Source organism: Crocodylus siamensis, chromosome 12, assembly GCF_052110815.1.
Source record: "Crocodylus siamensis isolate JL-2025a chromosome 12, ASM5211081v1, whole genome shotgun sequence".
Lineage (NCBI taxonomy): Eukaryota > Metazoa > Chordata > Crocodylia > Crocodylidae > Crocodylus > Crocodylus siamensis.
Genome location: NC_143406.1, coordinates 50,215,355 through 50,354,753, shown reverse-complemented (window position 1 = coordinate 50,354,753; position 139,399 = coordinate 50,215,355). Strand labels below are relative to the sequence as shown.

At 60.7% G+C, this 139,399-nt stretch overlaps 1 protein-coding gene and 1 long non-coding RNA gene across 3 annotated transcripts; both read right to left on the bottom strand.

Annotated features, from left to right (window-relative positions):
* Positions 1-37,014: 37,014 nt before the first annotated feature.
* Positions 37,015-99,588, bottom strand: LOC149855193 (heparan sulfate glucosamine 3-O-sulfotransferase 4-like). The gene is made up of 2 exons (XM_090024456.1): positions 98,829-99,588; positions 37,015-42,875 (listed from the first exon to the last, which is right to left on the bottom strand). The coding sequence occupies exons 1-2, from the start codon at positions 99,353-99,355 to the stop codon at positions 42,239-42,241; spliced, it is 1,164 nt and encodes a 387-aa protein (XP_089880582.1). The 5' UTR covers positions 99,356-99,588; the 3' UTR covers positions 37,015-42,238.
* Positions 99,589-135,712: 36,124 nt separating this feature from the next.
* Positions 135,713-139,269, bottom strand: LOC149855192 (uncharacterized). Of its 2 annotated transcripts, none has more exons than XR_016438754.1 (3): positions 137,031-139,269; positions 136,462-136,513; positions 135,713-136,312 (listed from the first exon to the last, which is right to left on the bottom strand). It is a non-coding gene; the product is annotated as an uncharacterized LOC149855192 (long non-coding RNA). The 2 variants fall into 2 exon arrangements; XR_016438755.1 differs by having other exon boundaries at positions 137,120-139,269.
* Positions 139,270-139,399: the final 130 nt, after the last annotated feature.

The window sequence follows — 139,399 nt, the reverse complement described above, 5'->3', positions numbered from 1 at the left end:
AGAATTTCTTTACTGTCCGAGCCCCCAAGGTCTGGAACAGTCTGCCAGGGGGGGTGGTTCAAGCACCTACATCGAACACCTTCAGGAGTAAATTGGATGCTTATCTTGCTGGGATCCTGTGACCCCAGCTGACTTCCTGCCCTTTGGGCAGGGGGCTGGACTCGATGATCTCCCGAGGTCCCTTCCAGCCCTAATGTCTATGAAATCTATGAAATCTATGAAACCTGGCGAGTTGGGACAGAGGACTTGGGCTGCGGTGCACGTCGGTGCCGGTAGCACACCTGTCCTCTCGGGCCCAGGGCTCCACCCGTGCCCTGCCGAGCGCAGCAGAGTCCCCATCGATCGCAGCGCCCTGCTCTTTGCTCCCAGCCCGGCCCCGCTGCGCCCGCACACTCTGCACCACCGCACTGCGGTGTCACACGTGTCCTCCCCCTGCCCTGCACAAATAAAGCCAGTCCTACATGGACTTGGGATAGCACTCGGGCTCCGAGGCCCGATGGGCAGGGTGTCCCGCACCACAGAGGGGAAGCGGTGACTTGCCCCGACCGAGCTGCTAGCGTGCACAGGCCCGGCTGGCCGCGCAGGCCTCAGCAGGTGCGGGGGAAGCCCCGGTCCAGCCGGCTGAGGTGCAAGGACTCTGCTGTGGGATGGTTTTCCCTTGCCGGGTCCAGGTAGGGTCTCTGGTAACCATGTCCTGTGCACCGGACCCCCCCTTTACAGCTCTCCGGGTCAGACCCCAAAGCACCGCTGTGCAACCAAAGGCACCGGGGCACCTTGCGCTGGGCTCGCTGGGCAGAGCCGGGTCTGGGGTGCTGCGGTGGTGGAGGAGGGCGCAGAGCAGAGGCAGCTGCGAGGCTTGCCGCTGGAGCCGGCGGGCACGAGGCGTGTTGCAGGCCAGTGCCATTATTCTTCCGCTTTGAGGAGCACTCAATTCATTCACAAATTGAAAGTGGAAGGAAAAGCACTTTTGAGAAGTACAAAGTGCCGTCCTGAGGCTCCCATGCTGCTTGTTCTGTTCGAGCTGGTTAAAAAGACTTCAGGCATTTAATTTCCCAGCTTTTATGGTGGAGACAAAGGCATCCAGTGAAATCCCAGTTGAAACAGGGCTCTCAATGAAGCAGATTCTCCACCGCGGGGCAGGCACGGTCACAGCTGGGCCATGTACAGAGGTCGTAGGACCACAGACTCCGATAAAAAGAGGGTTGAAGGGACCCCAGGGGGTCACATCTAGCCCAGCCCCTTGCTCCAAGCAGGACCAGCCCCACTACATCCTCCCAGCCAGGGCTTTGTCCACCCAGGGCTTCAAAACCTCCAAGCATGGAGATGCCCCCACCTCTCTAGGTAACCTGTTCCAGTGCTTCGCCACCCTCCTACTGGGAGTTTTTCCTAATATCCAACTGAAACCTCCCTTGCTGCATCTGGAGACCATTGCTCCTTGATCACCACACGTACAAGCGCCCGTTCTCTCACCTGCTGCCACCGAGAGTAAAGGGACCAAAGTGACCAAAGGGAGCAAGGAGTGAGGCGCAGCACCCAGGGTGGGATCCCTGCCCAGCTGCTCTGCTGGCTTGCCTCGGGCGGGAGGAGTCCACGTCTTCTCCCCAGGCAGGCCACGGCGCAGCACACTGCTCTGGAGCTGTGCCCCTTTTAGCTTGTGCATTTGGGTGGCAGAGGCCTTTGTGGTGCTGTGCTGGTTTTTATTGCACTGTGGCTGGAGGCCGGCAGGCAGGACTATGGCAGCACAGGCAGAGAGCACCCGCCCGCATCTCTGGCCCAGTGGGAATGGGGGCTATCACCACGCTAGAGCCCGAGTCTGGTGCTGCCCCCCCTGCGGGGGTGCAATGCCCCTCGCCTGCGTTTGCAAACTACGCCGATGTCAGGAGCAACAGCAGTGCTTCCCCAGACCCTGCGCCAAGCTGTGAGCAAAAGCCATCGCACCAACATCCATTTTTAATGCACTTTATACCAGATGTTGTTGCAAAAGGGAGTGGTTAACATGCCATTAATTCACTTACTGGAAATACAGTACGTGCTGCTAAATGAAAACCTGTTATTAGTCAGATTAACTGCATGCACCTCTTCCAAATGCAATGCATTACAGTGTCTACATGGTTAATTACAATGTCCAAATTACACGGTAATGAGTGTCAGTGCTGGACACGTACAATTAATATGTAAGCCCGGATACAAACAGCTTGCAGTTCACAATGTATGGCTTCTGGTGAAAGCTAAACACGAGACAGTGGATGTAGAATACGGCTACTTTGCACTGCTCAAATCACACGTCATTAGGGAAATACAATCACAGTGAAATGGCCCGGGGAACCAAGGCATTTCCAGCAGGGATGGGTAGCCGCTGCTGGGGCTCTCCAGCTATTCCTGGTCCCTTTCCCAGCCCTCTTCTGCGTGCTGGAAGGAGTCACTTTATCTGCAGCAGAAGCTGTCAGAGCAGGGCTGGCTCTGCCCACACGCCGGCACCGCCGCCACCTCCCTCGGGCCCGCGCCGCGGGATGGAGCGGTGCCCGCCTGCAGGGAGTGGCGCCAGACTGGCGCTGGCGGCCGTGCTGTGCCTGCCAGCAGCGAGACGCGCAGGAGGCACCGCGAGCCCAATCGCAGCACATTGCCACTGCAAACACTGCCGCGGCGGGAGGGGCAGCCCCTGCGCTGCATGGCTCTGGGCACCCAGCACCAGGCAGGCCCTTCCCCTGGCGCTGGGGTCGTCAGGGCCCAGTGGCTTCGGCATCTCTCCTCCCCACACCTGCCGCAGGCTGGTCTCTGCCCTCCCGCCTCCCCTCCGTCCAGGGGCTTCTGCAGCCTCGTCTCGCCCATGCCTGCAGCCCGTGCATGAGCCCTGGGCTCTGCCGAGGGCTCTGGGGTTTGCCGCAGAGCCAGCCCAGAGGCCGGGGTGAGGGGCATCAGCTGCACCGGTCTGTCCGGGGGAGCAGGGCGCTGCGGTGCTGAATGAGCCTTGGCCAGGAGCCGCGGTGCAGGGAGCAGCCGTGCCGTGGACAGGACAGCCTTCCTGGCGCGGCCAGGCAGGCGGTGCCTCAGGGGGGCCTCAACCCCGTGCTGTCGCGACTGGCACCTCTGCCCCTCACTCCTGGCTCCCCCCGCAGTGGCTGCAGGGCTGGGCCCTCTGCTACGCATCCCCAGCCGCCCCCAGGGCAGGCGATCCTGCGCCGTGCAGCAGAGGCCGAGCACACGGGTCACCCGCTGATGGCAGCCCGTGTCGTTTAGAGCAGTCCGTATAGGCTGGTTTGCACCGGCCGGATCCTGCCGTTAGCAGGGCTGGGCAGGTGTGAGCTCTGCGGCTCCCTGCCAGCCCCGTGTCTCCGTGACGTGGTGATGGGAGGGCACCTCCGTTGCTGGCCGTCGGGCGCAAGAAACGCGGAACCACAAGCGCCAAATCCAATAAGCGCGCGGCAAACACAGAACCAGGGGAGCTGCTGGAAATGCATTTTTATGACTTTTATTGCAATAATTATCACAGTTCACGGAGATGTAATTCTTTTCTCCTCTGATATTCAGTCAATAATCTCCGCAGCAGAACGAGCCTGTGCCATGCATCTCAAATGGATGGGGAGACAATCAAGAAGCAAGCTGCACAAAGGCAGGCGAGCTCTTCAGGCATTATTGGCTCTGCGTAAATACTGCAACCCCAGCTGGCTTCCGGATGAGTGTGGAAAGAGCTCGTGTGAGCACACGTGTGTGCACAAGGTGTGAGAGAGAACAGGAAGAAAGGGTGCAGCTGGAGCAGAGCTGCATGCCACGGGCTGCAGGAGCCAGGCCCTTGCTGGAGCGGAGCAGCCGGCTCTCAAACCAGGCCTGCCAGCCCTTGCCAAATGCAGCCTTGGTACCAACAGGGAAGAAGGGAAGCAGTGATGGAGGCTCTGCACCCAGCCCCATGCAGGCCTGACTCCCACCCTTGCAGCGGGGACCACGTGCATGGCCGGCTACGGCACACCGTCACTGCTGTTCACAATCACACTGGCAGGCATGGGCCAAGCACATTTCCCAGTGGTAACCAGCAACTGGCACGCTGCTTGTCTACAAATCCGCTGGGCCGGAGGATGCTCTAGCGTGGCTGGATCTCTCCCCAGACGCTGTCTGTACACCCAGGAACGGTGCCTCTGCCTGGCACGAGGCAGAGCCCTTGGGACCTCCAGCCACGCCGTGTTCGGCACTGGCTCTCTGTCCACCTGCACGCGTGGCCCTGCCCAGCTGTGTGCATCTCCCAGGGGTTCAATGCACCCCCATACCACACAAGTAGACAGGCATGTAATGATGTTTGAACAGCGCCCTCCCCTCCCCGCCGCCGGCTCAGGCTGCGCGCATCCAGCCCCGGCGATGGAGACAGTGGGAGCCCAGTGGCTGGACGTGTGGGTGCGCAGCACTCGTGGGTTGTGTCTCTACCCCTGGGACCCAGCTTAGCTCCCTGCCTGGCACCAGCTGAAAGCCGGGCAGAGGATGCTAACGGCTTGGGGCCCTCTCGGGCATTCTTGCTAGCCCCCACGGGGCACCTGGGCTGAGCGTGAGTCCTGGGAGTGAAGCCGTGACAGGTTTCAGCTTCGCTTTGACGCAGCCGTGGGGCACGGCTTGGGGACCCCGTGGTGCCATGCAAGGGAGAACAGCTTATTAGTTTCAGCAGGGATGGAGAACGATTTGAGCAGCTGCCACGCTCTTCAGCCCAGACACACACGGTTGCACCGCTGACTTCGCCGCCGCAGTGCCGGCGAGCGCCGGAGCTAGCTCGCGGAGAGATCCCTGTCTCATCTGTCTGATGCACATCAAGCGGAGGCTAGCAGCATCAGAGCAGACAAAGCGTAAGAGCAATAAACCATTCGGCTGAAGAAAAACTCTTGACACTCAGGAGCCAGTCTGACGTGACCGCTGGCAGCGGGATCGGGGAGGGCTTCTCAGCGGAGGAATTGGTGATTATTCAGCTACTGCTTAAGGGGGTTGGAAACATTCAAAGCGGCTGCTGTTCGCAGGCGGATGAAAGCCGGGACCTGCCCCCACCTCGGCCTTGTTTACCAGCAGGCTTTACCTGCGCTGGGAAGAGACGGCGCAGCTTTCTGGCGGCTTGCTCGGAAATAAAAGGAGGCCGAGAATCAATTGTTTGCTTACACTGTGTAACTCGTCGGGCATCAACTGGCTGCACACGTTGCAGACGCGATCGCACTGTGCCAGCCGGCGCAGGAAGCCGGTTTCCCCAGACGTCCCCGCGTTCGGGTCTGTTCCGCATTGGCTTGTACCAGGCTTTTGGGATAATTGAGACGGAGCAAACATCCCCTTTATAAATATTAACGCTGATGTGCTCGGGAACCCCTGTCTCTTCTCGATGAATTTTTAACTAGCTTTTTAATCTATTGCTCCTTGACAGAGAAAGCATTTCTCAGCACCAGCTTCCAGTCCGTTCAGCCGGCGGCAGGCGGCGCGTCTGGGTGCAATGCTGACCTGGGTCCAGCCTCGGTTGGATGCTTGCTGGCCAGGGGTTGCCGGCCCAGCACTGACCCCATGCCCCGCCGGGATGATTAGCTTGCCGCCCTGGTGCCGCCCTCCCCTGCTCGCGGCGCTGGGGCTGCTTGCCCGTGGCAGCAGGAGCTGGAGGGTGCCAAGCCCAAGACCTGCCCATGTCCAGGGTCAGACCCCAGGTCCGTCGTGCCGGGTCTCCTGCGTCGCGTAGCGGCAGGGGCCGAGAGGGAGAGGATGTGGTCTGAGAGGGTTTCCCCATTCCTCTTCCCTTGCAGCCTCCAGCATTTATCCAGGCAGGGCTGATGTAGAGGCCGCACCTTGCTGCTGGGCTAATTAGTGCCCGAAGTGCACTCTGGTCACTCTTAAAAGGCATTGGCCATGCCATGCACTTCCAGGATGGGAGCCTGGCTCTGTGCACGCTGCACCGGGACCCTGTGCCGCACCGACCTGCCCGAACCCAGCTGCGCTCCCGGAGGCCCCGCCGAGCACGAGTGGCTGGTTAAGCTCAGCGGCATGGCAGCGATGGCGCAGCGGATGAGCATTGGTGCGGGGCCAGCCGGGGACCTGCGGACTCATCTCACCGGTGACCTGAGACAGATTTGCTACGAGGCCTTGCACGTTATCCCGTGTGCCACCTCCCTGCCTCTCTGCTTGCCGTCTGGGGAAGGAGCATCCATACGCGGCTCAGAAGCCGGAGAGGAATAAAGCCATCGGCTCCCTCTCCTCCCACGCTCACGGTGCAGGGAAGCAAAACCGGGGGGCTGGTGCCTGGCTTCCTTGCCTTTCCCGTGCCCAGGAAACAGCCTGTCTGCCAGGCTGCGTCGCCTGGGCTACTGCCAGGACGGCACGGGAGCCAGACCTGGCTGGTGTGGGAGGGTTGCTCAGCCGTGCCCCCGGGCAGTTTCCCCTCAGGGCAGACCCCAGCCCGGAGACCCTGGCGGCAAGCGAGGACCAGCGCTGGGCCTGCGTGGGAGCTGCAGTGGGGATGAGGTGCAGAGGGGGCTGGTTTGGGGGGCTCGGGGCTGCAGACCAGTTTCGGACGCGGAGCGAAGGGATGGGCCCTGGCTGGCCCTCGGGCCTCAGTGAAGCGTGTGCATGAGCAGGTCACCAGGACAGTCCCTGGGACGGGGAGCCTGTGCCTGCAGCGCGAACCCCCGAAGTCTCGGCGTGCGGGGCGTCGGAGAGGGGTGTCTGGCAGACGGAAGTGGGAGGGGGACAACGGGTCCACGCTGTGCTGACACCCTGGATGCGAACGCTTCAGACAGCCACGCTCGTTAGCAGCTGCTCTGTGGCCGGCCACGGCCAGGAGGATGCTCCCCTCAATACAGGCTTTCAAAGCCGGGGGCTTTTATGGGGGAAGCCTGTGAAGACCGGCTGACAATGCCTGAAAGGAGACTGCCGCGCGGCGCGTTCTGGCGGTGGGCGTCTCCCTGCACAGGACGCCGTGTATTGCCCTCGCTCTGTCTGGCCGAGCGTCGCGTGTCCCAGGGCACACGACGCCCCGTTGCCGCGGGCCGGGGCATCTCCCCGAAACAGCTCCCCGTGCCCCCGCAGCCTGCAGGAGCTGCCGGCGTTAGCGGCGGGGGCCTGGGCGGTGTGCGGGGGCCCCGGGTACGGACAGGGCTCTGCAGATGCCGGGCCTGCACTGAGAGTCTCCGAGGCCGGGTAGTGCCGCGGGCCGTCATGAAACCGCTGAGGACAGGAGCAGGGCTAGCCCAGACGAACGAGCCGAGCCATGTGACGCGGGAGCAGAAAGGCAGCCCAGCGCAAGGCCTTCGAGCGCGGGTGGGCACGAGGTGCGGAGAGGAGCGAGGGCAGAGCAGCGCGGCGCCAAGCAGAGTTGGCACCGCAAACAGGAGCCGCGTTGCTCTGGATCAGGCCCCAGCAGCAGCAGAGCGGCCGGACTCCCCGTCCCCGGAAGCACGGCTCTCACCGAACTTAGCCCCAGCCCCGCGGCTGTCAGACAGGCCCGTTCTCTGTAAAACCTCTCTGCCGTAAAAGGGGCAGGGAACAGGGGACGCGGTTAAAATACAAGCCTCGCTTCACGCTTTACATTTCAAACGCCTGGGCTGTCTCTTCACTTCGCTTCCTGCCTCTGTAACAAGGTTCAAAATGTTCCTAGTGGTGATGGTTTGTGCCGGGATTCTCCAACGGTGCTTGCACACGTGTCTCATTCTCTGCCCCCCAAATCAACACGCGCCTCTGGGCTCAGGCCGGCACGTCGAGGCCTTGCTGAGTCTGGGGGTGGCGGCTCGGTCCTGAACCGAAGCTGCTTCCCTGCAGTCGGTGTGTAAATCCCAGCGTGTTCGCAGGTGCAAAGGGCTCCGCCAGCTCCGGTACCGCACACGGCTGTGGTGCTGCGGGACCCCGGGGCAAGGTGCTGGCGGTTGGCGATGCTCGCAGCACCGTGGGAGAGCTCTGCTTGCATTCATGCCCGATTCTCTTCTTTTTTTAAAAGCAAGCCAAGCGCCAGGCCACGCTGTGAATGTTATTACGATATCCCCTTCATCAGCAGCAGCTCAACTTCATCTGAGCAGCGGGCAGGAGTCTGCAGACGAGCGGCAGCTCATTGCCTCGAGGGCTGCCCGGCGTGGCGGGGAGCTGCTGAAGCACCGCTCCTCACCCAGCCCCGCGACGCGGCGGGGCAGAAGTGCCGTCTGCCCGGCAGAGCTCTCCCACCCCTTCTCGCGGGGTGGCATCGCCGAGCCGCTCGCTCTGGGGCACGCAGGGCAGGAAGGAAGATGGCTCGTGGTGCAGCAAGGAAGGAGGGAGAAAGGTGCAAACTCGCAGCTGCTGGAGACGCTGGCTGACGAGAGGCAATGCTCGTCGTCTGGCAGTGGCTTGCCTGTCCGTGGCACCTTGTGCCCGGCCCAGCCGCCCTGGCGTCCCTCCCATTGGGAGTATGCAGCCGCGTCCCAGCCAGGGGCTCTGAGCTTTGGCATTGCCCCTGCCCCGGTGTGCTGGGGCGAGAGCGTGTCCCAGGGCAGCGCAGGCGGCCGGCCTGAGCGCCCGGCTGGGCATCTGCGGAGATGCAGCTGTTGGGTGCCCAGCGCGGCGCTAACGGGCGAGGGAGATAACCTGAGACCCTGGAGGGAGCTTTTAACAAACCCTGGGGCTCCAGGGCCGTTTCCTGGCACCAGACCTGCCGGCACAGGGCTGGTGAAGACGCAGCAAGAGGCGTTCCCGGCTGCCGGGGCTGCCCGGGAGGCGTGCGGTGCCAGCCCCGTTCTTCTCCCTTTGGGACAGAGGTTAAAACAAATAAAAGCAATTTCCGATCATATGCTACAAGGCCTTGGTCGTCTGCGTGCCGTGCAGGCTGGGTGGGGCCCAGTGGCTGGTCCCCAAGCCAATCTTTTCCATATTTTAGCATTCAGGGAGGGCTGGTTATTTCCTGGTTACTTCGGAGATTTGCAAAAATCAGTGGAAATGCTAAAACAAACAGACTGTGCTGTGTCACATCGTGTTACCGCCGCGCGGAGAGGGGCTGTCAGGCTGGCAAACAAGACATGGGAGAAGCTTGAATCAACACAAACACTGATGTTTATTTCCATTGGAAGTGTTGGCTTGTGACTGGATGTCAAAGCAGGGACAAGAGCACCTTTTCCTGCTGCCAAATATAATGTTAAAGTCTGGAGTAGTAACGAGAGCTGACGGAAGTGTATTTGTTTAAATTGTCAAGATAAATTAACTTTTAAAGCCACAATGAAAACGTCTTAAAAGTAGGTGCCGCGTGCTGGAGACATGAATATTCAGGCACATGCACTCATTGAATTAGTTTGTGGCAAACGTATTTGGAGGCAGCTGTTCATTTAATAATCAGGAATAATTACAGGAATAGACGACCAGATACCTCGTTGCATTTGCATGGCTAAAACTATCATTTCTCTACCTCTATCCCAGCAATTTGATTTCATGCCTACGAGAATCCAGGCCAGCGCTACTTGGGGGTGCGGGGGGGTGCCCAGGCCAGGACTGGGGATGCCACCTCATCCGAACGGCTGCCCTGGCTCTGCAGGTCTCCGGCTCGGGCCCGGTGCGGCAGGAAGGGGTCGGCGCAGTCTTCGCCTCGTGCTGGATCAGCCAGCCAGGGGTGGGTTAATTCTGTGGCATTTCCTGCTTCATTACGACATTTGTCCCGAGAACAGATTAATTTCTGTCATCCTTCTTGTCTTTACAGCCTTGTGTCACGGGAGCCCGTTTCCCGGGATTGCGGTGTCTGATACGGGTGCTGAGTTATGGCCGTGCCGCGCGCTGTAAAAGTTTGACTCTCTCCGTATTCTACATTTTGATTCCACCCCTGCAGGCTATAAACAACCCAAATTACCTCTTTCTTTAGCTTCCAAGAGGACTAATCCCCTGTCTAGTGCTTTATCAGTCAGTTGAGAAAGAGTTAGACTGACCTGCCAATCCAAACAGAATATATTGGAAAAATCATATTACCACAATGCAGAGCCCGGCCGTAACTCAGCAGGCAGCTCAGCCAGTAAAAGTCTCGAGCTGCGCCTGATTCTTTTACTGTAATGAGAACAGAAATTGATGCCACATCAACCCATGCTCTTTACAGGGGAAGATTGTCTCAAAACCCGATACAGAGCAGCATCTCTTGGGAAATCCTGCGTATGGCAATTAGGAATTGCGCCGCTCTGCGCCGGGGTGCACGATGCCCATCCCCGGGTGAGTCATCTTACTTCTGGCTGCTCAAGGGCTGGATTTCACACCTGCCGGGATGCTTGCGGGCCCCCAGGGATTGTGTTCGCTTGGCAACGTCCCCGCACCTGCCGCCTTCCTCCTGCTAGACACGGCCTGGTGCAAAGGCTGCTCTCCCACGGTGGGGACCGCGGCACCTCTTCCTGGAGGGAGCAGGACCCAGACGGGCCCACTGCTGGACCCAGGGTCGTGGGATCGGGACAGGTGGGAGGTGGAGGCGGGAGGCAGCGTGGAAGTGCCAGGCTTTGCCTCCCTTGCCCCGCAGGAGATTTCGGGGTGTGTTTGCTTTGCTGACGCTAAACCCCCTTCTTCCAGCAGGGACACGCTTGGCGGAGCCCCTGTGCACGGCCGGTGCCTCCTTTAGACGGCCTTGCTCCAAACCGCGATTCATAGATTCGTAGATGTTAGGGCTGGAAGGGAGCTCAGTAGGTCATCGAGTCCGGCCCCTGCCCTGGGCAGGAAAGAGCAGTGGGGTGAGATGACCCCAGCCAGGTGCTCAGCCGGTCTCCTCTTGAAGACCCCCAGGGTGGGGGCGAGCACCACCGAGCCCAGATCCTGGCAGCCCTCCCCGTGAAGAAGTCCCACCTGAATCTGCTCCCCATCAGTTTGTGGCCACCGTTCCTAGTTACTCCAGGGGCGCCCAAGAGGACAGAGCATCTCCTGTTCCCGGCTGCCCTCCCCCAGCAAACGCATAGTCGGCCACGAGATCCCCTCTCAGCCTTGTCTTGCGGGGGCTGAAGAGATCCAGGTCCCCCAGTCTCTCCTCGTAGGGCCTTGCCTGCAGGCCTCTGACCTTATGAGCGGCCTCCCCCGAGCCCTCTTTGGGTTGTCCGCATCCCTCCTGAAGCGCAGCGCCCAGAACCGGACACGGTGCTCCAGTACCGCACAGAGGGGGAGCATCACCGCCCTGGGCCTGTTCATCACACATCTGCTAACGCATGATAAAGCGCGGTAGCCTTGTGTTCATCCTGGAGTCAGCTACGACACCGAGATCCCTTTCCACTGCCGTGGTGCTGAGAAGGTCATCCCCCAGCCTGGAAGTGTATGGTGGGTCTTTCTGCCCAGGGGCACCACTTTCCACTTGTCTTTGTTGAACTGCATCCTGTTTCGTTCTGCTCATTTTTCCAACCTGTCCAGATCCGCCTGGATTCATCCTCTACCCTCTGGTGTGTTAACTTCGCCCCAGAAGTTGGTATCATCTGCCAACTTGGCCAGGGTGCTCTCCACGCCCTCGTCCAAGTCACTGATGAAGACATTGAACAGCGCTGATCCAAGGACCGAGCCCTGCGGGACTCCACTGCCCACCTCCTCCCAGGTCGACACTGACCCGTCCACCACCCCTCTCTGGGTGCGACCCCCAGCCAGTTTGCTACCACCTGACTGTGCTATCATCCGCATCACAGCCGCTCAGTGTATTTACGAGACCAGAGCGAGACACCATGTCAGAGGCCTTCTTAAAGGCTAGGTAGGTGACAGCCACCTCGAGTCCTGCATCTAAGGAGCATTTTGTGACCTGGTCATTAAAAGAAACCAGGTTAGTCAGGCAGGATCTACCTGCAATGAATCCATGCTGATTTCCTTTCCCCTGCTGGGCTCCCAGAAATGTGATCCTTACTGATTTGTCCAGAGTTTTCCCAAGGATGGAGGTGAGACTAACTGGCCTATAGTCTCCCGGTTCCTTCCTTCTCCCCGTCTTGAAAATAGGGACCACACTGGCCTTTCTCCAGTCCTCCGGGACCTGACTGGAGCACCGCGAGCGCTCGAGCAGCTGTGCCCGCGGCTCTGCTATGACACCGGCCAATTCCTCCAGCACCCGCGCATGAAGTTCGTCTGGGCCCACCGATATGAACACATCCAGCCCCCCGTGATGGGTCTTGGCCAGTGCAAGCTCTGCATTTCTTGGTTGGCATGGGACGCACATCCAGCGCTGACCGCAGCAGACCACCACCGAGCTCAGACCCTGGATGTGCTGCCCTTTGCCCCTCATCCACGTCCATCGATATTGTATGGAAAAGCAAACTGCGGCTGCTCAGCCACGTCGGCACGGCGCAGGGTCATCCATCACGGGGGCCTGGCGGGCTCCTCTCCTTGCTCGGGGACCAAAGCGCCGCGGCAAAGCTTCTGCTCGCCTGCGCCCTGGAAGGGCGCGCTGCCGCTCAGCCAGGCCACGGGGCTCCCGGGCAGGGGAGAGATAATTAATCAATAAAGTTCTGGAAAGAAAAGTGCTGCCCATAAAGGCCTGTTCCAGCCACAGGCTAGAGGCTCATCATCAGCTCGGCTGAAACTGCCCCCTTGCAGGTGCCTCTGCCAGCGCAGGTTGCTTCCAGCTTCAGCACTTTATTAGAAAATGATACGGTCAGATCATGTTCCAGGAGGAGAAGGAAATTTATTGTTGCCCTGGCCCTGCAGCAACGCAGGACTCAAATAACCCAGCGCTGGGAGAACTATAAATCCCGCCCTGGAAATCAAGCTGCAAAGAGGACACGGTTAGCAACTGCCAGCTCCGGCCAGTTCATATTTCTCGGATCACGGTGTGAACGGAGCCGTATTTAATGCGGAGGCGCTGATGAATAATGCAGCAAAAGGGGGCAGGACCCGGGGGCGTCACGCGTGGGATGGCCTGCGCCGCGGGCAGGCGTGGGGGCACAGAGATGGCACCTAGCTCCCTTCCCCGCCAGGAGGCCAGGAGGGGTGTCCCCGCTCCGGGGTCTCACCGCCCGCCGCGTCTCGAGGACGGGAGACGTCCTTGCTGAGTCCCGTCAGAGCCGGGTGGGGAAGGCCTTCCCCGCCCGCGGGCCCTGCGAGGAGAGAGGCCGCCTCGGAGCCAAGGAGACTGTCCCAGTAACCCTCGTCGGCGCCAGGAGGTTTCGCTGGGGCGATTGTGCTCTGACGATCGGTGTAACCCGGCACAGGCCGCTTACCCGCGAGCGCGGCCGGAGCCTGGCAGTGGGGCCCAGCTGCGTGTGCCAGTTCGGTCTGGGGAGAGGCCAGCTGCAGAGCTCTTGCACGTCTTCAAGCACTGACTTCAGAGCCGGTCGGCTCTCTTTGTGGCTGGAGAGTCATGCTTATCGTGTCATGTTACTGGGTCAAGTCATCGAGTCATGTTTATCATGTGATAATTACTTCGCCTGTGTTGCATGTGTGGCTGACAGCGGTTCGGGGGGGCAGCCGGTATGCTCCGAGCCCATGGGACCGCTCCCCGTGGCGCTACGGGCGCTGGGCACTTGGGCGATCGTGCACGGGCAGCGGCCGGCAGCAGGACCCGCAGCCGTGTGCGACCCGGCTCTTTCCCCCGCTTCACCCGGGCTTTGCTGGTGCAGCCTGCCTGACAGCCGCTGAGAGACCCCGGCCCGCCAAGGCCTGCGTCTCTGTCTCCGGTGCTGGTGCAGGAAACCCTCGGGCGCTGCGGTCCTTCCCCCGCAGCTTGGTTAAAACGGAGCCCAGCTGCGGACAGGGAGGGCTGAGCCGGACACGGCGTATGCCGAGAGAGCCAGGGCAGGTTGCGCTGGCTTGCTTAACCTGGCTCCAGGCTGTCGTCACCCACAACACACTTCACTTTGTTTCCCCCTTGCCAGGCACCTTCAGGCTGGTTGTATCAGCATTAGTGACAACCCTTCTCCTGGCTGCTGGAATGAGCCACGGAAGCAGCAGCATCCTGATGGGAACAACTCGCTCGGGATCTTCCCCAAGCAGGAGCCGGCCCCACGTGCCCGCTGGGCTCCCCAGGGCCGTGCTGCCCGCAGGTGTCCGGGTGAGGCCCCATCTGCAAGGGTCTCTCCATGCAGCAGCGAGACGTGCTGCTGAGCCGGCAGGGCCAGCGCCTCTCCCAGCCCCTTTGCTGGGGGCTGCCGGAGGCAACGCGCTCCCCACATTTCCGAGGGGTTGTGCAGGCCCAGAGCCCCCGTGACGGAGCCGGAGTCGCATGCTGCGAGGCCACAACGATGGGCCACGGGAAGCTGCTTTCCGACAGGCACCCCCTGCAACGCGCTGAGAGCCACCAGGATGTCCTGGCCCCGGATCTCCCCCCGGTACTAGGGAGCAGGGCCGGCGTGGGAGGCCGAGATCCACACGGGAGCCCCCGTAGCGCACGCAGCGCTGCATGCCGGCCACGCAAGGGGAGCGCGCGGGGGAGGCGTCGCAGTCACGGCCCCAAAAATGGCCCAACACCGAGCCTGCCGGAGCACAGCTCAGGGGAGGTGTCACAGGCAGCCCAGCCACGGCTGGACAAGGACCGGGACTTCGCACCCGTCCGGCTGCGAGGGCAGCAGGGCTGGAGGACCGGGCCGGGGAGAGTGGCTCAGTGACCGTCCAGTTCTGATTCTGTGGGTTTCTCTTCCTCGAGCCGTGCCCTCCTCTGCGTCCCGTCCCCCACGCGGGCGGGACAAGGCTTGTGTGAATCCCCGCGGCCTGGAACCGGGCTCTCGGCAGGGGTCACCTCTCCCCCTCCAGCCCTGCCTCCATCCCGGGGGAAGCGCGGCGCAGCGACGGGCTGCCCAGCGCGGGGAGGAAAAGATCGCGGTGACAGATTAACAAATTGGTCCCTGTCTGCACAGTCTCTCTAGTCGGAGATTTCTTTGTGCAAAGGCCAGGAAAATGTTCGCCTGACCCAGCTGCTGCCTTTCTGGGTGTAAATGTGGCTAGAAAGGCATCTTTTTTTTCAGATGAGCATTAGACAGGCGAGATGAGATAGCGCTGCTCTCTCCTCTCTTTGCCTTTGCTTTGTAGACAATCCCTGGGGATTACTGGCTTTCAGGCTAACAAGTCGCTCCGTTAGGTAGCACTTTGGTTCCCGATGCATTTTAATCCTTCTCGTACAGACTGAATTCGTGGAATATGGCAGAATTATACGGACGTGATTCCTGCCTGGGGAAGAGGCAAGTGCTAGGCCCCCCTTTTAACACTGCTTCTGGGAGCCCGACCTCCTGAATATTCCTCGCTGGCGCCGTCACGGGCCGGGCAGCAGCCCGCCGAGCTGGAAGCCACGCTTCGGCAGTCTCAGAGCTGACGAACTGCACTAACGAAGATCGATAGGACGGGGGAGGAGGTTGCATTACAGAACCGAAAGGCAGGCCAGGGCAGGCGCTAACCTGGGGGAGCGGGACGGATAACGCACGTATTTAAAAAGGACTTTTGCACTGACCCAAATCAAAGACGGTTCAAATTCTTTCTGCAAACCAGCAAAGGGAAAAGGATTTGCATTCGGGCGAGCAACGCGTTTCTCGTGACCTGGGGCACGTAGCGTGTACCGACGTGGCCGCTGGGCCAGAGGGGAGCTGGGGGTCGCCCATTTGGCTGGAGCCAGCACTGGTGGGCTCGGCCCTGGAAAGCCGGGCAGCCCAGACCTTGCACCCAGCGCGCCGGGCGCAGCACTGCCAGCGTCTCCTGTCTCCCCCCTGGATGCACTAGACAGTTCCTGAAAATTAGCCCAGCAACCAGGTTTGGGTGCCCCGTCTGGGAGTTAGCTGGGTACCCACGGAGCAGGGGGGTTGGCTCTTGAGCGGCAGGCCGGGGCACAGGGCTGGGCTCAGGCTCCCTGCACACTCAGGCAGCGTCGCTGCGTTGGGCTCACACGCTCCAGCTGTCCTTTGCAATCGCTCGGTAGCTGTGCACGTGGAGCACTCATCCTGCTCGAGGTGCTCCGATTCTGGCGCAGTCGCCCGAGTCTGCGAGCAGGCACTTAGGCTCAGCGCCAAATACCGCGCCAGTTGCAGGAGCCAAGGGGGAATCTCCGGTTCCCCGTTCAAGTCGGTCTGGTTTGCTCCAGGGAGCTGAGAAAACCTGGGAAACGTGATGGAAATGCGGCCCGGGGGCCAACCCCGGGGCTGGAGCCACCCTCCAGGTGTACGAGAAGCATCGCCCCCCGCCCCCCCGGCACACATGGGTCTCCACCGACTCCAGGGGCAGCTGCAGGTGGGGATCGGCCCGGAGGGGCCAGGAGAGCAGGGCTGGTAGCAGGCGAGTCCCGGGAGTGCTAGACCCGTGCAATCACGTTGAGCAGTTACTTTCTAACCAGGTCTTTCAAACAAGATGGAAACGTGCCAGCAACTATCCTTCACAAATGCACTTTTACAGTAATAGAACAATATAAATAAATGCTTCCATATATCTCCCCGTGCCACTTTTATTTACATTTCCAGTGACCTGCTGTTATTGAGCTCTCTGCCATAAACATCTCATTCGGAGGAGGCCATTGAGTGAACAGGGCTGACGTTAAAGTGCATTATGCTAAATAATTCATAACGAGCCGTGTAGTAGTCTAGGTGATATATGCAAATAGGGGATCCCTTATTTGTTAACTTCTATTCCGTTTTGTTCATGAATTTTAGAAGAGGAAACAACTCGTTTCCGGCAGAGCACCTCGGTCTTTCTCTCTGCGATCCTGCGCGCAGTACCGGCCCTCGCGGGGCTGCTCTCCTCTCCTGCCGCTGCGGGAGCTGGGGCGGTGGGCGAGACGGGTCCTTGGGCTGGCACTGCTCGTGTCTTACCTTCCTCTCTTTCAGATCCACTCAGTTAAACTCTCCCTGCAGAATTTGAGCCCCTTTGCCTCGTCGCCGCGGGCTTCCCTCCCACCCAGGCCTCTTGCTAGAGTGTCTTCAACCAGATGTTCCCTGCTGGAAAAGGGCCGGGCACGACGAGAGCAAGGGCCTAACCTGCCCTGGTGGCCTTGCGCGGCTGGGACGGCCCCCGGGCCAAGTGCCTGCCTTGGGCCTGCCCGGTGCACGCACCGCAGCAGAGGCCTGGACGCTCCGTCCTGCGCAAGCCCACGAGCCCGGCTCTCCTCCAGCGCACGCCACGGGCGGGGTGACCTCTCACAACCACGGTCACCAGAACAGCCCTGCATCTAATTAGACCAGCGGTGCCCATCAAACACTAATGCTGGAACCAGTCAAAAAGCCCCTGTGGGCTTTATTTCTTTTTTAATGGAAACTGGATGTTTTGCCCCCAAAATGTTCCGTTTTCTTAGCTGTTTTTCCAGTGTTTCAGAGGAAACAACAGAAACCCTCTGCTCTGCCATCATCCAGCAGGAAAACGCTTGCTGATCGGTGCTGAGCGACGGGCCTGGGAGGAGCTGGGTCCCAGCGAGGTCCTGGGGCCGCAGCCCCGGGGGAAGGAGGCAGCCTGCGTCCTCAGAGAAGCGTCTCCTTTTGCCGGCGTAGCAGGGAGCGAGGGGCACAGCGGGGGTCTGGACCCTCGATGCCGCAGGCTGCAAGGGAGGGAGGAGCAGGGGGAACCCTGCTCGGACCCCGTCACTCTCCCTTCCAGCTGCTGTGACGCAGGGGATGGGGCACCGAGGTCCTGGGGTCTGACCCAGCAGCTTTCGTGGCCTAGTGGGTGAGAGCCTTGGCCGGCAAAGCCTGCGTGGCATCAGGCTGCGACCCCAGGCCCCTGCGGCGAGGGGCCCCCAAGGCTGCGCTGGCTCAGGGCAGCCCCGCGAGCACCATCCAGTCGCCGGGGGAGGCCGCAGCCTGCAGCTCTGCAACCCCAGGCCTGCTCGCGACTGCGGCTCCTGCCAGCTGCTAATGAGCGGGGCGGCGCAGGGGTGGATCCGCGCGCGGGCCCCAACAATGGCAGGGGAGGGGCCGGTCGGGCACAGACACCAGCTTGAGCACGGGTCCCGCTGCGCCGGCTCGCCAGGCGCCATGACGCGGGCGGCAGCATGACAGTGCCGCCGGTCCTGGGAACGCCTCGTGCCGGCTCCTCCAGTGCTTGGGTCCACGCCAGCCGCGCTTGGCTGGGCTTGCCTGGGCGTCCGCGACGCTCTGCCGACAGGGAGCCTCGAACTGCTCCAGCCGCGAGCTCGCCGCAGCTACCGAGGGCTGCACACGTCCACCTGCCTGCAGTAAATCCTGGCAGGAGGGCATGGCGAGGGATTTGCCTCTGCCTCCGGCAGTGCCTCCGTTTCATAGTTTCATAGTAGCTAGAGTCGGAAGGGACCTAGGTAGATCATCTAGTCCAACCCCCTGCCTTGGCAGGAAAGAGCACCGGGGTCAGATGACCCCGGCAAGGTGCTCATCTAACTTCCTTTTAAAAATCCCCAGGCTTGGAGCCTGCACCACTTCCCCTGGAAGCCGGTTCCAGGCCCTAGCCGCCCTGACTGTGAAGTAGCGCCTCCTAATATCTAATCTAAACCTACCCTCCGCCAGCTTGTGACCGTTATTCCTGGTCACTCCTGGCAGCGCACGGGGGAACAGGGACTCCCCCAATACCTGCTGATCCCCCCTGACCAGTTTGTAGCAGGCCACAAGGTCCCCCCTTAACCTTCTCTTATGGAGGCTGAACAGGTTCAGGTCCCGTAGCCTCTCCTCATAGGGCCTGCCCTGCTGACCCCTGATCATACGAGTGGCCTCCTCTGGACCCTCTCCATGCTGTCCACATCCCTCCTGAAGTGCGGCGCCCAGAACTGGACGCAGTACTCCAGCTGCGGCCTGACCAGTGCCGCATAGAGGGGGAGGATCACCTCCCTGGACCTGCTCGAGATGCATCTGTGGATGCATGACAGGGTACGGTTGGCCTTCCTGACTGCCTCCCCACACTGCCGGCCCATGTTCATCGTGGCGTCAATGACGACTCCAAGATCCTTTTCCGTCTCCGTGCTGGCAAGAGGGGAGTTTCCCAACCTGTAAGTGTGGTGCCTTTGCGTGCCCGTCTCCAGCGGGAGACTCGCAGCGTGAAGCCTGGACTGTGACCAGGGATTTTCCCGGCTAGGCTTCCCTCCTGCCATCGCTACGTGCGCTGGACCCCACCGGACGTGGCAGAGGCCTGCCGTGGCATGCACGGAGCGAGCTGTACGCACACGCCGCTCTCAGCTGTGCCTCCTTCCTCCACACACCTGGGGGTTTTCTTCTCCTCCCAAGGCTTATTATTCTCCACTTTCTCCGGCTTCAAAGCTCCCGGCCGGCTCAGGTGCCTGCGGGGGACACTGTGCAGGCACCTCTGGACGCTGTTTCAGCCAGAAATGCGGGCGGGGGCAGCAGGGCAGATCACGCTCGCAGCAGGCGCCAGGTCGCAGCCCCTGCGCCGTGTCCGGCAAGAGCGCTGCCCAGAGCGGAGGCCACCGGCGCACCAGCTGCCCCTCTCCTCTCACATCCGAGCCCCATCCGCCCCCGGCTGCACGGATCCCACCCCAGCTGCGCGCTGCAGCTCGGCGCCGCGGGGCTCCTGCTCCGAGTCCCGCTGGGAACGTCGCTGCGCCGAAGGGGAAGCCGGGCCAGGGGAGCTGGGACACGAAGCACCGGGTGCCTGCAGACCCGTCGCGCCCCCTCGCCCGGCAAGGCGCCCGCTGCTCTGGCCTGGCTCCGCGTCCCCTGCCCGCTCCCGGGAGCCGGGGCCGAGCCCTGGACTGACCCCTGCCCCAGTCCGAGTGCAGGCAGGGGGGCTGGGGTGGAGGGCACTGGCAGCACCCAGGCAAGGAAGGTCATCTCCTGGTTTTTTAAGTTTGATTTAAAAAAACGAAAAATAAAAAATTCCTCTTGCAGCCCCTCACAGCCCCAGTGACACTGTATCAGGCCTGCACGCAGCTTCTCCAGCCTGGAGGAGCCAGGACATGGACCAAGCAGCATCCGACTTCAAACCAAAATCCTGAGCCCACGAAAGGCCCCAGGAGAGCTGCGTGGCCCCAGCCCGGGGGGCCAGGCTCCCTGGGGGGGCTGCGGGGCCCAGGCAGTTGCTCCTGCGGGAAGCAGCCGCACCTGTGCTCGTTAGGCTGATTGGAAGCAGGTGGGCCTGCGGGTGCTCTCTGGGAGCTTGTTTAGGAAAGGGGGCGAGCCCGGCGGCTCCCGGCTGCGCTGGGGCGGGCGCGCGTGCCAGGGCGGGGTGGCGGTCCGGCGCCAGGCCTGGGAGCAGGGCGCACCGAGCGGTCTGCCTGCTGCAGGGACGGGACGACGAGGGATTGCGCTGAAGCCGTGGTGCACGCTGCAGGGTCCGGGCTCTTCTGCTGAGCAGGCCTCTCTGGAAGGGGCAGAGAAACCCTGTAGAAATGGCTGCAAAGCAACGTGTGCGGGCGTGCGGAGGCCGGGGCACTGCAGGGAGAGCCCAGCTGGGCGGGGAAGGGCTGTCTGCTCCTGCTCCTGCCTCTTCCTGAGCCAGGCTGGGATGCAGGCGCCTGGCCTCTGCGGGGGACCGAGGGTGCTGTGCCCCGTCGCCGTCGGGGGCAGCATGCTGACCCAGCCCTCAGCTGGCAGCAGGGCGATGAGGCCTCCTGGCTCATTTATCTCCTTCCAAAATAAAATGAAAATCAATAGCACTTGAGCTGCACTCAGTCGGTCACACTTCCCAAGCCCAAATCCAAACCCACCGGGGAGGGAGCACATTGCAGCTTTACCAGAAAGGGGTGAGGCTGGAAACCTCCTCCGACAGTCACTTGAGGCATCAGTCTCTCTCCTCTGAAGCGGAGTAATTACCACTTGGTGAAGCTTTTAATTTTTGCAATGCTGCCTATAAATGGTGCTGCACAGAGTTCAGAGGCAGGGATTTTCAATCTAATCCACACTTAACTGGGCTATTACAGAAAATGTCTAAGCTGCCAGCATTGAACTGATTACAATATTTAATAAATCTCACCCCAAAAAGATGTCTTCAAGAAAGAAAAGCCAGGCGCCGAGATCACACGGCTTTTCTATATGCAGTTGCGCAAATGCATGTGAATGGGAAATGGAAACCAAAAGATGCAATAGTTCTGCCAAAAAGGCCGAAATGCGTTATAAAAACATTTAAAGCTCCATTCAAGTTTCCAATTAACTCAGTAATGACAGCAGCACTCTGGCTCCATCAGTCTTCCTGGCAGATCTGGTGCTTCTGAGGTGTCAGAGCAGTGGCAGGAAACCCCGGGGGGCGGTTAGGTGTGACAGACTCTGCCCCGTGGTGTTGCTCACGCTGCTGGACGTGCTGGCTCTCTCCTGAGCTTGCCCAGTACAAAACCCTCGATCACTGCTGCTCGCTGGGGTGCCCGCACTCGCTCCTCTCGGGAGCCGCTTGGGCTCAGAGCACCCCTGCCCCTGCCCGTGCCTGGGTCCATGCCCTCTGCAGAGGCCTGGGGAGGGCTCTTGCAGGATGCTGCTGTACCAGACATGTGGCTCCCAGCTCCCCTGTCCCCATACAGCAGACTGACATCCCTCTGGACTGGAGGACGGGAAGGGAGAGGCCTCCTGGAGCATCCCCAGACATCCCCACAGCCGGGCAGGGGTCCAGGACCTGCTCCAGGGAGGGGCGCAGCCGCAGCCGGTGCCAGGATGCATCATCGCGACTGTAATCAGATGAAATGAACAGGGCGGTGCAGAGAGGGGCTGCCCTGCCTGCCCGAGGGGCGCAAGCACATCCAGCGGGGCTCCGGCAGGCGGGTTGCAGACGCTTGCTGTGGCTGCCAGGCACCGCTGGCAAGGGGCGAGGGGTGGCAGGTGTCTGTCGGAGGCACCGGAGCGGGATCCAGCCACTGCCTCTGTCAGACAAACAGCCCTGAGCAGCAGCTCGTCGTGCGCAGGAGATATTAACTGCAGAGAAACTAAGGTCAAGGCAGAGTCATATAATTTCATGGTTGACAAAGCCGGGCCTTAGCAAAAGCCTCGACGATCAGGTGTTCTGGCGCCGGACAGGAAATGTCACCGAGGAGTCCTGAATGCCGCCGGGCGAGGAGACAAAGCCCCTAATACCCCAGCGTGTTCACGGCACCGACCCACCGGAGCGGCCTCGGCGAGGGGGCGGCTCCGCCTGGAAACGTCCCAGGGAGGTGGGCGAGCAAAGATGCTCCAGCGCATCGCCGTGGGGACTGATGTGCTGGACTCCCGCTGCCCAGCCGGGCCACGAGAGCCACGAGCTCCTGGGGCATCTCAGCTCCGGGCTTGCGGTCGCAGGCGCGATAGGGAGGGCAGGACCAGCACCAGACCCTCCCCTCGGCAGGCCTGTGGGTTGTGGACTGACCGCCTCTCCCTGGGCCTGGCTGGCCTGTGTCCTGCCTGGGGCCTGCTTTGGCTCAGACTTCAGGATGCACCCCTGCACCTGTCCAGTTTCCACATCCTTTTTAAAATGTGGACAGTGGGATGCACCCGTGGGAGCCTGCGCAGCAGCAGCGCGGAAACCATCGCTTGTGCTGTGGGCTGCTATAGCTGTTGCCCTTTTTGCCACACCATCCTGCTCACAGTGGTGGCGCGAGCCCATTTCCCATGGTCCCAGCAGCCTGGGGCACTCTGGGGCCTGAGGTCTTGGTGCCTGGATGTGTTCAGCTGCATGACAAGCTCCCATTTCCCTGCCACGTCTCCGAATACAGAACAGCATCCGGCCTCACCAGGCCCATACGAAGCCCCGATTTGAGGATTCCTCAGCCGTGGGTTTGTGAGATGTCCCCTGCACATAGCCAGTGCTGACACCCCTGAGCACGCGCTTTTCACTGAGCAACACCTTTTAGCTGGACTGGCATGTGATGTGAAGCCAAACACCTGCCAAATGTTCATTACATCCACGCAGTTACCTTTATGAGCCAAACCTGTAACCTCACCCAAGAATGAAATCAGACCCATTGCCAATACCTTTGTCCCGTAGCGCCGTGCTGCCTGCCATCGACTGAGCATATGTCTCACCCTTGACATCTCGAACAATTGATAATAAAGAGGTTTATCCCTGGGAGAGTTTACCTTACCGCCTCACTAATGGACAGGAAGTACTTCACCATCCTCTTGTGATAAATGCCTGCTTCCTGCTAAACATGCAAAAACATCATTGCTGCCTTTTCTGTGTCACGATCATCAGTTTGATTTCATGCCTCTAACAACAGGCCAGTCCCTTGGCTAGGACCTCTTTTGTTCCTAATATGCATAAAAAAATCCCTTCCTTTGTTGCCCTTCGCACGGCTGGCCACGGGTTTCCCCCTCATGTCCTGAGCTCCCTTACCCACCTCCTGCACACCCCGATGCTTCGCCTATATCAATAGCTAGTGATTTGCTGCCTTTTCCATGCCTCGTTTGCTGCTCCCCCCCGGAGTTTCTGCTTTATCTTCTCTTGGCTTCTAGGCCAAGGTGCAACGCCCGTGCCATGCCCCAGCGAGGATGGTGAGGCTGCCCCACACCGACCGAGTGTGGCAGGTGCTTGCAGCGGGAGGGGCAGGCCCCCGCGGCAGCCCGGGGGGAGGTTCGACGGCTCGCTGCTGCACCGCGTCCACGGCAGGCTTCACTCGGCGCGTTTGGTTATCAGATCCCTGGGTGGCACGGCGGGGACGGGCCCAGGGACCAGTGCAGAAGCAAGAGCCACGTGCACGCGGAGCGAGTGACGTGCGCCCTGACACATCGCCGCGCTGTACAAATTGCCTAATGCTCAAATCTGTCAGGCGCAAACACATTAGGCAAGTGTCTTTTGGAGATAGCATCTCGAGGCGCCGCCGGGGCTGCGTGCAGTCTGGCAGGCGGCCGCTCCTCACGCAGCGCGGCCGGCCTCCCGCTTCGGGGAGCCTCCGGACGCCGGCGCAGGGGAGCGGGCCTTCTCCTGGAGTCCCCGCCTCGTGCGCGCTCGGGCTCGGGGAGCGCAATTGCTTTGCTGTGTCTGGTCGGGAGGGTAATTTGCATTGCTCAGGATGAGCTCCCTGGGCCGTCAGCGCGCGGCTCTTCTTCCAGGACCGTTAGCTCTGCTTGGCTGAGCCCCTTGCAAAATGTCAGCGCGTCTGTCGGGTGGGAAGAGCTCTGGGGCGACCAGATGCTGGCACCTGGGCGACGCTCGGATGGGGACGGGCATCAGATTCCTCCGCCTCGCAGCCGGACCGGCAAAGCATCCGCCCGAGCGAGGACGGTCCCGGCGAGCGGGCTGCGGCCAGCCCCAGCGGCTCTGGCCGCAAGGCCGGTGCCATCTGGAAAGGTCCGGCCCCGCCGGGGCCTGCTGAAGGGCTTCGGCCGTCCCCAACCGGGGCAGGCCCGAGCCGGGGTGGGCGAGCTGAGACCCGCTGGCAGCATGTGTGCTGGGTTTGAGGGGGCTTGCGGAGGGCTGTAAGGAAATGCGCACCCCTCCCTGCCGTGCGCCGCGGGGGTCATCCCGCTTGGCTGGTCTGTGGCCAGCGCCCACCTACCCAGGGGGTCCCAAAGAAAGAGCTTCCCTGTCCCTGCCTGGGGCTGGAGGGAGCAGCTCCCCCGCTGCTGCCCGGTCAGGGCATCTCGACCCCCTCACGCCTCCCCGACATCTGCCCGCGCTCCCGCAAATCGGAGACGCGTGGCCTGGGCTCACGTAGAGGCGGTTGTTTCTGAGAGCTGTTCTGCCAATGCCCAGTGCGGCCAGGCCCCCGGTACAGACCCACCGCGACGCTGCCCCTTTTGCACCCTGGGGGGAAACTGGCTGCTTTTCTGGCTCCCTGATCCCTGCCCAGGGCGGTAGCATGCTCTGCAGATCTCTCCCTGGAAAACCCAGGCGATCCCTTATGCTGAGCACCTTGAGACGCCGGCTTCTCCCCGCACAGTGGTGTGGCCCCCGCACCCGCTCCGGCCAGCTGGACGCTGGTGCTCGTCGTTCTGATGTCGCCAGCCCTGACCTTTGCCCTACCATTAAATTTGGGGGAATTTCCAGGCGCTCTGGACTCCATTAACGAGCCTCCGAGGCTGTGCTGAGAGAGAGACTTTGAAAACCAGGGGATCGATGCAAGGGTTGAGTCACTTTATTGGCTCATTCACTTATTAGCGAGCACGGCTCCCTCTCGCTGTTTGTGCTCGGAATGGATTTTTATTGCTTAATTCTCTGTAAGTGGAGTGCTAGCAAATTGCAAAATCCTATTCCTTAGCATGTAGCATTAACTATTGAACCAGCAGAAGAATCAATTACAGGTTCAGGTGCTGATTAGCTTGACTTTTCATGGGAGGGAAAGTCGGGCCTCGCCAAGCCCTGATATTTAATTCTTGCGGCATGGAGGACCGGGCACCCTGGCCACGCCGCTCGCGCTTGTCCCCCAGCCCAGGGCGCCCAGCTCTGTGCTCAGGCTCTGATCCTTCCAGCCAGGGCGTGGGTGCCTCGGGGGTCTCTGCCAGCGCTGTGAAAGGGGGCTTTCGGGGGGTGCATCCTTCTGCTGACCCTGGTTGCACTTCTCCCTCCTCCCCCCAGCCGCTCCCTGGAGGTAACAGGCCACGGATTTCATGCCCACGTGATGGACAGGTTTGCCTTGCATTCCCGTCCGTGGACCCACCCGTACCCCGCTGCACCCACGCCGGCTGTGCCCAGTCCCGGGCCCAGCTGCCGCCGACAGGAGTGCTTCCCCATGGTCGAGGGCTGGGTGTAAAGCGGCTGTGAAATGGGACAGGGCACGTGGCGGGGGGCAGCTGAGCGTGGCTGTGGGCAGCCAGAGCCCCGAGCTGCGCTCGCTGCACTGAAGCGCAGTCCATCAAGGCCCTGGGAATCTGCTGGCTCCTGGTGCAGCATCGATATAACGATCCCGAGCTGGTGAAATACGAGCCAGCATCCAGGCGGAGTTAAACCCGGCCGCGCCGGAGGGATCAGTCGCTGCGATCGGTGCTCGGCCCTGCCTGGGCGGCTGCAGGGAGGGAGCTCCTGGCAGGGGCTGGGAGAGGCAAGAGGGAGCAGGTGTTCCCCGTGGTCCAGAGCTGGGGACGTGGCGGGCCCAGGGCAGAGCAAACTGTCTCCACGAAGGCCACGACGCTTGCCCTGCTCCTCTGGCCTGGGGCCCAGGGCGGGAGGTCTGCAGAGAAGCAAGGCGAAGCGGTCCCGAGAGCACTGCAGCCCAGGGCAGCGCGGGCCTGGCCTCCCGGCTTCCACCGCCTGCTGCTGGCCCGGGGCACGCTCCTTCCCCACTGCGGCCCTCGGTGGCGCCGAGTCCTTGCCGACGAGCGGCGCCCGGCCCCTCGCTCGGGTCTGAGCGGACACGCGCCGCTGGGTTTCTGAATTGCAGCGGCTCTGATGAGACGCCGGCTCCCGTCCCTGCAGCCCGACAACCTTCTGGTTTCCTTTCTCCTGGCTCGCTGGGACCAGCCGTGCATTGCAGAGGGCTCAGGCCCTTTCGAGGGCAGCCGTCTGGCGAGGCTGCGGTGGGCGATGGCAGGCGGCTCCGCGGAGCTGGGTGCATCAGCCTCATGCAGGAGGCCAGAAAGCTTCACCCTGGGGCCTTGGGGGGCCTTTCCCGGGGCCTGGATGAGTGGTGAGCTGCGGTAGCATGCTGCCATCTCTGCCTCCTGGCAGGGGGGAGACGAAAGGTCATGGGAAATATGACGAAAGCCAGAGACCTAAAGGAAGACATCTGGTTCCTCGGCCTCCAAGAGGGGAACGTGCACCTCTAGCAGCTCTGAAGGCAAAGGAAAGGATGGCTGCTTGCCCTGGGCTTGCAGACGGCAGGCTGGGCAATGGGGGCACCTCCGGGGTGAGGGGCTGTGGCCTGTCCAGGTGCCCGGCTGGTTATAGATATAATGCCCGCAGGAAGCCTGGCTGTACGGCGCTGTGCCCTGGCAACGTGCCGGGCTGCTGCGGGCGTTGGACCGGCACTGAACAGCAGCAGTGATTAGGCATGCACCGTGCATGTGCCCCTAAGGCTCTGCAAAACAATTTTACATCCTGATCCAACCTGGAACACTTTTCCCTCCTGCCTAATTCACAAAACAGGCCTATAAAAACACTTATTTGTTTGCGCAAGGGCAGCTCCCCCACTATTTAAACCAAGATTGATAGCGCCTGCCTAAATCCAGTCTTCGTGTGAAACCCTGGCAACGTCCTCGCTCCAAATTTCCTAAGACTGAAAAATCTTAGACGCGTTTTTTTTTTGTATTTGCATATTCTTCTGACAAAAAAACAACAACCCCAGAAAGCAAAGCCCTGACAAGAGCCGCGCTCCCTGCACAGGATGAAACCTGGGATCTTTCTGCTCCCGCCCCCAGACCCTCCAGCTGTGTCTCCTGCCAAATTAATTGCTTCCCCATTCATGGGCACCGACTCACCTCCTGGCCTGATTCGGCAGCAGAGGGAGTGGGAGCGAGTGCAGCTCCTTTCCGTCAGGTTTGACTTTCATATCCTGGCTTTTCAACACGCTGAAATCTGTCTGGAGTTTAAAATTCAGCTACCTTGGTAGGAATTCAATTACCCCTGAAGATTACACAAAGATTATCAAAGTTGTAAACAGCAGAATATGCTCAGAGATCAATGAAGCGCAACAAAGACCATATTTAACAGGAGGAATAAAAGTGAGAGCGTGCTGGCAAACTCTGACAGCGGCGTGTAATGTCACATCATCCTACCGGGGGCCGGGAGGTAATTGAAATCTGCCTTATGGCCCCATACATCCTAGTGCACGGCTCGCCGTTCAGGAACACAATTTTAACTCTAATATCTGAGCAATTCATCGGGTTTAAGCAGCCCCGGTGTTACTGGCGGCTTCATTATGTGCGCGGCACGGAGAGGTTCACGCGAGGTTACGCAGTCCCACTTCCAGCAAACAAGCACTTGATGAATTGCCGGCAGAGAAACTCCTCTTCGGGGACTTGCGATGCTGCCACGGCCTCGCCAGGAGAATGGGCGACGGGGCCCAGGCGCCTCCTTCCCCGCCCCAGTGCCGGCTGACCCTAATGGGGACCCTAGTGGGGCAGGCTCTGGCCTGGTCTGGCCAGGAAGGCACCGTGTGTCCCCTGCCCGCTCGGTCCGTCCACGGGCCAGGGCCGGGCACTGCGTGGTACCCGCTGGGCTCTGCCGATCCCCGTCACCTCAGCCCGCGGGGTCTCTCTGGAAGTGCTGCCCTCTCCCCCCGTGTCACACAGCTGCCCTCAGCCCTGGCGGGCAGTGGGCTGTGCCCACCACGAAGCATCCTCCTGGGGTGGCCGATGCCTAACGATGCCCTGGCCACACTTCCCTCCCATGTCCCACGCCCGCCCTCCTGTTGTGCGGCTCCGTGCCTCGCTCTGGCACTGGGCTTTCCTTCCCTGAATATATTGGCCCTTGATGCCCGGCCTGGCAGGACAGCGAACTTGAGGGGCTGGAAATGCAGATCTCCTTTGCAAACCAAACAGGATTTCCACCTGTGCTCTGGCCCAGGGGCAGGCACAGGCACGGGCAGAGCTTGCTGCTGCCCCGGGCACGGAGCTGGGCACAGCCCTCGCCCATGCGCCGCTCCCCGCGTGGGCTGCCCGGGCTCCTCGCCTGGCATTGACGTGCAGAGGAGGATCGTGCACTTTGTCAAACACAGCAGGTTTTCAGCAGAAACCCTTCAAACCAGATTAATTACTGTTATCTCTACCCACCGGGGCCCTGTCCACCTGTCGTCTGCGCCCACCGCTGCCGGAGCAGTGCAGAATCTCATTCCTGGGCTCCTTTCTCCTTCTCTTGCTATTTACTTCTGCTTTAATCTGCATATTATCATCAGTGCAAAGACCTCCGAATAACATCTGACAAATGATGCCTATTAAAAAAAACTCTGAACTCTCCTCTCTCACCGCCTTCTAATTTGGACTAGCATTATAACTATGCATCAATAGACAAGCAATATTATGTTAAGAACATGATAAAATACCAGCAGCTTCATAATGGCAGCAGCCGAATGGTAATTTCTGCTTCAGAAATTGGTCATTTATTTTGCTGGTCTGTTCTTACGTTCAAATTAGATGAAGTTTAATATACTGTAAAATTGAATGTATTCTATCCTTTTCAACAAATATGGCATGTATGGAATGATTTATGGTTCTTATAAACCTTAAAATGTTAAATAATCTCCTTTTTCCGGTGCCCTGAGTCAGCAGTGCCAAATAGTTTAAGTACAGGGGAGCAAAACTTTATTAGCTCCTGTCCCGACCCTCACTTTATTTTGTTGCATTTATAGAGGCAGGAACAGTATTTAACATATTAGACTGAGTTTTAAAAGCAGCCATATTAATTGGTACATTAATTTTCTCCTATTAACTGTAATTGGTAGGAAAGCAGTTCTTCCCTGGTGAACGTTGTAATTTGCAATTTAAATTTTTTAACAAAGCCGCCACGACAGTGAGGATGGCTCGACCTGGGCATCCCCTGACTCTGACCCCTGCCCTCTGCCACGTCCCCGGGACAGGCTCCGCCACGGGAGGATCTTGCATCTGAGCAAGGCAGCCGGGGGCAGCTGAGGACGCTGCAACCCCCTGGAGATGGAGTGAGGGCAAACGGGTGCTGGCTACCGATGCCGGGGAAAAAGGAGCCCGCAGCTCTGCACCAAGGGAGGGTGGCACTCGCCTCCACCAGCAAGCCAGTCCGTGCCCTCTGTGCCCCCGCCCAGCACGCTGAGCGCCTAGCAGATTCTCCTGGGGTCCTTGCCCACCACCCGCGAGATTTCCTCGCCCCGATCCACAGGCATCCATCTCCGCATGTGCAAGGTGGCAGCAAGTGCAAACACAGCTCTGCATGATCGCACACCCATGGTAAACCGCGCTGTGCGGGCACCAGGAGCAGTGGAGACTTGTCATGACGGCTGGCTTGCATAGGGACGGGGGCGTGGATTAAATGCCTTCCAGCCCCGCTGCTCCAGGATGTGTGAACGGGGCCGGTCCTGGATCTCTGTGCAAGAGGATGCATGCAGAGCCATGCTAGAAAAGCCTTGTGAGCGTAGCTGAATTCTGCTTTCATATCAAGTGTCTTCTACGAAGCGTCTCGTCTCGCACTGGGCCGCGGAAGTGGAATAGGAAAGACTGTAGCTGGCCAAGGACGGGACCGCCTGTGAGTCGTGGGGTGTTGAAACCATCAGTTGCTTCCAGTGTAGAGATGATCTGGACTCCTAAAACCTGACAGACAGACATGCACCATCCCCGTGCGCCGAGTGCCCTGCCCTCCCCGCTGCACGAGACCAAGACAACGGAGCCTGTGGCTTCCTGCCCCTCGTGCAAGCGCTGGAGGCGTCTCTGGGGGCAGTGGTACTGGGGGTCTCCAGACCTTGCACTATAATGCGGGTGACCGGGCTCTGAGCCCACCAGGGCGTGTGAATGGGCAGCATCCCCAGCGAGCGACGGGCCCACGGTGTAAACCTCACTGGATGCAGAAGCAGTCGTGCCCTGGGCTAACCACTGCTGCTTTGTGCCCAGAGGCAGTGTCCATGCACGTCCCACACGCAGGTGACTCGGCTGCGTATGCTGCAGGTGCCCACGCAGATGCTGAGACCAGCCCAGGGACGGGCCAGGGGAGGCTTTTCCTCGTCTGGGACCTCATTTGGGACAGAGCTGAGGCTGCAAACCCAGGTGTGTGCTGAGACGTGGGCTGGTTTCTAAGCAGGAGCCCGTGCACCTAGACCAAGACCACCTGCTTCTGATGCCGAGGGGCAGGGAAGGGCAGCCAGAGCCCTGCCCTCCTCCACGCTGTCTCGCCAGCGCACCAAGCCACCGCTTCTGGGCTCTCCCACCCTGCCCCTGGCTGGTGAGAGAGCCAGTCCAGCCCGCCCGGACCCCCAAACCCCGGGCAGAAGTGTGCCATGATAGCGTGCCCCACTGCCAAGGGGGCCCCTACCCAGCCACGCTGGCATAGGTAGGGCGGTGGAGAGATCCATCAGCAGTGAAAACCCCGCTCTGTGCACCAGGGCCCAGCGTGACGGCTGCTTGTGAAAAATGCATGAGGAGAAGCCAGGGAAAACGGCCACGGAGAAGCGAAAGGGCACAAAACCCAACCCACCTACTCTTGGGACTGGGGGAAGAAGCAGAGCTGGCCTGTCCTTGAGGCCCGGGCTGCCCAGGAAGGCACCCGGAGGCCCTGCCGTGACATGCGTGTGCGTGTGCACAGACATGCTCGAGAGACGATTGCTGCACAGAGCTGCGAGCGCTGCGTAATGATTTTTGCGCACGCACCGTTTCTCTCCGCAGATCCACCGCGCTGTCTCGCGGGGAAGGAGCCGGGCTCTGATGTTCGGAGCCAATCCTGCTCGAGCCCGAGAGCTGCTTAGAATAAGCGCCAGACACTGCACAATGGAGCCGCCGCACGGAGACTTCATGCCGGTCACATTCTCTCTCCTGCCAGCGAGTCAAGGATGTGCCTTTGCTATTGTGCTCTGGTGACTCATCCCTCGCACAACCATCGCCTTGGAGGAGTTTTTGCCAAGAGACAAAAATGCCAGGCCCCCCAAATCGTGTCTTGCTCGCTCCGTGCTGCCCCAGCCTCCGCGTGCAGGGCTGGGTGCACACTGGACTGGGAGGGCACCGGGGCATGGCTGTACGCTGCACCGCACGGCCCCTGGCCTGCGTGGAGCACAGGCCTGAGGATACAGCACAAACCACGCCGTGGCTCGGGCACGGAGAGGATTCTCCCCGTAGCCCCTCACCTGGGCCAAGCCCCTGACCTGTGGCCTGAGAGAATGGCACCGGGGCAGAACCCGCCCCCCCCCAGGGGCCTTCTGCGTGTGCCGGGAGGTTTCCCGGGCGCCGTGGCATGGCGTAGCGCTGGAGCGGGCGTGCCAGCCAGCAATGCCTCCCACGGCCCGGGCCCACGCTCCACTGCACCAGGACCACCGCTCACGGAAACTCCCCCCTTCTCACCAGGGTCCTGTGCACGTTAGCTGAGCCAGGGGCGTGTGAGGGGCTAATGCACTCCCCATGTCGCTGGTCCCGAACAGAAGCCGGGAGGAGGCGCAGCTGCGGGAACGAGCTCTCTCTGGCAAATGCTTCTTGCAGCCCAGCTCTAGGCTGCACAAATGTATTCGCTGGCTCGGCTCGCCGTGGCAAGAGGCTTACGGAGCAGAGCAGAGCCTGGCCCAGCTCAGAGCCCCAGAGAGAGCCACCGCCAGCGACGGGCCCGTGCGGAGGTGGCCAGGGGCAGGGGGCCAGCGACGGCAGCAGGGCAGCGAGCACCCCGGCAGCTGCCGCGGCCTCTGGGGCAAAGCACCCCAAGTGGGCTCACCCCAGGGAGGACCGGGATGCCCTGGGCAGCTGCCACATTGCCTGCGCTTGGCCCCATCCGTCCGGGGGCTGCAGTGGGGGTCCCCAGCCCCACGTAATCGCACCTTTGCATCAGAGGGACATTGCGGAGCTACCGGAGCACGTGTCCCCGGGTTCATGTCTCCCCTCAGCTCTGTGGCCGCGCAGTTACAACTCCACAACTGGAAACGGAGATGCCAGGCAAGAAGTGGCTGCAGCCCAGGGGCCTGGGGGACGGGGCCTTGCCCAAAGCCAGGGAACCTGGGGGCGAGGTGCCCAGAGTGACTGTGACTGCCCTGGGATGGGCACGCGGGTAGAGCCACTGCGATCCCATGCACTTGCAGCCTCCGTCCGGTGAGACCAAGGGTTACATCGATGCGTGCAAGGTCCTACAAGGAGGTGTGGGGATGGACCACGTGTGGCAGGGCCACCTCCCGCTGCCTTGCTGGAGACCCGGGCTAGGGGAAAGGGCAGCTGTGTGCTATTACAGCAGTTCTGCTGGCTCCCAAACGCAATTACCTTTCCCCGCGCCGAGCCTTGGGCCCTTGAGCGGTATGTGCAAGGGCAAGCTCCTGCTCCAGGGGCACCTGCCTTCTGCGGTTTCTGGCTCCGTGCATATTAAGATCTTGGCTTTGGCCCACGGTCCTGCAGCTTGCTTGCATTTAACATGATCCACTGGATGCAGCAACTTTTGCTGTGACCGATGGCAGACCTGCGGGCTCGGGAGCTCTTCTCCTACAAACATAACAAGACAGATGGAAAAAACAGTGGCATATGCCATTCCCCCCTGGACTGACAGGGAGAGGCATCTTCCCCTAATAGAATGGGAACAACGTGCTCGGCTGTCGGGTTTTAGAGCATTTTGAATTTTCAGCATGCATCTCTGGGAATGCATGTGTATTTTTTCCCCCGATAGCTAATTCCCTGACTGCAAATCCAGCAAATCTCTTTTGCCACATGGAGTGCAGTACCTGGAATGAAGACATTGGGCTTATGATTTTTTTATTAAACATTGCTAGAAAAATAGTGAAGCGAACACTTCATCATCTCACCCTGTAGAGATGGCCCTGGACCAAATGGGATGCGAAGAGCATTAGCTGCCGTACATGCCTCTCAGCTCCGAGCTTTGCCTATCAAGAGCCGGCAAAGCACTTCTCAGCAGGACCCTCTCCCGTGCGAGCCCCACCAGATTGTGCGAGCGGGAAGAGGGCCAAATTGCAGCCCAGATAAACAGAGCCTTTTTGCATAGTCACTAATGAGCTGTCTCTTCCGGCTGGTGTCGTGCGAAGGGGAGGACGTCGTGATGCCAACGGTTTGGATTAAGAAACGGCCCCGGGGATGCACAGGGTTTCGGAGGGGGTGCATTTCTGCCCCGCCGTGGCTGAGCGAGGTGGGCTGAGCGTGATGTGCCGTGGCCTGAGGGGCAGCCAGTGGTGCCCGGGCAGGACTCCCGGTCACTCGGTCTCCTCCGGCACAGCGTGCCCGGGGCTTACCTGCAGGCTCGAAGCCCTCAGCAGCCGGGGATGCCGCTTGTGCCTCGGGCGCTGGCGAGGAGCAGGCTGGGGGTGGCCAGGGGCTCTGGGGCCGCACAAGCCACGAGCCCTGCGGGGCATTTCCCCAACTGCAGAGACCAGGCCCTGCTGCTCCCCGGGGGCTCGCGCCGCACCTCGCCGCTGGGGCAGCACGGAAGCCAGGCCCGCAGCTGGCCACGATGGCGCTTTCCACGGGTCGAAGAGGGGGCTGGAGGAGCCACGTGGCATTCATTCGGAGCAAGGGAAGCGCAGGGGCTGGTAGCTGCGAGGCCGCGGTCGAGCAGATGGAGCCGCTTCATCCCCCGGCCGGCGCCCTGCTGACCGTGCTGTGATGGACGCAAGGGCACGCGGGAGGGCCCAGCGCGGATGCTCTCCTTCCTCCCCGCCTGTCTGCGCCGGCCACAGGGCTGTGCCGTGCCGGAGGCCTGCCGGTCTGGGGGAGAAGGATGTGGCAGGTGCCCTCCAGTGCCACGCTGGCACTGCTGTGCACGCTGCCACCGTGCGACACGCCCGCCGCCCCGGGCCGCTCTGCTCTTCAGGGCATCCACGCCCTGCCCTGACCCACCCGGTGCTGCCCTGGGGGAGCTGCCCCTGCCGAGACCCCTCCGTATTCGGGCTCCTCCTTTTGTGCCGCGGCCCGGCTCTGCCAGCGGGGTGGCATCACGTGCTCGTCACCGGTGGCTCGGGTTGGGGCGGCACGACGCAGAGGGTTGGAGGAGACGGTTGTTAAAGATCGGGTGGTGCACAGTGCGTTTCCACCCGGCAGGACAAAGCAGAGCTACGTTGCCCCCTGCCAAAAACCTACCCCGGGGCACGGCCTCAGCGTGAGCTTGGTCAGCACCTGCCCCGGGGGAGGACGACTCGCTGACCGCACCGCCTGCAGCCGCACGTGTGTCAGGGCGTGCGAGCTCGCAGCCAGCAGCGTGGCCACGTGCTGAGGGCCACGGCGGCCGGTGCAGGGGAGAGCGGGGCCCCTGCCGTCGCGCAGATGTCCCTCGCCACGAAGAACGAGAGGGGGAGAGGGAGAGAAATGGATTAAATAGAAATGAATTGTCTCAAAATAAAACATTTTTCATGGTTTCCCATGAGGCATCAGAATGTCTTTACGGACAAATAGTCAGAGCAGAGTCCATTATGCACAGCGCTTTTTGCCTTGAAACATAAATAGCTGCATATCAGAGGACTGTGTGTTATGAGGAAATGCGTGTGCTGGAAAAAGTTAGACATTAAATCATTATTTCATGCAGAAAGATATTGCTAAAGGGAGAGGATTACTTACTATATTAATTCTGTCCTTCAGCTCTCTGTACGTCTTCCTGCACATAATGACTTCAGTCACAAAATGTATTGTTGGAACAATTTCGGTACATTTCAATTTTGATTTCCTCCGAGATTGCACCTCCCAGCGTGCTCCCGCCCCAGGCCTCGCTCCCTGTCCTCGGGCTGCGCAGCGCGGGCGGGGAGCGGCGCGGGCCGTGCGGGGTCCCTCGAGGCCCGGGGCAGCCCGCCGGCCCCGGGGCACCGCCACCGCCCGGCAACCCGCCAGCGGCTCTCCTACCACCACCCTCCTCTGCCTTCCCCGGGCTCCCCCCACGGCAGCCGCCATGTCTCGCTAATGCGCTGACGGTGGCATTCGTGCCGCCTTGCCCCGGCTGGACGCCCCTTGCCCGATTTGCAAAGACCACTAAGTGCCCCTGTGATGCACGAGCCCTCCCAGATCCCTCCCCAGCTGATGGGATCCCAGATGTCCTCCAGAGTGGGATCTGGTCCTGTTCATCCTCACCCCATTTCCATTGCTCCGGTCCTGGAGACACTCCAGCGGGGCCCGTGGGCCTCCCTGCAAATCTCCACAGGCCCTCAGCCACACGGCCGTGCCCGTGACCCCGGGAGCAGGGCGGCGGGAAGGGGCTGCCCAGCCGGCGGAGCGAGCCCCCGCCTTTTCTCCGCCCGGCTGCCCCCGGAGCTGACCGAGACACCGCCCCGCTGCGGGGTCCTCGCCGGAGAAACCCTTTCTTCTGCAGGCCGTGGCTGTCTCGTGAGCCGTGCACGTGGTTGCAGGCCCGGGGTTGCCAGAACGTGTCCGGCTGGGCTGAGACGAGAGGGCAGTTTGCTTTCCCTGCCCGGGACCAAGGTGGCCCCAAATCACCACTTCGCAGCTTAGGACTTGGCAGCGAAGCCACGAAGGCAACAGGAATGTTTTAATGAGGCTCGGGCCTGTCTCCCATCCCGGGGGGGACTTCTGAGGCTGCCAAACCTGTGCAAAAGCAGCAGGCCGGCAAGGAGCGGTCTGGGGGTGCATGTTGTGCCGCGTTTCCCCCCGTGCCAGGTGCAGCCCGTTGCCACCTAGCTTAGCAATGCCCAGGATTTGCCTCCACCGGTGCTGCCGTGGCTGGGAACGGTGGGCCGAGGAGGCCCCGTGGCACTCCGGCACAGGGCCGGATGAGGGGCAGGACAGCTGGCCTTCTCTCCAAGCGCGTGCTCGGGGGCCCTGCCTGGCACGGCTGTGCCGGCGTGGCTGAAGTGTGCATCCATGCGGCGGGCCGCGCGGGGGAAGGTCAGCGAGCAACAGGCGTTCCTGTAACAGTCGGCGCGTTCCCTGCCCAGCGGCTGTGCTTGACGCCGGCTGCCTCCGCGCGGGCGACTTCAGCCTGGCAGCGAGCAGCCCTCGAGGACGTGACCTTGCAGGGCGGCACATCAAGCCTGCGTAATCACGGTGCCCCTGCCTCGCGGCAGCCTGTTTGCTCCAGGACAGTTAATAAATAGTGAGGATGTCACAGACAGCAGCAGGCGCGTGGGACACGGGGACAGCGCTGCAGCTGGCTCCCTGAGCCGCCTGGCAGAGCCGCTCGGAGAGCGCGCCGGCCTCCACGGCCCTGCGCCCGGCTGCCGCGAGCGCCGCTCTCGAGAAGCCGTGGGCCGAGGCCGGGTGAAAACTTGGCAGAGAAGCGGAGCGAGTTATTTGCGAGGCTGCGTTTTGGAAGCCCGCGGCCCGGAGGAGACTTCTGTTCCTCCTCCTGTGCGGCGGCTTGTCGGTGGCTGGCTCCGCAAGGCCGGTCTGTTCGCTGCAGGGCTGCCCCGCGTGAGCCACTCGTGCCCACGGAGGCTGCCAGCGGCAAGGATCTCTGCCCCCTCCCTCGCACGGGCAGCTCTCCCCGTCCGGCCGCCCCCTGGTCGGGGGCGCTCCCCGGGCCAGGCAGCCCCTCTGCCCCAGCTACCTCCTGCCCCTGCTGCTGGCTTGGCCTTAAGGGCCGCAGGGACCCGGGTGCAGAAGCCAGGGGAGATCGGTGCCCCCAGCAATGCCCAATAACACCAGTTACGGGCTGTTGTTCCACCTGCAGGTCCCTGGACCGCGTTGGACCACGTCCAGCCCAGATCCCCCACGCGTGTTGGCCCGCGCCGGGGGGCGGGATCCGTGCAAAGCCGCCTCTGCTGCAGGCGCTCGCAGGGCCGGTCAAAGGAAACCAACATCACGGTGCAGCTCCGGCGGGTTCACAAGCTTTTAATGATAACAGCAGGCGAGAGCGACACACCGGCAGCGACAGCTTTTCTGATTGTCTAAAAATACAGCACTTGCTCTGTAAAGGTCACCTGGAAAAGAACACACTTTGCCTCGGTCTGAACATCGATATGCTTGTGCCACGCGAGCCGGGCGGCTGCACAGAGCCTTCCAGTTACCTCGTTAGGATTAAAGTCTTAGTCAAACAAATGTTTCTTCCACGGGGCCGGATTACATGGTGGTGGAGTCGTGGAACTCAAATACGAAACAATCTGACTAAATTTGAGATTTAATTGATCTTTTGATGACTTTGTAAATGTCTGGCAAGAGGGGAGATGCTTCTCAAACAGGAAAATCTACACCCAAATGATCTCAATTTGAATAATGAGTATTCAGTCCTTGTTTGGTAAATATACCCAGTGTTAATGGTGCTTAATGGTGCCTGTAATTGGTGTCTAAAGTTATTTAAAAGTAAATTTACTAGAAAATAATTAGCAATTTTATAGTTCACTACTTCCTAATTTTGTTGATAAAAGTTTTTCAGCGGTCCTATCAGATGACACAACAATGCGGTGCGGCGGGTAGGCTGCTTCCGCGCTGCCGGGAGATTGTGCACACAACACCGAATCAAAACATTTCCCCCTAATTTCTTCCCCTGGAAGCCAGCCCTCCCTTGCCTTTTATTATGCAGTAAATTAGCCTTAATCAACGCCGAGTGAAAGTTTCCAGGCGCTGTTCAGGGATTTGTTTGTCGGTGACCTTGGGAGTGCTGAACCTGAGCCGTGGGAGTAGAGAGGGACCCGGTTTCCTCATTAGCGGAGCATCTTTCCGTAATGAGCTTGTGGCGACGCTCCGTCCAACCTGCGCGCAGCTGTCCTCCCAGCGCCTCTGAAGAGCGCCCGGGCTCGCCGAGGGCGGGGGGGGATGTCAGCGACGTGCTCCCGGCCATGCACCGCAGGCAGCTCGGGCGGCTGGAGCCGGGGTGCCAGGCTGGGGCGGGCAGGGCGGTCACCTGGGCTCGACTCTTGTCCCTGACGGCAGGGAGCCCTGCACCCCCTGCGCTCCCAGTGGGCAGGGGGGTCATGCAAAAGTCCCTTGAGCCGGGACGGTCTGGGGGTCACAGCCCAGGCCTCAACCTCCTTGGATGGGGTGGGGTGGGGGTGCACCCCAGGGTGCCAGTGAAATCCCCAGCCCTGGGGCTGCTCCTGGCACTGCCCGGAGGTGGCCGCAGCTGCCACATTGGAGGCTGATGGAGACCTGCCTGTGACCGCTCCGTGCAGGCCTGATTCCCTATCTGTAGGGCCGTGGGGCATCTGCAGCAGCTCACGGTGCATTTGGTCCCTGTGCGACGCGCACCTTGTGCCCTCCTCTCTGTGCGAGATCAGTCCCTGCTCTGGAGCCGGGGGACGGTGCTCTGTCCCTGCGCACAGGACGGGAGCCGTGGGACGGGTGGTGGGCAAGGCCTAGAGCCCTGCACCTGCACCAGGCCCCTGCCTGCCAGCAACACGGCTGTCCCCGCTCTGTAGAGCAGGTCGGCGAGCTGAGAAGAGCTACTCAGCACCCACCCTGGTCGGGGTAGCGTCGTTACCTCCCAGCAATTAGCCGTGCACCTTCTCAGAGCAGGGGAGCGTGTGCGAATGACGCACTTGAGGCTGCACGTGCTGCCCACGCCTGTTTCCTGACATGCCCCGTCTCCTTGCTCCCACCACCCATGGATGCTCTTGCTTGGGCAGAGCCGGTTCCCTGCCTGCCCGCGGGGCCCGAGGTCTGCTCTGTGCTGCAGGCATCTCCCCCGGGGACGGACCGGGTCCAGGCGCCCGTCCCGTGCGGGGCCCAAGCGACGCTGGGGCAGTGCCGCGACTCCCTCTGGGCTCTGCCCCTTCCCCCCAGACCGCAGAGAAACGGAGCAGAGAGCGGCAGCTGCTACAACGGTTTATTATTCAGTGCCGTGGGTTCAAGTTCAGCTGGAGATGTTCTGCCGTCAGGTGCAGGGCGACACACACACAGAGACGTGTTGGAGGAGGGTGCAGCTCGGCGGTTTGGTTTCAGGAGGATGAATTCTCCATTTCCAGTCTCTGAACCATAAAGTACCAGATTTTCCAGCACAATGAATCATCCAGTCTGTGTGTATAAAATTAAATATAATTTATGCTTTGCTAATTGAAATCAAATACAAAAATTCAATTTCCTGTGTGTTGTAACGCTGACATTTAAATAGTAAAAAAAAAAGAAAAGGAAAGTTATTAACCCAACTCTCTCGCAGCAGGTTGCTCGTGCTCTCACCAGATAGAAAATAATTCCTCTGTCAAATTAGCACATTACAAATGCAGACACATGTAGCTGGGCGCGCGGGCACGGCGGAGCACACAGCAAAGGGACCGCTGGAAACCGGGCTGCGGAGGGGGGCAGCCGTGGGCCTGGGGGCTGTGGCAAGGCCAGGAGTCTCTCGTGGCTCCGTGTCCGGAGCTGCAGGAGCGGAGTCTCTTCTCCACCCATTGCTTGGCATCTCCTCCCGGGATCTGGGACGATGCCCACATCAAAGAGAAACCTCTAGGGACGGGGCGAGCAGGGCGGCGTGGCCCAGTGGGGTCCCGCAGTCACACGTGGGACCTGCCCCGGAGCACGCGGGGGTGCTCAGCCCGTCGGCGCTGCAAGCTGCGAGCTGTCCTGGGAGCATGGGGAAGGGACCCGGCTCAGCGCCCGAGTCCCGCGGCACCGCTCGGCTGCTGCTGCAGGGCACCGGGGTGGGCCACGCGCTTCATCCGGGGGCGAGCAGGGAGCTGCTTCCCCTGCCCAGCCCCAGGCCCCGCGGCAGGTGGATCACGACGCGCCGGCGGGGCTCTCTCGAAGCTCTTTGCTCTCTGGGGAAAGGCCCTGTGAAAAGAGCACGGGCGAGTTGACGGTGGGTAATTCAATGCCACTAGCTGCGCCACCCCGGGTGCAGTCAGGGGTGCCAGGAGGGGCCACGAACACGGCTGGGGTGAGATGGGCGCCCTTACGGGGACTTTGACATCGACGGACGGCTCCTCCTGCCAGGCGGCATCACCGCTGCCCGAGCTCAGGCCCCGCCACGCGGCCTCGTCGCAGCTGCCGCCAGACTTCTCCACGCCCGGTCACGGCCCCTGGCTGCAAGCCGCGACCCGGGCGGTGCAGACAGCCCCGGTGTCGCCAGCCCCACGTCCTCCCTGGGGCTGGAGGATGACGCAGATCCCAGGGAGGGGCTCGGCCCTTGGCAGGACTGAACCGAGAAGGAGAAAGAGGCTTCACCGACAAATGAAACAAAGTCCTGGGCGTCCCTGGGGGGCCGCGGGAGAAGCCCCTCCAAACCCATGAATCAGCCTGCATCGCCCTGCAGCACAACACGGCTCCTGCTTAGCAGCAGCAACGGCACTTTAATATCGCACGAAACCATTTCAAGTCGCCCCTACGACTTATTTCCAATCTTCACGGAGTCAGTTCTGGATCTGCAGGTCTGTGAAGACGTGTCTGATGTCGGAAGCTGCTTTTAAATCTAATCAGGCTAATGCAAACTGGCATTCGCTGCCGCGGGAACTAATGTGACGCTCCTCGAACCCGGCCCGCCGTCTCCATTTGACAAATGAATTTAGCTCGTTCCTTATACAACCCCGAGCACGAGCAGCGCCTTCTGCTGTAATGAACCACACGACAGGGCATGAAACCCGAAGCAGGTTCAGCTCGTTGCCTGGCTTAACAGCGATTTCCCCCGGCTACTTGGATCCACGCGGATTTCGTGCTGCCTGACGCAGCGCGGGGCCGGCCTGGCGAAGGGTGCGCACGCCGTCGCCTTTTGTGCATGCTGCTTGCAAACAGCAGCAAACGCAGACTCTCAGAGGAGCGCTGCGGCTTCAACAAATGAAGTGCACGGCCCCCCCGGGATGCCCTGCTGCCACTCCGTGGGAAATGAAATAAAAGGGAAATAAAAAGGACCCCCAGACACCGAGGTTGTTTGCCGTTGAAATCACCCAGGGGAGGGGAGGGCTCCCTCCAGCTAACACCGCGTTTGCCTTTTGTTCCTGCCGCCACGGGCTCTGGCTCGGCAGCCGGCATGGGAAACGGGCAGCTGTGCTGCATGGCTGTCTCGCTGTGCGCGGAGAGGGGCACGCGGCCCACATGGGCACGGCCGCGGTGCCAGCTGCGCTCGGGGCTTGTTCGACATCCTCTGCCTGGGTTTGCGCCTCTGCCTGAGCGTGCCGCTTGATCGCTCCCCCCGCACGCGCAGATCTGTGCAGGGCCGCGAGCTTGCTGCGCTCCCGCTGGAAATGAATTCCCTTTCTGCTGCAGGTTTTGAAGCCGAGATGAAGAGCGTTTCACCGTGCCGCAGGGTCCCGCTTTTCAAAGGTGCCAGGCGCAGGCAGGCCACAGAGACTCCCGCAGCATTCGCAGCTGCTCGGCATCTTTGAAAGCCGGAGCGGCACGGGGGCTTTGCACAGCGCGCCAGCTGTTGTGACAAGGTCTTATCTGGCAGGGGGTCCTTCTGGACCGAGAGCTCATTTCCACGGTTGCACCAGCAACAGCAGCCTCGACTTTCACCTGCAAATCCTGCTCCGGAGTCAGGCCACGGGCTCCTGAGCACGGTGCTAGCGCCCTCCCCACCCCCAGCACAGAGCAGGCGCTGGAGCCCAGGGCGCCTCTCCCGGGATGGGCCGCCAGGAAACCACCTCAGTGTCAGGCCCCTTAAGTGCCAGGGCCAGCTCATCTAAGGGGCATTGCCAGGCGCCCGGGGAGGCCCCGATCCTGAGCTCCCTGCACACCGACCGGAGTGACGGGAAGCCACGGGATCAGCGGTGTTACCGCCAGCAGCGAGCGCAGAATCGGGCCCAGGGTGCCTGGCACTTGGTAAATAGTATACTAATTAGTGCAATGTGCAATGGAGGTGGAGCTTCTCCTTGCCACCCCTCGGCTTGCCCACCCCACCCAAGCGTGCGCGTGTGACCGGGTGCGTGCCGTGAAATACCAGGGCTCTTGCAGCTAGCGAGGGAAAACCGGAGCAGAGCAGAGGGGACGAGACCTACTGCCTCGCTTGGTCCCTGTCGGGCTTCGCTGGCGCGGGCAGGGCTCAGCACCTCCCCTCCAGCAGCGCCGCCCGGCCCCCCGCTAACGGCAGCACAAGGGGAAGGGGCAGCCCGGGCAGAAAGGTGGGGCTCGACCCCGCCACGCGCGAGTCCGAGGCGCAGAGGGGCTCTCCCGCCCTCCCGCCTTCACTTGTCACTTCCTTCCTGCTCCCACTGGAAATCCTGCCCCGTCATTTGGTAGAACATGACGTTGAACGGTTTGTAAAACTTCCGCAGTCTGTGGATGACGTCGGGGTCTATTTTGGGGTGAGTTCGACCCTTGGACTTGCCCAGGCACCGGGGCGGACTGCCGTCCTCCGGCTTCTTCAAGCAAGGGAACCCCTTGGTTTTATTGAAATAAAAGTGTTTCTCCGTCACCAGCCTTTTGAGGCCCAGGAAGTCCTGGACCTTGGCCATCTCGCCAGCGGGGTCGATGATGAGCCGCTCGCCGCTCACGAAGAGGATCTGGGACAGGGGGAAGTACTGGAGCCAGTTCTCCAGGTGCAGCGCGTAGATCCCGATGCGGATGGCGCTCCAGGAGGCGTCGATCAGCCCCAGGGTCCGGTTCTTGAAGGCCAGCACCTCGAAGGTGGGGATGTCGGGCTTCTTGGAGAGGGTCTGCGTGTAGTCCGAGATGGCCCTGGTCACCGGGTTGCGCACCACCACGATCAGCTTGGTGTCCTTGGCCATGGAGTGGATGCGTTTCGGGGCCTCGTTGGTCACGAAGTAGCTGGGGGTTTTCTCCATCGTTATCTGCCCCTCCAGCGTCTTGGGCATCACGTTGCTGCAGAGAGAGGAAGCGGGAGAGAGGGGAAGAGAGGTTAGTTCTGTGGCCGGATCCTGCCCGCGCGGTGACTCGGCCGGTCGCATCCCCAGCCCGCCCTGCCAGTCCGGCCCGCGCGGCGCCAGCAAAGCGCGCAGCGGGCAACCGGGCGGCCTCCACGGTCCCCACCACTCTCCGCCTCATTTGTCTGCAGACGTGGCAAGCACGCCCTGCGTGTTCAAACTGGTCTCAGTAACGTATTATACAGTCAATTTGCCATAGGCATATGTAGACAAAAGTTAATTGACAATAAACCTGTACAATACCTGTCTGTACAGCAAGCCATCTGCTACCATTTGCTCAATTAAGTCTATTCACTTCAGAGGCATGTACCGAAGTGGTGCATTTAGGATTACACAAGACCTTTTTGTTATGATGACATGCTTTTAAATGTCTCAGCTAATAAAACTTAATACAGAATAAGATCCCTGGCTTCTAGTACAATAATTAAATTTATTTACTATCTTGTGTGTGAGAAAGAATGACTTTTCTTTTATCTCTAATTCACATGCTCTGTCAATAATTAATTGCTGCTGGGTTTTGAGCTTCCTGTGCAAGCACTTTTATTAGCCAAAAGGAATTTGCCTGCTGGATAAATTAACGCGCAGCAAGCCTTTCCTGGATAACAGGCTATCGCATTGCACGGAAACCGCAGCCAGGCCCGTGCGCATGCAGGAGGGTGCAACCCCTGTGCACACGCCACTGGTGCAAGCCACTGCGTTAGGCGACCGGCAAGAGCACAGCAGCACCGCTTTGCCCTCCTCGGCTGCTGGCTGAAGTGCTGCGGTGCCTGGGGCTAGCGCACGTGCTGCGCTGTGGTTGCAGCCAGCTCCCCGGGCAAGGGCAGGGCGGCTCGGCCTGCTCCCCGCCTGCCCTCCCGGCGGGGCACTGCACTGGAGACGCTTGTTACCGCCTGGGAAACTTGCCTCCGGCCGCAAAGCAGCAGGCTGCCGAGCTCTGAGGAAGGCTGCAGCTTGCTAGAGCCCACGAGAGGTGCGAACCCCTCAGCAGCTTTCAACAACAGCTTTGCATCAACTCGGAGGACCGGAGAGGCCCGGAGCACCTGTGCTCTCTGCGAGGCCTTCCCGCCTCCGCTCCCGGCTAGGGGAAGGGGGACCCGTCACGGGGGAGTTGGGCCTGCGACCAAAATACCTGAGGCTTGCAATGAGAGCGGGGGCTTTGTGTTCCCGGGGGTGCTGGCTGTGTGCGCACACACCCCACGGCTTGCTTAGCCGCCGGCTTGTTCGGTCGCCGAACGCTGCCGCGGTGGGCGAGGAGCAGAGGGAGGGTGTTTCTGCAGGGGGTTAGCACTTCCCTCTTTGCCTGGTGCTGGGGCATGACGCGGCCTGGGGCTGAGCGCGGAGAAGAGCCCCTGCTCGGCGCTGGCGCAGCCGTGGGGCAAGGCGAGCGCATGCAGCACCTCTCCGCACTGCGACGCTGTCTCCTCACCGCAGGCTTCTGCCGAAACCCACGTGTCTGGGCTTGAAGCGGTCCCTGCCCTGGCACTGGTGTCACACGGCAGCCCCCCGCAAGCCATCGTTTCGTGGCTGGACCGCAGCACGTGCGCGGCAGCTCGCCCTGCCACGTGTGCATGACTGCAGGCCGCATGCGTGTGCTGAGCAATAGCGGGACCTGCTTGCCTGGCTCTTAACTCTGGCCCGGGCTGCAGGCCCAGGCCAGGGCTTTGCTGGCTCGAGTCTTCCCCGGTGCTGGGAGAGCCCTCAAAGCCCATCAGAGGCCGCGTCCCCTTGGACAAGGGGTATTGCTTTAAGAACAGTTACTGGAGAAAAACAGTCCAATGTGATGATGATGCCTCTCACCACCTGCATCCCCTTTTCCAAGTCCTAGATCCGCCCGTGTCGGGGGGAAAGGGTTCCCGTGTCCCGCAGTCCAGCTCACCCACGGCTTTGACACAAGAAGCCAGCACGCCCGCCCCAGCACACCCTGCCTGCAGCGTCCTCGCCGCGCTCTGCTACAGCCCAGCCCACAGCACGAGGGACCCCCGGGGCTGCCTGCCAAAAGCCGGTCTCCCCTCGCTCCCAGTGATACAGCGGGTCCCATGCAAGACGTCACAGAAACCCTTGGCCTCTTGCGGGGCAGGCAGCTGTGTTGCCCAAAGCCGTGCTCCTGCTGCCCAAGGTCATGGTCTCTGCAGAAAGGTGACGACGGCTGCATGTTTTCACCGCTCTTCCGAGGGCAGCAGCACCCAGGAAACACAGCTGCAAGGCCGGCGCCTGCCCCAGACTTTGCCCTGAGAGTGAAGCCTGTAACGGTGCCTGGTTGTCCTGGCTAGGAGGGCGCCTGTCCTACGTACCTGGACATGAGGAGCGGCATCTACCCCAGGCAGGTGGGGGTGAGGCCAGAGAGCCGGACAGAGCACAGCTGGGGTGAGGGTGCCAGGCACCGGCTCTCTCGGGAGGGAAGCAGGGGAGAGGCCTTGCAAGTGCTCCTGATCTGAAGCACGCTGGACACAAGCTGCTATGGACGGCGGCCAACAGCTGCCACTGCTCCATGCTGCAAATTCATCCCATCAAGCCCCAGGAGTTGCACCTGGGCCCTCGCCCCTTTCCAATCTACCCGGGCGGCTCGGCGGGGCTGCCTTCCCATGGAAATCGCCGTCTCTTGCACTCGCCTCTGAGAGCCTCTTGCCAAAAATAGCTCCCGATCTCTGTATGTGACCTGCCGCCCTCACTCCTGGGCACACAGACGTGCCCCCAGCCCGTGGGACCGGCCGGCCTGCCCTGGGGCAGGGGCCGGGCAGCACGAGCGCGGCTGTGCAAAATTCCCCATTCAGTTCCTGAGCCAGCGGTGGAGAAATTTGGAACCAAAAGGCTAAAATTTCTGCATGGGAATTAGGTTGGTCGGAGGCAGCTGAGCAGAACAGATTAAAGTGACAGGAGGGAGCTGATGGATTTTGTGAGCCAGGGGTGTCGGAGGCGCTTGCGGGCAGCCGTGGAGAGGATTGAGCGCTGCACAGGGCTGCGCAGGCCACCCCGAGTGCTAATCCTCCTCCGCGGGGAGCAGGGACGTGAGCTGCCCTGTGAATACGAGCCCCGGCGGACGGAGAGATCCCACCCGCCAGCCCCCGCGACCGACCGCAAGTGGGTCTCGCGGTGCCGGAGCCGCGGAGCTGCGTGCCCGCCGCACTGCTGGTGCTGGGAGCCAGAGGGGCTGGTAAATGAGTTAAACCCTGGTATCGAAGATCAGGTTAGCAAGGATTTCAGAGGAGTATCACTCTATTTTCTTGTTATCAAATCTCCCTTCAGATCAGCAGTTATGCTCCAAATGCACTCAGCTGCAGGGGCTTAATTGCATTCCATAGTTATCGATTTTTTTGGAGTGCTGATTTAGTTTTATTGAATGATAACTGAAAGAAACACCCGTTTACAAACAGCGGAGCGACAGCGCTGGCTGTGGTCCCCCTCCAAATGCCGACGTCCCTCCACTCTGAGACGAGCAGGCTTGACGGTGAATATTACACTCCATAATCCAGGGTTATTCCAAGAGGCTTATGCCCCACGAATACGGGATCCAGGTCTCTCCTGTGGCCTGAAAGCAATTCTGAGCCAGCACAGACCTCTTTAACATGCATCCTGCAGAAATCCTGCAGCAAGGCGGCTCAGCCAGTTCTCTGAAGTGACAAGTCTCGCCTCACTCCCAGTTCCCAGTCACTTCTCGCACAAAAGAGGATGCTCATGAATAAGCAGCAACGTGCCAGCGAGCAGCTAATGTTTACTGCACCCTCCTCCAGCTACACGGCTCTCAGCGCAGGTAACCGCTTGCTCTGGCTAGTGACATCGCTGAGCCTCTCTGCCCGAAAACTCGAATGCAGCTTCATGCCACAGGTCATCGGGATGATATTAAGTCTTCCAAAGTAACCCCAGGCAGGGAGGCAGCCGAAGCCAGGAGGACCTGGTGGCGATGGGACAGAGAAGGGAGCATCCCAGAGTGAAACAGGCTCGGACCCAGGTCCAGAGGAGCAAGTGACACCCAGAGAAGATGGGAGGTACCCGGGAGCCAGCACCCGCCAGTGGTTCCCTAAAGCCGCCACTTCCCTGATGCTAATGGGGAAAAGGAGACGCCGCGGTGACCTCCCACAGCACGGCAGCCACCGGCTCGCCAAAGCCGCTCGCTGCAGCGCGGGTCCCGCGCGGCGGTCCTCTGTCCGGGTGTCACACGCCAGGCTGTGCTCGAGCTGCCCATGTTATTTAGTGGCGCGTGCGCTCGTGTCCAGCGCCCCACGCAGACCGAGACAGCCACATCCGGAGAAGAGGGGCTCAGGGAGGGTGACAGAGCTAATAGGTCCTGTGAGGAGCACCGCTCCTCACCTGCTCCAGGGCCCGGTGGGGAGCGAGGGGCAGCGTCTGACCACCCCCTGGACCGGCCCCCCAGGCACGCTGCCGCAGATGGCTATTGACCCGCTCGCTCCACAAGTCCACGCGTTCCCTTGCTGCAAAGCAGCCGTTTTATTGCTGCTCGGAGCTGGCGGCCCCAACGCCAGGCCTCTCCATCACGGAGACGCGTGAGGCGGCATCCGCGCGTGCCGCTGGTCACGTGCAGGAGGCAGTAGTGTGTCCTGCGGGGAAGGGGGCCGGACCCCCAGCAGGCAGTGCCCACCCCACGCCACGCCACGCCAGGCCCAGCCTGCACCAGGGCAGCAGAGCTGCTCACCTGCACAGTGCTCGCTGCCTGCCACGCTCCCTGCTCTAATTGCTTGCACTTGCACCGAACACTAACGAAGTCCTGCACAAGGGGCCAGGGGACATCCCCAGGGAGGCCTCGTCCTGGCACTGCCGGCGTCTTGGTGGCATCAGTTTTCCCATCTGTGAAACCGGAACCAGGGCATCCGCGACCCTCAGACCAGAGCCCGGTGGAGGAGGGCTCATTTGTAGAGATACCTCGATGCTCTGCGCTGCCAAGAGGGAACTTTTATCCCCAGACCTGGGCTGGGAGCCAGGCCCTGCCTGGTGCTTCTCTCAAGCTATCAAATATGTATGATTTGGTTGCTGGTTCGGGCTTTTGATATTCCCCCGCCTTCAGCTTCGCTCTCCCCGTCAGGGAAGCCAAGGCAGCCCCTGCCCCGCCTGCGTCCCCCAGGACCGCGGCACTTCAGCTCCAGCGAGGAGGGAGCCGGCGGTAACTTCTCTCCTGCGGGAACGCCGAGCTCCTCTCCTCCGCAGACGCGCGCGTCCCTCTGCGGCTGGTCCCCTGCTTCTCCTCCTGTCTGCACGAGGACCAGTCCCAGCCCCGCGCTGGGAAGCCGTGCTCACATCATTGTTCTCAGCTGCGGGCTTCAAACGAGCTCTTAATTTTCAAAGGATACATTTTATAAAATTGTGAATTTGCATGTTACCAAAACCCCCTTGTGTTTTATTTAAATCCAGATTATCCTGTTTATTCCTTCAGCCACAGCTGTCATTTATCTCTGTGTAGGCAGCTTGTTCATTATGTTGAAGGTTTCCTGCAATCCCACTCAAAATCAGCCTTTGTTAACTATATTTTTATGCCTCCACTGAAAAAGAGAAAGTTTCTTCTGACGCCCACGGCTCGGTCACGGGGAGCAACGCAGATGGGGCCACGCGCCCCGGCTGCACCACCAGCCCCGCCGGCCTCTGCCAGGAAGAGAGCCGGTTGCGATCCGTGTTTCAGACGTGGTACAAGCACCGGCTTTTGTCCTGCGACGAGACAAACATGGAGTCACTTTCCTATTTTATTATCAGCACGCTCGGGCATAATTGCTTGGTCTCTCAACTGTGACCTGCCAGGCACCGGGCTTTCAAAAGGAGCACGGCACTGCCGCTGAAGATTGCAATATGCATTGAAACCAAAATCTATTTGCTGTAAGCCCCCAAGTCAAATCTCTTGTTGAATTTGTTCAAACATAAATTTATAGCTGAATTTACATAGATTTAATGTTTTATAATCTTTCCTGGTCTGTGAATCTATATTCAAGGCAGAGTGCATTAGCTTAGAAATGTTGTGCTTAATACTGAAAATAATTTTAATCTCTCCGAAGTCCAATCCTTTGCACATCACTAAACCACAGAAGCCAACCCATCGTAAGCAGAGGCACAAAACCTGCCGCTGCCTATTAGAGGTGCACGGCTCAGATTCAGATGGCGCGCACATATGCTTCGGGAAAACATTAAGCGCAACTCATAAAGGACTTTGGGAAAGCCATTTTGGTTACTCATCTGCTTCCCTTTGGAGGGGAGGGCGCGGGCTGGGATTAGGATTAAGGCAAGACTAATGACTGTTTGGGAGGCTGTTTCAGACGCCTGGGGCCGGAGCCACCCTTCAGCCGGCCGCTGGGGGTGGAGGGCATGGCCTGGCCCTGCCATTAGCTGCCCTCCGTGGCAGCACCTCTCCCGCTCCTGCCCCGAGGGCCGAGAGCTCCTTGCTGCCCCTTCCCAGGCCTGGCCGACCTGGCGCTGCTTGGCTTGGGCTGCGGCCTGCCCTCGTGCTGGCTCGCCCAGGGATCGGGCCTGGCCCATGCACACGCATTGCACCGGCAGCGTGAGCCTGGGCCTGGGCCTGGGCCTGGGGCTGGGGCTGGGGAGGGCTCCCAGGGCTTCCCAGGAGGCTGCACGTCGGGGTCAGGGACGCGCCTGCCGCAGCCCTTCTCCTTTGCTGGAGGCCTGAGACCCCCCCAGCAAAGTCTGGGATGCGCTGGAGAGTGGTCCTGTGTTGCCATAACAACCGAGGTGCATCCTGTTGGGTGTCTGCACACTGATCAGATCAGAGCAGGGAAGTGCAGGGTTGCTGCGGCAACCGAGATGCTGAATCTGAAACCCTGTCGATAGAGGAGTCGTCACAGAGGCCGGGCTGGGGCGCGCCCTGCCATGCCTCTGCCCTGGGGCTGCGGGGAGCAGGCGTGCACCGCGGCGGGGCGGGCGTGGTGCGGGCTCCCGGGCGGGGCCGAGGAGCTCCTGCTGAGAGCAGCCGAGGTGGGCGGCCTTCCCACACGCTCCCCGCCGCCCCCGCCGGGCACGCTGTGACAGCCTGGCCAGGCCATGCCCTCCTGGCAGACGCGCAGCCTGCGGCCGTGGCAGGATGACACCTGTGAGAGCCGCACAGCTGGGCAGGCCGCAGGGAGGACCGAAACCCGGGCGGCAAAGCACCTGCCAGGAGCTGCCACGCGCTAGACACTGGGGTGCCTGCCCCGGAGCCGGGGAAGTGCCCTAGAGCTGCGCCCCCAGCCCCGCCCGGCGGTCCACGCTCCTGCGGCACCAGCTGTTCCCAGGGCAGGTGTCTAGATGCTGCGTGGGCTCAGAGACCCGGGTCAGCAATCGCAGGGGCTCACAGATATCAGCCTGACCCTCCTCTCCCTTAGCTTAGCCGGCTCCAGCGGCGTGCGGCCTGTGGAGCCCAGGGCCAGCGAGGAGCCGAAGCAGCCCCGTGTGCATCCATCCCGTACACAGGCAAGGTGCTCCGGGGAGCTTACCCGCAACCGGGTCACAGAGCCCACGGCGCGGGGGAAGCAGGCTTTTAAAGGCTGGGAACCGTGCTCAGGCTGCATCCATCGGTCTCCACTCAAAGCCCTTCGCGGCCGTGGCAGGCCCCAGCGCTGCACGTCCACCGGCCCCTGCGAGCGCGACGCTGGCTGAGGACACGGGCGCAACCAGAAGCAGTTTGATATCCAGGCTCGCGTGCCGGGGGGCCGGGGCTTTGACAGGCACTGCCGGTCTCAGCTGGGCTCTCGCAGCGATGCCCACTGCTCTCGGGGCACCACACAACGCGCCCGCTGCACGCTGGGGAGCCTGGGCCAGGTGACGGAGGAGCCCCGGGGCAGGGCTCCAGCGTCTTCTCCCTCCCGCTCCGTCCTGCAACTCCTCTGACACGGCCGAGGAGAGGAGCGACCCAGGCGCAGGGACGGGGGGCGGGCGAACCCCACCGGGGAGACCTGGTCTGCCTTCCCGCCGGCGAGGAGCAGAATCAGTGGGCAGCTGGCTGAGTAGCAGGCAGAAATATAAATATGCTCTGATTTCCCTGGGACCATCTGGCTCAGGCATGATAGGCAAGTAAGGATGCTATAATCATGGAGCAAAGAGCTAAGCTGCTCCATTAAGGTCTTTGAGCAGAGGCAGCGACGGCACCCTTATTAATCCGGCAGCTTTTTGTGAGCAGACATCCATAAGGTCAGATCCATTCAGCTGCAATTAAAAACACCCCCCTCCTGTTCCAGCTGGCTGGGAAAGCTGTTACGCCGTTGCCCTCCCCAAAGGCTGGCGGTGATGCTCGAGCACTAAATCCTGCTCCTTGCCTCGAGTGGGTCCCCGCCAGGAAATGGCCCTGAAACCCCCCACAGCTGTGCCGATCGGGAGTGTTTGGGAAGTCCTGACTTTGGCGGGTTTCGCGGCCGCCCGAACACAGCGTGCTAAATCCCAGGGGCCTTCCTCGCAGTCGCGGCAGGGAGCGGGGGATGCAAAGGCTGTGCCCCCCTGGCCTTTCCCAGCAGTTAACACGCTGGCACCGAGCGCACGGCCTGGTGGAGAGCGCTGAGCACATCACAGCCTGCTCCTGCTCGCCATTTCCCCCGGCGGCCGCGGGGAACGTGACTGCCAGGGCTTTGCTGCTCATTTGCTGCGCGCTTTCAGAGCTGCGTGTGAAGGAATTTCAGCTCAGCGGCTGCGGGCGCACATGCAACTGGGCGTGATGCTTATCCCAGGGAGGTGTCGGGTCCAGGCTGGCCAGCTTTTACTTTCAATTAAATGTCCTTGCCCCTTGCTGGGGGCACAAAGCAGGCAGGTCAGCAGGGCAGAGAGGCCTATTTCTAAGCAAGCAATCTGCTTTCTGCTACGCCCCACCTTTTGCAGTGCATTTGCCGTGAGGTGAACAGCAAATCAATGCTATTCTAGAGCAAAAATCTTAACGCTCTCTAATGCATTTAATTAAAGCTTAAAGTGCAGTGCAAGGCGCTCCCCGATGTCAGGATAATGTGCGCGTGTCCTAGATACCGCGGCCGACACTGAGGGGCGCACAGATGACTTCTGGGAAGCTTCAATGCAGCAGTCCATGCTGTCCGTGGACAAGAAGGTGCGCCTTCCCCCCCTGCTCCTGCGCACGGGCCCTGGGCGTCCCTCACGCTGCCCCAGACGCATCCCTTGCATGCGGGAGCAGCCGTGCGGAGCTGCAAAGCTGCTGCGTCCCCGGAGCAGGTGCCCTCTCGTTTTATCGCTGGGAACGTGGGCTGCTCTGAAGCCCTGACCGCAGCAATTCATTCCCTTATCGACCTTCTTGTTTTCCACATGCTTCAGGCAGCTGGAGGCTGGGCTGCAAACCAGGGGCCAGGGGAGATTTTGGCTCTGTGTGAGCCTGGCTTGGCTGAGGCTGGGTGTGGGACTCCCATCCCAGGTGGGGCATCTTGCACAGGTCACGCAACCCTCCAGCTGTGGGCCAGGCCTGGAGGGAGGCTGCTCTGGGGGTCTCCCAGGGTAGCTCTGGGGGTCAATACCTGGGAGGAGGAGGAGGAAGACCTAGTCCAAGAAGCAGTGAGATAAACCTGCCCTGAAGGAAGCCAGGCTGGGAACTATGAAAATCCCTGACCATAAAGGGAGCCAGGCTCGGGAACGGCCCCCAAGAGCAGAGGGGAAGAAGTCAGCTCCGAGCTGGGTTTACGCTGGAGGGTGGCACAGGTGGAAGGGTTTCTGTGATGGGGTTGCCTCCGACTTGTGACCCACAGCAGGTGAGAGGTAGAAGCACTGGGGTGGGTAGCAGAGGCTTGTGCTTGGGGCAAAGCGCTTTTAAAGTGGCTTTATTTGTTGAATAAGCTCTGCACCCCCCGCCCCTGACGGCCTCTGGGCACCTGCTGTAGCTGCCCCTCCCTGTGCTTTCCCAGCCGTGCGGCGGGGCCAGGGGAGCAGATGTGCGTGCACACGCCAGCCACCTGCTGCCCTGTGCTCCTGGCCAGCCCTCGAGGGGCAGCAGCTCACGCCTGTGTGTGCACGAGCCATGCACACACCTCCCAGGGGCCTCTGCAGCGTGCGGCATCTGTGTGCCCATGCTCAAATGGCTGCGTCGCTGTCACACCTTCGTTCCCATTAGCCCAAAGTTTCACTCAGGGAGGCTGAAATTAGGCTCTTTCCTCCTTGAAGCTGACCTGTGTGGCTGACGCGGCGGGGGGGCTAACACACTGCAGCTTAGCCTGGGGGAGCCACGGCCCTCACCGTCCACCACCTGGACAGTCCCTGCAAGCATGTGCACATGCCTCTCTGCATGTGCATGGACACTTGTGTTCCTGTGCACACACCGCGGTATGCCCACATGCCTTTTCAAGCCAGAGACACGGCCCCTACCAGGTGGGGACGGGACTCACTGGCAGCTTAGCAAACCCCTCAGGAGCCCATTGACAGCGTCCCCTGAAGAGCAGAGGTGGAGGCACCTGGACAGCCCGACTGGATGGGCAGCGGGGGACGCGCAGTGCAAACCGCTCTAAATATTGATTTGCATCAGTTGTGCAATTCAGCCTGTTCCTCTTCCCCGGGGAGGGGCCTCTCCTGACGGAGGTGGATCCTGGAGACGGCGTGATACAGCGCCGAGCGAGGGTCCGCAGTGCTTCGCCTGCAGTTTCATCTTCTGGGAAATTTACTTCTACCCGAAAAAAATAAATAAATAAAAAAATCAAATCAAAGCACCTCTGGAGATGCCGGCTGCCTAAGTGCCCCCGCCCCTGCTGCATCATGTTAAAAGCTTTCAGGGGAAAAACAGTAAATAAATCCGGCTCTTCAGACGTGCTTGGATGCCATCCTAACGCAGGAGCACCGCTAATAGGAGAACCATCAGCAGCTAAAAGGATGGGAACTATTAGAAAGGACAACAGAGGAGTGATATCTGCAACGGAGGCTGTGTACCAGGCTGACTGCAGGCATCCCACCGCAGTGCGCTCGCGCCCACGCGGAGCCGCGCGTGGGGGAGGCGCCCGCCTCGCCCGCACTGAGCCGTTAAGCAGGCGTGCCCTCCTTGGCTCGATTTTGCGTGCTTATTTCCAAAGAGGCAAATGGGCGCTGCTTTCCAGCGGGCCCGGAAGGCAAAGCAGGGCCAGAGCCTGACCGCGGAGGCCGCAGCCAAGGGAAAGCCGGGTGCTGCGTGCTGGCTGCGTGCCGGGGACCAACGCCAGGCTGGTGGGCAGATCACGCAGACGGGGAGAGGGGCTGGTGTCGAGACGCGGCCTGCCCCGGCTCCGCGTCTCGCATCCTGGGCCTGTCGCTCCCAGCTCCGAGCGCCAGTCCTGCCCCGACTCCAGACTGGCTGCAAGCATCCCGCCCGTTGCCTGTCGCGTGACCCCCTCCCAGAGCCCGTTCCCCTCCTGTGGCCACACCTTGAAGGACCCGGGGCATTTCCACTGCCCCTTCCCTGCGACACCCAGCTCCTCCAGCTGCCTCTGCTAGTCGGGGCCGTGCACGGGCACATCTAGGATTTGGAAAAGGGGGTGCGGAGGGCGAGAGGCGTCATCACACAGAGCACAGCACCTATTTTTCTCCAGGTAAAAAGAAGCCAGGAGCTTTCCTAATACACTAGAGGCCTAGGGCTGTATGATTCAGGTTAAGATTGAAGCAGAAACGAAGAGAGCTGCAGTTGAGAGGAGCGTGCAGGGCTGTGAAATAGGAGCTTGCTGAGCAGGAGGCAGGACCGTGGCTCGCTGGTGGGGGAGGATCTGGCCCATTAAAGGGTCCTTAGCACCTGTGGCACGAAGGGCTGGGAAGGGACGGCGTAGATGACAACACGCCGTGAAGTCAAGTGACTCCCTGAGCCCAGCCTGGGTCGTGGTGTTAAACGCTGGGTGCAGCAGGGATCAAAGGGGGTGCGAATGCACCAGGGCACCCCCGGATCTGCCCATGGGCCCACATGTAATCCTGGCCATGGCACACCCTCTGCCCTGGGCCGGGGGCTGCATGCCACGGCCACGTCCATCTTGTACCCACAACCCCGCACGGACCCCGAGCCTTGCCAGGGACCAAACACGGGATGTGCTGGATGCCCACGCCAGGAGCTGCCCCGCAGCACACGGCCGTCAACGCCCGCTCTAGCCCTGAACAGGCGGGGATGGATGGCTGCAGAGCGCTCCTCCCACCGTCCCCGGCTGCCCTCCCGGGTCTGGCGAGGGCTGCGCGTCTAGCCCGCCAGGCTGTCGCAAAGGGCACTGCTATTTCCTGTTTGTGTGTGTTGATTATTTTGGGGTATAAGTTCATTTATTATGCATGCAAAAATGGTAATACACCAGCATTTGAATGTCTGTTAGGCATACAATATTCTTATTATTCAAAAACATTCCTTTTTCCCTCCATAATTGAATGGTTTACCTTATTATTACTTTATGTTAATGACCCAGCATTTCCATTTTTCTATAGGATGCCTAATTGTGAGTGAGGCGCAATCAGAATCAGAGATGCCATCTGTAATTGACTGCATCGTAATCGCAGCCGCCAGCACCGGGGCTGAGCACGCGGCTCAACAGGGCCCGGAGAGCGCGGCGCGGCGCGGCGCGGAGAAGACCGGGAAGCTGCGCCATGGCGGGATGGCGCCGAGTGGTGACAGCCGGGGCATTAACGTGGATAGAACACTATTTATATCAGTTTGTACATTTAATCAGGTTTTTGCAGTTTTCAGCAAGATGTGAACTCAACCCCCGTCCGAGGCGTTTGGTTCAAATCAGCTGAGACAGAGAATAATCAAGATTTATGATTCTCATTGTGACTGGGATCGCACAGCCGGCGCGATTGGTGCGATGCAGCTTCCTCTCCCGGCGCCTGAGTGACACCCACTTCACTCTCCCTCGCACAACTGATTTAATGTCCATCTTGAAAACTGTCAAAACACTTTGGCGGCTCCAGATAACGCTGGCAACGGGCTTCCCCCACACCCCTGGCGCGGCCTGCGGCTGCACTGGATGCTCGCCGGCCCTCGCTGGTGGCGGCCGGCGCTCGAGGGACGCGGCAGCCACGCTAAGCCCGGCTGGGAGGAAATCAGAGGTTGCGCAAGCAAAACAAAAGCCGTTTGGCGCAGCTCGTGGCAGCCCCGAGAGCGCCACGGTCCCCCCTACCTGTGCCCTCCGCGTGGCTGGGGAGGAACCGTCGCAGGGTCCGGCCGTGCCACGGGGCCTGCACGTGATACTCGCAGGCGTGGGGAGACAAGGGCAGGCAGGTCTGCCGTGGCAGGGGGACACGGGTGAGGCCGCGGGGCAGCTGCCATCCCACAGCTCTGTCTGCAGGGGCTCGGGACCGCTCCGGGAAGGCCACGCTCTGCATCCCAGGTCTCTGCCGGTCCTGGTTCAACATGTCCCGAGGAACTGTTCAGAGCCGGGGGTGCGAGCAAGCAGCGGGGATCTGCCCGCTGCCCAAGAGCTCGCTCCTGAGGCTCCTGCTCCAGCGGGCGCCGCAGGGACTGTCCCCGGACGCCTGTTCCCATCGGTGCCGCGCTGCTCCGAGGTGCACGGCGAGTCCTTGCTCAGGGGACTCTCATCCTGGTCCTGCCGCCTGCCCTGCCCCCAGGACACCCCTGCACCCTCCTGCCGGCGGCCGGAGGAAAGCGGTCCCTCCATCCCACCTGACTGACGGGGAAAGGGGGCAGGATTCACCAGGTCAGCAGGCCGGTCGTCTTAGGAGTACGCTGCCAAGGGGAGATGCTCTGCTGTCTGCGTGACCCGAGCGTGGCCCGCCCTCCCCACCAGCGCCGAGGGAGGAGAGCCGCAGTACTGCCACGCTCGCGCAGGCCGCCGCCTGCTCCATCCCTCGTGCGCACAGCGCTGCAGCGGGGTTTCCTGCCAGGCGTGCAAGCAGCACAGATGGGAGGAGGTGCGAAACCCGGGAGAGCCTGCTCCGTCGATAAAGCAAGCAGCGCCTGGTTTGGACAAACCAGTGCTCGCGGGCCCTGGCCGGTCCCACACACTCCGATTAGTGCCAATGCTGAATGCAAACCAATTAACACTCTAAGTCTGCTTATCTCATGTCACTTAGCGCCGAAATAAAGCCTAACACTAAACACACATATTGATCTAACCATTAAATCCAGCATCCCTCACCACCCCTCATTATATTAGTGAGCAGAAATGAAGTCACCTTCGTTTTCAGAATGGAGCGTATTACGAGCGATGGCTGAATCGCTTCACACAGGGGTGCACAATCCCACAGGGAGGGTCACGTCCATCTCAGGTTGAGATCAGGCCTGAGATGACCCTGCGCACGTGGTGCCTGGCTGCTGCACCCTGGTCAGTGCTGCCTGGACTCCCTCTACCCTGCAATGCTTGCAACAGCGATCGGCTGGTGTAAATGCCCGTGTGTTCGTATGGGAGAGGGAGCCTCTCCTGGGAAGGCCAGTGCAGATATGATGTGGCAGCTGCTCTCCAGAGCCACAGGCCGCATAGCACCATGGACCAAACCAGCAAAACTGACCCCAGCCCAGGCCCTGCCTGTCCCCTGAACCCACAGGCACTGCACGCAATGACCCTGGGAAGGGAAAGGCCTGGGTTAACCCTGTTTAAATCAACTCCTGGCAATGACTCCTTCACCTTTGTCTTTTAAAGTCGTTTCAGCCACAAACGAACCACGGATGTCAGCACAGAAACAAACAGATTAGAAATGCTCACCACCAAGCGTAATAAATGGGACCGCTATAAAAGTTAACATCCGCAATATTTCCTTGCAAGCCGCTACCTTTTGCATTAATTGAAGCAAGAAATGTTCCGCTTAGTTAAAACACCTACTTAGTACTCTGCTCGTAAACACACCTGCAGATCGAGCTGGCTGGTTCACTGGGTTTAAATGAGTTGATATCAATGTTATTGATGGCATGGTGGCATCGGGAGAGCGCGCTGAAGCTTTAATGAGGCAGCAAAAGTGCTGGCGCCTTGCTTGCTGCAACTGTGCAGAGGTCAACGATTCATTAGGCCACAAAGCGCTGATGCTGTCACTGCCTCTGCCAGCGGGACGGGGGTGGCAGGCGCGTGAGCAGCGCGGGGGCCCACCTGCGCCGGCCCAGAGACGGGTGCAAGGCTGCATGCCCTTCCCCGCCAGAGACCCACGCTCGTGCCCCGGGGCTTGGCAAGGGCGCGGGGAGCAAGCGACGGGAGGCAACGGTGGGAGGCAGACCCCGGCGGGGCCGGGACGTGCGAAGCGCACGCTGTTTACATCCCCAATTACGAGAGCGCGCTGCTCGGCTCGGCCAGGTGTCATGTCTGCAGACAAGGTTAATAGGCAGCGAACGGGCGCAGCTGCCGCTGCAACGTGTGCGGAGGACACGGCCATGTGAAGCAGCTCGGAGCAGCGCGGCTCCCGTTCTCCCGAGCTGTTTGGAGCCATGGATTAAAAATAAATTTCCCTGAGCTGAATATTCTGCCAGTCAGCTCCTTTTTGTAGGTGGAATCTATTAAAAAAATTATCTTTCGGCTAAAACGCAGGAGTATTTTTGACACTTAGCAGCTTGCTTCAAGCAAAGAAGTGCAATAAATACATAGGGAAGCTAATTGGCTTCAGTCCACCCAACATCCGGGCCTTCATGAATAAGTAATGTTGTGCCAACCTACTGACAACTCCAGCAGGCCTATGAAAGCCTCTGTCTGATCAATGATGTATGGGCTCCGATGCCTCATGTTAATGAAATGTAATTGCAAAGTCCCCGTCACGATCCAGCCAGACAAGAGCCAGCTGCAAATTGAATCTCTAGTCCAGCCATCATGAAAGTGGGAAGGGGACGCTGTTATTTCCTCTGTTTGAAGGGTCTGCTTTGAAATACTTAGTTTGCTGCGAGATGGGGAAGGAACTGCTTGGCAATGTATGCTTCTCCATAAAAATTAATGCTTTAACAAGAAGCCAAATAGCTACAGCTAATGCACTTTTGAATGAGATCTAAATTTGATTCATAAGCATCAGTGTCAGGACTAAAATAACATTTTTATGGACACTACCAGCATAAACAGCTCTGTGATTCAAAAACAGACGCTGCACTGCTGAATGAATCGACTCATTCATTTGGAACAAAAGCAGCCTTTTAAATACAGGCCTTGAATAAAAACGCCAGCCAAGACCAGATTGTGGCTGCGAGGCTGCCTTTGAGAGAGGACTTGAGCTGGGGACGGGGAAGTCAAGACGGGGAGGAGGGGACGCGTCACCTGGGTCTGGGGCGAAGGGGGCCGTGCCCCCAAAATCCTGCCTGGGCCTGGTGACGTGGCCGTGCGGTGCTGGGCTGGCGCACAGAGAAGTCTGTCGGCTGGGCATGGCGCGCGCGGGGAGGACGGCTGCTGGTCTCCGAGACAGGGAGAGCAATGTGGGCTCCACCTTGCTCCTTCGAGGAGTCGGCCCAGCTCTCAGGCTGAACCAGCCACGCGCTGGGAGGCAGCGGTGGGGAACAGCAAAGGCAAAGATCAGCGTCTCACATGGACTGAAAGAAAACTGCTGCTAGAGACGGGCAGGCAAATGCCCTGCTTGCTGGGTCCGGCCTTGGCACCTTCTGCAGAAGGGCCCGGTCGGCAGCGCCAGCTGGAGCCCCAGGCTCAGGGGCGCTGAGGCAGCCCGTGCCCCGGACAGCAGCTATCTGGAGCCGGGGGTAGCGCGTGGCAGCCGAGGAACGCATGGTCAGAGCTGCTGCACCAGATGCTGAGCGCTTTGCAGTCCGCCTTTGCGTGCACATCCACGGGCCTGGGCGGGAAGCCTCTGCCCAAGGCGGCGAGCTGCCACCCCCTCTCTGTGCCACAGCAGCTCCTGCCTCATCTCTCATAGTTTCATAGTTTCATAGTTTCTAGGGTCGGAAGGGACCTGGGCAGATCATCTAGTCCGACCCCCTGCCATGGCAGGAAAGAGTACTGGGGTCAAACGACCCCAGCAAGATGTTCATCCAGCCTCCTCTTAAACACCCCCAGGGCAGGAGCCAGCACCACTTCTCTTGGAAGCTGGTTCCAGATCCTAGCCGCCCTGACCGTGAAGTCGCGCCTCCTGATGTCTAGTCTGAATCTCCCCTCTGCCAGCTTGTGACTGTTACTCCTGGTCACTCCTGGCGGTGCTCGGGGGAACAAGGACTCCCCCAATTCCTGCTGATCCCCCCTGACTAGTTTGTAACAGGCCACAAGATCCCCCCTCAGCCTTCTCTTGTGGAGGCTGAACAGATTCGGGTCCCGTCGCCTCTCCTCGTAGGGCCTGCCCTGCTGTCCCTGACCATGCGAGTGGCCTCCTCTGGACCCTCTCCATGCTGTCCACATCCCTCCTGAAGTGCGGTGCCAGACCTGGATGCAGTCCTCCAGCTGCGGCCTGACCAGTGCTGCATAGAGGGGGGGATCACCTCCCTGGACCTGCTCGAGATGCATCTGTGGATGCAGGACAAGGTGCGGTCGGCCTTCCTGACCGCGTCCCCACACTGCCGGCCTATGTTCATCTTGGCATCAATGATGACTCCCAGATCCCTTTCTGCCTCCGTGCTGACAGGAGGGGAGTTCCCCAGCCTGTAGGTATGGTGCCGGTTGTTCCTCCCCAGGTGCATCACCTTGCACTTGTCTGTGCTGAAACCCATCCTATTCTCGTCCGCCCACCCTTGTAACCTGTTGAGGTCTGATTGTAGCCTGTTGCATCCTTCCAGTGTACCCACATCCCCCCACATCTTAGTGTCATCAGCAAATTTGAACAGGGTGCTTTTAACCCCCTCATCCAAATTGCTGATGAAGATGTTGAACAGTGCGGGCCCGAGGACCGAGCCCTGCGGGACCCCACTGCCCGCGTCCTTCCAGGTTGAGAAGGACCCATCCACTACCACCCTCTGGGTGCGGCCCTCCAGCCAGTTGGCGACCCATTTGACTGTGTGGCTGTCTACACCACAGCCCCCAGTTTCTGAATGAGAACGGGGTGAGAGACAGTGTCGAAGGCCTTCCGGAAGTCCAGGAAGACGATGTCCACTGCTACCCCTGCGTCTAATGATCTGGTGATCTGATCGTAAAAGGCCACCAGGTTGGTCTGACAGGACCTGCCACTGATGAACCCGTGTTGGTTGCCCCTAAGCATGCAGTCCCCTGCTGGCCCCTCCTGGGTGTGTGCCAGCATAATTTTCTCGAACAGCTTGCCTAGGATCGAGGTGAGACTAACCGGCCTATAGTTTCCTGGGTCCTCCTTCCTCCCTTTTTTGAAGATGGGGACCATGTTGGCCCTCTTCCAGTCCTCCGGTACCTCACCAGAGCACCGCGAGTGCTCGTACAGCCGTGCCAGGGGACTGGCAATGACCTCGGCCAGTTCCTTTAGAACTCCAGGGTGGAGATCTGAAGCCTCTTGGATGGACCGCTTTGCACTGTCCTCCCTCCCACTCTGCATCTGGAGTTGCAGCATGTTCCCCGCATACAGCAGCCCGACCAGGCTGGCGCTGGTTTTGTTCCTTAACCGTGTTTGCAGCCCATCTGGGGCCTTTTCCATTGTAGTCCACCTCTGCGTCACCTCCCTTCCTGATTTACACCACTTGTCAGCCCAGCTGTCCATGCTCTTTATCCCCTCCCCTGACTGCTGCCCGGGGTAGGGCTGAGCCACTGCCCTGACGGACCAGCCTTGCCCTGGTCAGCGCGGTGCTGTGTCGTGTCCGCTCGCAGACATGATCCTTCAGGTGAGGTGCCACAAATACAGGCTGCTCAGCTGCGGATGGTCCCAGAGCACCGTGTCCCTCCCGCCGCACTCGCTTTCCAAATCTGCGAGGCACGCAACTCCCGTCCTCCAGTGCCCTCGCAGCAAGGGGCGATGGAGGGCCCCTTCACCCCAACTGCAACAGATGCCCATCACCTCCCAGCTCAGGGCCTGGGAAAAGCCTCAACAGCCCTAGAGATGTCTGCGACCTCTGAGCAGGGGGCTGGCTTCTCGCTCAATGCTTTGCCTATAGCAAGGCTGGCACTGCCTGGCAGGTGGGAGGGCCCTCGGCCTGCACGCAGCAATGCCTCCCTCGCAGGACCTGCAGCTCAGATGCAGCTTCAGTCTCAAAACTCCTGGCTCTTGGGCATGGCCCCCTGTAACTTCGGAGCTGTTGCCCTACCTGGGTTGGTGCAGCGGGGGCTCCCTGGAAGCCCATCATGCATTTGCTGTGGAGTGGGATAACACACAGAGCCACTGCTGCACCAGCCATGCAGCTAACAGTGTGTCAAAGCCACAAGTTCAAAATAGACCTAATGCTGGAAAAGGTGCAGGAGCCTCCCAGCTTCACATGAAAGCTGGCAGCAAACCACATGCCAACCGCTGCCTGACGAGAGGTGTTCAGAGCAGCGTGTCGCGGCCGGGACGGCCCTTGTTCCAGGCCGTGGGTCTCAGCCGGCTGTGCTCGAGCCACCCCTCACTGGCCTGGACACCCCCCCTCCATCACTGGTGTGAACTGAGCGATGCCCGTTTTTCAAACCACCGCGTATGTGGCAGCCCCACCTCTTCGCATGGGCGCTGAGGCCAGGCAGGGACAAGCCTGCGTCTGCACTTGCCTGCTTAATGCAGACAAGGTTCCTTGGGTAGATGTGATCTCTTTTATTAAACTAACAAAATAGTTGGAAAAAATTGTTCTTTCCAAGCTTCCAGGCACATTTAAATAAAAGAGAGCACATTTACCCAAGGAACCTTCTCTGCCGATGTCCTCAGACCAACACAGCTACAACCAGCACCCCCTTGTCTGCTTTTAAAACACCTGCTCACACCTGGCTCATCTCCCCACACCTGGGGGCACCTTCAGAGGACGCAGCGGCCCCTTGGCCAGACAGCCTGGCTGGACTGGCGCTGGCCGGCGCGCTGGGGCGGTCGCGGGGAGCACAGCGCTGTGTAGCACCGGTGCAAAACCAGCATCACAGCCTCGCAGAGCAGGGACCTGCAGAGGTCACATCTAGTCCAAGCCTTGCCTGGGCAGGATCAGCCCTGTCCGGATAGTCCTTGGCAGCGATGCATTTGTGCTCCCGGCCCCTACGCACTGAGGTGACAACACAGCCAGGTACAAGCGCCGAAGGCAGCGGGGCGCCGGCACCCTGCGACTAATGCACCAATGCAGCTGCCCGGGGCTGGTGCAAGTGTGTGTCGTCCTGCCCAGTCCCACACCCCTTCCTCCCCAGACCCTGGGGGACTCTGGGGGGGTCTGTGCCCAGTGCCGCTGGGTACTGCTTGGCCAGGTCTCTCAGAGCTGGGCATCCCCCTCCCAGACAGCGAATGCTCCTGTGCTTGGGCCGAGGCTCAGCGCGCTCAAACCACAGACTAATTTGTTAAGTGGTGGCGATAAAGCTTTAACAGGCTCTGGGCAGTTTGTTTATTTTATAAGGTCAATTAAAAGCTGGCGGAGAAGGAAGCAGCCAGGTCCCCGGGCTCCGCCGCCTTCTCAGCTCCTTGGAGGCGCTCGCTGGCGCTCGCTGGACACTGTGAGCCGTGTCAACAGCCAAAGCCCTGGACAATGCGGGTCTCTGAGTCCAGCAAGCGCAGACATTGGAGGAGCTGCTATGGAGAGGGCTGCCTGGGTCCCGGCAAACCCGGCGGGGCTCGGTCCCCACTGGTGCATCGCTGTAACCGGGGCCGTACGTCTGTGGCCGCAAAGGAAGGATCGATGCTTATTTAACAGACACACTACCCTTTAGAGGCCCTTAATTGTAAATTAATCATCATTAACTGACAGTAATTGAATGCACTTAGCGCTAAATCCCAGCTTAACCCTTTAGCAACATGGAAAGAAGGCACCAGCCCCCCGCGCTCCCTGCAACAAGTGGAGGGTGCCACGGCCCCATCCTCCCCATCATCGCCCCGTCCCTGGCCCGCCGGTGCCACCACAGCAAGGAGCCTGGCGTGATTCAAGTGGCTGCAGCCTTGTTGGCCACCACCGCCACGGCTCACGGGACAAGCGCTCTCGAGATCCTGGCTCGGGTGTTTATCCCAGACGCGGGCGCCGTGCACCTCCGAGCGGCCGTGCTGCCCTGGGCCCAGGCGCCCTCCTGCCTGCGGTTTCTGCTGCAGTTGCCACAGTGCGAAGGGACCCCGTTCTGCCTCCCAGACCTGCCCGGGGCTCATCCCCGATCTCTGCTTGGAGCCCAGAGCCCTGCCACGCTGCCACGCTGCCGCGCTGAGCACCGAGATAGCGCCAGGAGCCGCCCCGGCCAGACAGGCCCAAGCTTCCCACTCGCTTAGCGCAGCGGCAGAGCAGCTGTCTGATAGCGGTGCCTTGAGCCGGGCCCTGGTGCGAGCAGGTGGGCAGCTAGTTGAGATGAAGGTTTCCCACCAGGGATGCTCCTGGGAACCGCAGATCTGGAACGAGAGCGCGAGGACATTGAAGGTGAGCGCGTGCCGCTCGCAGCACTCGCCCTGCCCCGTCCGTGCTGGCAAACACCTGCCAAGCAGCAGGCGCCCCCGCCAAGATCTTGTTGCAGGAGCTGTTGGGCAAGCCAGCCTAGTAATTGTGAGCCTGGACAAGCACGCCCTCCTTCGCAGGTGCTTCTCCCAGGGAAGAGCCAGGTGGCATTTGCTGCACGAACTATCCGTGGGGTCCTGCCCTGGGGGTCCACGAGACCCCTCCCTGAGCCGGATGCCTCTGCCCTGCTCCTGGGGCAGGTTTGCAGTTGGGTCTGCAGCAGACGCCTGCCAAAGCCGGGGCCTCGGCAGCTCTGGGGTTAAGCTGGGATGCCAAGTGATTTACCGCCACCATTAGTCTCCCAGCACGGTGTGCATGGCTGTGAATCCCACGTGCCTCCCATGCAGAGTGACCGGGCTGTCCTCTCCATGCCGGGGCCATGGCGAGCCTCGGGGAGCGCGGAGCATGGGCAATAGACAGGCCGGTGGCTGCCGTCCCCTCCCTCCCGACAATGTCATCTGCAGGCAGCTGCTGCGGTGCCAGGGCGAGACCTCCCGGCGCTGCCACCGGACAAGGGGGCAAGGGGGGAAGACCTCTGGATCCAGCACGTCTGACTTGCGGGCCAGCAGCAAAGCTCTTCCCGTTCAGGAGCAGAACCTGCGAGGGCGGCTCTGCCTCGCTACAGGGCAGAGCAGGGCAAGAGGACGTGAGGGTACCCTCGGCCCTGGGGACCGGGTCCCTGCTGACAGCTCCCCGTCCCCAGCACCACGCTGACTTCTCGCTGCCCGAATGCACTGCTGCACGAGACGCACGCGCTGTGTTCGTGCCGTTCCACGCATGCGTCATGTTCGCGCTGGGCCGACTTCGTGGTTCGGACCATGCAGCCAGCCCAGACAGCAGCTCCTTCCAGCCCAGGACAGCGGTCTAGTGCCGCAGCAGCAAAGGAGGGTCCACCTGGCTTCCACCAAACCACCACAAACTGTTGGGTGACCCACAGGTGTTTCTCTTCTAAATCTTCCGCAAGAAATAAGATGTGTTTGCATCTCACCTCTGAAACACGGGCATTGCACACAGCTGGCAGAGCTGGGCAGCACACGCGAGCTGAACCTGAGCCAGGCAGCTGCAGAGTCAGGCATGAGGGGCTGCATGTGACACCCGCGGTAATGGGCCCTGGGGTGCATGCACTCCCTGGGAGGGCAGGAGCTGCTTTTGCAGACACATGAAGTGTCACAAGCCACGGGCTTGTTCGCCCCCCTGCTCTCTGGTCTGGAAAGCAGCCGGGGGCAAGTGCCCTGCCCCGACCCCGACGCTCCTGGAGCACCGTCTAAGGCACAAGCACGTGGCCCTGCGGTGCGCGGGGAGCGCTGCCTGGACGTATTTGCCCACCCAGAGGCTGTTTTGGCTGGCTGTTTATCCTGAGCCGCTGCGCCGTGCCGTCGGGTAGGCGTTCTTGGGGTGAGCCGGCAATAAAACGTGACTGACTTCATTACGGGAGTGTAGGAGAGTGCATCTGATGCTCAGTCGCTGCAGGCCGCGCCAGCAGACGGAAATGCAAATTCCCTTTCTATGAGGACAACTGTGCCGTGAAGAGTGGCTTTATTAAAATTCAGAATTATTTCGAGCCCCTTTGTTTAGCTCAGAGCCCGGAATAATTTATGTGCCGGGTGGGAGCAGCGCAGGCCGCGCAGCACTGCCAGCGATTCTTGGCTCCCGTTCCCCTGGCACGCAGGCTTTCCAGCGCTGAGTAGGAAAGGGGCTGGGGAGCCCACCGTCTCCCCGGCTGGCTCCTCCAGGAAGGAGCGTTTCTGGCCAGGGTGCTTGGTGTTGGGGGGTCCATGGGGGCTGGAGAGCATCACAACCCTGCCTTCACCCCTGCTCGCCCAGGATACATGGGGTCGTGGCATCAGCAGCCAAGAAGTGCAGCTGAGAGAGGGTCTCCCTCCAGCCACGTGTGGGTGCTGGGCTCAGTTCGGGGCAGCCCGACGGGGAGCTGCTGGCTACTGGGGAAGGTGCAGCCGCAGCCCAAAAACAGGCCAAGAGACGGGAAATGCTGGAGACAGGGCCTGGTCTGTGCATGAATTTAGCGTGGCGGCACAGCACGCGTGAGAGCCCGGCACCGCCGGCACCGTGCCCGAGGCCTGAGAGCTGGCAGCAAAGGGCAACCCCTAGACGTGGCTGCCGGGGGGTGGCTGACAGGAGAGCCGTGCGTCAGGTTATCCGGGCTCTTGTTTGGAGAAGCTTAAAATGTGTCCAAGATCATGTTCCACTAAATCCCCGGCTTCCTCTGCCATCCAGAACGTCTAATCTTGGCTGCTTTGCATTTTCATCTGCATGCTAATGCTTGGCTTATAATCAGCAAGAAAGCATTCCCGGCCCATTGTTCCAAACATGAAACACTTCCGCGAGGAGCAGCAAACATGGAGGAAAGCTTCCTGCCGGCCGCCGCGACGCCCCGAACAAAAGCGTCCTCTGTGCAGCACTTACGGGATTGGCGTGATCCTGACTGACAGAGCATTAGGGGCTCTGCCCCGTAATCCCGGATCTGTGCCGCGCGGCTTTGGGAGGCACGTGGCTGGGCTGCGTCTCGAGAACGGCAGCGTGTGTCTGACACCACGGCGAGCCGAGCCGACCCGAGCCGAGCCACGCTGCTCGCGCCTGCTCCATCGAGGGGCAGAGCCGGCCCAAGCGACAGGCGCTGCCAAGCGGAGCAGGGCCCAGCTCTCGCAGGAGAAAGCGTGACGGCAGACTCCCGAAAGGGTCTCGCAGGCAGCACCAGGCCCGGGGGGTGGGAGGGAGGCTGCCCAGAGCAGGGGCTCTTACAGGACTGAGCAGGAGGGAGGCTTTGAGAGCATTTGTTCACCGCGGCTTGTACAGCACCAAGCACAAGGCTAGGACAGTTGTTCCCGGTGGGTTTATACAGCACTGAGCACAAGGGGTTGCCGCGGGCAGGAAGGAGCGGGCGACGGCAGTCACCGCAGCACGCTCCGCTGCAATGATCTGTAGGGATGCGTGTGAGATCCCCTGCCGCGCCGAGGAAGGGCCCTGGCACGTGCTGCCTTCTGCACTAGAGATGCGTGGCAGCAGCCCCGGGCGTGCACAACTCTGGAAGTCGGCACCACCGTTCTCACGGTGCCACGCAGGGGAAAACGTCTGGGTTTTTGTGTGCAGATGCCCAGTTCCTCTGGCGAGGAGCCACCTCGGCCTGCGAGGCTGCATGCATCTGCAGAGGTAAACGCAGCCGGTCCCTGCCGAGTATTCGGGCAGCGCTCGGGGAAGGCCTCACTCTGCCCTCCTCCTCCTCCCGTGGCATGCTGCCGGGTGGAGGCACGGCCCCCGGGAAGCCGACCCCCTGCTCAGATGAAGTCAAAGTGTCCCCAGCCCAATGTGCCCACTACGTGCCAGCAGCATGGTGACGCCCCAGCGCGGCGCAGCGAGAGCCGTGCAGCGCCGTCAAGCCGCTCGCGGCGCTGAGGCAGGCGCTGTGCCGCGGCACCCCTTGTGCTCCCGGCGTCGAGCTGGCGTCAGCTCTTCCAGGCCAAAGCCGTGTTCCAGGGCTTTATAGCACCACCATAAACCTGCAGTTTGTGCGCTGGGGAGAGCAAAATCGATCCTGCGGCCTGCGAGGCCCGTTCCCGCTGGCCCCACACGCCGCACCTCGTGATCTCCTCCATGGTCGAGAGTGTGGCAGAAAGCCACCTTGGTTGCTCCCCAAAACCTCTGCCCTGTGACAATGTGATAAAACCTCTGTGCTGTGACCGTTTGAGTCGGGTGGGCTCAGCAGAGGGGACCGCACCCTCACCCTGTCTCTGGGTCCCCTGAGCTGGCTGCAGTCCTGGGGGGGGAACCTGCTCCCTCTGCCTAGGGGACTGGTACCGGGGTGAGGGGCATCTACCTGGGGGGCTGGGATCTGCCGGTAACAGGTGATGCATTTCAAATTGGTTGGCTGAGAGCCAGCCGGGGCTGACCTCCACCGGACCCGGTGAATGAGGTCACGGGGCTATACAAGTTAGGACGGGGAAGGAGGCGGCCTCTTCGGCCATGAGATGAGGCAGCGGCCATGAGGGGGGGACTCAGAGGAGCATAAACAGCTGAAAGGGCCCTCTCCCCCAAAAAGTCATGAACCAGGAACAGCCGGATGCTAGAAAGGATCTCACCGGCCTCTGGATGAAGCGTGCGAGTAAGCTACTCGAGATCTGGTTAGTTATCGAGCTGGCAGTAACTCAGATGCGTGATCAAAAGGCTACCTCAGCCCCACTGTTTGCTCTTTAGGATGCCTAAGATATTGCTCAACCCTGTACCCTAGTTTACCCTACCCCTTGTTGTAATCAGTAAAGCTCTCCTTTGTGACTGGTGTGGGAGGCTTATTGAGGGGTGGGTCTAAATTATGCCTAAGAGACCCCTCAGGTCTGCGGACTAAGGGAGACTGTACTTTTTGCCCCCTGACTTGGGGAAGTGCCCCAAGTGCCTGTACTGGGTTGAGTACCCGTGGGAGTATTAGGCCTGTGTTTCCCCGAGGACACAGGGCCGAGACAGTCCCTTCTCGGGGTGGTGGCGGCGTCGTTACCCCCAGACTAGCGAGTGTGCTCCAGGAAGGGGTTGGGCCGACGTGAGGCGCCCCGGGGAGGCGCTTGGGGCCTGGCAGGCGGTCGGGCGCAGGGGGGTGGGTGGCTCAGCGCAGGAGCGCCCCCTACTGGCCCGCCACAGAGAGCTAAAAAGGCTGCTGTGCCCAGTGCCTGCCCATCAGCCACGGACACCTCTCCCGTCGGCTTCGCCTTTCCTTTGGGGCTGTCCGGTGCCTGCTCAGGCTTCGCTTAGACCCTCTCATCTCCCCGCTCCTCCTCCCGCCCTGCAGCCCCCGGGCTCTGTGCAAGGGGCAGCGTGCAGAGCTCTCCAGCCCGTTCGGGGTACAACCTGCCGAGGGACCCTCGGCCCCCCGCCGCACCCCTCAGCTGCTCAGTCATCCTGCTCTCCCACCTGCCCCTGGCCAGATGGTGCGGACGGCCCCTCCAAAGCAGGTGGCCAAGGGAAAGCCGTGCAACTTGGCAGATACCTGTGGAGGGGGCAGGAACATGCATTTGGGGGCACAGCTGGATGCGAGGTGTCACCCTGGCCCTGACCAGCACGTCCTTGGGCGCTTGGCAAGAGCTGCTGTGCTGCGATCTCTGTTCTCCCCCAGCCCGTTCAGCCATCGGGTCCCTCTTTCCTGACCCCAGGTGCAGCTGGCACCAACACCCAGGCCTCCCGAGGGTGCGCAGGGCCGTCGGGCACGTGCAGTGAAGCGTGGCACGACTGTGCCAGCACAGAGAAGGGTCCATAAAAAAAGCCAACAGATTCACTTGTAATCCCACTAATGCATTTCCAGGAGGGTTGGTATCTCCTGAAGAACACTTCCCATTAAAGAAATCAATTTAGCATTCGACTTTCTTCCTGTGGTGCATATTGAAGTGGGATTTGACAGTGATGGAGAACAGATTTGTGTTAAATACTGCCAATAATGCCTCGCAGCTCAAGGTTACCACTTCTCGTGAGCCACGGCAGCTCGCAGTCCAATGCTTTGCAAACGCCACGCTCAGCTGTCAATTATCTGGGGCGATGAGGTTTTGAAATAACCAGCCCATCCGGACGCCGGGCCACATGCGGGCTTTTTTCTTGCCGTCATGTTGCTTTAGCCCAGGTTTTCGGGTCTGGCTTCTTCTCTGGAGCTGGCTCTGCCGGCAGCTCTGAAGTGCGGGGCTGGAGCGTAACTGGGCGCCTCTCCAGCCCGAGAGACTCCGCAGCATATGGCTGCCTACCCCAGCCGAGCGCAGCTCTGCTCGCTCAGTGGCAGATTTTTCATGCTCTGTGCCCACGGATTTCAGCTCTGAATTGAGCTCCAGACTTCAGAGAGACTTATGGCAGACAGGTAATTTATTTAGCCTTTTCTGTTCAGCTAAACACAAATTGCAGGTTTTGGATTCACCAGTTTAGTTGGAAATTTCAAACAATTGTTTTTCTTCCTCCAGTTGCTCAGAAGTCCACAGCAAAGCAGTTTGCTTTGTCCTAAATCCCAGCTTTGATGTCTGACAAAAGCTTCCTTTTCTTTGATAAACAGAAATGCAGTTAAACATTAATGGATGCTTTTTATCCTCACTTAAGAAGGTAGCATTGCAGGGGAGACAGCAGACCTTTCTGAGCATCTCGTTTTCCAGCTGCTGAAACACGGGCCGAGCCCACGGCGGCCACCGAGATCCCCGGCGGCATCTCTTCCACCATTGGGCACCTGAGGGACATGCTGGGGTCCGAGGGCAATCCTCCAGCCCCTGGAAAACCAGGAGTGTGCTGCCTTTGTAATGAGTCTTCATCCTAGCCCCAAGGCCAAGGCACAAGGTGCAGCCAGGAAAAGGAATCCCCGCCCCACCCGGGTACAAGCCGTCTTTCAGAGCAGGGGCAGTGAAATCAGATGGCACCTAAGAGCCCTAATCGGTGGGGTCGGGGGTGCCCCCGAGGCTGTGGATATTAGAGGTGTTGGGGTGGGTCTCCCCACTCCCCCGGGACGCGGGCAGGAGCTGACCGCGAGCAGCTGCGATGGCCCCGGGCTGGCCACGCGCGGCCTAGGGGCTCTGCACGTCGGACCTGCCACGGCCTGGGGCAGACCCGGGTCCGTCCTGTGTCACACGGGGCAGAGAGCGGAGGCTGGAGGGAGAGGGACAGGCTTTCCCGTGCCTCTCTCCAGGCAGCACCGAGGCCCAGGCAGGTCTGACGCAGAGACCGTGCTCCAGGGCCACGACGCCCCTCTCCTCCCAGCACGCGGCCAAGCCCGGGTGGACCCGGCTGCGCCCTCGGCTCCTGCCGCATCTGGCGGCCCTGCGCCCGCTCGAGTGCCGCGTGCTGGTGTCGGTGCCAAACTTACAACCTGCTCAATCCGCGCGGTGCCGCCTCGCCCTCGTATCCTGAGAGGCAGCAAACAGACCTGCTGGGCCGTCCTCTTCACCGCTAGGTTGTAAACCCTGCTCCTGTCCCCCTCCAGCCTCTCTCTTCCCACCTGACCTGCCTGGCCCCCTTAGTCTCCTGCTAGGGCAGCCCCTCCGCACCCCTCCTCATCCTCGCTGCCCTTCTCCAGCTCTCCTGGGCTGTGGGCACCAGCAACGGGCACAGGATCCCGGTGTGGACGCACCCTGGGTTTGCTTCTAAAGGGGTTTGCAGCTCCCTTCTCCACCCACCCCAGCCCCGTGTGACGTGTTTGGTGACCTGCCGGCGGGGCACAGCTCCTGCGGCCAAGCCCAGGGCCGCGCTGGTGCTCATGTCTGTGGGGCCGGTGCACGGTGCTGCCCGGGGCAGGTGGCTCCACAGTGGGGTCTTCAGTGCAGGACAGCGACACCCGTCCATATGCACGAGCTGATCGCTCCCCTCAACCTGCTCTGGGAGTGGCAGCAGGCCAAAGCAGCCGTGCCACGCGCAGATGAATTTGGGAAGCAGGAATGTGGTTTTTGCTGCCTCAGGCTTGCCCTGCTCCAGCAGAGGCTGGGCAGCCCTGGAGAGCGAGCCAGGCCAGGCCGGAGGGCCGGGCCCCGCTGGCACTTGTGCACAGCGTCGGCACCCAGTGCAAGATGTGGGCTTTGCCTGGACCAGGCAACAGGCTGGGGCCAGGGCTGGCGGCTGGCGTGTGCGGTAGTGCCACGTGCCCCCTTGCAGCACAGCCGTGTCTGGGTGTGTGCAGCCCGCAGGCCAAGTGCAGGAGACCCTGGGCAGTGGAGGCGCCAGGACCCCGAACCCGCGGCATTGCCAGCCCCTGTCCCCGGTGCTCCAAGCACTGGATTTAGCGCTGTGGGAAGGAGACCCATTAGTGTTTGAAAAGCATCCCCGGCTGTGTCAACGCTTATCCTCGCCTGACTCAAGTGTGTGGGGGCTTTTATCTGCGGGGACTAGATTACAGTAATTTTTTTTTTTTTTTTCTGTTTTTTTTTGCACCGGTCCTGGAAGCACTGCAATACCAGGTCAATGCATTACGGTAATGCCGTGCAGTTGCCGGCTTGCCAGGAGAGCTGATTACTGGTCCCCGGCCTCCGTGCATCTGTGCCGCTGTGGCATGGCGAGCACAGCAACAAGGCCAGGGTCACCCATCTTCGCTCCATGGCAGGGGCTGGCTTCAGGCCTTGGCCAGCGCAGTGCAAAGGCACCGAGCATTCGCTCCAGGGGCTCGTCGGCATCCCCACTGCAGCACTGGGGCACCTGTCTGGGGGGGCGAAGTGCTAGCACTTGGCTTGCAGGGTCCCCTGTACCAGACTGGTGCCTTCACGCTGCCTGCGTCCTGCCCACCCAGCGCATCCCGGGGCCAGGGGCTGGCTGCAAGCCCGGCATTGCTGGGCCGATCCTGCCAGACACACAACGCTGCACATGGGCGCACCCCTGCCCCACGCTGCCGCGTCCCCTGAAGACGTCAAATAGTCCCCTGCCCCACGCCGCGTGCAGCGGGGCAAGCCGGCCTGGCTCCTGGACCGGGCACGGGGAGCAGCTAGCATGCACTGTGCCTGCCGCGTTCCCGTGTGCCTTGAACCGCGTGTCCTTCCTACCGGGACCCGTGTGGGGAGCCACAGCCCAGCTGCTCTCACGGCATCGTTCGGCTACGCTCAGAATTAATTAGCGCTAATAAACCTATGTTTAAATGATGGGCTCTGCCAGGGGTCAGCTGGTACTTTCAGAGTCTGCTCACTCCATTAGCTTTACAGACAAGGGGCTGCAGCCAGACAGCTAATGACCCAGACTTGAACGCCGTGGGACTGGATGCTGAGGGGACCCGTTCGGTGCCGAGGCGCCCAGGCTCTTGAAAGCCTCCGCTCGACCTCTGCGGAGAGCAGCCTGCAGCCGCTTTCCTAGCAGCTGTGCCCGTCCACGGTGCTAAAGGCACGGCCAGATGCCCCTGCCCGCCCGCCCGCCCGCCCCCAGGCCTCCTGTTGCAAGGAGTCCCAGCCCGATACCGAGGGTCTGTCTCCAGTGATGCTGCAGCCCTCCACGCCATGGGCTGGCAGCTCCTGGCCGGAGGCAGGTGAAAGGATAACAGACGCTGAGCTGAGCAAGCGCGTCTCCGAAAAGCAGCATGAACCCCCAGCCACCGTGGCACAGGGATGGTGCAGACATACGCCAGGGCACGTGGCCCACGGGCCTTGCTGCACAGCTGAGGCGGGATGGCCGGAGCCCGCTCCCGGGCCGTGGCACCCACGGGTTTATCCGTGGCATCCAAGCCAGCACGGCACAGACCATCACAGCCAACAGGTTCATCTCGGCAGATCGTAGCCAGTTTATCTTGGCTTCCCTGGCTCCCCCCACTTATCGGAACTGCTCCCAGATGGCTTTTATCTTTAAACTACCTCACAGTGATACAGAAAGACAACAATAATTTAAGATCCTCTTTGACTCCAGGCTAATACCAATTCGCTCGGTTTGCCAAAGGAAGGTACTTCCCCTTCTTTACACGGGCCCTGTGATTTTTCAGCGTATGCAGATAATCTCGTGTCCCTCATAAACGCAGCAATAAACTCTCCTCCCTCCGTCCCCCATAAAGTGCATAAAACCAGCAGCAGAACCCGCCGGCCTCCCACGGGACCCTCCGCGGAGGCAGCAGCTGAAGCGGCTGCAAGGAGGAGACGTGTTCCCGGCAGGTGGGAAAGCGCTGGCGTCTGGCAGGAGCCGCGGCACGAGGCTCTGGACAGCCTCCTCTGCTAAAACCTCCCGAAATCTCTGCCTTGGGCAATGATGCCTAGCAAGGCCAGTGCCCATAAGGTGCAGAAACCTTCCCCTCCGCTTGCAGACCAGTGCCCTCCACGGACCAGGCCCCTGGCCAGCTCTGGGGCAGGGGTCGATGGGCCGGCTTGCTGCATGGGGCTGTGGGTCCCGCTCCAGGCGCGCAGCCCCGCACGGGTCGGCGCCACCCAGGAAGCGCTCCCTCCCCGGTTCCCTCGTGCACAAGAAAGCAGCTCATCGCTGTGCCAGGAGGCACCTTGCTCATTACCCGGCGCCTCCATCCTGAAGATGACAAATGGCTTCCTGAGCACGCGGGCTGTACAGCATGTGTCTGGTGGAGCTGAGATTTCACCCAGAACCACATTCCCATGAGTTATCATCACTTTCATTAGATTAATGATTGCAGAGCTACCACCAGCATAACCAATGAGGCCTGTCCTCCTGCTGCCGGGCACAGTAACCACCCGCCGTGCGGCTGGGCTTCAGTCGGGGCGAGCGGTGGACTTGAGGCAGAGCACCGGCCTGGCGATCGTGGGAAGGAGGTGGATTTACGATGCTCTAGGATGTGGGAGCAGAGGAAGGCACAGAGCATTAACTCCCTGGGCACTGCGCGGCTGGGCCGTCTCCAGCAAGCAGCCCAGACTTGCTTAGGAAGGAAATGCAGCAGCAATCTGAAACCATTGTGGACAGCCGCTCGCTTTGAAGACCTGGCCAGAAAGGCCAGGCGCAAACAAAAAGAGAAAAACCCTGGCAGGGCGCTGCCATGTGCTCGGGTCTCAGCGCTTATCCAAGATGCATCTCCAAACACCCTGTCCTTTGCCTGCCGCTGGGGGGATGCCACCAGATGCAACAGGAGTGGACAGCGTAGCCAGGATCGCTGAAGGACTGGACATGTTTGGAGGAAAAGGGCATCGGCAGCTGCTGAGCACGGGACCGAGGGGCACGGCCTCTGCATCAGACCTTCCCAGGCCCGCAATGCTGGAGGAACAGGGGAAAACCCTGCTCAGACCCCGGTCACTCCCCCTCTAGCCTCCACGTGATACAGGGACTGAGCAAGATGACCCAGGACATGGCAGGTCTTGTGCTCTTATGACCGACACGGTGGCAGAGACCTGTGAGGAGCAGAGCATGCGCAAGCACGCACAAGCACGTGCTGGCATGAGCTGGGCCCTGCACTGAGGGGCAGAGCCCGCAGCCTGCTCCACCGCGATGCAGCGAGGGGGATGCCGACACCAAGTCGTCAGAGCCTCCCTTCCGCTCCCTTGCAGAGCCCTGCTGAAAATCAGGATGTTTGGGAAACAGCTGCGTGCAGCCGTGCGCCTTCAACCCGTGCTGGGGGTCTCTGCTGCCCGAGCCACGAGGCAATGCCCTCCCTCCTGCTCTCGGGGGGGTCGGATGCTATGGCTGTCGCAGTGCTGTCTGGTCCAGCTGCCTGCGTCCCACCCTCTTCCCAGCCTCGCGCTGCCCGGTGAGGGGTCCTTATCCTCCCCACGTTGCGCTATGATGCCCGTAGATGTGGCCACTTGGGTAGTCTCTCCCCCCATGGGCTCCCAGCACCCCTGGCCACCCCATCTCGCCCAGCATCTCCCTCTGCTCTTTGGCTCTTCATCCACCCCGAGCGCCACGAGCACGGAGGCCACAGGGGAGCGGGAAGCTGGCCCTGCGGCCCCACGGGAGAGGCACCCGGGTCTGCCTGCTTCCACCAGGCATGGGAAGGAGAGTTGGGGAAGACATGGGGAGGAGGATGAATCTACCCCTCCTTCTGCTCCGGGCAGGGTGACGGATGCAGGAGCATTGCTGGTGCTCTCGGAGGGAGGAAGGATGCCATGCCAGGAGCCCAGCCTGTGATGGGGGCAAAACCTCCCTGAGGGACACCACCGAGCCAGGCATCTGGGCGCAGCATCTCTGCTTGCGCTAGCCGGGCTTTTGGCACCTTCCAGCCATGCCGTCTCCCCACGCCACCCATGCAGGGGGGCGGCAGGGGCCTGTGCGAGCTTCTGGCGTGGTCGGAAAGGAACTGAAACACCCCGGAGGGCTCCTGGCACAGCCCCCCGGCACAGCCCAGCTAGCTCGTGGCACGCGGCACCTCTCTTTAAGGCTCCTGGTACAGGGAGTTAATGCCGTGGCAATCTCATAAGCCCGATGAGAACACACAGAGCATTGCGCGAGTGATAAAATGGAGATGAGTTTGAGGAACTGGAGAGATTTAATAAAGAAACAAGGTGTCGACCGTGTAATTTATGCACAGAAAAGATAGATCTCGACAAGGCTAATATCTTATGTCAAGCAAACAACTTGCTGGTATCCGTCGCTGCTGTTCCCAAATATGTGCTTTTAAAAATGCAGGTTTAGGAGGCAAACCTTGAGCTACCCTGGCAAGGAAATGCCACTTGCTCCTGGTCAGGTCCCTGCCCCTTGCCTCGACCTTACACGAGCAGTCCAGCAACCCCACCTCCAGCAAACCCCGCAGCCCGAAAGGACGGTCTCGGACTGGGCCGCCCGTCGGCTCCGAGCGGCCGGAGGAGCCCTTCCTGCCGGGGAGCAACACAGAAATGCACAGGGCTTTGCTCAGGCTGGAAGGACCTGCACCCGCCAGCAGATTTCTTCCTTGTTCTGCAATGCACTCATGTCTGCGATGGTTTATTATTCATGCCTGTGGGGCTACCGCAGATCCTGGATTTGCTGCGATAGTCCCAGAGGGAAGGATGGGGGGATAACATCGGTACTACCCCGGCGGCTGCCTTCCTGCCGTGCGACTGGGAGCTGGCACTCCCACGGCTGCAGCGCCCGGAGGGGGTTTCGCCTTCAAATGCGAAGGAAACCTTCTCTGAAACGCAGCCTCCCCCCGCGTGCACGAACACCTTGCCACGGCGCGCTTTCATGGTCCCGCCGCGCTGTCTGTGCCAGGCCACCTGTCTGCGCTCCCCCCTCCACGGCCAGATTTGCACAACAGAACAAGCTTAATTATCACCGGGAACTTCCTGCCTGGAACGAGTCTCTGAAGATGTAACGCAATTTCGAAATGCAGCCGAGGCAGCAGAGACCCCATGTGATCTCAGCATGACACCGGCCTGTGAAAAGTGGTGGCAGCAGGGCAGCGTGGAGAGTAAAGGCCTGTATCTCCCGAGCGCGCGCAGAGCTCCTGCTGCGTACACGATGCTTTCTCGCAAGAGCCGCGTTGCTGGCGCTGATCCAGAAGGGCAATGCCTTATCGTGGGCCTTGCGAGCGCAGAGATAAGGGCTGTCCAGGGGCCCAGGGTCAGAGCTGCCCGGCCGCCCGGGGCTTCGCAGGGTCGGATAAGTGCGCCGGCAACGCACGCGTGCACCCAGCAGGCGCTTGCTCCCGACCGCGGCGTCTCCAGGGCATGACGCAGCCAATCATTTGGTTCAAGCTCTCAAGTAAATTGCAAGAATCCAAAGTAAAATGTATTTTAAACTACAATTAATTGGAGGAGGACGGCTAGGCTAGGAAACCTGTTACCGTGTTTCCTTTGTTCATGCAAAGGTTTCTCTGAATGAAAGCGCCTAAGATGTTCGGAACAAAAGGCAGCTCTTGATGGCTCCCAGCTCAGAGATGAAGGGCGAGCTGTGGCCTTTGACTCGGCAGCAACATGACGGATGCACATGAGAGACCGCATGAAGTGGGCCCGCATGTGCACCGAACCCAGTCTTGCCAGTTAGGAAGGGGACGTGGGGGTCGCCTGGATGCTGCGGCCGTGCCTGGCTGGAGAGAGGGGAGGGATGGATGGAGCAGGGAGGAGATGAAGGGCGCTCCTTTGAGTTAAGACCAATGCTCAAGGGCTTGCGACTCCCTGAGCATGAGCCTGGGCTCGTGCCCCGGGCGCTGCCCCGCAGCAAAGGGGAGCCCACCTCGGAGAGGGGGAGCGCCGGGGCAGGGGCAGCAGGCACGGGTGCCGAGCGCAGCCAGGAGCGCCCGGCTCTTCACAGCGGTGGCAGCCTCCCACGAGACGGGGGGAGGACTTGCCGTGTACCAGTGCGCGCTGCCTGGAGCTAAAAGGCTAATTAGAACAGCAGCGAGGAGTACGGCGCCACGTGTTGCAGAGACGATTTCAACCAACAAAAGAGTTTTTCAAATCTGTTTGCAAGAGCGACTGGGAGAGAGAGAATTGGATCCCCGTGAAACGCTGGTGGGGAGCTGGAGATGGGAGGGAGCGACAGCCGACGTGTCAGACAGCCCGTCAAGCTCGCTGACGTCTTCATCCTCCGCCGAGGAGGAGGCAAAGGAAGGCAGGAGTCACTGTTTGTGCCTTGCGAGAGCGAGCGATAACGAGGGGCTGGGTGAAGGGACGGGCCACGAATGCAGGCCAGAGACTCTCCATCCCAAGAGCCAAGAGACACAAGCAATGCAATTAGACCAGTCTTACCCTGGGGGGTGCATCCCTGCAGCCACCGGGCATCTGGGGTGCCAGGATGGGCACATGGAAGGGGCTCTGCAGCCAGCCCCAGTGCTGCCCCGAGGGAGGACAGGGGCCTGAGCAGAACAGCCAGCGTGGGGGGATGCCCCAGTGCAGCCGGGGCTGACAAGCGCGCCAAGGGCATTGCTGGACGCCAGCCGCCTTTCCTAGGCGTGAGCAGGGTGGCCCGGGGCCCCCGCACGGCCGTGCAGCAGCGCCATGCGCCCGGAGCCCGGGAGCCCTGCGGCAGGTGACTGCGCTCAGGCTCCAGCACGGCCCAGCTGCTTCTGTCGGCGCTGCCACGAGCCTCTCCCTGGCCCTGCCTTAACCGCGCTGGTGGGCCAGGAGCGATGCCCGGGAGCTTGGCACAGAGCTGCCATCCAGCGCGGTGGGCAAGGAGGGAGCCTGGCGCCTCCCGGGGCTGGCCACGGCAGCACGTGCACAGCGCCCACTGCGATCGATATTTAATCTTGCCGTCGGAGGGGCTCTCCTCCTTCGCGGCCTGCCAGGAGGGGCTGGAGCAGCTCGGCCAAGACGCGCCGGCCTGGGCGAGCAGGTGCTGCTCAGTCCAGGCCGTCACGTCCCTCGGCTTGCCGGGACCCGCCGGAGGGAGGATGGGCCGGCGGGAGCTGCGCGGCGCTCCGGCAGCCGGGGTGTGAGCCCGGCCCGGAACAGCATGTTCTGCAGGGATGAATCACCACGCGGCCTGTGATGTACCAGCGAAGCTGCAGCATATGCCAGGAATTGTTTTTAGCTTCCCCAAAAGCTGGAACAGATGGTCCTCGAGTTGTACCCGATGGAAGAGCCGTCTACCTGGGAGCCTCCCCCAAGCCTCTCGGCAGCGCGCGTGGGGGCACTGCCGAAGTCTGCACGCGCGGAGCCGATGCCCACGGCCCGGCAAGGGGCCAGCGTGCGCTGCAGGGCCCCCGGGCGCACCGTGTCCGCAGCTCTCCTGCTACCTCGCTCGGGCAGGACCTGGCCCGGCGCCTGGGGACGACGGCGGAGCGCTGGGGCTGCCGGGACCTCGCTCTCCGAGGGGCCGAGGGGCTCGGGAGCCTGTGCCACGCCGCAGGACAGGGCAGACCCGGGGCTGCAGCCCAGACGTCGCTCCCGAAACCCCAAAACGGCACCCACCTGCCCGCCCGCCATCGGTCTGTCCCTCCCAAGCAGAAACGTCCCCCCGCCCCGGCCTGGCTCGGGCCGAGGCAGGGGACTCTCCGGGGTGGGCTCTGCCCCGGACGGGGGGCTGCTCCTCGCAGGTCCCCCGCCGTCCCAGCGAGCAGGGCAGGATCCCGTGTCCCCTACAAACGGCCTGCGCGAGGGGGAAGCTCCCTGCACGCTAGATCTCCCCCCCGTCCCCGAGGGGTCTGCAGCCCCTCGGCATCGCCCGCCTGCCCTGGCTGATCAGTCGCTCCAGCTGGCGGGACCAGCTTCCCGGAGGGAAGGGCCGGTAGCAGCCGGCTTCCTCTCCTGGCAGAGCTCGGCTGGCTGCTGCCCAAGCACGCTCCGGCGGCCCTCGTCGCAGGGCCTCGCGCACCCCAAGCTCCGTGCAGGGCTGGAGGCGCAGGCGGCAGGGCCTGGTCCGTGCTGCAGAGGGTTTTGCACGGCCCCCGGGAGCCCCAGCCAGATGCTGCCCTCCGCACCGCCTCCCCCTCCGGCTGTGCCCAGCCTCCGGCCCATCGCTGCACCTTAGCTGACGTTTCTGCCCCTGCGCCAGTGCAAGGGACCAGCCAGCAGCCGGCCTGAGCCCTGCTCCGCTATGCACGTGCAGGGGCTTGTGCTGGTCAGGGACCGCGCTCCCGGCCTGGGACAGGAGACACGCTGCCCCTGGAGAGCAAGGCTCTCTGCAACGCCGGCTGCATTCGTCTGGCCTGGCTGGGGAGATCCAAGGGCAGGACGTCCTGCTCCAGCTCAGCTGCAGTGAAATGCTCCGATTTTCCATCCTGGAATGACTTCCCATTTCTGGGCCAGTAGATCGTTAATCCCAGTCGTGTTAATCACCAGGAGAGGTTGCAGTTCTGTGGGAACGTGATCAGTCTTCAGGGGATCGAAGATGCCCGTTCCCCCTGCCCCCCCTACACACACGCACGCACGCACACTTGTGCTTCGCAGAGCATTTCCAAGCAGCTCAGGGATTCACACCAGAAGCTCCCTGGGCTCAGTACAGGGCAGAGCTCCCCGTGCGAGCGAAGGCACGTGCGCAGCTGAGCAAGCTTTGCATGTAGCTGAACCAAGGGCTGCTGCCACAGGGCAGCTCCACTGCACGATCTTCCACCAGGTCAAAGCTTGGCCTCCTGCAATTGGCTCTGCCTTGGGGAGAGAAACACTTATTTGCTCTAATGACATGTTAAATGCCAAATAAATGCCCTACCATCGGATAGTAATTGCAGTGTCACTGAGTGATTAATTCCTGCTCCTCAAGATGAGGACCCAAGCAACCTCTGCAAACTGCAGAGCCCAGATCCTGAATCACCAGGCTCCGCGTGGCCTTTGGGGGGCTGGCCGTGCCCCGGGGGCTGAGGAGCCCGCAAGCAGCGCGAGGCCGGTGCCTCCTGGCCGTCGTGGACGCGAGCTGCAGTGCTCCGAGTGCCCTGCGCTGGAAGCGGCCCTGGTCCCTCTGTGCTGAACGTGGGCCCCGGGGTGGCTGGCTTGGTTTGCCAAGTGTTTTGCCGAGTCCGGCAGCTGGAGCCACGTGCATCTCTGGCGCTGGACTCCCTCAGGCTCTCCCCCTGCCTGTGCCACACGCGTGTGCCCCCAGGCAGGAAGCTCCAGGTGCCAGCGGCTGCCCTGCGCAGTGCGTGTGCTCCCCGTACGGCATCGCGAGTGCCCTGGCAGCAGGCAGAGTCCAGCCGCTCCAGCCCTGGCCCCGGCTGGCTTAGTATTCCCGCAGCACGCAGCCCTCTTGGCTTCCTCCCAAAGCGGACACTCCTTGAAGCGTTTCGCACTCCAGTCAAGTGACCCGTCACGGTGCTGATCAATAGGAGGCTCCACATTAAAATTGATTCTCCGGACAACCCTGCGTTCTCGTGTCCACCCGCGCCTCCGTCCTAACCGTTCCTGCAGACTTCCCGTTATGATTTGCAAACAAAAAGTTGTACTGGGAATTTGTGGGGTCAGGCTGAGAGCAGCAGGAGCCAAGGCTGTTCATCACTGCAGTGCAAAACCCCCGGGACAGAGCCCTGCTCTTTTGCATGAAGTCTCTCTGCCACGGGTGGCCATTTCGGGCCCTTGTGATCATCCATCCATCCATCCATCTAGATATATATATATAGGGTTCTTAAAATTATATTGCTCACTTCTTCTTTCATATGGTTGATGTAGATACCAAACAGCAACTATAATTTTACATTTAGGTGTTGAGCCAGACAACTGCATTAGGAGCAGCGGGGTGTATCGCTGTGATAGCTCCGTCATATTTGTGGGTCAGGCATTGAGTCGTTACATGTCCCATGGTCTGTTCTGGGTGACCACAGCCACCCACTGGAGAGCTTTTAATTTCCCATTTGTGCATCAAGTACCCACATCTCCCATGGTTTGTGTGGATACGGTTTAGAGTTGCCCATGAGTGTCGTGGGAGATCAAAGCCAGGGATCTTCTATATTGGAGCGATCATAAGACGTTTATTTGGGACTTCCTGTGAACTCCATTCAGTTTTCCAAGCTACATCAGGCTTGAAGTCACATTCTTGCTCACTAATTACACTTTAGAAAAGAACTGAAGGGAACTGCAGACAAAAGCCCAGCAGTCCCCTTCTCCACGCCCCCCTCCCTCCCTGCAGCCCAGTCCCCCTGGACGCTTATTAAAAAAGAAACAGTCTTCTGAGCATCAAAAGCCAGCCCAGCGCTGCTGATAGAAATGCAGAGTAACCTTGAATTGTATGTAGCAGGCCTGGCGTTCATTATTTATTAGCCAGATCAATTAGAATATTCTGTTTGCAGAAGAATATAATCCAAGATGTACTTCAAGCACTAACAGCTAAATATATGCTTATTTAAAAATCAATCTAAAAGTCAAGGTTTCCTTTCTAAATCCTTACTACAGATTTCAGAAAAAAAAGCCTTGAGTGTTGCCACCTGCTGAACGCCGCGGTCTCAAGGAGACAGTTCTGCATTTGAAAGCTCTCAAATGTGCATGGAGAACCACTGCGGGACCCTGCCTTGGATGGGCTCCTGCAGATGAGGCAGGCAGGAGGGCTCTGTGTCCATCCCCTTGCATGAGAAAGCCCATGGGGACTGGGTCCCAATCTGCACAGGGGCAGGTGGGCAGGGGCAGCCCCCGTGCACCGGTCCTCAGCAAAGCCGCGGCAGGCAAGCTGCGGCGCTCTGCTCTCCACCAGCAGACTGGGAGCGTGCCAGTCCCTTACTGACTCACCGCCTGCCCACAAGATCCCAGCAGAGGCTTATTTTTCATGAGCCTGGCTGCACTGACTCCAAGCCAAAGCCTGGTGCCTGGGAGCCCTGCGGTGTCCTCTCCTCTCTCCCCCAAACATCAGTTTCCTAAGATTAATTGCCATGTATTATTTATTGACCTCAGCAGTGACCTTGGCCTTGTGCAGCTGCATGGTGACACATCGCCGATGTAGAGGAACGCACGGGCAACACAGGCTTTGAAACCCGTGGGACGGGACAGAGTCCCCAGCACTAAGCTCCACACCCAGAGGTTACCCTGGCTTCCACCCTGCAGCATGGAGGAAGAGCATGGAAGAGACCTCCATTGCCCTGCTTTCCCCAGATCCTGCAGCACCCCACCACGGTCACCCCATGTCCCCTGGAGCCAGCCAGTGCTCCAGGGTTGGCCGCCCGGCACTGGAGGGGGCAGGGGCAGGGGCTGGATGATCCAAGATATTCCCTCCAACACACACACAATGTTCTGCTTTGCCCAGCCAAGTCCTAAGGACTGATATGGTTTGGGATCCACACCCCAGGCCAAGGCTTCACCAGGCAGCACAGTGAGAACCAGGATTGAGCTGGGAGCCCATCTGGCACTAGGTGGGGCCCTGATGGGCACTGCTCTGAATACGTTCAAAGGAGCAGACTTCCACACGCCCGTGGCCCGGGGGCACGCTCGCCATCCTCCCAGAGCCCCCCACAAGCTCCAGCAACAGCCCAGCATCGACCCGCTCCTGCAGTCTGGCAGCAGCCACTCCAAGCTGCGCCGTCACCTCTGCCGGGCTCCGAATGTTCCTGCTTTCTTCAGCTCTTTCTTCTCTTTCATTTTTAAACCTTATCTCCAGGTGAAGAGGATATTCCACGGGATCACAAGGTGACCTTTAACAAGGTTATTAGTGCCTCCGATAATGCCCCTGCTAGTCTGTGCACACTCCACATCAAGCAAGTCAGCCTCTGATTTCCTCTGGTCCAACAGAGGAGCGGTTTCACAAAGAGCCACATCAAAAGCCCCCGTGACGGGTGAGAAAGCCCAGAGCTTGGTCTGGGCTGTCCTCGGGTGTCTGGGAGCTCAGTGAGAGGAAGGGAATCGCCCTTGTCATGGGGACACGCTTGTTTCAGTTTGCTGCCAGTGTCCCAGAGCCACGCGATTCCCAACCAGCTGACGCAGCCACCCCCCCCAGCTAACCCAAATTGCCCAGATCCAGCCTTTTCCTGCCATGGAGGGGTGCGGTAAGGGTGACTGACACTCGGGAGCTATAGCCACACGAAGAGGCACTGTGCAAGCAGAGACTGTCGCTTCAGAGACGAGACAAGCGGGTTGAGACAGGCCGGCTACGTGGACCCGGTCCGATCCGGCCCAGCGTCACCACCACCAGCCATTGCGACACCCGGCTTCTCCTGGGCACGGCAGGAACCAGCAAGGCTGCAGCCCGGGTGTGCGCAGCTCTGTGCTTCCTCTCCTCTGTCCTCTGACTCTTGCCATGAGGGGACCCCCGAGTGCAGCCCGAGGCGCTGGAGCCAGCCCCGCGCGGCAGCTGGCTGGATGCCCGGGCCAGGATGCCATGTTCTGAACAGGCGCCAATCCGATGCACGGTGGCAGGCAGCCCGAAGCCGAGCGAACAGACGTGCGTGGGCGGGCGGATGGGGATGTTAATCAGTGCTAATCATTTCCGCGCTGTGGTGCAGGCATGCACGGCTACAGGCTCTGCTGTCGGGGGGCTGCACGGGATTAGGGATGGACAGAGCTGCAGGTGGTTTCCACTGGGCCAAGCCTTTCCATTCAGCAAGTGCACAGTGCTGCCAAGTCCAGCCCGGCTGCGATATGTGCCCCCTCTCATGGGAGCAGCAATAGTGAGGGCCTCGGCTGCATGAGCTGGGGCAGCCTGTGTCCACGCCACCCCATGCAGGACACGCCGTCAGAGACTGCTCGGTGCCGTTTGCTGGGCAGCCTGCCTTCCCCGTCGGCGTGCTAATGCAACCCTGACTCAAAGTCAACCGGGAAAGGGTTAAAGGGCCTCGTTATTCTTTTTAAACCACAGCTACATTTGTTTATAGACTGAATTTCCCAGAAGCCGAGTCTTTTTACTAGTGGATCTGCTGTAGAACCGTGTTATTATAGATTGCAGGTTCCTTAAAGGTCAGATAACACAATACAATTGAATCATATTAGTAAGCACAGCATATCGCAACTTGGTATTTTACTAAGAAAACCCATAAAGCAGATTGTTTGTTGCAGGGCAGCTATGTTGTATAATAAAGTCAGTGTAATTGTCTCCAGAAACAAACAATGCGTTTATGAGAACGAGTCCCTGTAACGGGGGCCCCGGTACAGCTCCTTTCCAGGCGAGGCCCTGGCAGAACAAGTGGAGACATTACAAGCAAGTATTTCACAATTTAGGTACAGTACCCAAATGCAGCACCGAAGACCTAGCAGGGAAATAAACAACTTCCAAGTGTATTGTTGAGAGACAAATATTCAATACTTCATTTAATGTATGGTTTGCAGTTAGCGGTTAATCTAAGACAATGCAGAGGGAGCCATGTTTCACACAGCTATTAAGGAAATGCAGAATTGATTGTGAGAATGATTGAGGATTTCTAAAGAGCACAATTCCCAAGCCAGTGATGCCCCTTGCTTTTTTTTTTAATTTGTCTGTAATCTACTCAGACAAATCCTTTTATCACGTTTATTTCCTTTCCCCGTTACAGCCCGCGTGATTAATTACTTAACTTTGCCATCCCACTTATCCTGCTGTACACTCTCATTTTTCATCCCTTTAAAATGGTTTTCCATCCTAAATAGACATATTTTCTTTAAGCTCCTTTACTTTGTTAGGTTATTAACAGTAAGTTTCAATCTGTCATATCAGCTGCCACCCACAGCAGCGAGATGCTGCCCGACCCACAGACCCGCTGCTGGGGAAAGTCCCTGGGCCTGGATTTCGTAGTCGAAGATAGCGGGATCCAATTAGTCCCTTTCCTTTCCATTCGAGAAGGGCGTGGACCTTTCCATGGGCGAGATGCAAGTCTCGGGGATGGGGAAAGCAGGCACCTCTTTTCTCCGGAAGTTTTAACCCTCGTTAAATTCACTTAGGTCGCGGCAGGCACTCCGAGCGCGCTGGCGGGCCCCGAATTCTCGTTTGGTTGGAGATTTAATCTCATAATGAAAAAGGAATTGGAAGGGGTGAGAGTGCTTTAAAACACACTAGTCACAGACTGAGGAGGAAAAGCCATTTTTTAAAAAATTGAATACACAAAGGCATGTCGCCTTTCATCCATCTTTAATACAACCGCGCGCTGTTAGCAATCTGGATGGAGCAGACGAGGGCCTTTCTGACAATCCTGTCTCTCTCCATGCACAGCGCCTAATCTTCTGCTCCTACAGAAGACCATTGTGTCCCAGCCAAACAGCAGTGAAATGCACATGAAAAAGCAATTAGATTTAAATCTAGTTTCCTCTTTCTACCTTGCCTTTCTCTTTCCTTTACTTAGATGCTCTTCAGTGTTGTAACTAATATGATTTGTGTTTAGCGCAGTGTGAAACAGGAGTGATTTATGGGTCTGTTAACACGACTCCGCCACCTGACGCCATTTCAAACCCCTAAAAGGGCACTCCGAGTGCAGATTGTTAACAGGACTCTGGCGTCCTGTGTAATTATTTATATACCCAGCCCACATAATCAGTGTTATTCTGGTGCTTACAAAGGTTACCTCTTTCTCTACACAACACTCTGCCGTACGCTGGAAGTCAAATTATACGGATCCTCGACACAGTCCCAGCTCCCTACTGAACGCAGCCAAGGCCGCTCCCTGTCAAACTGCATTTCAATAAACCAATACGCTGCATTTAAATTGACGGTTCACCGCCGGGGAGCTTGTGCTTCAGCTGCCACAAGTGCTAGTTGGGTCCCCCTGCACCCGGTGTGCGAGGGGCACCGGGAGGAGCTGCGTGCTCCCGAGTCCAGTTGCAATGGGGCCTCTCACGCCTCATTTCTGAAGGGCCCGTAGTCGCTCAGGTGGCGTCGGGCCGAACATCGCCGGGGCTGGGGCCTGGTGAAAAACAGCCGCTGAACCGGCTCGACACCTCGTGAGCCCGTGAGTCCAGCCCTTCACTGCCCGTCTGGCGCTGACCAGCAGCATCTGGACCCTCCTCGCTCGGCTCCACGTCGCCGGCACTTCCCCGCGGCAAACGGGGGCAGGCAACAGGCAGAGTCTCTCCCACCCCCTTCCTTTGGCAGTTTTTAAAGTGTAACAAGGATCTAAATGAAATAATGAGAGAAACTCATTTGAATGCCACAGAGGGAATTGTTTTATTGCTAAAGCAGCAAATAGAACTAATTGAATCTGCTGGAAGAGAGCGCAAGGAGGAAGGTAGGGGTACGGTGCGCAGACAGAAAGGGCAAATTGGAAGCTGAATATTCATGGGCCAGGAAACTGCAAATCCTTGAATGCAAAACATCTTCATAAACGGTGAAGCCGCCCCAGGCAAGGCGTGCACAGCACGCGCCCGAGTCACCGCCTGTTTGCACTGCCCGTTTATTTTTGAGAGCAATACTATCGGGCAGATGCCCCGGTCCATTCGCCAGCTTTCATCCGCCTTCCCGGTAGCACGGCCTTGCCCGGGCTCCAGAGGAGCTGGCCCATGGGAGATTCCCCAGGCTCAGGGAGGGGATTAGGGCCAGCGCAGCAGCTCCTCTGCTAAGCACCCGCCAGGAGGGCGCGTGCACCGGGACCCCGGGCATCTCTGCTCCTGGTGCCGCCGGCAACCAGCGTTCGGCACAGGCTGCTCTAACATAGCCGAGGGCCAGACTGATAGAGCTCGGGAGCTGCAAAGGCAACCGTAAAGCACCCCGACCCCTTGCTCCGGGTCCCGTACTGCGCTGGAGAATCCCCCCCGTGAGGGCCGGCCACTGAAACCGGCCCCTCGCCGCCCCAGCCGAGAGGAATCCGTGACCCTTCATTTCCAATGGCAACACATAGGTATTAATTAAAAAACAGGACTTCTGCATTACAGCAGAGTAAGGGTTCTTCATTAACATACTGAGAAGGCCAGCGTGAAACATCAAGTGTGCGGCGCTCATATTAATGAAGAAGAATCTACATATGCCGGGCTATGTGTTTAAGCACAGAGACATAAACATGATACAGCAGATGTTTTATGAATTAAAGTGCACATTTAGAAAGAAAACCAAGGCTAGAAATACAACATAACGTGTATCGCGGCCACTTAGTGTTAATGCAACAACCTGCTCTTTTTTGTTCCCTCAGCTCTTGGCACCCAAATGTGCATCTTACCTTCGCAGCAAACCATAATTTCTGTGTTTTCATTTTCTTTTTCTCCTGAAGAAAACAAAGGCACAGCTGAAACTGCTCTGGGGTTGAGGACTCTGGGATGTGCAGTGTGCAAGAGCCCCCGCCGTGCGCTCATGCAAGGCGCAGGGAGCAGGTAGAGGCATGAGGCCCTGAGGACGAGGCGCCGTCTTGGCAAAGGGTCCCAGTTCTGCAGGAGAGCGGCTCCAGTCTCCCACAGCACCCTTCCCTGCTGACTGTCACACCAGATGTTGAGTCCTCCAGCTGCTGAGAGCCCATAGGGGCCAAAGTCTTCTGCACGGGGCGGTCATCCCCATGTCTCCCCACCATGCTGGCACTCTCAACCATCCGCCTCTGTGCCCAGGGATGACTTTCCTCCTTGCCTCCACAGCCAGCCCAGTAGCTGGAAGCACCGCCAAAAGCTAACCTGGCTGTGCACAATGCCGTGTGCATGGCTCACCCATATCATGGACTGCTCTGTGAGCAGCCCAAAGTATTACACGGGGAACCTCATCCCATGAACATGCAAGACAACTGGAAAATGGCACGTTTCCATGCCTGACCTCTGCAAGTCCAAGCGCCTTCAGCAGGGGTGTCTTTTTCCACCACCGCGCAATGCAGAAATGGCCAACCAGGTTTTTCTCAACTTTCTGCCCTTGGCAGGTGCCCGGCACAGACACAGCCAGCCCGAGATGGAGATTTGGGAGAGCATTATGAGCATGGAGCAAGAAGATGGCAATGAAACGTGCCCACAAAACTTTCACTGTAGCAAGTCACCCTTCCATAACGCTTGTGTCTAAGTGTTTCCCCTGCCGTCCCAGCTCCAGAAAATCCAGGCTGGCCTTGAGCGTTTAATCCCTCCCATCCCTGCTGTCATCATTAATGGTAAGAGTGTTTGTATTACATACCAAATAGATTCTAATTTCATGGTGGACTAGATTGCAGAAATGCCTCCTTTAATCTTTTTAATTCTCAAGTAATATAAAAGTTTAATATTTCTTAATGGAATGTACACTTACTTATATCTAACAATATCACTACAATTTAGGAGCAATAAAAGTCAAGCTAGAGCTGGTACGATAAGCTTGCAGTTCTGGTTGCAAAGTTCAATCAGTTAACCTAGGAGAGCAATAGCTTCCCTGCAATAAGCAATGATGCAGAATAATATTTAGATAGAGATAAACCCTTTTTGCATAGGAAATTGCAGTAGGATTTGCTGGGTCTTAGCAACTCTTAGCTAGATGTGTTCGTTTACCAGTGAAGTTACTGCTTCAGGCACTTTTCCATGGTGCTTTGATTGTTTTTTCAGGTTTCCAGAGGATTTTGAGCTGACTAAGGAACCATGATTGCTCTTGATCCAGGCAAGAGCGGCACATCCACAGACCAGGCCATCTCCTCCCCGGAGTGTCCGCATGCATCGGAGGGATGGGAGGAGGGAAGAAGCAGCAGCCCACCCCGCGTGGCCTGGCTTGCTGGGACCGGTCAGTTTTGGAGCTCGCCCCGGGCACACCCGCCGGTCCGGCTCTGCTGCACGTTCCCGGAGGCCCCGGGAAGCTGTGGCCCCTCGGCTTCACTGTGTCCACCACCAGACGCTGTGGTCGTGTGGGCAGCTGGCACACGGGCTCTGCCAGGGGACTGCAAAGCACACGTGTGTGCACATGCGGGCAGCTTACTGATCTACGCAGACCTCCTGCTGCCTTCCTCACCCGCGCGGATTTGGTCGGCACCTTTGCAGGGAGCCGAGATTCTTCCCTCCCGCTGCCCAGGCTGATCTGCTTCCGACTCTGCCCCCACATAGCTAACAGCTGGGGAGGGAAGGCTCCTTTTGACTGGGCTCTACCCCCCCGTCCCTCCATATCAAGGACTCGCCACAGTGACCTCAGGCCCCTTTGGGACCCCCCTGCCTGGGTCCAAGCTCCCCAGCCGGCACTGACCCCGACCCCGACCCCTGGGCTGCAGCTACCTCGTGCCTTTGAACAGGGGTCGCTCCAAGTTACCAACCAGTGCTGCTGGCACGTGGCAGGGGGCAAGGATGTATTTCGATGAGTCCCAGGGCATGTTTGAGCCATACGGGCACAGGCTAACTCAGCACACCCCCCTCTCCCTCCCATGTCCCTGCATCTATGAAAACCTCTGAGTGGCAATGGCACGGGCTTGCAGCTCTGGAGGAGCTGGTGGTGCTCTATGTGGCATCTTGGACCATGTCCTGACCATGGGAAGATCTAGGATTGTGAAAAGCAGGGTGCAGATGGTGTGACACATTATTTCATATCACACAATGCATATGTTTCTCCAGTTAGAGACATACTAGAAGCTTTACTAATACGCTAGAGGGCTAGCGCTACGTTATTCAGCTTAAGATCAAAGCACAGAGATAAAGATTGGAATGTGCATTACTTTGCTAGATTAAATATTAAGTTTTTAAAAAACACAACAAACTAGGCAAAAAATATTCAGACCAGTCAAAAGTGATGGTGTCATTAGTCCTGTAGTCATTACAGTTAAGTGTGCCTCTCATCACTTTAGCTTTCTTTTTCCCCTGGAGAACTCATAGCAGCAGCCGTCTCCCAACGCCTGAAGAAGGGTGCTTGTGCCTGGACGCTTGCAGAGAACTTTTCCCAGCTATTTAGTTGATCTAATAAAAGCTATCACATCTACCTCTCTCATTTGGCTTGATAAAACAAAGCTAGCCTTCGTGAGCATTTTGACAGTGCATCCAACACTTCACTGTCAGAGATGTCTACACCTGAGCTACTCTATCCACACCTGAGCTCAGGTTTTTAGCTACAGCTAAAAACAGTCTTCAGGGCTGTGAAACAGAAGCATGGTATGATGAAGAAGGGCTAACAGACAGCAGCACTTCAGAAGAAAAGATAGCTGGACTAGAGGAACATGGAGACCATTAAAAAGGAGAGCGGGTCATTAACGCCTGTGCAGAGGACGGAGATTAGCAGGAACCCGGGGAGGGCTAGGAGCCAGCTGACGCTCTCAGCACGGCCTGGACAGAAATACCGATTCCTCCTCCGCCACTTCCCCCACCCCTGGATCCACCTGCGGTGGTAACTGCAGCCCCAAATCCTCCGTCTCCCGCCTCGGTGCCCGCTAGACCGCGGCGCAGGGAGGGGCGGGAGCGGGACAGAAGGGCGCAAGGACTGCTGCAAGATCAGCAGCAGCTGACCCGGGACTCCTGCCCCAAGCAGATCCCCCGTTTCCGTCCCCGCCTGGCGGCGGGCATCTGCTGGTCCTGTCTGGGCCCAGCTCCGAGCTGCGAGCCGCTTTACAGGAGCGCAACGCTGCCCGCGGTCTGAGGCCAGGCCCTGCTCCAACAGCTGCCTTCACACCTCTGCCTGGCATCTCCGCACCCGCTTCTTCCAGCGAGCACCTCCAGTGACCTTTCACGCCATCACCTTTCGGGGCTCTCAGCTCTTGCTGCTGGTCGTTGAAACCCACCGGCTCTTACTTTGTCTTTGCCTTGCCTAGCTAGAGAAATAGCAGTGCCGCCCACCTCTTCCTTAAGCAGACCCTGTGCTTGCACACGTGGCCCCGCTGGGGAAGAGCTCCCGCGCTGCCGAGGGTCAGTGCTAGAGATGCAGGCAGCAGCTGAAGACGATGCTGGATTAATTTAGGCCAGCTAAATAGCTAGGAAATTAGCTTAAAGATTAGAGTGCTGACTTTGCATGCAAGAGGTAGCAGGATCAATGCCTGTACTCTCCCAGGCGGGGGGGGACCAAATGGGGATGAGCCAATGGCCAATTAAAGATCTCCTCCGCAGAAATGACTCCGGGCCTTGTAGTCTGTAATTGGAGCCTCATGAGTCAGCGTTTCGAGCTGGAGTGTTTTACAGCGGGGTTGTGCGAGATGAGAGCCGGGGATAATTCATAATGAATGGCCTGCCCGACAGGCGCAGGCCTGTTCTACGCCCAGGCTGTCTGGTCTGCCGTTTCCTCCCAGGTGCCCATTATGCAGAAGGGCATAATGCCTTTTTGGGTGACTTTTGCTGCTCTCCGGGTGGGTAAAGAACGGTTCCCCGTGAGCATTCGGGAGCGGTGACTTCCTTGCAGTCGCGTGGTGCCACTTGGCTTTGCTGATTAGGTGGCTGCAGCTGGCAGGATTGATGCTGAATCCAGTCTGGCTCCCTGGGCAGGTACAGGATGGGACCCGAGCACGCGCGGCAAAGCTATTCCCGCACGTAAGGGACGCGGCAGGCCAGGAGGCAAGCGCCTTGCCCATCTCTGCGCCGGGTGGAGGAAGCGCAGGTCTGCACCAGGAGCGCACGGACAATGCTGTCCAGCTGACCTCGCCTGGACATTGCCTCCATCCACCCACCACCAGGCTCTGACAGGCAATGGGTTATGGCAAATGCCGTCGGCATCCTGAGCAGGACTGCCGACGCCACCGTGAATTGTACGCCCACCCTGGCATTAGGCCTGTTTATGCTACAAAATGCATCCTGTAAGGAAGTGGTGCACTTCACAGGAGAGCTTGTCAAGGTAAATACCTTCATTTACATAAGCTGTGACTAGCGATTGTAATGTCAAAGCCATAAAGAGCAGGTTTATGAGCCATCCTTGATGCTGGGATGTATAATCTGGCAGCAGAAAAATACTGTATCTTGCAACGTTTACTAAATTGGCATGAAGACTTTGGGGGTGGAAATGGGGTATTTACACAAATAGGTGCTTTTCCATAAATATGAATCCCTTCCACAGCCTGCAAATGCTCGCTCGCGGCTTTGAAACAGCGACCAACTAAACAAGTAAACGAGGCTGCTGAATGTCGAGCTGGAGAGGAACAACACACCCAGCGCATGTTGTGCTCACAAGTGGCAGTTGGTTTAGAAATCGCAGTTACAGTAATTAGCAAGTTTTGCTGAAGAGTTCTGCCTTCGTGCTGCCAACGGGGAGGATAGTCTCACTCGCAGCAATTAACGCGTTCCCGGGCCTCGCAGCAGAAGAGGAGGACGCAGGCAGACAGGCGCGCGGGCCTGGGGGGCGGCGCTCAGCACCAGCCTGGCGAGGGACCCCCAGCCCCTCTTGCTGCCAGCTGCAGGCTCCCCTCCTGCCAGCCGCCCCCCTGCTAGCTCCTGCAAGCAGCCCTGGGAGCTGGAGCCGGAGCTGGCCCAGGACCAACCCACCGTGCCCAGAGGGACGAGCTCGTCGCTCGCTGCGCTCCGGGCATCGGGCAGCCCACGGGGTCCACTTCCACGGGCTCTTCAATGTGCCCATTAATGCAGAGACCGAGGCCCCGAGTCTGCAAAGACATCCCACGTGCATCCCATGCAATCCCATGCGTCGGTCTGGGTAGGACGGGCATCACCCTGCACCCCGTTATTAGCCAGAGGTGTAATAACCTTGCTGACGTCACACACCGGAGCTGCCTCCTTTGGGGTTGAAACAGCGCGTGGCAGGGGCCGAGACGCCGATTCCGATGCCAGATCAGACTTTCCGAAAAAGGTGGAAGACGAGACTAAACCAGGCTGCCGACCACTTATACACCACAGTGAAATTACAATATCCACACGTCGTGCTCTGGAAAGTTTGATAGCGGTTGTTCCTCGCCTGCGCTCAGCGCTCAGACCCCAGCCATCCATTCATACTCTTACCCTTCTCGATTCATTGAAAGCACTTCAAGCAAAAATCATTTGAAAGAAATTACCTCTGTGTATTACACCATGAGCAGTGAGAAATGTCCCACATGAGCCTTTCCAGCCCCAAAAGCAATAAAATTTCTGCTGAAGTGCACACTATAATAATTCAGGGAAAAAGAAGTCCCCATGACAACAAGAGGAAAAAGAAATCCATGAGAAGCAAAAGATTCAAGCCTCCCTCGGTACAAGGTGTCACCAATTTGTGCAGGAATTTTCACTCTGAAAATCAAAAGCCTTTGTCTGTAACTTTGTTTGTACGGCTGTTGGTCCCCTTACCTAAGCTGTGCTTTTAACAAAGCAGAACATGCCTCGCTAAATCAAAAACCGAATAGAGGTCAGGCTCATCGCTTAAACCCATGAATGTAACCAGCTGGTTCTTTGCTGCTGTGTTTTCCGAGGGGTCTGTTTTTCCACAGACCTATTCTCACATTTTCTGTGGCAACTACGTGCTTGGCGTGATACTGCACTCACGCCGCGCGCAGCCTGCAAGCTTCATACTACAGCTAACACGCACATAATAGGAGGCAAAGCATCGTTGAATTGCCTCTCTCTCAGCTATGGAGCCCAAACCGTGTCCTCCGGCGCACAGGGCAAGGCTTAATCCCCGGATTTCGGGCCTGGATATGGGCTCCCTGCCAGCGGGCACCACGCAGGGTATTAACAGGAGCAGACCTGGCCTTGTTTGGCCCGTTCATCCTTTTGCAACGTAGGTGCCGACAGCTGGCTCGGGGCCCCCGCGGTCCTACCCCAAAGGGCCCTGGTTTAGCCGGAAGCCCGAGCCACGTGTCTGGGCCCCGCTGGGAGCGCTTATTAAAGGCCGGGGAGCCGGGCAGCGGGGAGGCAGCGCGCAGGGGGTCATCGCTGGCGTGAGAACAGGGAGCGCCTGGTCTTCGCCTCTCTCGGGTGCAGCGGGCCAGGCACTGGGCCCGTACGAGGAGGCTACGCAGGCCTCGTGCTCCCGGCTCGGCCCTGGTTCCTGCAAGGGGACGGCGCTTGCAGGCCGCAGATGCCCCCCTGCACCCGCCGACAACAGCCACGGTGCCCGGGAAATGCAGAGAGAAGCTCGGTCCTCCCTACGAGGGTGCTCAATTTGTGGTGGGAGCCAAACTCGCTCCCAGGCCAGGCCGGCTGGGGCAGGTGCTGCGGGGCTTTTGCTGCAGACCCCCAGGCAGGGGCAGCACCAGCCCATGGCTTGCACAGCACAGGCCTCCTCCAAAGCCCATGAAGGCCTCCTGCTGCCTTCCCATCCACCGTAATGGGAGCTGGACCGCGGCTAAGCAGGATGGCGCGTGGCGTGTGCAGCCTGGCCACACATGCTTGCACTGGGGAAGGTGGACCTGAGCTGACAAGGGAGGACGCTCTCTCCCAGCAAGAAGTGACACCCAGGTCAGCCCCAGAGGCTCTCAGGCGCCTGAGCCCATCCCCATGTGTCCAGAGCAGCTGAGAGGTCACCTCCCTCGACCCTCGGGTCCAGCACAGGGCAGAGTCCCAGTGAAACAGATGGGTGTGCAATGCATGTGTGCGTGCATGGAAAAACAGAGAGCGCACAGCCCCGGGCAATCCCGATCCCAGTGCATCGGATGCGCGCTGTGGGCAAGGCAGCTGAGTCATTGCATTTCAGTAAAAGCCAACTCACAGCAGGACCTCGGAAAATCAATACACCTTCCCCAAGTTATCAGAAGTGCTGAGGATACGGTATCCACTGTAAAGGCCTTTTGCAGAGAAATACAGTAGTTACAAAGCAGCGGCAGCAGCTCGCATCCTTAGAAGCAAAGCCCTACCTATTCATCAACCCCAGGATTTTCTATGGGGCCCATAAGCGTGGGAGCTCAGCCCTGGCAGCCGCGGCTTTCTTTCCTATCATGCAACAGCCTGGAGGGGCATACATGCGAGAGAGCTGCACAAATTAAAGTTCCCACTGGGATTCAAACTCCAGGGGATTAACGCTGGAACGGCCAACGGCTGTTGCCACCTTATGAAAAATGGGCTGGGGCCTCGGTGCAATTTCTTTGCTAGCATCAGGACGCCCTTGTGCTGGGATCTCAGCAGAGGCCTGTGCAAGGCAAGGCCAAAGAAACCGGCCTGTCTTAAAGGTAAGTCACAGAGCTCGTGCCCTGCGGCTACCGCCGGCAGGTCCGCAAGCCCAAGCCCAGGTATAAATAAGCAAGGCACCGTCACTCCAGCACAGCCAGGAATGGCAGGGACCAGCCGGGTCCAGGGAGCCTGGGAAGGGGATAACCATGCAACTCCCCAGATGCAGACTCCAGCAGCATGGTACCCCCAGGGACACGGCTTGCCGAGCCGGCTTCTCGGCCCCGCGCCAAGCTGCTGCGGGGTTGGTCCAGGAGCAGGTGCTTGCCCAGGCGGATCTTGGCTATTGTTCGGGACGAGGCCCCGTGCACCAGAGCCCTCCGCTATCTGTAGCACGACGGCCTCCGACGGAGCCGGCAGGACCTCGCCCATCTGGAAAGACGCGGCAGACAAAGAGCATTGATGTAACCTCCCCAGGTCAAGCGCTCCAGCGCCGGCGGAGATTACTCGCAGGCGTAAAGTTAAACCTGTGCACACCAGTGCTTCAAGCACGGAGGCCGAGGAGTGGATGAGCCACTAAGTAAAAGCAACACGCTCTAATTATGGAGACATGGCAACAGAGGAGGTTGCACTGAGATTTGCACTTCAAGGAGGGATTAAAGCTCTTTGTGATGAATGAAGACTAGAACGCCTCGCACCCGCCCTGTGTTTGCAGCCTTTGCTGAATGAACTCCCCGAGAACAGACTAGGACTCTGCTGGCGAGAAGCATTTCACGGTGTCCCCGGTTTGAATTCCTACGAGCACAGCCCTTTCCTCCCCCGTCCCTGCTCCTCTAGCAGAACCCATCCTCAAGCCTGTCGCTGAAAATTCACTGACTCGATCACTTCAAAACCTATGACGCAGGGCGATTTCTATGGTTATTAACGTGAACATATTGGATTTAACATTACCGGCCAGGGAGGCCTTATTGATATTGAGAGGATCATCGTATTTTTGTCCAAACTATATATCTGTTGTCAAGCGGAGGCTACAGACTCTAAACTTTAAAATATGTTTCTAGTCTTGAAGGTGCCTTGTTAACCTTGCAGGTGCACACAATGTTCATCGTAATGCTCACGTCTTCCTGAGCCTGCAGACAGCCTGCAACAGGGGCGCGGACTATCCCACGCCTCCCAGGGGGATGCTGAGCTGCCAACTGCCCCTAAATGCTGGGTGGCAGCCACTTGCTGAGCCTGTAGCGAACGGCAGCGCCCAGACCATATACCTGACACCACGTTACAGAGAAGGATGAGCAGAGGGACTGCCGAGCTGCCAGCCTTGCTTGCCTGGGGCCAGGCCCAGGAAACAGCACAGCAGCAGGGATGGCAGGGCCTGAACGCATGGGTCTTGCAAGAGGCCTTTACCACACAAAGGTCTGGCTCCTGCCACTGCAAGATGGCAGCGGCCTGGGAGCTCCTGACCTGACTGGGAGCAGGTCTGTGCTGCAGGGTAAGCTGGGCTCCCCCGCAGGCACGGCCGCTCACCAGCTCCGGCTCCTGCGTGGTGCCTTCTGGGCAGGGGACGGCACGCTCTGCGCCGGGGCTGGCCCGCCGGGGCTGCGGGCTGCTCCCGGGTGCTGCTTTCACTGGGGCTGGTGAACGTCCCGCTCTGCTCGGAAGGTGCAAGTTCGGTCGCTCTGCTGCCGAGAGCCCTCCCCTCCGGGGCCATCCCGCCTCTCCCCTGCTGCCCGCAAAGGCCAAGAGCCGGGGGTGCGCCCCGGGGTCCGAGCCACTCGCCAGCCCCAGCAGAGCTGCAGCGGCCCCGGGCTTTCCAGGGGCTGGGCCAGCTCTGCAGCAAGACATGCCTCGTGCTGAGCATGGATGAGAAAGGCACTGAAGTACGGACTAAAAATCCATGGCAATTTGTATTGAGGCTGATGGGAATATCGTGTGAAGGGGAAGGGCATGGGAGGAGTGAAGAGGCACCCGTTAATTCCAGCTCTGATGGAAATGAAGACCTCCTGTCCTCTGCCAAACTCGCAGCAAATCGCTGCGGAGCCAATCGTCTCAGCATATTAAAAGGCGTGCAGTTAATTCCGTTTATCATGGAGGATAATATCTACTGTTAAGTATCCATGTCTCGGATAAAAGGAAGAGGTGACACTGGAGATATGCAAACGATATATACTCTAGAGAGGAATATCACCAGGCTGCTCATAAAAAGGGAGGTTAAAAATAGGCATTGCTTCCCACTTACCCTTTAACACAACTTTTAACAGCGTTCAAAACACACTCTGCATTCAAAGGAAAGAGAAAAAACCCAGGAGATTCATGAGAAAAGTGAGCTCGCAGCACAGGCGGCTGAGCGCAGCGCAAAGGGAGACGTGCAGCTGCCGGGGCCGTCAGCCCCCCCGGCATTGACATGCACGGACCGGCGCGCCGCAATCCCACCAGCAGCCCCAGCACTCCCACCGCAACAGCCTCAGCCCCGCTCTGAACACCCCGCGCTAGCGCCCGGAGACCGCCGCTTAAACCACTGCCAAGGGCAGAGCACCCATTTGCACAGCTGGGCCTAAGCGCCGGGAAACCAAATGCCGCCTCGTGGGCGCCGTGCAATGGGCTCCCTCAGCACGCCGCGCGAGTATGCAGGCAGCTGGGTATTGTAACAACTTCGGCTTCTGCTAAGTCTCAGGAGACAAGCTCAAGCACAACGTACTACACTCTGGGAGAGAAAACACACGAATAGCTGTAGCAAGATACACCTGCAAAAGAAGCCCTGGCAAAGCAGCAGCGTCCCCGTCTTACAGCCGGGAACGCCGAGGCCTGCGCGGGGAGGAGGAGGTAGCCCGAGCCCCTGCAGGCGGAGTCTGGACTCGAGCACGGGCCGGGCGCGGATGCAGGCAGCCCCGCGGCGGGGGCTGGACACGGCTCGGGGAAGCTGCCCGCCCCGCCCGGGCGGCCGTGCAGCGCCGGGCACCGAGGACAGCTCCCCCCGCGGGGGCAGGGACCGGGGCCGGGGCCGGGCGAGCACGTGCTGGGCTGCGGCGGCGCCCCCGGCCCGGCCCCGCACCCAGCCCCGCGCGTCTGGAGGGCGAGAGCCCCGCGCCCCGCCCGGCCTCGTCCGCGGGCCCCGCGCAGCCGCGCCGCCCCTCCGCCCCGCGCGACTTGTTGCACTCACCGGTACCAGGGCAGCCCCTTGTCGTAGTGGCGGTCGAAGAAGTGGGGCTCGGTGCCCACGGCGCGGACCTGCGGGTGCGCCCGCACGGCCTCCAGCAGCGCCCGCGTGCCGCCCTTCTTCACGCCCACGATGAGCGCCTGCGGCAGGCGCCGCTCGCCGTAGTCCGGCGTGGCGCTGGGCCCGGGCGCGGGGCGGCCCAGCTCCTCGTCCGTGGTGCTGGACTCCTGCGCGTCGCGCTCGGCCGCGCCGCCCTGCGCCGCGCTGGCCCGGGCCGGGGCCGGGGCCGGGGCGCGCGGGCGGGCGGCGGGCGGCGCGGGGGCGCGGGGCGCGGAGGCGTTGTGGGGCGCGGGGCGCGGGGCGCGCGGCGGCGGGGAGCCGCGCAGGCGGAGCGGGGCGCGCAGCGCGGCCGGGCCGCCCCCCATCAGGCTGTAGCAGGCGTAGGTGAGGCAGAGCGAGAGGCTGCACATGCAGAGCAGGCGGCGGGCGGGCGGGCCCCTAGCGCCCCCCGGCCCCGGCCCCGGCCCCATGGCTGCCCCTGGCCGGCCCTGGCCGCGCGCGCCGGGCGCACATGGTGTCAGCCGCCGCCCGGCCGGCCCCGCTGCATGGGGCGCCGCTGCCCGCCGCGGGGGCGCCCCGCATGGCCCCGCTCCGCCGCGCACTGCCGCCGCCGCGCGGGGTCCCGCCGCTAAACTTTGTGGCGGGCGGAGGGAGGCCCCGCCCCCGGGAGCGCACGCGGAGCCGCCGCCGGCTGCGGGAGCGGGAGCGGGAGCGGGAGAGCAGCCGCAGCCGCAGCCGCGCCGCGCGCCCCGCTCGCGCCGCCCACGGAAGCTCGCTGCTGCTCCCCGCTGGACGCGCCCGGGCAGGCCCGCACACCGGCCCGGGGGCTTTCCAGCACCCGGCTCGTCCTTGGCTGCGGCTCCTGGGGCCTCTTGCCCCTGACACGTGTGCACACACGCCGCCACTCGGGCTCTGCCCAGGCTCCTGTCTGCCCTGGGCACTGCAGCGCGCGGGGTCGAGCCACGCCAGGCAGGAGGCCCTCGTGGGACGCCCGCGGTCTCGTGCCCCGGGCGCGTTTGGCACGTGCCCTCGCGAGCTGCTCGAGTCCGGCTGCGGCCGACACGCAGCCCCCGCCCGGCGGCCCCGCGCGCCGCTGCCCTGCCCTGCCCTGCCGGACACGGGAGCCTTGGGGGGAGAAGCCCAGGCAGGCCCGGCCCTTCGGCCCTTGTCAGACCAGACGCGGGAGGCCCGCGCGCACCAGGGCCGCGTCTCCCCGCCGCGCCGAACGCGAGACCGGGGGGTTCAGGCGCGGGCCGCAGTGCCGCTGCCAGCCCGGGGCACATTTCCCAGCCCGCGGCAAACCCCCGTGAGACACCCGGTCCCCGGGCCGCCGCGTGCCAGGCTGCGCCTCGCCCTCCGCCCGCGCACGCGGGGGAGCGCTGCCCGTGGGCGCGCCGCGCCCGGCGGGTGACACCGCGCGAGCGCCCCTCCGCCCGCGGCCCGGCCCGCACGACACGAGCTCTCTGCGCGGGGCCGGCCGAGCGCATCTGCGCGCTTGGCCCCGTCCCTCGGGCCGGGGGTCGGTGCTCCGCCGGGCTTCACCTCCGCGAGTGCAGCCTGCTCTCCGCCCAGCCACCCTCGGAGGCGGGAGGCGCTTGGGGCGCCCTTCCCTGGGCCCAGGATTCAGGCCTGGTCGGGGCAGGGGGTCCCGGCCCCGACGGCGCGCGGAAGTGCCGGCGCAGCTCCCCCGGGTGCCCGCGGCTCCCCGGCACGGCCGCTCCCGCTCTGCGCTCCTCCGGCGGCATAGCCTGCCTTGCCCGGGGCGGCGGGCCCAAGCGGGCTGTGACGCCTCGGCTGCGCGCGGGCAGGGGCTTCTCATCAGGGAGCTTGGGCGGCTCGTGGAAGGAAGGGGCTGCCCGCGGGGGCATCTCGCCCCAGGGCCCGCGGCGGAGCCGGAGCAAGGCTGCTCACGCGCGGCGTGACGCCCGGTTTCGGCCCGGGGCGGCGGGGCCGCGTGGCGCCTGGGCTCTCCTCGTCCGGCCCGGGAGGCGGAGAGCAGAGCCCCCGGCTGGGACCCCCGATGATCTGCCCGGCCCCAGGCTGCTCGGATGGCGCCACATTGGGTGGGTTTTAGGGGACCATCCCCTGCACTTTTTCTCACGATTTATTGGCGACCTAGAGCGGGGAAGGCCGCAGGGCAGCCAGGGCTGGTCCTTGTCCCGCCCTCGCAGCTTGAGGGGCACAAGGAGATGGCAAATGCCGGGCGGTCAGAGAGCGGGTCACCCACGAGTGCAACGCCGGGGAGAGATGGTGGCTCTGCACCGGGACCCAGGGCCTCCCGGGTCCCCTGGCGCGTTCAGGATGAGCCCCGCGGGGCTGGCACGACCCCGACGGCAGCAGCGGCCCCGCGCCGCAGAAGCTGCGCCCGGCGCCGGGCCGCGCGGGCCGCCTGGGCTCGTGCCGGAGCCGCTTCCGAGGCGAGCTTGGGGCGCCTCGAGCTGTCTGCTGCAGCGGGCCCGACGGGGGCCCCTGACTCCTGCGTTTCCATGGCAAAGAGGTGGGAATCCGCCCCCCCCTCGACGGGGAACACCTCCCAGCCTCCCGCTGGGCTCGGAGCCCCCAGGATATTTGCTGATGGCGCCTCCGCCTCGCTCAGGGGGCAGCCGCCAGCCAGCCAGGGGGTGTGCCGCCGCTCCGGCCCTAGGAAAGAGCCTGCCCGGGGCGGATGCGCTGGCCTCTGAAATGCAGGAGTGCTTCATGGCTGGGGTGCGAGCGCCTCAGCATCAGCACCAGAGCCGCGGGGCTGCAGGGACCTGCAGAGTTAACCCCTGCCTGGGGCAGCGTCCAAACCCGCCCAGACAAACCCGTTGTCCGGCCTCTGAGCAAAAGGAGGTCGCGCACCCCGACAGAGCACAAGGCACGGCACCGCTCAAGAGATCCTCCTTAGTCCTGGTTGCGCAGGAGCCAGCCTGGCTGCCGGTGCTGCCCGGTGGGAGCGAGGGCCCCCTGCACCCGCAGAGCGCACGAGAAACCCTGGAGAGAGCAAGCAAGGATGAGCGTGTCTAGCAGGGCGAGACCGTCACAGCCCCGGCAACGTGTGGTCAGTGGAGCCACAGAGCTTGTTTTGCTTTCAGAGCCACGTCCTCCCTCCGGGACCTGAGGCTGCTCTCGCATGAGCAGCCTTGCTCCAGCATCGTCCCCTGGGTCGCGCCTCTGCCGACATCCGGGGCCTGCAGGGCGCATCCTTTGTGGAAGAGCATCCAGCGCGGAGGGCCGGGCGTGCATCCTGCGTATTCACACGAACGTGCCAGGCCTGAAGCAGAGGTGGTCAAACGGCATGCAGCGAGACAGTGTGCCAGGAACTGGCACGCAGGGAAGATTTTACCCCCAAAGTCATATCCAGTCTCTGTGCTGTAGGTGTCTTGAGAAGTTGCTCTAATGCATCTGTCACAAAGAGGAGAGCTCTTGCTCTTGCTCTTGCTCTCTCTCAAGCAGTTCAAGCTGCCTTTGCACAAAACCTTGCACCAAAAACCTAACAGCATAGCTTCTCTCCCCAAAACTAAACATTTGTTTGTGTGCAGAAAAAAGTGCTTGGGAACCAGTGGTACAGCTCTGCCCGTGAGCACGTCACCCGCTCAGCTGGGGTTGTCGAGGGCACTTGTCCTCCTGCCCCGAGCCCGCGCTCCAGCTGTCACATGCGGGAGCTGGCTTTGACCTGGGCCGGTATCAGTGCTCCCCTGGGCATCAAGCTGCCTGGTCTTCCCTGGAGGCCTCTGCACTGCTGAACCAACACTGGTTTTGCAGCCTCAGCTCGCTGAGGAGCCTCGCTGAGTGACCCCTGCTCCGGGCTGTCCCTGCCGCGGCATCGACCCCGGGCACTGGGATCGGGCCTCTGCTCTTCCCCAAGCAGAGCGGAGCCCCCACGCCCCAAGCCGGGGAAGCAACTCCCTGGCACAGCCCGGGGCAGCTCCATCGCCTCCCCCGCCGAGCTCTCCTCTCCCCCGCCTGGGGCAACCCCGCGAGACCCCAGGGCGTGAGCAGCAGGGTTCTCTGATCTGCTGAGGGTCTGTCCGTCTGCATGATGCCCCAAAGAGCGTGCCTGTGGGAAGAGCTGTGCAGGGACAGAGGCACTGGCGGGGTTGCCCGCGGGCAGCCAGGAGACGCTGGGAAGCACTGGCCGTGGGGAGGGGGAGCCCTGCCCGGGCGCCAGGGGGGCCAGGGCTGCTTCTCAGACCACCTGAACAGCACAAGGACGTATTTTCATCACTAATCAAGCAGCACCCCCCCCCCCCCCTTTGGTTGGAGCCTGGTCCTGAGCCTTGGGCCCCAGGTGCAACCAGAGGCCTTGCGGCTCTCGTGCCCCTGCAGACAGCACCCCTCCCGGCTGCCTCCTCCTGCCGGGCTCCAGGCCCTTTGGCCCGTGGCTGGGCAGCAGACGCCACAAGTGACCCCACAACGGGGCATCCGCAGCCCCCGCTCCTGCGCTCAGGAGGGCTCCCCTTGCCTTCCTGCAGCACGGACTCCTCCGCTCGCCCAAGCACGATGCCCTGCTCGTCTCCTCCGCCGCCGGCCCCTCCGACCACTGCGGGGGGCCCATGATGCCGATGCAGCGCTGGGGGAGCAAGCAGGTCCCACGGGCGACAAGCCCAACCAGGCACGAGCGATGGAGCAGCCGGGCACCCGCACCCCAGAAACGTGGGAGTCCCCCGCCCTTTGGAGCTCGTTTTCAGGCCTCGCCCTTGGCTCGAGGGTTGCCGGGCAGACGGGGGCTGTGCGCATTGCGGTGATGCCCGGTGTCTTGGGCCGCGATTGCTCCCTGTCGTTTGGGCCCGGTCCAGCACCTGCGGCCCCCGAGGGATTGCAGGGGAGGAGACGAAGGGCTGATCCTGCCAGACCTCCGGAGGGCCCCGCCAGCCTGGCTCATCTGTGGTCCTCCGACGCCACGCGATCAGTTATCGTCGCTCTGCAGCGGGCAGCCGGGGCTGAGGAGACGGAGGCCGTGGCAAGGCTAGCTGCGGCAAGTCCAGCTGTCTGATTTAACCCTAGCTGTGGTTTATCCTCCTGCCTCCCCTCGCTGACCGCCCTGGGGACTGCAGCATGGGTCCCCGGGGCCTCCGCTCCCTGCCCCTTCCCTCCGTGCAGAGCTGGAGCCGGGGGAGCAGGCTTTGCACGCAGGCCGAGTGCTCCTGGCCCGCGCCGGGCCCACGCCACGCCGCGCCGCCGTGCCCATCTGGTCCTGCTCAGCGCCGTCCTCCCTGCAACTGTCGCTAATCCGGCCCCGGCGCCGTCAGATCCAGGCTAGCGGCACCTGGTCACTGCTGCCGGGTTGAAGCCAGGGGCTGGAGGGGAAAGGCTGCCTGGCTTACGGCTACAGCTGTTCAGACCGTGGTCGGGGCGGCATTGCTCGCCTCGTGTCCCTCAGACCCCTGGGCTGCGGCGGGCGGAGGCTGCGTGTCTGCAGCGTGCCCCGCGCAGGATCCGCGCCGGTGCCCATCCCGTGTTGGCGCTTTTGAGCTTTCTGTTGCATCGAGCAATGCACCAGCCCCGGCGGGGCTCTGCTTCTCCCCTGCAACACGATGACTGACAGCTCGTCCGCTTGAAAGAGCATCTGAAATACTTGGGGGGAAATTAAAGCCCATCGCAAATGAAAGGGGGCTGGGATTTGATATCTGGCATTTTGTGGTTCAGAAATCCACCAGGCAGTGAACTGGAAAAGAAGAGGCCTCCTAACTAGGTACTTGAGCAAACTTCAGACTAATCCGTAGCCGAGTTTCTCAGGCCTCAAACGAAAAGGTCAAACAGTCCTTGCCAGCCCCTCTGCCTCTCTCGCAGAGAAGAATCAACTACAGCCCTCGTTATGGAAACCAGTGAAAATAATGCAGTGATGCTGCCTCCGAGAGAAAATAGATAGTGCAAGTTATTCCATCTTTCCTTTCAGAGATATCAGTTTAGAAGAAGCCGGGCTATTTACAGAGAGCATTTTGCTTCCAGTACTTCTTCAAGTAAGTGAATTTTGAAACAGTTTAAATGCAGGATAAATCAGTGAAATAGGAAGATCTTTACACTCCAATAAGACACTATTACTCATAAGCATATTGCACCGCAGCTCGTGGACGAGAGCTATCAGTGCATGACAGGACACGGAGGGCATGAAACACAGGGGATCCATGAAAATTAGCAGCCTTGCGTCTCTGGAAAGGCAGCCTGGGATGCGGATGTGTGACGGTCGCCATCCAACGCCTGCAAAATCTGGCTCGACCCTGCGGTCCCGAGCGCTCGGGAGAGCTGGGGCGATGGCGGGTGGCAGGTGTGGGACCCCCCCACCGCGTCAGCTGCACGCGGCAGGCGGGCTGGTGGGGGCCCTTGTTGTCGGCGGGGTCTGTCATTTCTGCGCCACCCGCGCAAGGGGCCGCAGCGGCACGGTGTTGAACAGCGGCGGGGCTGGGGGAAGGCGCTGCGGGGCAGGACGGGCGCGGGGGCGTCGCGCTCGGTGCCTGCCTGCCCGGGGGAGCAGGCGCGGGTGGCAGGCACGCTCGAGGGCCCGGGACCCGTGCGGGCAGCGCTGGCGGCTCCGGTGCGGGACAGCTGCTGGCCCCAGAGCCTCGCCCCTCCTTGCCGACAGCCCCCAAGAGACGCAGGCCGGGCACATCCTGCCCTGTCCTGAGTGCGCGCCCCCGCCCCCGGGGCTGGGGAGCGCAGGCCGGAGGTGGCTCTGGGCCCCCCTGCCTCTGCCGGCCAGTCGGAGAGCCGGACGCCCCGACGGCTGACCCCGCTCTCTCCCCCTTGCCGGCAGCTTGGGTCATGTGTCAAGATGGTGCTGCGGTGAATGCAATCAGCGCCGCGCTCCTCCTGGTTGGCATGACAACCCTGGAGGATGGAGGTGCCTCCTTGCCACATCCCCGCCGGCTGCGCTCCCCTCGTCAGTGCGGCAGGGGCCGCGGCGCTGCCCGGCTCCGTCCAGCGGGGCTCAGCCCCCGTGGCCGGCGGGGCCCGGGGCAGCTCGCGAGCCAGCTGCGGCCCAGCCCTGGCTCTGGCCGCAGGCCTGCAGGCAGCTCACGCCTGGGCCGGGCCCGGCCCGCGTCCGTGCCGCAGAAAGGACCCGCCGGCTGCACGTCCGCGGGGTCACCGCCCGGCTCGGGGACAATGCAGGTCCTGGCATGCGTGCGGTCCCAGTAAATGAACGCAAGCATTTCCCAGCTCAGCAACTGCAGCCTTTGATTAATGAGGGAGCCAGTAATTTAAGCATCTCTTGAGGTCTCTGTCTTTCCTGAGTAATTCTGAAGTTATTGCTGTTTACACAGAAGAAAATCATATTGCCTCGCAGAGAGTATTAGCGTGGTGATGAGCGTGGGAATGGATCCTCCAGGAGCAGGCAGCCGCCTTTCCACGCCGCTTCGCTGATGCCTCATCCACCCCAGGGGAGGCGGGTGCCTGCAGCCCTCCGGCTTTGCAGACCCCTCGTCCAGGAGGACTGGCTGGCTGGGCCCTTTGTCGTCCCACAGCCGAGCTGCGCTAGGCGGGGACGAGGGATGAGTCCCCTGGCACATCCTCTCCAGACAGAGGCCCCAGGTCTCTCATCAGTCCTGCATGCCAGAGGCTCGGGCTGGGGCGCAGCATGTGTGGGCTGCAGGCTCACCGCCCCCCTAGGACTGCAATGGGCTTGCACCCCTATTAATGCCCAGGCATCACCCACGGGCCGAAGCCCCAGTCACTCCAGCATACGCAGGAGTACAGCAGTGCAAGTCGGTGGGGAGCCCAAGGTAGAGTTGGGATAGACAAGCAGACAAGAGGCCCATCAACCCCAGCACCCGCTCTGGGAGCAGGGAGGAAAGGCATGTGTGTGCCACGTGCGTGCCACGGGTGTGCATGCCAAAGAGCCTTGCACGGTGCCAGATCCGGGCACAGTCACACACCCTTCGGTGACTGCCTCTGGGCCCAGCGCGACAGCACACGTGGCGCATCTGTCATTTTCTTCCAGCTCGGAAAATGAACCGCTGACGAATGCGCCGCTCTGCCGTCGCTGACAGCTTATGGCCACCCTGCCCACCCAGCGAGAGATGGATGTGTCTGGACCGGAGCTTCTTGAGTCCTTATTTGCAGTATTGGAAGTGAAGTTGTCTGGGCTCCACGGAGTCCCTCCGGCGCCTGCCCTGGGGGAAAACCAGCACCCCAGGCCTGCTGGCCTTGGGGCAATGGGGACGTGCATGCTCCTGCCTGGACCGTCCTGGGCCCCCACCCCGAGCTGCGCTGTACTGAGCCACCTCAGCCGCCTGCCCGAGCACACCTGCTACCCGAGGTGCCAGGCCCAGGACATGGGGCAGGTTGCTATCCAGGGGCAGGTAACAGGGGCCAGCCCAGTGCCCCAGCTTCCCAGCTCCAGGGGCAAGCTGGGATTTGTCCTGCAATGGGCCCAAGCTGGCCTTGAAACATCTGCGTGCAGCTGCTCCCGCGGAGCCGGTGGGGAAGGCACTCGGGGAGAGCCCAGCCTCGTGCCAGGGGTCTGAAGAGGGCCGTCGGGATGGGCGTCCCATGTGCACCGTGGCCGGCAGGCCCAGGGCTGGTGCCCGCGCGTCCCACGGGACGTCAGAAAGCCAGAAAGGGCTCAGAAAAGAGCGGTGGGAAAGACCCAGAGCTGTTCAGTGAGAGACGAGGGGAAAGCAGCCTGTGCGGTTTATCCCCGGGACTCGGTCGCGGTCTGTGCGTGCCGACACGGGGCTGGGGCGGAGGGTCTTGTTGCCCCACAGCAAAAGGCAGAATGGGACCCGGGGCAGGGGCCGGGGCCTGGTGAATGCGGACTAGAAATGGGCCCAGTGTTGGAGCGCGGGTCATTAGACCAGGGAAGCGGCTGGGGCTCCCCAGCTCTGTCTCAAATAGGGCTCAGAGGTCTTTTCTTTTAAAATGCACCTGGCCCAGCTCAAGCAGGGGGGTGGGCCCGGTGCCAGCCGCCCAGGTGAAGCTCAGGGATGCCTGGCCGTCTGTGCACCTCAGCCAGGTTTTCCTCATCCCCTAATGAGCATGCCTCTGCTGGGGCTTGCATTGCAACCTTAGCAGCCGCCAGCTTGGCCCGGTACCGAGAGCGGGGGGGCACTGCTTCTGCCCTCGGACTCTGGTTATTGTGGGGCTCGGGGCTGCTTCCCATTTAAAGCAAATGTCTCTTTTGCTGGAGAGGCTGCCCTGCTTCTCCTACGCAGGGGGCAAGTGGCACACGCTTGTCTGAGCAGCTCTTTGCAGAACAAAGCCTCTCTGCTCTCCTCCGTGGTGCAGGGCAGACGCCGCAGGGAGCACGTGAGAGCCGCCATCCGAGCCCCGGTACGGTGGGGTTGCCGGCCCCTCCAGCGCGCGGCAGGCCCAGCCCCTGGCAGGTCCAGCGCATGGGCAGCACCGGGCCTCGTTAGCATGAGAAGAACATGCTGGAGAGGAACGAGCCTCTGCCTCTGCCCGTGCAGCCCTGAGCTCCCGCGCAGCACGGGGCTGCAATGCAATTCATCCAGCAGCCTTATCGGCCCGCGGTGCCGGCGTCTGATTTACTGTTATTGGCAGACAGCAACCTTTGCCATTTATATTCAGTGCCAGGTTTCCATTTACAGTAGACTTTCTGCTTCAGCTCCTCCCGGCCTCTATCTCCACCTTACACATTAATGTGGCATATGCATGGGGTTCATCTCGCAATTTATTATGCAAGGGCCAGCCGCGCCTGCCGTAACGCCTTCCTTCGTCCAGGCAGCCCCGCGCATGGTGCAAATGGGGCCTGGCAAATTAGGGTGTCGCTGTCATAGCCAGCCCCCAGGTCCATCTCCCGGGGTATGTGTTCACACAAGCTGGCACCGAAAAGGTCCAGTCTTGGTTGTCTGGTGAGACATGCTGAGGCGAAGGGGAGGGGGAGATCCGTTGCAACCTTCCAGCGAGGTATAATTCTTTGGGTTACACAAGATAGACAGCAAATGGCTGAGAAAGGCCTGCACAGCGCTTCCCTGGTGAGCGGGGCCATCCCTTTACTTGATGTATTAATGAAGCGTGACACCGACAGGCCGGTTGCCGGATGGCTCCGAAGTCCGTCACAAGTAGGGAGATGCGGTGCGGGCAATTCTTCATGCCCTCGCAGGATGAAGATAACACCACTCCTGCCAAGGGACCTTGCTGTCGCACAGCCCCACGGGGCCAGAAGCTATGGCTTTAACCCCTGCAGGGCACAAGGGTGAGAGGTGGGAGCTCAGCTCATGCAACCCCAGACCAGGGGAGACCTGCCCGGTCATGGGGTCCTAGTTTCATAGTTTCATAGTTTCATAGTTTCATAGTTTCTAGGGTCGGAAGGGACCTGAGCAGATCATCTAGTCCGACCCCTGCCATGGCAGGAAAGAGTACTGGGGTCAAATGACCCCCGCAAGATGTTCATCTAACCTCCTCTTAAACACCCCCAGGGTAGGGGCCTGCACCACTTCTCTTGGAAGCTGGGTCCAGACCCTAGCCGCCCTGACGGTGCAGTCACGCCTCCTGATACCTAACCTAAACCTACCCTCTGCCAGCTTGTGACCGTTATTCCTGGTCACTCCTGGCAGCGCTCGGGGGAACAGGGACTCCCCCAGTGCCTGCTGGTCCCCCTGACTAGTTTATAACAGGCCACTAGATCCCCCCTCAGCCTTCTCTTGTGGAGGCTGAACAGGTTCGGGTCCCGTCGCCTCTCCTCGTAGGGCCTGCCCTGCTGCCCCCGACCATGCGAGTGGCCTCCTCTGGACCCTCTCCACGTTGTCCACATCCCTCCTGAAGTGCGGCGCCCAGAACTGGACGCAGGACTCCAGCTGCGGCCTGACCAGTGCCGCACAGAGGCGGGGGATCACCTCCCCGGACCTGCTCGAGATGCATCTGTGGATGCAGGACAAGGTGCGGTCGGCCTTCCTGACCGCGTCCCCACACTGCCGGCCCTTGTTCATCTGGGAGTCAATGATCACTCCCAGACCCCTTTCCGCCTCCATGCTGACAAGAGGGGAGCTCCCCAACCTGTAGGTATGGTGCCAGTTGTTCCTCCCCAGGTGCAGCACCTTGCACTTGTCTGTGTTGAAACCCATCCTATTCTCGTCCGCCCACCCTTGTAACCTGTCTAGGTCTGATTGTAGCCTGTTGCTTCCTTCCAGTGTACCACATCCCCCCACATCTTAGTGTCATCAGCAAATTTGAACAGGTGCTTTTTACCCCTCGTCCAAATCAGGACTGATGAAGATGTTGAACAGTGCGGGCCCGAGGACCGAGCCCTGCGGGACCCCACTGCCCACATCCCTCCAGGTTGAGAAGGACCCAGCCACCACCACCCTCTGGGTGCGGCCCTCCAGCTGGTTGGCGACACATTTGACTGTGTGGCTGTCTACACCACAGCCCCCCAGTTTCTCAATGAGAACGGGGTGAGAGACGGTGTCAAAAGCCTTCCGGAAGTCCAGGAAGACGATGTCCACTGCTACCCCTGCGTCTAATGATCTGGTGATCTGATCGTAAAAGGCCACCAGGTTGGTCTGACAGGACCTGCCACTGATGAACCCGTGCTGGTTGCCCCTGAGCATGCAGTCCCGTGCTGGCCCCTCCTGGATGTGTGCCAGCGTAATTTTCTCGAACAGCTTGCCTAGGATCGAGGTGAGACTAACCGGCCTATAGTTTCCTGGGTCCTCCTTCCTGCCTTCTTTGAAGATGGGGACCACGTTGGCCCTCTTCCAGTCCTCTGGCCCCACACCAGAGCACCTCGAGTGCTCATAAAGCCGTGCCAGGGGGCTTGCAATGACCTCGGCCAGTTTCTTTACAACTCTAGGGTGGAGATCATCCGGGCCGGCTGACTTGAATACGTCCAGCCCCTCCAGAAGCTCCCTAGCTAGTTCCTCACTAACCCATGGCCCAGGTGTGCCTCCCCGGGGCCCAAGGGGGGCCCAGCAGGGAGGTGGCTGTTCTGGTCCCTACTTAGGAAGACGGAGGCAAAGAAATCATTAAACATGTTAGCTTTGCCGTGACCATGATGTGTTGGGAGCTGAGAGGCAGGATGTCTTAAATGCTTAGCCGCTATTCAGGTGCTGTGTCCCAGGGAGGGATGTACAAGGGGCTGCAGGCCAGGCCCCACCACAGCTTGGCCCCTCGACTCAGGACGGGGCACGTGTAGGTGGGCCAGCTGGAAATGTCATCTCATATAACTGACGGGGGAAGGAGCAACACCCCGGGCCCTTTGCAGGACGCAGGCTGCCGACTCAATGCCCAGCAAGGAAACAGCAGGAGCAAAGCTGTGCCCACAGTGATTTGGCCCCAGCTCCTGCAATGGCTTGGTGGGGCCAGCGCCGGCTGGATGGGGATGTCCCCAAAACTGTGACAGTCCTGAATGACCAGGGCAGCAGCGTCCTGCCCAGTGAAACCAGTATGTTGTAGCAACTGCCGGAAGCCCGCAGCGGGCAACGCACCCCGATGTCCTCCGAGCTCCCAGCGGAAGGGGAGATGCAAACAGCAGCCGTCGGGACAGGCTTGTGCCACTTTCTGCGTCTTATAGCAATTAATATTCTTTTTGGAGAGTTCCCCATTGCTCCTGTGAGGAGGGGACAAAAGAGATACAGCTGACATGTTCTTCAGCCTCATTACAATACTCTGTACATCAAATGTGCCCAGTGTACCAGAAAATACAGATGTTGTTGCTGTCATTTGGGATAACCTGATTATCCCTTTCTTCCTAGCTTTGTTCAGAATACATTAGCGGCGGTGGCCGGGGCAGACAGGTAATTATAGCCTGGCTAAACAAGGACATGTGGCAACACCTTGCCAGGTCGCGGTCTCCGCTGTGGTGGGTCCAGCCCAGCGCTGCCTGCCCTCGCTGTAGCGTTCGCAGCGGAGCGAGCGTGCACAAGCGCGCGGAGGAGGAGGCCAGAGCAGACGTTCCCGGGGAGCTTCTGCCAGGGGTTGCTGTGCCCAGGCCTCGCACAGACGTGCACGCCGCGGTGCCCGGGTCGGTGGCAGCGCTGCCCATCCGGCGTGTGATCCTGCTGCAGGGCAGCGAGGTCGGCTGCCGTGCCACCCGCAATGTGCCAGGTGTCCTTTGCACGCGCGCCCAGTCCACAGTGCTGTGGGGAGGGTCCAGTGCCGCTTCCTAAGCGCCCGTTTAACAGACTAATAAACCGTGAGCTGCATGTACTCTGTTCAGCTAAACTCACTCATCCCATTTACAAGTTGTATTCATTTTATTTAATATAGTAAATCCAGGAGGGTTTTTTCCGTAGTCTGCTGTTATTTTGGCAGCTGTGGAACGTGCCAGTCTCACCAGAAACTGTTTAATTCTCCCAAACTAGGCAACAGTGAGACATCCACTCTCAAACCCTAGTTATTTAAAACCCGAATAATTAGATAATCTGGAATAAGAATGAACAAGCCCTGGAGAAAAAGAAAAGCAGTCCCCCCCCCCCGCCCCCCCATGAGTTCCCATTCCATATGGTCTTGACAGAAAAATAATGCAAATAAATGCAAATGTAACTGTATGCCAAGAGAATCGTACGTAACCTTATGGCAGTTGTTTCAAAACGTTGTTTTGCTTTTGCTCATTAAACCACGTTTTAAAAATGCTCCTCTCGTCCCCCTTTTAAAGGGATTTTCTTTCCCTGCCGCAGACATGTGAACTGCTTTAGGCTGATTAAAAATCCAAGGCAAAGTGTGGCAAACTCAGTGAAACTGCGTGAAGCCAGATGTCATTAATTAGTCTCTCCCCACAGCTTTAGGAGCCCCCCGCCGCGTGTTATTAACATGGCCCGTGGCTGCGGACCCTCGGTTCGCTCCCTGCCCTCTGTCAATTCAGCCTCTTTGATGAAAGATCAATGTCCCCCGAGCCGGCTCCGCGGCCAGGAGAGCAGGCTGCGCGCAGCAGCCGGATCATGGGGAGCAGCCACCGCTCTTGCTTAATGAAATCACAGTTCATAACATTTGCCATCTCACCAATCAATACTAAAGAGATGCAGAGACTTTCCAAGGCAAGAGCAAACGTGGCTGGTTGTTCAGGACGATGCTCGCAGGCCCTGGGCACCAGCCAGTGCACCACCAGTGACCGCCGGCTCGCTGCCCTGCTTGTGGCCAGCGTGACTGGGCGAGGCCTGGTTCACAGAATCACAGAAGTGGGGTCGAAGGGACCTTGTAGATCTTCAAGTCCGACCCCCCGCCTGTGCAGGAGAAAAACTGGGCTCAAATGATCCCAGCCAGGGAGGCATCAAGCCTCCTCTTAAAGCCCCCCATGGTAGGATCCAGCACCACTTCCCTCGGAAGTTGGTTCCAGCTCCTAGCCGCCCTGACCGTGAAGTCGTTCTTGCGGACGTCTAATCTAAACCTCCTCTCCAACAACTTGTGTCTGTTATTCCTTGTTATGCGGGGGGGCGCTTGGGGAAACAGTGTCTCCCCCAAACCCTTCTGGTCCCCGCTAGTGAGTTTATAGACTGTCACCAGGTCCCCCCTCACCCTTCTCTTGTGAAGGCTGAACAGGTTCAGGTCCCGCAGCCTCTCACTGTAGGGTCTGCCCTGCTGCCCCCGGATCATGCGGGTGGCCTGCTCTGGATGTCTCCATGCTGTCCACATCCCTCCTGCAGTGCGGCGCCCAGAGCTGGACACAGTCCTCCAGCTGCGGCCTGACCAGTGCCACATAGAGGGGGAGGATCACCTCTTTGGACCTGCTCGAGATGCATCTGTGGATGCACGACAAGGTGCGGTTGGCCTTCCTGACCGCGTCCCCACACTGCCGGCCCATGTTCATCTTGGCATCAGTGATGACTCCAAGATCCCTTTTCTGCCTCTGCCCTGACAAGAAGGGAGTTCCCCAGCCTGTAGGTGTGGTGCCGGTTCTTCCTCCTCCAGGTGCAGCACCCTGCACTTGTCAGTATTGAAACGCATCCTGGTTTTGCTAGCCCACCCCTGTAACCTATCCAGGTCTTGCTGCAGTCTTTCCCTCCCTACCAGCGTGCTCACCTCACCCCAAATTTTGGTGTCATCAGCGAATTTAAACAGGTTGCTTTTCACCCTGTCATCCAAATTGCTGATAAAGAGATTGAACAGCGCAGGGCCAAGGACCGAGTCCTGGGGGACCCCACTGCCAACTTCCCCCCAGGTCGAACATGACCCGTCCACCACCGCCCTCTGAGTGCGACCCTTGTGCCAATCTGCAATCCATCTGACTGTGGAGGCATCAGTGCCACCGTCGCCTAGTTTTTTAATGAGGATGGGGTGGGAGACGGTGTCAAAGGCCTTGCTGAAGTCCAGAAAGACCACGTCCACAGCAACACCCGCATCCAAGGCTTTTGTGACCTGATCATTAAAGGCAATCAGGTTGGTCTGACATGACCTGCCCCAAATGAAACCGTGCTGGTTAGCCGCAGCTGGCATGTCCAGGGCTCTCTGTCCGGGGCTGGGCGCTTCTGGCCATCCCGGGAGAGCGGCCCAAGAGCCCTGCAGCCTCCGGGTCAATGCAGAGAGACGAGCGCCGGCTCGGGTAGCTGCACCGCGCCACGCAGAGCATGCTGAGCGTGCCGAGCAGGCGGAGATCACAGGTGAAGCCAGGTTGAAGTGAACGTGGAGGTTGCCCAAGCCTCTCCCTAGGAGGGAACCGTCCCACCGGCCTGCGTGTCAGAGCAGCGGTGCGTGGCTGGGCCGGTCCAGCGTGACCGCCGATCCCACTGCAGGGCACGGGGCAGCCCCTTGCAGCGGCTCCGTCCTGGCCTGGGGAGCTGTGGGATGCAGCCGGCTGGAAGGGACGGCAGGGAGACTGGAGGGTGCAAATGGTTTGCCCAGCAGTGTTCATACCACTGTCTCGCCACGTGTCCATGCGTGTGCTGTGTCACTGCTGGGGAGGTCTGGGGGGAGCCAGGGCAACAGACAGGGAAAGTGCCTTAGACACCGCACCTGCCAGGAGAGAGCCGTGCAGTGGGGAAGGACTGTGGCCTGCCGCCATGCCACACTGGCATAGCCCTGTCTGAAGGGCAAGGGTCCCCTGCAGCCGCCACTGCCGCAAGGTCCACATCCCACCCGGGTCCCTCTGGTCTGCATGGGGACTGCTGGGAACAGGACTTGTTTCTTCCCAGCTCGCCCCGGCCAGCCCCGGCAGCGAGCCACGTGGCAACACCGGTCCCACAAGTGATGCAAGCATGTGGCGTGGCGAGCCACCTCTAAGGCCACATCCCCATGGACAGCCCACAGCCCATCCGTGGGCCTGCCGCGGGGTGGTGGCCTGCACAGCCTGGGGAGGCCTCACGGGCCCCGCCTGACGCCTGGTCAGCAGAGAAGGGGCCGTGTTTGTGCTCCGTATTGCAATCAGATGCAGGCGCTGGGTGGTGCGCAGGCCAAGCATTGTCCGCTGGGAGCTCCTGCAATCAGGCTTGGCTTGAGAAGGAGATTTTGCCGTGTTTCCCCACCTGCAAGCGAGGAGCGATGCACACGGGCAGCAAGGAGGGCTCTCTGCAAACGCTGCCCGCTTCCCTTCCCAGCACGAAGGGCCTCTTCAGAGCGCACCGAGGCAAACCGGGTGTTTTGAAAGGGAAACGGCTCTGGAGCCCGTCAAACAGCGTTCCCCAGCGGAGCGGATCCGGCCCAGGCGCCCGCGCGGGCCGTGCCTCCCAGCGCCCCCGCGGCGCCGGGCAGGGGAAGGCAGTTCAGGGCACAATCGCACCTGGAGAAAGGCAGAGACGTGGGCTCCGGTTTCCATGGCAATACAGTTGTTCTGCCAGCGGTTCTGCGCGGACTTCCCCAGACCGGCCCGGGCGGTCACGTCTCCCCGGCCCGGTGCCTCGGCCCCAGTCCCGCACGCTGAGCCGGCGGAGCCTCGGCGGCGAGGTCCCGCGTGCCGAGATTGCAGCAGCATCTTTGTCATTCGGCGCCCGTGCGAAATACTTCCCTGAGCTACGTTCTGCTATAGACAAACAATTCATCACCCCAGCCCCTGTTCTGCTGATCCACTGCATGGCAGTTGCCAGAACAGGCCGACATGGGGCTGAAGGTAATATGATAGATACGTGGCTAATAATCAATCAATACTTCTGTTTAGGCCTCTGTCTATCAGCCTGGCATTGTGTGAACTAATTAGATGATAAAATGTGATGAATGTGTATTAAAGTCAGCTTGTCCCTGTTAGCACTCCAGGGACCCTTTCCATTTTCTAGCTGACCTTTTAGATCTCGGCTTTATTGTACGTGAATGCAATTAAATCAATTTGTCAGATATTTGCATTGCTCCGGCTTGTTCAGAATTCAATTACTCAGTGTCACTTTACCGTCCTTGCGAGCCGCTGCAGCAGCACCCGCAGCAGCACATTTTCCTGCCTTTTTTTTTCCCCGTGTTATTTTTTTTTTAAAGCCCTCTTAGAAACGCAACAAATCCTGCCAAGGTTCGGCCCCTCGGTGGATCCAGACGCCCGGGGGGAGCTGAGTTATGCACACAGCAGCTCTCTGGCGTCTCCACGGCTCAAGGCGCTTCCCAGGGCTGCTGTAAAACTGCCCCAGCATCTCGCCGCTCCCTTTGCAGGGTGCAAACGGCTTTTGGCCCCTGCACCCCCGCTCTGTGCAGGAGCCGGTCCTTCCCTTACGCCCGTCAGTCATCCCCGGCCTCGGTGGGGGTGACTAGCCCACGGCCCTCAGTGCCCTGCAGCCTGGCGGCACTGATTGGAAAGCCTTGTATAACACAGCTCCTCGCTCAGGGAGACCACAACTGCACCAGCCACCTCCACGCTACATGGATTTTAAACAATATTCAAATGAGAGCCGGCCCCGGCAATTATTTTTCTTCCTGCTGTTATAAAGTGATGGTTCCTTTATCCATATTTTATCAGCCAGCAAGAAACTCCAGTCGTTAAGACTCTGTTCCTTACGTTAGATCCACCAAGGCGCGTTCGGAAAGTTTGTTTGAAATTAGCATATGGGAAACGTGTCTGGTGAGCCAGGACTGCATTTCTCAGCCTCTGCACTTGCATCTCGAATTATTTCTTAACAACAAAGCCGCTGCATCGAGCTTTAAATAAACCTCCCCTTGCTAACCCGGCTGGGGTGCGCGTGTGTGCTAGCGTGCGTGCGAGCGAGCCCGGAGCTGCACAGAGAATAGGGCTGAGTGTGATAAGCAGGGCCCTTCCCGCGCCGGCCTGGGATCCTGCCTTCCCTCCACCTGTGCCATTAGCAGGCGCTGGCAGGAGACTAGAAATGGGAGAGAATAGAAATGGGCTCTGGCTGTTTGCAGAGGCTGAAGTTCAGCGCAGGCGGAGGGTGGGGGAGAGCCGTGAATCAGCAAGGAGGCTCCCCGCCGCTGCCCGTCTGCCTGGACCCATCCATCCAGCGGCACCGCATCAAACCAGCACTATATTATGCTAAGCAGCGAGCTGGGGGCAGCTGCTCCTGCCAGGTAGAAAGCCATATAGAAATGATGCTCTTAGCCTTTTGGAGCACGCCTGGAAACCAGAGGCCAAGCAGATCAGACATAAAAACCACTGCAGGCTGCATTAAGGTTTACAGTCTGCTGCTGTAGCAGGCAGGAACCTCCCCGCTTCAGGGAGAAAAACAAAGTTCATAGGCGACCCATTAAATGTGTATTTATAGTGTAGGCTGCATGCGCAGCGGGCGCAGGGGCGGGAGCCCTCCTGCCCGCCTGCCTGGGGGGAAATGCCCCAGCTGGAGCCGGGCAGGGCCCTTGGGACCCCCAGCCCCAGGGAGGCTGTGCACCCACGGGGCCCGTTCTCCAAGTGACATGGGGCGCTGAGCACCCGTCCCAGCACAGCCCCGGGCGTTGCACCCTTTGGGACCGCAGCAGGCACGGGCAGGCCCCGCCACGCTCGGTGCCCCAGGCACTGGCAGTGGGGACCACGCCGCGGTGGTGGGGATGTGGGCTGCGTACTCCAGCCCCACTCCCGTCTCCCAGCACCGGGTCCACCTCCGACCTGCACGCCTGCTGCTCGTCATGCTCCTAATGCAATAGCAGAGCCCAGGGAATTATGGCTGGGTCCATCGTCCTCAGTCTGTGGAAAGAGATCAGCATGAATCGTCCACCAAGCACCCGTGAGCACCCCAAGCAGAAAAGGTGACCGGTGATGGTCACAGAGGGGTTGTCAAGAGCAAGTCATGCTTAACCACGCCTGATTGCCTTCCACAACAGGGCGACAGACCTTGTGAGTGGAGGGAGCAGCATATGTGAAAAACCAGGACTTTAGCAAGGCTTTCCACACTGCCCTCGCCACCGCATTTGCATAAGGAAGAGACATAGAGATGATGCTATGAGTAGCCGCCTGCTTAACCGTACTCCGGGAGCATTCACGTAAGGAAATGAAGGGAACACAGAGTAGCCGAAGCTGCGGTCATCGCTGCCTGGTCAGCCGTGCTCCACGAGGCGTCTCCCGGGCTCGGTGTGAGGCTGGACGAACACCTGGCCGGAGTCGTTCGACCCCAGGGCTCTTTCCTGCCAGGGCAGGGGACGGGCTCGATGATCCCCCAGGTCCCGACCGACCCGACCGACTACGAAACTGGGAGGAGGTCTCAAGAGGGGCTCGAACCCCCAGGCCTGGTTCTGTTCAGTCTTCTCAAGCACGGTTTGGAGGCTGGAGCTGAGCGCACACCCGGGAAACTGCAGCGTGCACCCAGCTGAGGGATAGCAGACACCTGAGGACAGCACTAGGATTCACAGCGACCTTGGCAAATTGGAAAAAAGCCCGAAGTAAATAGGCTGAAATCCAGTCAGGACAAGTGGGAAGCACTGCACTGAGGAGGGAATCAGGCAAAGCAGAAATGCGAAATGGGGAGCGCCTGGCTGGGCTGCAGGCAGGAAGGAGACCGCAGACTGGGATGAACTGGGAGAGCGACCGCGGACAGAGCACCGCACGCAAGACCCGGGACGTGATTCTCCCCCTTCTCAGCACCGTGGCCCGTTTTGGGCACGTGCTGCAAGGAAGACGCAGACAAATTGGGAAGAGCCCAGCAGCGAACTACAAAATGCTTTGAGGTCTAGAAAACATCACTTACCAGGAAAGGTTGGATGAACTGGGATCATTTAGTCTGGAGAAGAGAAGACTGAGGGAGAACTTGATGACAGTCTTAAATTACACGAAGAGAAGTTATAGAGGATGGTGAAAGGCTATTCTCTGTGTCCGCGGGGGACAGAACAAGGAGGAATGGGCTGAAGCAGCAACCAGAGAGGTTTCGGCTGGATGTCAGGGACAGCTCTCGAGAGGAGGGTGGCTAAGCACGGGAACACATTGCCCAGCCGGGCGGTAGCGTCTCCGAGGCTTGGCTGGGCTGGGGTAGGCAGAGGTGCCTGGCGTGGCCCCCTGCCAGCCCCCTTTTCCTTCGGCGGTCCTCGCCTGCCAAAGCGGAGGCCCGAGCGGCCGGCTGTCGCGGAGAGAGCCAAGACTCGGAGTCATCTGAGCCCGTGACCACGGCGTGAATTCTCTTCGCATGCTTTTCACGGCGTTATGGAAAGAGACCAAAAGCAAAACATTTAAAACCATTAAAAAATAAGCCTCTAAGTGATATTTGTTGCTATACCGCTGGAATACTAAAAGGCTTAAGTGGCATGTTATTCCTTTGCAGTGAAGATTAAGGACGAAACCTGGGTCTGCACAGGAGTGCTCGGGAGCCGGCAGCAGCTGAGCCAGGATGGCTGTTGTAACGATGCGTGTGTGGGCACGCGCCGCACGATGCTGTGAAACGCATGCGTGCCTCGGTTTCCCCGGCTGGCGGGGGTTGCCCCCTTCTCTGGAACGAGGGCCAGGAGTGGGTGCTGGCCATACAGGCACCTCGGGGTCACTGCCGCCATCAGGGCATGGAGGTGGCTACGTGGCGGGCACAGCCAAGGCCCGTGATGGGCAGCAGCCGTAAACGGGTGCAGAGCGGGGAGCGGCAGACAGAGCAGCAGTCAGCGCTGGGGCGGGAAGTCTCTGCGATGGGGCCCGCGCTGCCCGGCAGGGACGAGACAAAGCCTTTCTGGCCCTTCTGGCGTCCCGGCAATTTTGCATTGCCTGCCAGGGAGCTGGCACGAGGGAGCAAGGAGCAGAGCGCGGCGGGTGCCCCTCTCCCCACGGCAGCTCCTCCCGCGCCAGCCGCCAAGGCTGCACCCCTCGTCCACGCGCTCTGCCCCGGGCCCGGTCCCAATGATGCATTTCCCTGCTGAGCGCCCGGGCACAGCGGATCCTTCACCCCACAGGAGCCAGGAGAGCAGGGCAGTCGGGCGTGAGCAAAGGCCCCTTTCCTCTGACGCTGAACGAGGGGCTCTTGGGACAGAGGCACAGCCTTGCTGCGAAGAGACAAAGGACGGCAGACGAGGCCTCGTGCCAGCCTCCCCGTGGCTTCCCTAGGACAGACTGAAGCTGAGAAGCTCTGGGGGAGGGTGTCACTTTGGGAGAGCAAGGGCTGACCCAGCGGGCTCCCAGGGCCAGTGCAGAGCTGCCCTTGGCCCTCCGGTCCCGGCCCCAACGAGGCCGCACTGGCAGAGAAAGCACGTGATGAAACCGGGACCATGAGCCTTGCAGCCCAAGCTATTTCTAATGCACCTCTACCCTCGGAGACTCCCTGGTCCCCAGGGTTTGGAGAGGATCAGTGGGGTAACGTGCCCCGGCGATGGAGATGCCCGGGGAAGCTCGCACAGCCGGCGTCCTCGAGCCTGCGGGCACGGTGCGCAGCGGGGGAGGCCAGAGCTGCTGCCCGCATCCCGACGGTTAAACAAGGTTGTTTCTTTTCTAAGCTCACCTTCCAGCGAGGAGCTCTGGCCTGGGTGTGCAGAGCTGAACCGCGGCAGGTATAATTAACAGATGGAAGGAGCTAATTATGTCCTTCGCATGTGAGCAGAAGATGCAACTGTTAATTGCTATTTGCACATTTATTATTCCAGGCACTGAGGCGGCTGGCATTTACTGCAACCCGGGCCCTGTTTAAAAACAAACATGCTGTGCTCCGGCCTGTGCCCGGGTGCGATTGAAAGTCTAATTAATATATGCTGGTGCGCTGCCCTCTTGCTCGGACCGTGTGCACGTACTAGCGACAAGCGTACAGCATCCCCTCGCCTGCAGCTGGTCTGGATCGAGGGGCCCCGTCCTGGAGGGTCCCAGGGGGTGCAAGCCACGCGGGGGAACGAAGGGCCGGAAATGGGGTGCTGTGCTGAGCTCCCGGGAGGCACACCGGGCTCATCCCCTCACCGTCTCCTGCAATCACTCGTGTTGGAGGCTTCTCCTCCGGAGCCAAGATGCAAAGCTTGGACATCTGCAGGCGTGGCCCAGTTTGCCGGCGCGCCTGCCAGCAGCTCCAGGGACGGAGCTGGCTCAGGCGTCTCTTCCAAAACCCTCGTTCTCCCCACTGGTTTCTCCCAACCTTTGCACTGAAGCCTTTCCAGCTTGGAGTGAGCCCTAGATAAATGCCACGTCCCCTGTTCTGCCGAGACAAGCTGGACTCCTCTGAACTCAGCAGAGAAAATCAAACTTCCGAGCAAGGAAAGTTTCCCCTTGGAGCTGTTCCCAGCTCGAGCAATGAGAAGTGCATGCAGAGAGCAGTGATTTGATCGGCGCACGGGGGGCCTGGTCCAGCGGCCGCTGGGAGCCTGTGGAGAGGCTCCGCATTGATTTCAGTTCACCTCAGCTCACCCAGCTGCGCTGCACCTGCGCCAGGAAGCACGTTGCTGCTGTGTCTGCAAAGCAACTTCCCTGCTCCTCGCTGCCCGCTCGTGCCAGGACCTCCCGGCAGAGGAGAGGCCGGGCAAGCTGCGTGCCAGCCTGCGGCCCGAGGGACCCTGCTGCACGTGGGCTATTAGCTAGCTGCAAAGACACGGGACTGCAGCTGCAGCTGTTGTAGCGGGGCGAGCTGTGAGCATCACATGGCATCTGCAGCTCTGTGGGAGCTGTGGCAGGGTTGCTCCTGGTCTGTGCTGCCCCAAGTCGCCCCGATATCACGGGGCCTAAGTGCCACCTTCAAAGGCCAGTCGGTGAACGTGGTGCCCAGCACCTGTGGCGCTGCAGCCACCCAAGCGTGGGCAGGAAGCGCAGCTGCATGAGACGTACCCACTGCAAGGGCAGCTTTCCCCTTGCCCCTGTCTGCTGGAGCGGCCGCCCCGGCCCAGCTGGGCTGCTCTCGCTCTCGCTCTTGCTCTCGCCAGCCAGCTCCATCCCGCGGCTGAGACAGGGCTTGAGCGCGCGGCGCTCGGACACTTTCCACCCCGGCTCCTCCAGGCCTGTGGCAGCGCTGGCAGGAGAGAGGAAGGGGTGTCATGGTCGGCTGTGGGCGCCCGGCTCTGCCGGTTGCATCCTGCGGCTGGCAGAAAGGAGCCACAAAGCCCGTCTCGCTCCTCTCCCTCTCTGTTTGGAAGACATAATAGGTAGGAAAAATAACATCTCCATGTTTAAAGGTAACGATTAAGTCTCTAGCCTTGAATAAGTATTGGTTGGAGATCAGCGCTCAGATTGTGGCTCACAGCACTGCAGTTAGTTATATAAATACCGGCGATGAATAGCGCAGGAATTCTGCCTTTGCTATTAAAGAGTTGGAGATGGATTTCAACGACGGCGCTTGCATTAGGGGGTCTGAGCTAATATTCTCCAGGTGAAGGCTTTCCTTTGTGATTGGAGAGATCAGGCTCTGAAATGCTGTTATTCCGTCGTGGCGCGGGATATATTGTATGGGCTCAGCGCTGCTATTAGCAAAAGGTTTCCGAGCGGCCCACCTGCTGTAGCTCTCATCAGCACAAGGGGATTTGATAGTCTCCTTGCAGACAATGATGAGGGAGATGATGCAGTCGGGTCCTCCTGCTCCAGGGAGGTGCAGAGCTGCACGGGAAGTGCGGCTCTCCAAGGTCAAGGGGATGGAGGACAGGACGTCGGGCTTCCCCACTCCCCTCTGCTCCATCCCCAAAAGCTGTGCCCTGGCCTGGCTCCTGGCTGATGGGGGGATGCACACTCCTGTGCCCAGAGCAATTGCACACGAGGGAAGGTCCCCTGTGGACAGTGGGGGCACCAAGCATCTCTCCACCCCCGCACAAATCATCAGTGGCCAGAGCCTGCCGGACCGTGTCAGCAGGACCCCGGGCAGGCGCATCCCCTCCCCTCCCCTCCTGCCAGGCCAGGTCGTGGGGAGCCTGGCCCCGGGCACCAACCTCACCTCCCTGCCACCCCGATCCTAGCTCGTTCCTGCCTTCGCTTTGTCTGATGTGGCTGAGAGCAAACGACCCCGCCAGCCCCTGGCCTTTGGAAGAAAGCCAGTGGCGACCCGGGGACCTCTCCGGGAGGCATCAGAGGCAGCTCTTTGCAGGTGTGCTTGCTCCTGAGATCATTAGCAGGAGAAATGAGACGGACAGGAGGAAGTGCTGGGAAGTAGGCTGCAGGGAAGTGCTTGGCTTGCCCATCTCTCCAGGCTCCCCTTCCCTGGGCAGGCCAGCCTGGGTCGCCGGCGGTGCTTCCTGCTGTGAATGGCAAGGGGCTGGCACGGCAGCGTGTGGAAACGCAGGCGCAGGGGCCCTGATTCCCGGGACAGGGATACCCGTGCTGCCGGTGCATGGCGGCTCCATCCTCTGGGACCCCGACGTGCTCTGCTTGCGTGCGACAGGCACCCACAGGCCCGTGGGGAGCCGGAGCTGGACTGCACAAAACTCATCCAGGCCCCGCAGGGAGAGACACGGTGGCAGCAGAGCAGGCTGGAGGGCAGGCGGCATCCAGCTCTTGAGGTGGCCCCGGCACATCATTAGAGCTTGCAAACGCCTTCCCCTTGATTTCGGGGCTGCGCCTCCTGTGCAATGCTGGACCATGCTCACGAGTATCTGAGGATGACCTTTGGGCTGCTGTTGAATCCACTGGTGGTCACTGATGTATGGATTTACTCTGGTCCCCAGATATGCAGCGCTCTGAGCTGCCTTGCTCTTCACTGCAGGGAGGGAGATGCAACCCTGCCTGGTCCCCACACCCCTGCTGCGGCGGTGGGTGGGTCGCACACCAATGCACACCAGGGTGCTGCAGGTTGCAGAGCTCCAGCCCCCCAGGAGGATGCAGGGGCTCTTTGCAGCGCAGCACTCGTATCACTCCAGATGAGGCCTCACAAAACACTCCCTAGACAGAAGAGGGCAAGATCTAGGCCTGCAGTGGTGGCCAGGGCTCCCCCAGGCCCCTGCTTTATTTTCGGGGGTTACCTTTCTTTCCCTCTGAACACAGAGCCCCTGAGTGGCAGTGCATGGCACATGAGCTCGCTCCTATTCCCATTGAAATCGGCTGCGAAGCACCCCGCCAGTCCAGGGGTGCAGGCTGCAGCGCGGAAGGGGCGTCCGGGGTGCCCTGCCCCTGCCTGGGCTCCTCTTCATGGGAGACAGGCTCGCGGGCAGAGATTTCACATGCTGCTCTCAGAATAGAAATGCAAACTCGTGCCATCTGCTTCCTGTTCCTTTGGTTTAATGAGCCTCAGAGGCCCGGTCCTGATGCTTGGGCTGTTTGTGTTGGTAATTAAAGTCACTGGAAAAGGGCAAGGAGATAATCAGCCCCAGTTCCCAGCTCCAAGCACTAAGGCATCCATAATCACCCCCGCTGGTGTGGTCATTGTGGGCTTGAGAGGATCAGCCTGGCCGTCCCCTTGCCAGGCCTGTGAGCGCACACGAGGTGACACGGATGGACGGGCCCAGGCGCCCTGCCGGCGCGGTGCAAAAGAGTACCCACCCACGACAGACTGGCAGAACAAAGTACAAATTATGAGCAAGATTTTTGATTACTAAAGCAACTGCCACATACAAATCCCAGAGATTAAACACAAAGTGTATCCGATATTTCAGGTTAATAGAGAAATACAGCTGCAGCGTATGGGCCAAAGCCCCAGGCAAGATGCATCGCTCATAATGAATCCATCTGCTGTGGTGCGACCTACCAAAGAGCCTGCCTTCATTTTGTCCTGGCACAGAGAGTGGGCACTACGAGGGCCACTACTTTGCCATCTCTCATACATACACGGGTGTGTATCTATATATACGGGGATGCACTCACGTGCACAGGTCACAGAATGAGCTGCTTCTGCATTGTGCACATTGCAGCAGCCCGTTCCCCGATGGACCTGGGCGGGAGCATTTATGTGGCGGTCGCTGTGGCACATTGACACTTGCAGCTGAGCAATCTGGAGACGAGCGCCTGCGTGTGCTGTGCGGCCCCCCGCGCTTGCTGGGCCGGCGCCTGGAAGACCTGCGGGCTGGTAGTAGCTTGCACACGTGGCATCATTTTGCATTGACTACCAGAACAGGGACGGGGGCCCTGGCTCATTGCTGCATGCACATTCCCACCGAGCACAGGCTGCATGGTGCCCTAAGGAGACCATTATCTGGAGGTGGTTTGGTGGCCTGGCTGGCCCTCCCGACCCCCCAGCACCAAGAAACACACACATAAAAGGCAGGGGTAAAGGCGAGGCGTGTTTCCCAGCCGTGCCGGCCTGACTGCAAACAGGCAGATGTTCTGCCACGGTTTATGGTGCGTTTCAGACGAGCTGCACCCACGCAGGGAGAAAGCACATGAAAGACTGCAGTCTTTTCATTATGCCTGGGTGGCAGCCTGCTTGGTGGGGATCCCAGGCTCCCCTGAGACCCGCAGCTTCTTGCAGGGAACGGGCTCTCCCGTCTGCCTCAGAGACACTGCAGAGACGGGCAGAGATGCCGCAGGGCTTTGCACTTTGCCTTTTTGCGCTTGCTTCTTGCCTTTGTCCACGTGCTTCCTGCCCTGGGCCCTGAGAAGGAAATCCCACTGGGGACTCCCCTCCATCTCGCTGGGGTGCAGGATGCAAACCCCTGCCGGGCCACTGCGGCCAGGTGGGAAACAGCCCCGATACCCAGCACTGCCCCGGTCCCTGGTGCTCTCTGAGCCAGCAAACGCGCCGATGGGCTCGTGGTCGAGCTGCCAGGACAGACCCTGCGCCCGGCTTGGGAAGCTGCGGGCAGGCGGGAACTGGGATCCCAGGACAGAGAGACAAAGGCGGCAGAGCCTGGTGTAGGGGGCTGGACTCGATGCTCTTCCGAGGTCCCGTCCAGCCCTAACGTCTGATCTCTATGAATATTCATCAGCCTGATAGCGAGCACGATTGCAGGGTTTCACGCAGCAGCGATAGCAGCCTCAGCACATGGGAGCGAGGGGCTGGGGGGCGATAGCTTGCACGTGCTGCGGAAGGTGCCATCTTGCCCTGAAAGGGCACTCGTCCCCGGGGCATGACCCAGCAGAGGCCCCGCGCGCAGGGGGACAGCCTCAGAAGTCAGCAGACCCTGCGAGGGCGGCGAAGGAGGAAGAGCCCGGCAAACACGTCTAGTGCTGCCTGGCTTTGAGAAGAGGGGCTGCCAGCGAGGGAGCAGCTGAAATATTTATAAGGATGGAAGAGACGCTTGCATTACACACAAACCAACAGGCCGCGCAGCCTCGGAGCAAATCTCCTGAGCGTGACTCTTTGAAGTGAACTATGAAGAGCAAGTGTGTATACAGCTAATAGCTAATGCATGATTCCTCCTGAATGAAACGCTGCGCGCCGCCTTTGCATTGTACATATTTGTCCTTGGTGTGCTCAGCAGAGCTCTTTCTTCAGAGCTCCGAAGACACTTCTTTTCAAATGCTTTTCGGAGGTTATCTCGTCTCCCGGACCCAGGAGAGGCAGAGCGATACGCTCTTTCTGCGTGGTCCCTGGTGCCTCTGCTAACCCCGCAGGAAGCTGTCGTGCACGAGGGCCGGAGTGCGGCACCAGGGAGCCGGCTCCGTGCTCCTGTGGCCGCCCCGCCGTTTTGGGAAGGATGCTCTCTGCAGGGAATGCTTAATGGCCCTCCAGCCCGCGCGGGCGGCAGCTTCGACTGCAAACTCACGAAGAGCTCGCAGAGCCCAGCCCTGGGCGCTCCACGCTCACTAGCTGCTTCGCCAGACCCGGGGAGAAAGGGCGCTTGACACATCCCAAGCAGATCCCCAGGGACCAGATCTGGTGAACGAAGGATGGCAGAGGGGAGGAAAGAGGCGATGTTTTATGCTACGGGTCTTGAAAGAGACTCTCCTCCTCCGTGGCACAACTCATCCCTGCTGCCACGTGTGCCTGCTCTAGTGTGTCAGACAGCATCCCCTCTCCGTCCCCGTTTCCACTGTAAGTTGCAACCAATTTTATGTCAAGCGCCTTGCATTTCCTGCGTACTCTCCTTTTCTTAATACAGTGCATTCGTATTTAATGCGTTCACTCACTGTTTGAGACCAATTTGTTGCTAACAAAGTATTTTGGGGAGGTGTCTGTGGGTGTAGACAGTAATCGTAGGCAAGGGGCAGGCGAGAAACACGAGGAATCACATCCGTGGAGTCCAGCCCCTCCAATCTCAGTGGAGCAGCAAGGGGCCAGGTGACTACCTCAAATGTCAAGAACAGCAAAAGTTGCCTCTAGCCGTGCCGTTAGCTCAGCCCCAATGCACGCCCTCTGCAACCCGCCGGCACCTTTTGCAGGACACGCTTGGTTGCACGTTTAGCCCGAGAAACGAGGCAAACGCCGCTTAAGTGCTTCAGAGCATCTTAACCCTGCCCCAGGACCGGGCATGGTTTGGGGTCGAGCCAAGTGCTGCCGTGTCGTCAGGTTTCTGTGTTTACAGTCCATAAATAAAAGGTGGTGAGAGGGAAATACAATGACCTTGTTCCCTTGGCACTGAAACGTTCCTAGTCTTCTTTTATAGCTCATGTCTCATCAAAGAAGGGGCAATGCCCTGTCTTGGCTGAGGAGAGTTTTCTGTGGCTTTGGGGAGTAGCAGCGCAGGCCAAAGAAGCGGTGGGTCTGCTGGATCTCCAGTCTTTCAAGAGGGCAGCTAAGGGAAATGAGGACATTGCTGTGAAGGTGGAAGGGCAATATCCTTGTATCGGCTCCACCGCAGAGGCTGTTAGTGAGCTTCCTTCTCCTGCCCTCCACCCCAGACCGCCTCTTTTCAGTAACAAAGATGGGCTGCTTGGAGCCTGAGATGTCGGAAGAGGAGATGCTGGAGCAAACCCATCATTAAAGCTGTGAGCACCGGGCGCCAAGGGCCCAGCCAAGGATCCTGAAGGAGCGTACGTACAAAACAGCTGAGCTGCGGTAAGACGCTGCGAACTTGTTAGAGCAGCCCCTGGTCCAAAGGACTGGCACCGAAGGACTGGCAGCAGAAAACACTGAATCTATATTTAAAGAAAAAGGATCTGGCGGAGCTGTGGGGCCTTCCAGACCCGTCAGCCTGATGGATGAAATAAAACAGTCACTAGAAACAGAACAGCAAAATGCCTGGGAGAGCACGCGCCGATCGGGTCCAGCTGGCACAGACCGCGCAGAGGAAAATCGCGTGTCGCTAATCTACTAGGGCTCTTTGACTGCGTTGGCAGTAAAGCAGTGGCGGGGGGCGGCCGGCTGAAATGCATCTGAACTTCTGGAAGGCCGAGGGCAAGGCCCTGCAGAAGAAGCTGCTAAAAAAGAGGCTATGGCGCCATGGGGTGAGCGGCAAAACAGGTTGCAGTGAGAAAGCAAACAGCAGCATCCCGCCAACACCTTTCCCCAGGGTGACAGCAGCTGTGCAGGATCTTTATTATTGATCCGGGAGCAGGAGTGAGCGGGGGGACCCAGGGGGAGCGGATGCTGAGGTCCCTCTGGAGAGACCGGGGAAGGCCGCGGCTGGCAGAATCAATCCCGCGCTGGGAAATGGCGGTGGAGGCGGTCGGTCGAACCCCTGCAGGGGCCAAGCCAGCAGCGTCGGCTCAGGGAGGGACACAGGGATGCTGCGAGCACGCAGGCCTCCCCTCCAGCCTGCGGCGCGGTGCCGCAGAGCCAGGGGCTGGGACGTGGCCCCTGACGGTGGCACCTCGCCGCGTGGCGCGGGGAAGGGGAGCGGCGGAGGCTGGCAGCGCTGCGCAGAGGCCTGTCCCGTGGGGGTCGGTGCCTGTGCCCGCCCCCCGGCCTGCCGACAGCTCCTCGGGCTCCGCCAGCAGCTGCGCTGACGGATGAGCCCCGGGGGAGGCAGGAACCGCCTCTGCAGTTGATGCTTCAGCCCGAGGAAGCCAACTGTGGATGCCCTTGGCTGTCCCTCGCCGGTGGCGCGGGGCGGGGGCGAGCGAAGGGCGCCGGCGCCATCTCCCCGCGCCTCCATCACCGGGCTCCGCAGCGCATCCCCGCTCTGCTTCCCTCCCGGGCCGGCGCGCTGGGCAGGCGGTTGGTCCTTACGTCCCGCCTGGGGAGGAAGGGCGCCAGGGCTGGGCCGAGCGCGGGCGGCGAGCCGCGGCGGGGCTCCGCTGGCACGAGCGCTGCCCACGGGCCACGGAGGGAGCTCCCGCCGCGCGGGGCCTGGCTCCGCCGAGCAAACCCTCTGCCCAGGCCACGCTGGGGCTGCCAAGGGGCTGAGGCGGGCAGGCGAGCGGGCTGCGCTTGCCCTGCACAGGGGTGTGCGGCCCGGTGCCGGCTCCCAGGAAGGAGCTGCTCCAGGCAGCTGTATCCGCATGAAGTTAATCCAACCTCAGGCTTCAGGGAGACGTCTCGGGAGGCATTTGCCTCCGTCCCACGGTCGGGTGCCCCGCGGCGCTGGGCATCAGGGAGAGGAGCCCACGTGCTGCCCTCCTCGTGGCACTGGCCCAGGCGAACCGCAGCCGGGCCCACGTCAGGCCAGCGCAAGCCTGGCGGGGCAGGGGTTGCCTCCAGCCTGCGGGAGGACACAGAGCGGCCCGAGGCAGGGGCACGTCCAGCCACCCGAGGGCCACGCAAGCCGGGAGCGATCCCAGCCCCTGCCCCGGGCCCAGCAAGCCGGCAGGGGCCAGAAGCAAACGCTCTCCCGAGCCCCTTGCACAGCTCCGTCAGGCGGCTCCCGCCCTGCCGCTCCGAGCTGCTCTTTACGGCGCTGGGAAGAATTACAATTCTGCACCACGAAAGCGGGAAACAGCGCTATTAATTTCCTTGCAAGTCTGCAAGGCCCTTACGAACGCGGCCGCCTTAACTAAAGCTCAGCCGGCTCGGGGCAGCAGGCGTGTTGCATTGCACGGGGCGGACGCGCCGCCCCGCATCCGCCCAGGGCTGGGAGTGCGACGTGCCCGTGCCCAGCACCTCGGCAGCCCGTCTGGCTCAGGCGCCGGGGGGGTCCAAGCTCTGGAGCGCGAATGCACTACCTGCCTGACAGCCCGAAAGGCTAGGCTGGGGAACAGGCGCCGGCAAAAGAGCTGGAATGGCCTAAACACCCCAATTGGGATAATCAGAGCAATCAGGTATCATTGGAAATGCCAGCACCGTGACAGGATAACGAGGTCTGCCCCGTGTGCCTGCCCATAGCACAGCAAGAGCCCCCACGGCACCAGCGTGCCGCACGCACCGGGCGCCACAGGCCGCAAGCTGCGTGCTCGGCACAGAGGGACTCGGGGGCTCTTTCACCGAGAAGGACAGCGGTTCCTCGGGACCGAGCGTGGGTTTCCTGGGATATCAGCCCCGAGCAGGCGCGTGGCGGGGGAGACGCGGACAGGTGCACAGCCGCGCGGCGAGGGCTGAGGCACGGTCCCAACGCCCCGCTCTGCCGTGGCACGCAGGAAGGGCCGCGTGGCTCGGGCTCACACATCTGCCCTCTGCCCCCAGGGTCTCTTGGCAGGGAGCAGGGACACTGAGGCAGGGCCTGCGAGCGCTGTCCTTGCCGGGGCTGTGGTCGCCGGCCCGTCCTCGGCTCCGGCCCTCGCACCCTCTTCTCTCGGGCTCGTCCTTGCGGGTCGGACGAAGCTGCTGCTGAGCAGGGAGGCCGGGGGCAAGGGGGCTCAGGACTCCCCAACAATGTGGCCGGCATGGCCGTCTGCAGGGGCTGAGCCAGCCGGCCACGCCGTGCCCCGCTCCGGCCGGACGCGCTGCTACCCACTGCCAGCACGGGGCCAGGCCCCGCACTCGTTGCCTTGCCCGCAGCCCCGTCCCCGGCAAGGCCGGGCTCCGGCCTGCTGCCACGGGGCTGGCCACGGGAGCCCCTCGCTCTGCAGGCCTGGCCCTGGCGCCCCGCCCTGCACGTGGCCGTGTCCTGGGGGAAGCAGGCGGGGCTTTGCTGGACGGGGCAGGCCCGGGGAGGATCTCGCACCCCGCAGGGCTCTCAGCTCGGCCGTGGCGGTACCAGAGCAACTGCTCTGCGGCGGGCTCTCAGACGTGGGGCCCCAGCAGCGTCCTGGCCAGAGCCCGTCTGGGACTCTGGGGCTCGGGGGGGACGCCGACCTCCCCTTGCCACGCCCACGGGAGAGGGCGTGGGGCACTGCCACGCTGTGAGACGGGTGCAATGGCAGCAGGGCAGCCCAGGGGCTGGGGCAGCCGCTGGCTCGTCTCACTGGCTCGTTCCCACGTCGGACCCAGCGAAGCTGCCGCTTGCTGAGGAGCATTCGGCACGGAGCAGACTTGGCCTTGGCCGAGCTGAGAGGAAGGAACAAACCGCCGTGTCTGCGCCCTGCCCTGCCCCGCTGCCATGCCTGGAGGCTTCCCTCTTTGCTTTCAGAGCGGTCAGGCCCTGATTTCCCGCCGTGTCCCGGGGGGATTCGCCATCAGACCCTGCGGAAGGGACCCGGGCAAGCAGTCACCCCCGCCCCGATCGGGGTGCTTTGCATCTCCCCACAGAGCCCCAGGGCTGCGCATGGCTCTGCCCACGACCCCGGGGGTCCCTTGCAGACAGTGACCTCAGGCGAGCCCACGACCCTCTCTGCCTCGGGGGCCTGGTAGGTGCAAGGAGGGCGATGCCCTGGGCGTGACGTGCCACGGAGGCAGCGCTGCCGGCGCGCTGGCTGTTATTTATGATGATGATGTGCTTGCTGCTGGGAGGAGGGGAAGCTTTGAGCAGGGAGCTGCCTGCCTCTCCGCCAGGGAGAGAGAGAAAAAGCAAACCTTAATGATGTGGAGTTTCCAGAACCTCATGTTCCTGCAGCCCCTCGGTGAAGAGCACTTTGCACTGGAGAACAGTGTAAATAGGATTTGTCACATCATTAGGGGCTGCTCCAGGATATTTTTCATTGCAGTAGCCCGGGGCATGGCTATGAATAGCGCCGGCACTTTGCTCTGACAGGGCCGGCTGCGCACAGCGCCCGGCTGGAGCAGGAGCAGCACAAGGCGCAGCGAGCCGGCGCGGGGAGGCCTCCCCAACAAGTGGCTCAGGCTGGAGGGCAGGGTCTCGGGGGCCCCCGCTCCCAGGCATTACTGCTCCATAAGGGACTGGGCCGCACTGTGGCATCCCTCGCTGTGGAGGAGCTGCCCACAGACTAGCAGCAGGATGGGCGAGCAGCCGGGGTGTCCCATCCTGCCAAGGGCGTCCTGCTCCGTGCACCACTCCGGGCCTGGCCGCCAGCCTGCGAGTGCCCTCGCTGCGCATGGGAGGTGGATGGAGCCGGGAGAAGGAGCGCGGCCCAGGACGGGGGCTTGCCCCAGCTTCCACAGCCCAGGCCAGTCCTATCCGATCCTTTCTCCATCCCTGTCCTATAGCTCCTGCTGGGTGGCTGCGAGGAGAGAAATGATTTTCACGTTATAACGAATGCCTGGTGCATGGGGGCTGCCCAGGAAACTCTCCCCCAGGGGCGACACATCTTGGGGGTGACAACTGGCGTGGCCATCAGTGGACCCGAGGGGGCTGGAAGGTCCCAATGAGCCGTGGCAGCGAGTTGCAGCATGGGAAGGGGCAGCGAGGGCAGCTGGGGCCCCCTGCCATGCCGCGACCGACCCCTCCACCCTGCGCCGGAAGCCGGTTGCTGCGCCCGTGTGCACGCAGCTGAGACCAGGCCTGAAGCACTGGCGGCAGGAGACTGCCACGGGGTCCGCCGGCTTGTCATGAGGATTAATAGCACCTCCGGGAAGCGGCGGGGCCACGCGCCAGCCAGGCTCGGTGAGGAAGAGCTCGGTGAGGAAGAGGGCGGGCGGGGTGGGAAAGCGAGAGGACACACAGCCCTGCGGTCAGGGTCAGGGTCAGGGTCAGGCCCAGGTGACCACGGTGCCCTGCCACGCAGGCCTGGAGGCTGCAGACAGGCAGCATCTGCACCACGTTGGCGGGGCCCCTCCATCGCCGGCTGTGCCATTGTGCCGCCAACAATGAGCGCCGGCTCCTTGAAGCATCCAGCCCCGCGCGGGCACAGGTGAATCATCGGCTCCTCTATAATAAACATTGCACTTCTGCGGCACCACGCAAGGCTCTGCCTGCCAAACAAGTCAATATGAATCCATCAATGTTTGTGCCCCCTCGGTAACTCTATTAAATCCTCAAGGACAGATTTGAAAACACCCAGGCTTGGAGCGGTCCTGAAACAGATGCTCTGCTGCCAGAATAGCAGGAGCTCGGGAGACTGTAAATCATGCAACATTAATATTGTCACTGACAATGAGAGTCCGTGTATCTCTGCATCTATCTGTCTATGATTGGTGGCCTTCAGATTGTGCTTAATAAGCATTCAGGCCCCTGTTCCTACGGCGGAGACTAGGTAACAAAGCCGCCGCGCAGACGGGGGCTGTCTAGTGCCTTGTGGATTCCTCTCCTGTATTATATTTAAAGGTCAGCTGATCAATTGATAGCATACACATGTTCCACTCAGGATGAAACGATTGCCGCCCTGCCAACCCTGATCAAATAACATCCGCGTTAACCTGCCCCAATGGGGAATTCAGCCCAGCCCCGGGGCTGCCCGCTGAGCCCACAGGGCTGCCCATCAGGACGTGCATGCACTGGGGCTGGGCTGAGCCCAGCAAGCTGCCTGCAGACGGGGGGTAGAAAAAATAGATACCCCTGCCCCCGGGATGGCTGGCACTCCTGCCTCACGGGGTCTGCCCCACGCGGCTGGCAGGCCTAGGTGGGAGCGCACCGGGCTGGAGAGGCGGTGGGTGAGCGTGACGCTGTTGCCTTCTGCCAACTTCCCAGAAGTTTCTGAACCAGCTCAGAGTCTCTTTTTCTTCCTCCGCTTGTAACATGCCTCGGCCCCTTGGTGCCTCCATCCATCCTGTCTGTCTGTTTGGGGTCTATGTGGGCATTCGGATGGAAAAAATCTCTTCCTTGGAGTCATTTTTCATTAGTTGTGCTACTCCTGAGCACGGCGGAGCTGGCTGTGTAAATTAAAATGGGTTGCAGCTCAATACCGAGCACTTCATTTGTAGCCGAGTCAAAGAAGAAAACTGACATCAGGAGACTGCAGTGATGTGTGGGGGGCTTTCGGCACGGCTTTACGGGGACGATAACCCTCGGCCCAAATAGATTAGCACAGTGGCCCTTCATCGCTCCTGGGCCTAACTCTCTGGAGCAGCATCACAAGAATGGGCATACTTAATTAGCCCATTTTTAGAAGTCAGTTTAACAAGGGTCTCAGCGATTAGGAAGCTCTGGCTTTAATTGTTGAAAGGAAGACCAGTCTCTCTGAACGTGAAAAGCCGAGGGGCTTGGAAGCGGTCACAGCGTGTTGCCCGGGAGTGGTCTGCCTGCGCGGAGGGCCACGCTGTCGGCCCGGAGCGAGACGGCTCCTGGGGACCGTCGCTCTGCCTGCGCCCGGCGCTTTGCGCCGTGTCCAGGGATCGGCGCTTCTGGGCAGCGGCAACGCGCCAACAGCGTCCTGCCTCCTTTCTCCTAGGTCCCACTGGCCCATGGTGACAGCCACTATTGGCAGGTTTCTGGCCTGCAGGTGGTTCATGAGGATGGGGATCCCCGGGCAGGGGCAGGGGCAGGGGCAGGGTGGTGCTCAGCCACGGCTCCGGCTCGGCCCTGCTAGCAGGACAGTCACCCTGCCCTGAGCTCAGCCACTGCCTTCTCCCAGGAGTGGTGCCCACACACCGGGCAGCCCAGGCCAGGCATGGCTTACGCCCACCCAGCCCCTGCATCCGGAGCGATGCCAGCCCTGCCAGCTGCTCCCTGCAAAAGCTGCAGCGCCCTCCTCGGAGACGCTTGGGCCATCCTGCCGACACCTGTGCCGGATGATTTACCTTTGCCGCACCCGGCAGGTCCCTGGCACAGCCTCGCGCTTCTTAGACATCAAATAGTCTGCATGGCGGGGAGTTGCATCCAGCTGGACCGTCAGCTCCAGCGCTGGGGGAGCCAGGCCCCATGCCCGCTCGCACTGGTGCACAGCTGCTCGCCAGGCCAGGGCCATGCTGGTGTTTGACCTGTGAGCTGGACGCGGCTGGCGAGGGCCGTGTCTTGCTGGGCTGCCGTCCGGAGCGCGGGTGGTGGGGCTTGTCAGGGGAGGCCACGGGGGACCCTGCTCTAATGTGTGGGCATTTATCTGAGAGCAGCAGACGAGACGAGCAGGGTGGGGACGGGGGCTGGGGCTGGGCTGGCCCAGGGAGCGGAGAGAGGACCGCACATCCCTGCTGCAGCCAGGCCCCCTGCCCCTGGATGCCTGGCTGCTCCCAGGTGAGCGGCTGGCTCTGGCTGCGTGGCCTGCAGTGGCCACGGCCTCCCTGGCGCCGGGCAGGGCAGGGCCGGGGTGCTGGGCCGGCAGCGAGGAAGCCGGGTGCAGCCTGGGGTAGGTCGCTCTGTGCCTTGCTGCAGTCGCTCCAGCTGCTGCCTCTCCAACGCCTGCTCCTGCGCCGCCGTCGTCACCTGCGCAGCCCTGGCCCAGCTCCGCAGGGCCTGTCGTTAGCAGGCAGCTCCTCATCAGAACAGCACTAATTGCAGATCTGGTGGGAGGAAGCAGCCTTTGATAGAGCCCATCACAGACGGCTGCCGGGGACCGGGTGGAATAGCACAGAGCTAGGGCACGTGGCAGAGCTGCTTCTCCGCCGTGTCGGGGCAAGCGGACCTGCAGCCGCCGCCCACCCGGCTCAGCCCCTTTGGGTGGTGGGACCTCCAGGGCCCGGGAGCTCCCAGAGCCTGGCGCCCTGGAGATGCGGAGCCAGTCACTGGGGTGCTGCTTGTACCGTGTTGGCCTAAGGACATAGGCAGCTCCTTTGGATAGATGTGACATCTTTTATTAGACCAACTAAATAGTTGGAAAAAATGTTCTTTGCAAGCTTTTGGGTGCAAACGCCCTTCTTCAGGCAGAGGGAGAGTTTGCAGTTGTATTGGCACCGGCTTTAGTGCAAGCAGTGACTCCGCGCGGCAGCATGGCCTGCAAGGCGGGCAGACGCCGGGGCGGGACTCAGCCAGCGAGACTAGGGGAGGCCTGGCCTCGAGTGAGCTCTGCCTGGAGCACGTAGGGGCCCTGCAAGGCACCAGCTCCGTGGCCTGAGACACCCCTCCAGCCAGCTCCTGCCCTGCTCCCACGCGCGTCCCTGCTTCTCCTCGGACACGCCGCGAGAATTGGACCAGCCACACCTGCAAGGGGCTTCAGGAGCTGCAAATCCAAGCTTTGGGGCAGGAGCACTTGCCCCACTTCAGGTGCCCCTGCCCGCCCTGCCGGCCCCTCGCAGGCGGCACGCGCCCCATGAGCCACCGCAGCCACGGCGCGCTCACTCCGCCAGCTGCTGGGGACTGGATCCTGCCCGGCGCGGGGGCAGCTGTCCTGCACCGGGTTATGTAAGTGCTGATGAAGAGTCCCCGTCTCGCTGCCTCTCTCTGCCTAGCCCCTTCTCTGATTGCTCAGTACAAAAGCTTCGAGGCATCTTTGAGCTAAATTGCTGCACAAATGACAAATAACATGAAAATAGGCTTCATAACCAGGAATAATGAAAGAAATCATTCACTCTGATATCAGGCGCGGGTCTGTGTTAAAGGAGCCCTTCAGCCCGAATAGCAGAAAAGCACATTGCAATTTTCATGTACTTACTTGTCTCCCACATGTGACTCCGTGGGTGCGGTGCCTGTCACTTCGGCCGGCTCTGAAACGCAGAGGTTATCTTGACACTTGCTGATAAATTTCAAATCACCTCTTTAGCGGGATGCGAGCAGGGGAGGCATCCCAATAGGGACCGTAATGACACCGTAAAATCCCAGCCGCGACGGCAGGCGAGCCGGTCACGGGCCCCGTCGCGTGCTTCGCCGGCTGGGGCGGCAGCCGCGGCGCTGGGCCCAGGGAGCGGAGCAGGGGCTCTGCACGGGAAGCGTGCGCCGACCCCCAGGGCGGCGGGTCTCCCCCCCCGGGGTCAGAGCTGCGGGGGCCTTGCCTGCTGCACCGCATGGGCCGCCCCATGCACAGGGGCAGGGAGCAGGAGGCCACGGAGGCGCTCACCTGCCAGGTCAGTGGGCAAAGCCGGGAGAGGCACGTGAGCGGCGCGGAGCACGCTGGCTGCACCGAGCGCTCTCCGGTCATCCTGGCACCCTGCAGGCAGGCTCTCGAGACCCTTGCTTGGTCCTCACCCTGGTGCCGGAGCCCCCCGTAATGCCCCGGGGGTATACCTGGCAGCCCGGCTGGAGCAGGGCAGTGCTACCCAGGACGGGGGCACTCGGGAGCTGCTACCAGGAAGGTCACACGGGAGCACACCGACCTCCACTGCGCACGCTCCCCTCCGTGCCGTCCACGCGTGCATCCCGCCGAGGGGCTCAGTGCTGCTGCGAGCGCTGCGGTGCAGGAAGGGCAGACCCAACCCCTCAGGGCCGCTATTCACTCCAGTCTTGGCTGGCCAAAACTACACTCCTGTCGTAATGAAAGCAAATATCTGAGCGAAAACTATTAATTTCCAGGGCTTTTATCCTGACAACTATAAAGATAATTGCTAAAAATAGGTGTGCCCATGCTGAGTGGCAATTAAAACACCATCGCTCTGATGCACTGCATGGCGCCGTGCTGCGCCATGGGCTCTGCCAGGAGCGAGGCGGGCTCGATGCTGGTGACAGCTTCACCTAGCAGGTGCCACGGATCCACTGTAAATCCCAAGAACATGGAAACCTGCCCCTCAAAGACACCTTCCAAATGCATGAGAGACTCAGCGTCTGCAGGCCTGGTTCGAGAGGGAAGCACCCCGGCACTGGCGTGCATCCGTGCCGGTACCCAGAGTCACGGCCCACTCGGATGACCGTGCCAGGCCCGGCACGTTGAGCACCAGGCAGGGACCAACTTTAAAAGGCGGGGAGCCCGCAGAGCCAGGAGGACCTGAGCACATGCAAATGGCCTCTGACCCGGCAGGATGCAGCAATGGCATCCACCCCTCGCCTCTCCCGAGCACCACGGGTCCGCGCCAGCCCTCCCTGCACGTCTCGGGGCAGAGCCAGGACGTGCTGCTGCTCCGGGTCAGGTCTAGGCTTTGCTGGAGCAACCCAGGCTGCCCAGTCGTGCCTGGGGGCTGGGGGCTGCCCTCGCCCTGCACGGGGTGGCCACTTCACACTGCTCACATGCGCATGGCATCCCCCCCACACCTGGTACGGATGGCCCCAGGTTGTGTGCTGCTGTCCGGTCCACGAGGGTGCTCACCCCCCCGACCACGAGCCCTGCCTGGGCAGCCACCAGCAAAGGCCGAAGTGGGATTCGGGGCCATGGAGGAGACCATCCGGGCCAGGGTCTCACTAGCCCAGAGGCCGGCCTGTGACAGGGAGCGGGGCCAGGGCCGAGGGTCTGGGGGGAGCCAGTGCTGCCTGAGCGCAGGCAGATTCGGTCCCAGCAGATGCCCACATCCCTGCGGTCCACGTCGTGCCCGGTTTTGCAAGCTCCTTCGTGCAGACAGGGGTTTCCTCCCGTTGTGTCCACGCAGCGCCCCTCCCGCACTGCTGCAAAACTCAGGGCCTCTCTCGCCCCTTCGCCTGCCCTCGTCCGCACGTTGCCGCCTCCTCAGCCGACGCGCTGCGAGCTTCCAGACGCGCTCACCTGCCCCCGGTCCCATCTGTAGCCGGGCGTCTGCCCCGCACACGGTGCCCCGGCTTGTGGCGTGGTCCCTCCCGGGCGTGGGCAGCCCATGGCTGCAGGATGGGCCAGGCAAAGTGGTGCCTGGGCTTTCCAGAGCAGGTCCGTGGCTTGCTGGGCACCCGCTGGCTTTTGCTCTGAGAGCGCAGGCAAGACTGCAGGCTGCAGAGCAGAGCATCGTGCGACACGCACCTCTCTGTGTCTATCTACAGCCCTAATTGTTTTTTTTTGCCTGCAGTCAGAGCAGGAAGGCTCTCTAATGAGCCGGTCAGCCTGTCCCATGGGTCAGAGAGCTGTGTAACCCTCTTAGCATAACCTACCTGCACAGTGCTGGCTCTGGGATGTGCTGACCTCCCTAATGGCTGGGATGGGGAGGGGACTGCGCGGGGGCTGGGGCTGGGAGATGCTCGCTGGACCCAGAGAGCAGACCCCAGCCCTTCGCCCACCCCGCGGCAGGCTCGCTGCTGTGCCCGCTGCTGCCGTGTGCTCTTGCTGCCTGGGGTTGCCTGCCCCGCTCCAGCTCCACAGCTTGTCACTGCCCCCAGGCTGCGGCCAGCAGCTCCCAGACGTGCCAGAGCCCGGGCGCAGACCGTTTGGGCTGAGCAGGCTGCTTTGCTGACCCCCAGCACCATCGTCCTGCTCTGCGCGCAGCTCTCAGCACCTGGGGCGCTGCATGGAGACATTCAGGTCATCGCAGCAGCAGGCCTGGGAACGGACAGCTAGAGACTAGGCTGACCGAGGCCGTGCAGCGCCCTGCCCCTCTGCGGGCCGCACCAAGGTGCAAAGCCCCGGGCCGCTGGGAGCCACCACCCCACGGGCCCTCCTGCCAGGGGCTGCCATGCTGTGGCCCCACCATGTCAGCAGCGCTGTGAGCCTGGCCTGCAAAGCAGCTGCACGGGGAGCCTGGGGCAGAGCAAGGGCAGAGCCCAGG

Coding starts and splice junctions, on each gene's coding strand:
- LOC149855193 (XM_090024456.1), bottom strand. CDS start 99,355: ATGGGGCCGGGGCCGGGGCCGGGGGGCGCTAGGGGCCCGCCCGCCCGC. Junction 42,876..98,828: donor AAGGGGCTGCCCTGGTACCG/GTGAGTGCAACA, acceptor CTCTCTCTGCAG/CAACGTGATGCCCAAGACGC.